The following is a 144,179-nucleotide window of genomic DNA, read 5'->3' as shown; positions in this document are numbered from 1 at the left end:
TACTATGAACTGTTTGGTATTTTCACTCAGAAATTGCTTGTAAATTTTCAATGGCAAGTAACACATTGAATTTTATTACAGTTTTATTCTCTTTTAAAACAAACTGTATTAATCCTTGTTTTATTTACAGTTTTGACAAATCATTTTAACAGTGTATAATATACCGTATGGACTTTTTAAATTTGTTTTATTCTAAAATTTAAATTAAATTAAAATTGTATATATTCATTTTGAGATTTGCTAATGGATACTTTTAACAGTTATTATATTATATATATATTGTTTTACGTTAGATCATTAGATGGTATAGCAAAGGTAATCTAAAAGTAAAAATAGGGGAAATTATCATTAAGAAAAATCTAAATTAAACATCAAACGGTTAATAAAATATATATTATTGGCCGATAGTACTGATGCATCCCTAATGTATTTGCCGTGTTTTAAGTTCAATTCTGTTTTATCTATTCATACTCTCCCCTATAACAATTACAATGAGAAACAGATCACAGATTGTTGCTGAGCCAAAACCGCTGCATGTGGCACTCATTTGTCATCTGTTGATTTGTGCACAGCCCCCAATAAAAGGCTGTGACTTCTGGGATTAGATAAAGAGGGGTGAGCATGGGTGGTCACCCAAAGATGACCATGGCAAACACAAACACCCCTTATTTCTCTCTCTTTGTACATTGCTACCTGAACCTGCTGTGGCTCACATCTCCCCCTCCATCATTGTCCTGATGTTGGTCCACCTCCAAAGCCTCATCCATCAGGACCTACACATATCCTCTACGGGGCTAAATGTGCTCTTGGCATCACACTCGCATGTTTTTATCATCCCCGCAATCTATCATCAGCAGCCCAGTACAGTTCAGATGCCCTCTGTTCTTGTTGGGATAACGCAAGGCTTGGACAAAAGGATGTTGGATACCCACACGGTTAGAGTCACCCATCACCTGGATTCATGAATCCACTCTGGGTTGGTGAAACATGATAAAGCGTGTCCTTACGGATAGCCTTGAGTGACAAACCACATCTTTCAATAGGAGAACCCCGATCAAATAAACATCTCATATAGCCATTGAGTGTGAAATGCCCACTCAGTGGCAGAGCTTCACCAACAACACAAAAGGCAGAAGTCTACAGCAGAGTTCATTTCTAAATTGCAAAGAAAAAATATAGCTGTGCTGCTGCAGATTGCCACGGGTGATCCACGCAAAGGCTAAACAGCTGTTTGAAAGGCCATGGCCCCTATAATCTTACCCAAGGCATTGCAGAACAATATTGCAAATATCACCACTGCCATATGGGGCATCATTCTTCCGCAAGTGTGGGTTTACAAAATCCTTATTACCTCTGACATTAACATTCATCCAAAAGCATTTCCTCTTCTCGATTTTTCCAACAACATGACCCTTCTAGTTTCTAAAAACCCATTTATAAAAGTATGTAATTTCCATCATTTGTTTTAATGACATTTTGACTTATGTAGGTCAGCGGCTTGGTGCGAGTCAGTCAAATTTGAACCGCAGAGTTTATGTAATCAGAAATTAGTCTTGCACATTAAAAGGGCAAATGAAGCGAAAGGAATTCATTTACCAAACGGTGGTATTTGGATGGGAGATGAAAGCAGCAAGGGCTTCTACAGGGCACGGCGCACACATACCTCTTTGACTCGGGATCTTGTTCCGACATTTTGCTGCATTAGAACACTGAGGGGATCCAAGTTCAAATACTTTCAGTTTGGCTGTTCAAGTACTCGAGCGGTTAATTGAACTGACCTTGAGGCTTTATTTTTGTAATGTTTTAGAAAGTACAGTGATCGTAATTAGGCCTTCCCTTTAATGCACTGTGCAAACAGTGTTCTGTGGTTGAGTTCCATATTGCCTCCTGCAAGCAGGGTTTGAACCATCTCTTCAGAGGGCATCTGGTTTGGTCACCCATTTTTCATGGGGAAGTATAAAAGCCTCATTATAGTGAATAATGTCAAGGATGAAATCTTTATTTAACAATTTTTTCAATATTTAGGATATTGCAGCACTGTAAAAACTCATTTGTCATCTGTAAGGTTGGGTTAACTACAGGAAGTATATGTATGAGTAAAATATTTTAGTTGATTTTTATATTCTAGGCGCTGAACAGTGTTATTTAATATTATTAATATTATTTGTATTATTAATATTATTATTAATTCACATTTTATTTTTATATTATATTTTTATATAGTTTTTTATATTGTGGAATTCTTTCGTTAGATACCTAATACTGACATTTAACTTGTATAGTTCAGCCCAAAATTAAAATGCTGTCATCATTTATTCATCCTTATGTCATTGCTAAGCTGTATGACTTTTTTCTGTGAAACCCAAAAGATGATATTTTGAAAAATGTCTATTTGTTTTTTTTGTTAGATTTTTTTGTCCATACAATGATAGTCAACAAGGTCCAATGCTGTTTTGGACCTCATTTCATTGTATAGACAAAACAACAGTTTAAGCATTCTTCAAAATATCTTCTTTAGATGAATATGACATATAAATATGCGAAAGGGACTAATGCATAAGGCAGAGCAAATATCTGAATCAATAAAAATGTGCCTGTGATGCATAGATTTATAGCCCATTCAATTGTTTGTCAGCAGACTGCACATCAATCTTTCACAGTCTAGTTTTGATTCACATAATTTAAATATGGCGTCTATGCCCTGACTGTGGTCTTTAGATGGTCTAGAGAGAGATGGAGATGAGAAATGTTACAGGTGTGCTATAAGGATGATGAAGGAGGCTGTTTTAAGTAGCCCTCTTCACCCTGCAGCTGAGCAGCTCTGAGAGAGGATTTTGCAGACTGTGAAATGCATTATTTATTTCAAATAATGTGTATATTTTTACCAAAAAGTTTACTTAATGTTCATCCAGTGGTTCATCTTTCACAGCAAAAGTGTGAGAAAGCACTTCATTTACCATGTGTCTCTAAATAAACCCAATGTGCAGGTCACTGCATTTCAACTAAACTCAACAAGCCTCAAGAGACCGAGAGAAAGAAAGAGAGAGAGGACATACAGCACTGATTATACAGTTATATAGAAAGATAAAGTGATTGTTTGATTTTTTCATATGGGTGAATTCATTAATTAAACTGCAGAAATGATTAATCCTGTAAAGCCTGACATAATATATATATATATATATATCAATTTTCTATGTGCATTTTTTACTCTTTTTTTTCTTCTAATTTTACTCTTAACTAGGCTACTATTTACAATCCTACTGAACCTTTACACAAAATATGCAATTTTTGACATTTGTATCATTATTTTTAATAATAATAATTCATTTTTATGTATTTTTGTTGGCCTAACAGGCATTTATCACAATTTTAATGCTCACAACAGAAATGTATTTTTCATTCCATTTACTGAACATTATGGTTCACCTTTTAATTTGTGCTTTGCTTTAGTCAGAGTTTAAATGGCAACCCAATTACTAAACTAGGTTATAAATCAATACGATAAATTTAATTTATATACATGTGTAATATTTTTTATACATTTTATCCACAAAATACTCATTGTTAAATGTCAAAACACAATATATAGCTACTTTAAAACATAAGTGCATTGGGAAATGGGTGCGCTGAAAAGATATTAAAAGACCTTCTACATACAGTGCATACACCATATAATAGCGCAGTTATTATCCACCAGTGGGCAGAAGACATATAGATCATACACAAAAGTGTTTTGGGAAAGTATTGATTATGTAAATGAGGGCCTTAGAGGCCATAGAAAGCCATGCTATTACATATAATACATGTGGCTTTATAGGGTTGAAACTGAATACAGTAATCCCACAGCAAAATGCAAGCCCTGTTTGTTATGTACTTCTTCACTTATATATCTTTTACTTTCCTGATGGATCCCCCTATTGGTCATGGGTCCATCTGCGCTGCCTATTTGGCATATACCCTGTATTTGTGCCCATGAGTGCAAGCATGAGTGATGCTTTAATACTTCCTTTCACCTTCTCCTCAGAATGTTTCCACCTCATTGGTGCTTATCGGCTCTGACTTAGTGACAGTGAATATAAAAGAGAACATTTACGGGAACTGCACATTAAAAAACCTTCACGCTATTCACTTCTTGTCTTTCAAATTAATTTCCTTTTTTTTTCATTTTTGAAACCTCACAACCTGGATGACGCACTTCTTATGATCACAGAAGTCCCTTTGGCTATTGCATGAGATCCAGGGTTTCCTACCAGGGGTCCCTGAAGGTACTCTAGAGGGGCCATGGAGAAGATTTCATATATAAAACATGTTTAATTTTCATTACATTTTTAACTAATGATCCAGTAAGAATTATAGAATGTAGTAATGGTAGTTGATATTCTGAATGAAAGCTAGCTAGTATATTCAGCTGGGTAATGGAGTCTTTAGGATTGTAAAGGTTGAAAACTTCTCCATTAGACAGATGAATAACATACAGATTGAGAGCCTGTCTTAAAAAAAAAAGATAAAATATCATAACAATATCCAATACTAGGGCGGTAATCCTGTATTCTGGTCTTTTTAATAGGAAGAGCTTAGAAAGGCATACAAAGCCCCACCATCTGCTCTGCAATAGCGGGTGGCTCAGCTAGACTATAATCCACAGATCAGCTGCACACAGAAATTAGGGACATAAAGCACAGTAGAACGGACTTCTCTCTCGCTGTGTTTGATGGAAATGAAGCTGAGAGCTTATCAGCCGGAGAGGCGTCTTAGGTGAAGATAGCGCTGAAACAAAGCCGAGCGAAGTTCTCCAAGGAGTTCAGCGGTTCACTTCCACAGTCTGCGAGAGTGGAATCTTTTTAATTGGAGATGGGGAGATGGTGACCCCCCACCACGAAATCCATCGAGCCTTGACAAGATGATGAATAGAGTTCTGTGCGTTCACACTGGTGGGCTTTGAAATTCGGATGAAGTCTGGGAAGGGATTGATGATGTCACGCCTCGAGTCTTCGAGAAGGCTTGACGGATCTTCTTTGTGTGCTCAAAACCAGCGGTGGAATTATCAGTTCTCCCGAGTCCCATAATGGCAGTGATTTTCCAATCTCTGCACAGTAATTTGGATTGTAGGGGAGTTGTAATGTCATAATGATCACCATGGGAAACCGAGCTGAGGGGAAAAAATCAACATAATCACTTTCAGTGCTTTCTGTACCTCACGCAAACCGCTCAAAAACCAGGTGTTGTTTTGAAGAGCGAGCTCCGTTCTGAATCCCATCATCGTCCAGACGGTTTCTTTCAAATCCCAACAGCATTCGTAAAAGCACAGCGAGACGCCAGAGCTCTGTTTAAGTGATCCGAGTGCGACGTTGATAGAGCGTGGTGTCGCTGCAGAGTGGTAATGTGGCCACTGCCTAGCTGCTGAGCGATGGCTGCTCCTGTTGTCAGTGCTCCCTGCGACGGCCTGATAGATGCATTCTCGCAGGGCAAGAAGAAAGCCTTATCTGCTCTGATAAAGCCTGCTTTCTCTGGGGGCTCTTAGTTTAAAGGTTGCATTACGTCGGCACCGGTAAGACCGGGGTCTTTGGAGTGTACTCGGCATATCCGCTGTATCTGTATATGAGTCACAAACGTGGCGGGAGACGGCAAAGGCACCCTTTGTGGTCGGCCCTGAATAGCATTTCAATATCAACCTGTGCCTGCAGGCTGTGCACAACCCCTTTGGTGTCAACAGAACATCATATTAGCTTATCAAGCTCGGTTGGGGGTCAGAGATGGAGAGACAGGTTGACACTGTTTGCTACCAAAACTGTTCCTCGCAGTCAAGGAGGATGACAAAAGTGTCAGGGAAGAGGGAGGTGGAAGGGTGGGAGGTATCGAAACGCCACATCTTCCCCTCGGTCACGGATGCGCGGCCCACAGTAAGCCACCGCTATCGGGAAAGGTATTCCAAGTCGGTCCACCATAGGATGACTTTTCTGCTTATTATTCATAGAGGCTGAAGGTGAAGAGATAAAGTGTGCATTGCTGCCACTGTGTCCTGTTAGCATGGGTAGCCGCTATGAGGAAAGGCCAACTGTGGAGATGAATATGAAAGAGCAGGAGAAAAAAGGTGGACACGCGCTCTCACGCTGGGTACGGCCTTCGCTGCCAAATGCCAACTTGTTATGATACAAAATATGGTGGCGGTGGCCAAAAAAAACTGAAGGAAAAGGTTTTTTTTGAAGCGAGCACTAACACCCGCTGGCGTGCACGCAAATGATTGATCTTATCATCTGCTTCTTGAACAGATTGGAGTGTCGAGTAAGAGGTGTGATGCCTTTGTAAACTGATGTGACACAAATAAATAAATAAATAAATATCAAGTTCTGCGAAAAGAATGTTAAAGCAGTGGTTGCGTCTTTTCCCATGTGCATTAAGTTCCATCTGGTCCATACAGCCGACAGATGAAAGTGCTCTCGCAGCTCAGCTTGGGCCTCACCGAGCAGATGTTTCACCCTCTGTCTAGCTATAAACACAGTTAGCCAATGCACACAGAAACGTTTTCTGTCTGGCCCACGTAAACTTCTAGACTACTGAAGGCTAAGTGTAGCCTAAAGACTCTGCAGGATTGTGTCAGAGCGAGTGATGAGTAATGCTGGGCCACCTCAGGGAACTCTACTGCTTCATCTCCATTTTATGGTCAATGATCTTGTATAAAAATAAATAAATAAAACACTAAAAATTAATTTTAAGGTTATTTTCTTTTAAGTCCTTATTTTAAGGACCAATTCTCACTAATAACTAGTTGCTTATTAGCATGCATATTACTAGCATATTGGCTGTTTATTAGTACTTATAAAGCACTTATTAATGCCTTATTCTGCACGACCAAATTTTAGATCCCTTATTTACCCTAGTTAAAAGTAACTGAAAATACATTTATTTCATACTAAGTATAGTTCAAATCTATAAACATATTTATCACTTGAGTCTTACTAATGTAAAATTATAATTAAACTTTATTTGGAGTACTACTTGTGCACAATGCACATTTCTTAAAAATAAGCCTAAAATGTTTTTTTGTTTGTTTTTTTTATGTCACTATTGATGAGGATTGTATGATCTTTCAATAATATCAGTATTTAAATGCAAGATATTTAAAGTGTACCTAAAGTATACTTGCAACAGTTCCACTTCAGCACAATCAAATATACTTAAGTATATCTTTAGTTGGACTTCAGCACTACTTCCACGCAATTAAAGTGCATAAAGTATGAAATTAGTTGTTCCAATTTAGCAGACTTTAAATATACCAGTTTAATATACCAAAAATACAATTGCAGAGTATTTTATTAAGCACATAAATATGTAAATGTATTTGTAGTATACTTTGCATAATATAAATGTATATCAAATACCTTTTAGTATATTTATTTTTCACTAGGGTAAAGGCAAAAGTCGTAGTTAACAGTTAGTTAATAGTAAGATCGTTTCCCAATCTAAAGTGTTTTTTCAATGTCAAGTCAAACCAACGCTTAATTATTACTTAATAATTGAATAATTATTTATTTAGAGATTAAGAAAGGTGTTAAGGAGTTACATATTTGTGGAATTCAATACTGTACCTTTATGTTTGCACTAGATGACAGCAAAAGTATTTTATTTAAATATACAAAAATGCAAAAATGTACATTCACAATTAAATATCTAACATCTATGAGGCAAAAAATACCCTGTATATTGTACATCCCTAAAGAAAACTAAGAATCAACATGACATTAAAGGTGCAATAGGTGATGATGGTTGTTATGCTGGTTGAAAGTCTCTTCACATCCCGATAGCAATCATTAAGTTAAGTGGTCTAAATGCATATTCTGTGGAAGGCGTAGGATCAAGAAATGCTTGTCCAATCAAAACACTGGTTCCGAACATTTTTATTGACTTTCCTACCTGCCTGTCAACATGTGTATTTGCATACCTCTGCGCATCCTGTTCGCACAGATAGGATACGTCATCAGCGAGTTCACGTACGCTATGCATCCTGAGCGAGAATGGCAGACAAACATCAACAACCCGATCTTTCTTTCTGGTATTGTAGTACTTTTACTAACTGTACTATGAAGTTTTCTCACCGGTGAATAACAATTGATGTAGTAATGTTGTCTCTGGTCGTCTGGTCTTTTCACGTTCATGCATTCAGGGGGCGTGGCTTTAGATGGCGATTTGCAGGGAAGGAGGGACATTCGCTTTCAGTGCTATCGGGCTAACGTTAGCATTTTCCAAGAACTCCTACTGCACCTTTAAACATTCTTTCTTTCTTTCTATCTATCTATATCTTTGTCTATCTGTCTCTCTTTCTGTCTGTCTGTCGGTCTAACTATCTGTCTAGCTAACTATCTAGCCCTGTACAAAGACTGCACTGATATAGAGGCAAATTCTGAAACCATAAGAAGAGATTTGGAGTGAGTTGGACCACAGCATGGTCTCTCCTTGTGTGGTTGAACCCCCCTCTGTTTGAAGCTCTGTTGGATAGCTCATTAAAAAATATGATGGACACTGTCCTCTGCTGGTGAGACAGTGAAAGCCTGCTTGCAAGCTTACAAGCATACTGCACTCTGATCTGTACGTGTGCTACGAAACCAAAAGTAGGCTACGATCTGCTGTATATCAGATATGATAATCTTGCACGTCATCCTCAAAACCACCTGGCAAATTAGTGTTAGTAATTATGTTGCCTTGGCAAACATGATGAGTTTTCGAACGGACTACAAGCTTGAGGTGAAATTCAGCCCTCAGATACCCATAGCTCTAAGGCAAACTTCACGACTGTCAAGTTATGAGTCTGTAACTGACATGTGAAGAGTTTGATATACCCACCACCATCAAAGCTCAATGGATACACACACACTCTAAGATAGCAGCTTTATTAAATCCAGAACAGGAGGAAGAGTAAAAAGGGCAAAGAAGGAATAGAGATTTAGATATTCTTGAAATGAAACAACTGTTCCAAGTTCTTACCCTGTGGCCAAATCCAACGGATCACAACAATAGATGACAACAATAGCTGCCCTCAAATATCTCTGTGAATCCTACTCTTACATTTCTCATGATCTCTTACTTTCCTCTTCTTGACATTTCTAAGCTGATTTTGAGTAAAAAATGACTATTAATACAGCCCCACATATGTTTTTTATACATAATCATGCTGTAAAGATGTCAGCCTATTTTCCCCAAAGTTAGGCACTGGATTTATGAGAGATTACCATCAATAGACTTGTCAATTATGTTTATAGATTTAGGCAATACATTGATCTGTGAGGTGGTCCAAGGTGTTTTTGTGGAATAAATGGGAATGAAATATCGGGTGGATAGCTTCACTCCTCATTTATTTTATATGTGTCATCCATCTGCTAGAAAGAGAGTTATCTAATACCTCAAAACAATTTTATGATATCTATACAATCAAGCATAAATCACAATGACATATCAGCCAGTTACATATTTTTCTGCATTCACCACATTTCAGACAGGTGGCATTATCAAACCAAAACACAAGCTATTTTTAACTAAATCTACCCATAAAAACAGTAGTTATTCAGATTTTTTTCCAGTTGAACAGATTATTTCAGCAAGAATAGATATCAAACCGCCATGTCTTCGAGCAGCTGACTATGGGATTTCCAAATCTCTCAGCAACCAAAATATGAAAAGATCCTCTTTTGTAGTGGTATGAGATCTTCACTTGATAAAGTTGTACAGCTGAATTATTCAAGCTCTCTGGGATGTCTCTACTCCTATCTAAGCAGAAACTTGAGTAAGTACAAGCTAATACGAAAAAGATGGGGGAAAAGCACTAATCTTGGCATAAGATTTCCTTTTTAACGACTCAGCACGCAATAATACGGTCAAGTCTGTTTTTTATAGCATCTAGAACACAAGAGGGTAAAATATGTAACTATATTGAGATTAAATTACCTTTTTATATATTATTTTTGGTTTTCTGTCACGCATACAGAGATAAAAGACAAAGGGCTTGAAATGATGGAGAGGAACATAAAACCAGGAAATGTCACAAACTGAAATCAAAGTAGCAGAATCTACATAAGATCAATGGACTAATCGCTACAAAATGTCTCCATTTTTTTTTTTTTTTTATCCTAATACGCTACTATGCACTAAAATATATCAAAACAAATGAGCTAGCTAGCTAGCATTAGCTTCCATATACTATGGGCATGTGGGTAATGGGGTGCAGGAAGACAGATTTGACAGGACTGAGGTTACCACATTGAAACATTCCCAAGAATCACTGTGATTACTGTGGCTTGGGAAGAGAAAAAGTGTTGAAGCCCACTTCAAAAATTCTCTTGGACTCAGACTTGGAGACCCAGCATTTGAGCACAGTCTCGGTGCTGTCTGTCGTACTCCCTCCAGTCAAACCGCCACCCACTCACCTACACTGGACTCTTTGAAACTTCAGCCAATCAGGATGCCCCAGGAGGCATGTGTCCTCAGTGGTGGCGGATGTGACAGGGGCATTCATGCGATATGGGAAGAGCTGTAAAGCAGAAAATAGACAGAGGGAGAGGGGGAGAGAGACACAGAATAGAAAGAGAGGGAGAGATAGCATAAAAAGAAATTGCAAAAAAAGGCAGTTAAAGAAGGGAGAGAGCATGACTGTGAAAGAGGGAGAGAGCGATGAAAAACGGAGGAAGGAGAAAGGGGGAGGGATGGGAGATAGACAGAGAGAAAGAATGGGAACATTCTTCCTTCAACACCTCACTGTGTTTCTAAAAATAGAACAAACCTGCAAAGATTCTGGGACCTTCTTGACATTGATAAATTTTCCCTGCTCTTCAAAAGGGCACAATTTGCCCGTGCAGTGGGCCATGATGCAGTCTGCTCCTCACAAAGCCTATAGCAACAGCCCATTAAAATGTACAAAATCTCTTTTGTTCATAAAACAAATCAAATGTGCTGCAATTATCAGTAATGTTGATGAGACCGACAAAATACATAACAGGGCGGTGGGTCGGGGGGGTTGCTATTAGGTTTGAACCTCCCAAAATTACAGAAACAGTAATGTTTCAATGGTGATTTCAAACATTTCATTAACCATAAAGGTTGTATTACAAGTTAGCACATATTTCCAAGTAGAAATCGCATTCATATGAGGAGGTTACCACAGCAACAGTACACTGCTCTGACGTTATATCGACAAATCGGTTGGTACTGTTGTAGTTTCTCACTTCATGATAGATTTTCAAATCATATTAGAATCATATCATGGTTCTTCTTTTACAAGTAAGAGGTATTTTTCTAAGGGTGAAGGATATATATATATATATATATATATATATATATATCATTATTATATTAAAAGTTTTACATAAGAATATTAAAAGTTTGGCCAAGATCAATAAGGTGATCATTATTTTTATGATATAGCCGATAAATAACTGTTAAATGGTCTGTATTAAATTTCTATTGTTTTTTGTGGAATAATAAAAAAAATAAAACACTTGATTGTAAATGTAAAAATTCATGAAAAATTTATATTCATTTTGAGATTTTGCTAAATATTAGCCTACATTAAACAGACTAAAATGATTGGTCTTTTTAAAGATTAATTTAAATAAAACATTGGATGGTGAAAATGAGAGAGAAATGACCATGCACAATTAAATATCCAACATTCAACTGATAAATTATAAAATCTCTAATATTGGCGATAATCAATATGGTACCAATATACTGTGCATCCCAAAGACAGAAATATGATTACAGTAATCTCAGCAACCCCCTGTTATTGCACCATTTTGCACCATGGCTGACTGGGAATAGCGAATTTCTACAAAGGCATCGGTAACTGAATGTTTGTTTTTGCATAATGCTACGTCTGTCCCACTAGATGTCAGTATAGCCCAAGACGACTGCTTGTATCAACCAGCATAAAATAAACTGAATGCACTTTTAAACCCTTTGACTGACCAGAAAGTCATTATAATGTACAATGTTCTGCAGAAGACGACACAATCTACATAGCAAATTTAAGCCTTTGGCGAGGCAACAGAAAACAGGAAGACGCTGAAAAAAAAAAAAACGCCTCAAGGACCAGCTCACATGCATTGTAGAGAGAGAGAGACCGAGAAGAGAAAGAGAGATAGAGATAAGAGAGAATAAGGGAGAGGCCATGAGAGACAGCAGGAACGAACAGGAAGAGAACATGGAAATCCATCAGCCCATCATTATTTATTCAGCAGAGCCCTGACAGAGAGTCAGAGCTAATAATCCAGCTGAAGTGAATTGAGCACCGCGTGTCCTAAAGAGCATCGAGCAGCACTGCACCGCTTCACTTGGCGAATCAGAGTGCCACAGATCAGGGTGCTGAGTTGCAGACGAACTGACTGACTGACTGCACAAAGTTTCCACCTTCTTCTCTGCACCTGCCTCACATACTGTGAACTTGCTGGCAAAAGTTTGAGTGAAAGGGGCTGGAAGCCATATAACCCGAGGAATAATTCAACAAAAGAGATCTCCACAGCGCCTTCCGCTCCAGTGTGAGCTTTCCACTAACAAACCCTCGGCAGCTGACGTGAACCCAGGGCCACCAGCCCAATGGGCTGCCCCCGGACGTGGGGAGAGATGAGTGGCGGCGGGCCCAGCATGCGAGATGTGTGGCCTTCATCATCAGATTGGGTCAAAGCCAAAGGCCTCTGCATTAATCATGGAGAAGCTGCATCTCAGAACACATGCGCATCTATATATTCCAGTGACGAGAGCCCTGCAGCTTCTCTCACGGCTCCTAATCAGAGTCGGTTTGATGCCGTACCATGAGAAACATGTAGTACATGTGCTAACAGGTTACAGTCTAATTACAGAGTCAAGGCAAAGCATCAGAGCTTATCAATAATTTTTAAGAGAGAGAGGCCAACTTCCCCAATATGGTAGTGATGGCCAAAAAGTATTGGAGTACTGGTTACAGCATTTGCAATTAAAATGCAAATAAATTTAAAAAATACAAATAAAGTAAAAAAATAGCAATTTTTATATTTTTAGAACAAATTATTAGTAGTATTCTTTTTGTAAAACTTGCTGCCACAAAGGGTGTTATGGGTGGTGGCCAGAGCGTTTCTATGCTATTGCAGTTTTTATGCAGTTTTTAGCACATTTATCGTTACAAATTGCATTCTACAAGCTTGCATTCAGATCTGCCTTCATCCAATGAACAACCAATGGATAGAACCAAGTCTTGTCCCATATTTTTGTTCTTTTACTTTTTCAATAATCTGTTTTAATTGAATGCACATCATAGAATGGAAGAAAAGATCTCTCAGTACTTTTGTCGCATTGTGATTTTAAATGGTTGTCAAACAATTAGTATATTTTGTCTGATACTTGATTACATTTAGTTTTGTGTGTGTTGGGGTGGGGGGTCCGATTCAGGCCATTTTCATATGCGGTTTTAAATCTAAGACATATTCGATATCCGGTCGTCTTACCTTCACAGTTTTATGTTAATAAATAAATTTAATGTGTATATAAGTAATTCTACAGCTACGAGCAGCTGTGAAATGCATTTTGCATTCAGGCAATAGCAAGATACCACATTAAAAGAAACAAGCATAAATCAATATACACAGTGAGGCTCTCACCGACTCATTTTGTGATACACTCAAGGTTTTGCGGGCACATATTTTAAAATAATGAGCATCAATCTCCAGTATTTGCAGAAGAGAAGAGCAAGAAAAGCATGAGCAAGTTTATACAACAAATTTCAAGAAACATCTGAACTGGTCTTAACCTCCCCAAGTGCCTAAATCACAGCCTATATGGTTGCAAAGGCTTTACATGACCAGGTAGCTACAGCAAGCCACAGGCTTTCCCTCCCCTCCTATATTCACTTAGTGTGAATATCCGTGCTTCCTATAATGCATCAGTGAAATTGCTAAGAGTGAAATTTCTGATGAAGCCTCCCTGGGCTTATCTCTGGGGTGATGATGCAATAGGGCCTAGAGTCTCGAGCAATGCAGTTTTGGTAATTTACTTCAGCACACATCCCTTATCATTCCTCTCCCTGGAAATAAAACATCACTTGTCGACAAGGTTACATGCATTTGAATTTCTGGCCATTATTATTTCCAAAGCTCTTAAATGGCACAATAAACAACATTTCCATTGCCAAGAGAGAGAAAAGCAGGAAGGCACCTTAGAGTATTTCCCCTAAGACACATTCATTCTATTTAACTCAATCCCAAGGAAATCCATTATCCTTATTAATCACCGTCTTGTATTGGGCTGTACCTGCCCATTCCAAGAGCAAACTGCAGTTTATTTATACAGATGCCTCACGTACCTTTCAGTAATGATCTGCAAGGCTTCTGGGTTAGGAAGCATGCAGTCTAGATCACTGCTGAAGCCTTACACCCTGGTCACTAGTTTAGTTTTTACAAAGTCATCCTGCCGGCAAACAGTCCAGGTCAGTGGAAACTGAAGTAGTGTCTTTTTTTCAAACGATGAGCTTTATAGTGCACTCATGCCGTGACAGATTGAACTTCATTCATCATGACAGCAAGAACAATCTCTTATATTGTGCTGGTCCTAATAACATGCTTTCTGTGATGAGAAAAAGCTAGTTAATTCTATAGAATTATGTGTAATGCTGCATTAATTCAGTCTAAAACATGACCTTACCCTGGAGCAAGTTGTTTCAGCACATTAGGAACATACATTTTTCCGTAGTGTTTGAAAACAGCAATCTAACACATTACCCATCTTTGTTAGAAATATATAAAAAGTTTTTTAAAAAACTGGAGGCTGAAAAAGAAGTACACTTAAACACACTTCAGTTCTTGTTACAGAAATAATATAATGTACTTTAAAAAAGAGGAGAGGAAAGTTGTGGTCTGCATTTAACCCATCCAAGTGCGCACAAACACAGCAGTGAGAAGTGAACAAACACACACACACACCCAGAACAGTGGGCAGCCAATGCTGCAGCGCCTGAGGGTATTCAAGGGTCTCACCTCAGTTGTGGTAGAGAGAGCACTGGACATTCACTCCCCCCACCGACAATTCCTGCCGGACCTGAAACTCAAACCCACGACCTTCAGGTTACAAGTCCAACTCTCTATCCATTAGCCCACAACTGCGCAAGCGAAGACTTAAGGTAACTTTTCAGACACTTAACTGCATTTTAATTGCAATTAAAATGAAAATGCATTATAGTTTTAATTTAGAATAAATGCAATTTGCTTAACTTTACAGTGATGTTAACCCACTTAAGTAAGTATCACTTCTTTGCTATCTCAAAATTAATTCTATTGTCTTTGAAAGTGTTACTGACGAATGTACTGACAAGCATTTATGGTAAACTAAAACTTTAATGTATTATTAAAATTTGTAAAAAAAAAAAATCTATAAAAATGTGTATGTCATGTGTTTAAATGTGCAATTACACATTTGTAATGAAGATGTAATTCCTTAGATTTAAAAAAATGTATATTACATTTAAATGTACTATTGAATAACACACTGCAGTTCAAATTATAATCAACTGCACTTTAAGCATGCTTTAGTATGTTAGTCATTACATTAAAAAAGTGTACATTAAAGCATTACAAAAGATTACTAAAGCATGTGAAATGTATTTATAAAGTAAACTTTTAATTCGACATCATTTCAAAGTGCACTTTTTAAAAGTTTACTTCAGTGTTAAGACATTTACTCTCTTAAGTACACTTTAAGTGGCCCTTTATTTCAAGATATTATCTGCAAGTACAGTTTTTTTTTTTTTTATATATATACTTTTTAAGTTTTGAAGTTCACTACAAGTGCACGTTCAATACAGTTAAGTGCACTTCTTTTTCACAAGGAAATAATCTCCACGTACATTGACTTTGATATTGATTTTAAGCAAACAATTGCAAGTTTCCTTGCAAGCATTTGCTAATCAGAGACGTTGGTCAATTTCCCATAACAAAACTCATTCACAGCACAGTGTTTTGCATTATCTGACTGCTTCCCTAAAATCAGGCATATCAGCTGGGTGGCGGCAAAACTGCTTGACATAGTCATTGAGTCTGAGATTCACTTACTGCTTTAAGATGTAATTCACACCACACTGATTGCTTCTTGTTTTGTTGCGGCTGAAGCATTTGTAAATTGGATTTCTTTCACTCCTATAAAAGTAATTTTCTATTGTACTCAGATAAACTGTGTAGAAAATCGGAAAATTACTTTTGGATAGCACTGATATGTGTTTACGCAACAAGATACGTCTGTGTTCATTCTGAACATGCTGATGTTTAATTGCTTGTTTGCATAATAAATATCGCTGTCTTTTAAAACACACATCTAAAAAAGAGAGAGATGATTGCAGTCCTTCTGTCAGGCAAGAAACTGGCACTGCCTGTGGAAAATAAGCAAGTGGAAAAGAAGGGCAATTAACACAGAAGTGACAGCACTGACTATTAATAAAGGCCACCATAAGTCACGCCTGGAGTTTGCTAGAAGCCATGAGAATGAACGGTCCATTGAAATTATGTAAGTGTGCATATGAAGTGTTGTTTTCCTATCTTCCCCCCTTTCATTTTCTGTCTTGTATGTGTCTCTCAAGACCCTTCCTGGTTGGGTAATAGCCTAATTGAGTCCCTACCCTCAACGTTATTGACCGCTTTCCTGCAAAATATGATTATGAAGTCTCACAGTAGTCAAAATTAAGGTCAGATGTTATTAAATGCAGATATATATTTAAAAATTGAGTTTCCTTAAAAGTTAATGCAAATCCTAGAAGATCTTCTTAGAAGAAGTGTGTTCTACTCAAGGTAAACCATAAAAAACATGGAACAAAAGGACAGGTCTGGTTTTGTTGCATCACAGATAGGATTTTATTGCGTAAAAGGCTAAACCAAAACCTGAAACTCTTGTAAAAACTGCGTCTGATGAAAGAGAATGAAGAGTCAAGGTCTATTTAAGACTCTTCCATTAAACGGCCTGTATTTGACTGGGTATACCCTATTGAAAAACGTTTATTATTATTATTAATATTATTATTTTGCATGACCCTTTGTTACATATAGTATTATTCATGTTTATTATATGTTTCGTTATTCTTTATTTCCTACATTTACCAACTGCGGCTGCAATGACTTTAACTGCACAAAAAGACAAAATGTACAATGACATTTGCAAAAACTTGATTTGACTGCCTTGACTGACATGCTCAAGTTTATATATGACTGTGAGTGTGTTGGACTTACAGCCTAAATATTGCATGATTCTGTTACCGAAGAAAGAAAAATACTTGATGGGTTCAAAATTTAGAGATATAATCAGAACAATGTGTGAAAATCCAAGGGAGTGAAGTGAATTCTTCCTGAAGGCACTATACATTTCAGATTATAACTGTTAAACTTCATCTCACAGACAGGCAGTCCACTTGTGTGGAGTAAAATTTGCTAATGCAATATTGATATGTAACTGACAGGGGCCAATCCAAGAGTTGTCTGGAGATCCTTACAGCTGCTTCACTGGAGTTTTCGGAACCTCCTGAAGAGTTTTGTGACCTCAGACGTAGACCTATCTATACTTTTTTCTTGCTATATTTTTAGTTGGACAAGCAAATATATGAATAGTAATAGCAGTGTTGAATAGGGTGGCCATACGTGAGTTTTTCCCAGAGGCGTCCTGGCCAGGATTTCTATATTGCTTTGATTCAATGTACCTCGAGAGCGTTTCAAAAACATAAGGAACTGATGTCATACACCGATCGTTTTGTACATGCAAATAAAGGCAAATCCTAGATATTTTAGACAATATAGAAATCCTGGCCAGAATGTGTCCTGGAAAAATGGCACGTATGGTCACCCTGAATCTCCTTCATTTGTACACTACATGACTGAGACTAACTACAATAATAACTCATAAATTATCTTCATCAATATTCAAATCAAAGGGTAGGCCTACTTTAACAATGATGACTAAATTCTGTCAGAAAAAAAGTACCTAGGGGTACAACAGCTTGTTTCTGGGGCAGTACCCTCAGTAGCTTTTCAGGGTACTGCCCCAGTGACAAGCTGTTAACGTTACTCCTAAAGATACTTTTTTTTTATTAATTTTTTTATTTATTTGCAGTTATGCTTTGATTAATGTCTATTAATGTCTTTTTAATCTTCGAAAGATGCAAAGGACTCTGCATTCTGCCATTATATAGGTTGTATAATGCACAATATGGGGTAAAATACCCCTCCGTCGTTTATAAAGATTGCCATTAAACAAATTAAATGAACTGAAGTAAATAACAGCTGCCACTAGCTAATATTTCGGATTTACTACAATATGAGGATTAATTATTGCTATTCCTTACCCGTAATACTTTCTTCCTTTCTTCTCAGAGGTTTACATCTTATCGCCGCCCACATCATTAAAATCAGAAAACTTTATATGGAAAATACATTTAGTCTACAGTAGGAATCAAAATCATTTTCAATTCTTTCTTGTTTCCACCCGGTTTAAAAACGAAGACGCACAGTGCATCACTTATAGCGGTATATCATAAACGTAAATAGTCTTTCAGATGCTGGTGTAGTTTTAAATCAAGACAAAAATTTATAGCCACTCTTGTTAAAAAATGAAGACGCCCCCTCAGAAACGCGTGTATCCTAAACTGCCCGTGTGGATTGTGGAGGACCATCATGAGGTAACGTTAGATAGGATGTGATTTCAGTTCTTGCTGATTTAAGGCTTTAAATCTGACGCCAGCTAAATAGTTGAATTTACAAAAGTTCAAATAAAAGCAAAGTAGACAGTTGTTTTGAGTGATAAATCACCACCTAAAGGTGTAAAAGAAATAAATAGTTACTTAAATGTCATTTCCACCTGCTTTAGGTTGTGAAACACATATATCGTGCCATTGGTTCTAAACATATTCCAATGAAGGGCATTAAAATGATCCATTTGGACTCCCATCCTGATCTCCTCATCCCTGTGAATATGCCTGCTGATACAGTGTATGACAAAGAGACTCTGCTCAGGTGAGTTTATAAGAGCTTTTCATTAACTTTGGAAACAATCATAAATTGCAAATATCTTTTCTGACTTGGAAACCTTTTACTAAGATTCTAATATATTTGTACTACTATTTCTATATCAGGTACTTTTTTGTACAGATTTTATTGTTCTACCCTTGTTCCAGAGTCCAAAAAATATGAAAAACAATTATAAAAAAATATTATTGTGTTATTGTAAAACTGTGTAAATCTAAATAATAAGTTAATAATAAGATCATTTAAAGTTAATAAATAAATAATTTCATTATTTTTTTACTGAAAAACTGTGTTTATGTTATTTATTATTTTAGAAAATTAGTATATAGGTTTATAGACAAAGGAGATCCGCACTCATCCAAACAGTCCAAAAAGGTTTATATCATTTATTACTCAGAGGTCAGTAAATTGTGCAAAAAAGTGCAAAGGTGCAGGAGTGCAAAACGTTTTTGGGTATTAACCCTTCCTCAGTGCCATGTGCTACCTGCGCTCATTAAACCATGTATTACCGCAATACACTTAATATCACAAAGATACAAAAAATTCATACAGTCATGGCCAAAAGTATCGGTAAATTGGTAAATATGATCAAAGAAGGCTGTGAAAATTAATCTGCATTGTTAATCCTTTTGAACTTTTATTTTAAAAAAATTCACAAAAATCTAATCTTAAGAATTTCCAATCAACATTAAATGTTACGAAACTGCCTGCAAAAGGACGTGTGTTTATATCGTCCTAATGCGCAGTGAGAAGGAGAGGAGAGTCTTTAGCCACTCAAACAAGGACCACAGCTGGAGAATTGCAGAAAATAGTTGAGTCTCGGGGTCAGAAAGCCTTTAAAAAAAAAATAGTCAAATAGCACCTACATCACCACATGTTGTTTGGGAGGGTTTCAAGAAAAATTCTCCTCGCTCATCCAAAAACAAACTCCAGCATATTCAGTTATCAGACACGACTGGAACTTCAAATGGCACTGGCTTCTATGGTCAGATGAAACTAAAAAATGAGCTTTTTAGCAGCTAACACTCAAGATGGGTTTGGTGAACACAGGGATAAAAAGCACCCCATGTGTACAATGAAATATACTGCTGTATTTTTGATGTTGTGAGCCTATATTTCTGCTGGAGGTCCTGGACATCTTGTTTATAGACACATGGCATCATGGATTCTAACAAATACCAACAGATAAAAAAATCAATAAGTGACTGACTGTGTTAGAAATCTTATAATGGGCCATGTTTGGATCTTCCAACCGTACAATAATCCAAACACAAACCTCAAAAACAATACAACAATGTGTCACTGAGCACAAAACCATGCTTCTGCTGGCCATTCCAGTCCTCTGACCTGAACCCTATAAAAAATGAGTGGGTGAACTGAAGAGAAACATGGAGCTGGGAATCTAAAGGGTCTGGAGTGATTCTGGATGAAGGAATGGTCTCTGATCTCTTGTCAGGTGTTCTCTAACCTCATCAGGCATTACAGGAGAAAATTTAGAGCTGTTAAACTAGCAAATGGAGGTTTCAAAAAGTATTGAATAAAAGGGTGCCGTTAATTGTGGCCAATGTGTATTAGAGAAAAACATTTATTTCATAATGATATTTCCCCCCATTTTAAATTCTTATTATCCAATGAAAGGTTAGATTTTTGTGAATTTTTTTAAAATAAAATATCAAAAGGATTAATAATGCAGATTCATTTTCACAGCCTTCTTTGATCATATTTACCAAGGGTGCTGATATTTTTGGCCATGACTGTGTATATATCTCCCAACACACATCCCAATATAACAAATACATTCAAAATGATCCATATATAACCATATCAAAAAAGTTTAAAAATACATGTATACAAAAAAACTGTTTTTATATACAAAGTAAACATCATACTCTTTGGAGTTCCCCATATATCCTTAAATTATTATAAAAAAACAATTCAAAGACAAGTCTTCATTCATACCAAGAGGGTGTAGACTTTTAAGATAAAAAATCCACTTACATTCCTTCTGCACGTTCTAAATTCCCTCCTCTATGAGTCTGTGTCAACTTTTCAATAACAACAAAGTTTAGATCTAAAACCGAATGAGACATCTCAACAAAATGACGAGCCACGGGAGATTTTAAATCTTTCCTTCTAATAGCACTCATATGCTCAATGATCCAAGTCCTAATTTGTCTGTTTGTCTTACCTACATATTGTTTTATACACTGACAAGATAACAGATACATCACATTAGTGGAAGCACATGTGACCAGTTGTTTAATTTTATATGTGCACTCAGTAATACAACTCCGAAACTCAAAACATCTTTTGCATACATTTTTACATGCTACGCATTTAAGGCAAGGATAAAAACAACATCCTTACTTACCAGTATTTTTTGGATCTACGCACCTTATATTATTGGTCTACTGGACTTTTGGATGAGTGTTTGGCGCTACGACCTTTTCTATTTGGAGAAAATTTATATATTCAATTCTTTTTTTAGTATTTTTGTTTTGCATAATTTCAAACTTTAAATTTCAAGTTTAATTATTTAATTTTATTAATATTTTAAATTAGTTTTTATTTTTTATATTTTCCATTTTCATTTTAATTGTAGTTAGTTTTGTATTTGTTATTTTTATTTTTTATTACATCATGTTAAACTAAAATAGAACTTTAGCTGTTCAGCAACTAACTTAAAGGTTTAAGGGTTTTGCATATTTTATTTTAATGTTTTATATATACAGTTGCTGGTCATATAATTAGAATATCATCAAAAAGTTGATTTATTTCACTAATTCCATTCAAAAAGTGAAACTTGTATATTATATTCATTCATTACACACAGACTGCTATATTTCAAATGTTTATTTCTTTTAATTTTGATGATTAGAGCTTACAGCTCATGAAAGTCAAAAATCAGTATCTCAAAATATTAGAATATTTACATTTGAGTTTGAATAAATGACCATCCCTACAGTATAAATTCTGAGTATCTCTTGTTCTTTGAAACCACAATAATGGGGAAGACTGCTGACTTGGCAATGATCCAGAAGACGGACATTGACGCCCTCCATGAAGAGGGTAAGTCACAGAAGGTCATTACTGAAAGGTGTGGCTGTTTACAGAGTGCTGTATCAAAGCATATTAAATGCAAAGTTGACTGGAAGGAAGAATTTGGGTAGGAAAAGGTGCACAAGCAACAGGGATGACCGCAAGCTTGAGAATACTGTCAAGCAAAGCCGATTCAAACACTTGTGAGAGCTTCACAAGGAGAGAACTGAAGCTGGAGTCAGTGCATCAAGAGTCACCACGCCAGACGCCTTCAGGAAAAGGGCTACCAAGCCACTTCTGAACCAGAGACAACGCCAGAAGCATCTTACCTGGGCTGTGGAGAAAATAACTGTACTGTTGCTCAGTGGTCCAAAGTCCTCTTTTCAGATTAAAGTAAATTTTACATTTCGTTTGGAAATCAAGGTCCCAGAGTCTGAAGGAAGAGTGGAGAGGCACAGAATCCATGTTGCTTGAAGTCCAGTGTGAAGTTTCCACAGTCAGTGATGATTTGGGCTGCCATGTCATCTGCTGGTGTTGGTCCACTGTGTTTTCTGAAGTCCACAGTCAACGCAGCCATCTACCAGGAAATTTTAGAGCACTTCATGCTTTCTTCTGTTGACAAGCTTTATGGAGATGCTGATTTTATTTTCCAGCAGGACTTGGCACCTGCCCACACTGCCAAAGGTACCAAAAGCTGGTTCAATGACCATAGTGTTACTGTGCTTGATTGGCCAGCAACCGCTTGACCTGAACCCCATAGAGAATCTATGGGGTATTGTCAAGAGGAAGATGAGAGACACCAGACCCAACAATGCAGATGAGCTGAAGGCCACTATCAGAGCAACCTGGGCTCTCATAACACCTGAGCAGTGCCACAGACTGATCGACTCCATGCCACGCCGCATTGCTGCAGTAATTCAGGCAAAAGGAGTCCCAACTAAGTATTGAGTGCTGTACATGCTCATACTTTTCATTTTCATACTTTTCAGTTGGCCAAGATTTCTAAAAATCCTTTCTTTGTATTGGTCTTAAGTAATATTCTAATATTTTGAGATACTGATTTTTGACTTTCATGAGCTGTAAGCTCTAATCATCAAAATTAAAAGAAATAAACATTTGAAATATATCAGTCTGTGTGTAATGAATGAATATAATATACAAGTTTCACTTTTTGAATGAAATTAGTGAAATAAATAAACTTTTTGATGATATTCTAATTATATGACCAGCACCCGTGTGTATATATATATATATATATATATATATAATATGAATATTTATTTATTGTTTTTTTTTTTTAAGTTTACAGAAATTAGTACAGTACAGAAAGTATAGTCCAGTGTTGGACTTGTTCAAATCTACATGGCTGTTGTCAAAGAAACACCCATAAATGCCTGTACAAAGAATAAAATTCATGAATACTCCTCTAACTATTAAAATCAGACATTAAAAACTATTAAAAGACAGCTCATGCTGTTGAGAATAAAGCCCACTGATATTTGTTCACACAGTTAGTTGCAGTAGTGAGTATAAGGGTTGACATGTTTTTGTTTGCTCTTGCAGTGAGCTGAGCATTGAGAATTGGATTATGCCAATGGTCTATGCTGGACACGTATCCCACGTAGCCTGGCTGCATCCGTACTGGGCTCAGCAGATCAAAGAAGGAGAGCATTCTATGTGTGTGGGGAAAGATTCATCCACGACCACCATCAGGTCAGTAGCAGCATATCAGCATGTAACCATGAGATGGCAGCAGACGTTCATTTACTATTAATAAGGATGAGACCTCCACGCTGTCAGGAAACATTGTGCTGTTAGAATCATGTTTAAAAACATTCAGAAGAAATCTCTTTCTCTTTTCAGGGTCACAAGCACAGACGATTACTTTTTGAGTGACGCTCTTTACGTTCCACTGGATCAGCTGGAAAACCCAAAAGAGTTGCATTTAAATGTCATTCGAGTGGATCCTGTTGACAGTTTGCAGAAAAGGACACCTGAAAATGGGCAAAGTGGTGCTAAAATACCTAAATCAGCTGTGAATGAGGACGATGATGTGCAGTTGAAAAGGGACACCCCGTGCACTTCCTCTTCTCAACCGCTTGATGGCAGCACTGCCTCAGGAAACGGCAGTCACACAGTCATGAAAGATAATGAGGGGTCAACAAGCTGCATCACAGAACAGCTTTTAGCAGTAATAGAGCAATCTGACCCTTTCATACTTGACATTGACTTGGATTTTTTCTCCTGTAAGAACCCTTTCAAGGAGATGTACACGCAGGTGGAGTGAGTCAATCAGATCCCTTATTATAGTCCTTTTTGTTTCTTAAACGATAGCAATTACTTCTCCATACTGTACTTTCTCATATCTGCATTGTACTGATATAGAAAAATCTTTGTAGACAAATAGAAGATATTGATTCTTTCCATAGCTTAAATGGAATTGGTTTCTTCAGAGCTTGTGTATTGTTTTATATGTATTTGTATGTATATACATTGTCTATTTGCTACCCTTGTTGTCTTACAGGACGAGTACACTCTCCTGCAAGAGTTATACAGCTTTAGCAGGCCACAGCAGGATTCAGATGAGGTACCAAAGATTCCTAATCAAATGTACCATAAACTAATCATGAGATATTCATTCAGTCATAGCAACAGGCACTTTAGATGTTACTGAACACCCTCAGGGGGTGAAGTTAAATCTATTTTTACAAGAAGCTAAAGCTAATCTTGTTTCTTTTCTTTTCTTTTTTTAAACTGTGGCAACAACTATGTTCAGCAGCTTTCCAAGTTAATGTTTAATCCAACAGATGTGTGGTAAAAAATATATATTAGCTGTTGCAACCGCTTTTATCAAAATCAGTTAGAGCCGTTTTAGCATTCATGCTTGACTTCAAAATAATTGTTGACACCTTCACATTTGAATGCTGATACATACAGACACAGGAGTCTGAGACTTCCAGTGAAAATGTTTTGCATTTTTTCTGCTTAAAACTATTTTAATTGCAAATTGTATTATTAGCATGACAATGTGAATGAAAAGTTCAATTGAGAGAGAAACTTAAATTACTATTTTTCTTTTTTTTTTTTGAAAGAAGGCTCTTTTGCTCCCCAAAGATGCATTTTTGTGATCAAAATTACAGTAAATAAATAAAAAATGAATTATGTTTTAATAATGTAGTAATATAATGAAATATTATTACAATTTAAAACAACTGTTTACCATTTGAAACTGTTTTCTATTTAAAATATCTATGGGTAGTTGACGTATCAATGTGTCCTATGGTGTGACAGCAAAAATGTAAAAAAAAAAATAATAATAATAATAACATCTAAAATTGAAGATAAACCTCTCTCATGCTATTTGTAACTCTAAAAATGAAGATACGTTTTTCTCATATTTGTATGTTAAGATTTTTTTTTTTTTTTTTTTTCCTACATTTTTGCTATGTCACACCATAGTCCAATTTTTATTTGTCAATTACCCCTATATATTTTAAAATTTAAAGTGATTCAGTGATGGAAAAGCTGAATTTTTGGCAATCATTACTCCAGTTTTCAGTGTAACATGATTCTTTAGAAATCCAGAAACATTTCTTTATTTATTATAGAAATCTTTCATAATATTTTAAATATCTTTACAGTCATTTTTCATCAATTAAATGTGTCCTCCTTGAGGGGAAAAAAAAAAAAAACGTATTGCCCCCAAACCTTTGAACAGTAAAGTACTTACTTTCGATTAGTCACATAAAAATTGAGTAGAATCTTAAAAATTTATTTTTCATGTATGTTTTAAATTCGGTAAAATCAAAAACCTCGATCATTCCCAGGTTTAAATGATATACCATATATATTCAATGTGGTGTGAGGCTTTTGAACCTCAGTGTATTTTGTTGAATCCAGGACACACAGAAGGCATATTTCCCATGGTGGCAAATAACAGTCTTTACAGTTCCATGTGTTGGTTTTTCAGGAGCAGCTCTTAGATTGTGTAGAGAGACGCACTCACCAGCTTGAAGACCTTGAGGCTGCATTTGCTGAACTGGTAGAGGATGACGGCCAGGAAACTGTTGAACGTTTAGCAGCAAACCCAGGGTACGCATTACTGCTGTCACCGAGATGAAACGGTAGAGCCACAGGCTCTGTGCTTTTTGATTATAGCTCCATATCAGCACACCATTGGGCTTGATTGATTGTTTTATATGGTCGGTATGCATTTGATCAAGCAGGAGATGACACAGCCTCATGCATTGATTTATTTTTATTTTTTTCCTCTCTTTCTTTGTAGAATGAAATCTCTTGTCAGACTTGTACACAGCCTTAAGAATCGAACTCAGTCACCGGACTATGAAATGGTAAAGTTGTGTATCTTTTGGGTATTTTAATCATGTTTGAAGTGTCTGTCATCCCAGATATCCCAAATAGTTTTTATGCTTTCGTAGTCTACAATGATGCATGTAGAAAAATAATGTCAGAAATTTTAGTATCTTATTATTTTACCTTCATATTCTTGTAATAATCTCCTCTAATGTAATAAAAAAAACAATTGGCAGATGATTTGAAACTTTAACCCTCTATTTTACTGTAGAGTACATATTCACTTTTCAGAAATGTGGCTCATATCCATTCTAGTCATGTTGGTTCTGCTTGGGGTCGATTTAAAATTGAACAATATTGAAAAAATAAAAGTAAATTCAAAATAAGTGTCTGACAGGAGTGTATTGCTGCAATGTGGACTCTTGTTAGCGAATCTCTTTATTCATGTTTAATATCTCTGAGTCATCACAGACCCCAAACATTAGCTATAATTTTATGGAATATGCCTGAAGTATGTCAGGTTTGAAGCCCCTAAACATCCTTGTCACTTCAAATGATAATCAAAATTAAATATGCGTGCATACGTGAATTAAGTAAAAGCATGGCAATAACATGCCAATGTAATTTATGAATGTAATCCAAGACGTAATCTCTAAAAACAAGTCATGCATCTTAATGTAAATCTTGTTTCAAAGATGTTTAGATATTGTTTTTCTGCAAAACAAGACACAATACTAATGTTTTGCAGTGATGAGGAAAAACCTGTTACTTAATGTCAAGTATATATTTCGAGCTATTGAGAGCCTCCAAGCAGTACATGAAGGATAACAATTTTGCCTTCCTTGGCTTGTAGTGCTGAGGCACGTCTGTCCGCTCCACAGACTGATATATTTGTGCCTGTGGTGTTGAGTCTAGGTGCATCAAGCAGGCTTGACCTGTGATTACTCCGAGCTCCCTCACCACATCAGCAGTGAGGAGGAGATCCAGCAAATGATCACGGCCATGCAGCTCTTCCTGGAAGCCATGCCCAAACCCACCATAGTCACTATATCCAGGTATATCAGTCATTAGAGCATGTGGACGTCTGTTCTGTGTCTCCTTTTGAAAAGTACATTGGGTCCTTTAATCTTTCACTTATGATTTGTTACATTCTCTAAGGTTAAAAGCATTTGGTGTTTTTTTCCCACTGAAAAGCATCCTATTTCTTGGTTTCTTCTGGTCTGCATTAATTAGCATTGTAATTTATGACATAATGATTGTTTGTAGGCTGGTTGTTGCCCCAAAAGCAGATGCTTGAATCTGTGCCGTTGAGACAGATGGTATTATGTGAGACTTGTGTCTCAGTGATCTGTTAGCATGCTTTTTAATGAGCATAGACGCAACATCACACTCATCAGTCACTCTCTTATCTCTATGAGTCAGGGGGAGCTCAGCCCTTCATGGTCCATGGGAATATTTTTCATTATCTAGTCTTTTAATACCAAGTTCTCTGACTGATGGTGCATCACCATGGCTGACATGCACCATTTTTTTTTTTATCTATGTTCAGAATTAAAAATACTTAAAATGTGTTTGTTTTTTGTTTTATTAATATGCATTTATTAACATTGCCAGGGGCATATATTTACTTCAAAAGGTTGGGGTCAGTTATTTATTTTTGTTGAAAAAAGTCTCTTAAGCTAACAGAGGCTGCACTTAATTTTGTGTGTATTAACTGTTTGCTATTTATTTAATGAAGTATGAGTGACCCCTGCTGGCGTTATGTCGCAAGTATGCAAATCGCATGCAAATACTGACGAGCTCGAGAGGCAGTATAAAATGCGGTGCCCGCGACAAGTACATCAGAATCTTTTCCTTCATGACTGATTCCTGTTAGAAGATGACGTCCTACTGCCGTCTTTGCGCGGGACCGATCGACCCACTGGATAGCCACGACCACTGCATCGCCTGCCTGAGCCTGGCCCACGCAGAGGCGGCTCTGGAGGAGTCTGACTGCACGCACTGTGCAGACCTGCCGATGCATGTGCTGAGGACTCACCGGAATGTGGCCCGTGGCCTCCTTGGGGTGCGGCCCACTGCCGCCAGCGAGCCGCTGGTGGGCCCCCCTCCCCCATCCGAAGGTGTAAGCGACGATTTGGCCATGAGCCACGTCATGCCGAGGCGCTCGTTCCAGCCACCTTCCCGTTCCAGATCGTCGTCGGCGACCCACCCACCCCAGAGGAGGGAGAAAAGACCCGCAGCAGCTGCTGTGGCCCCTAGGCAGGAACCAGACGCAAGGAGGAAGTTGTGGCCAGGTGCAGGGAAAAGGCGGCAGGGACAGCGGAGGAGCCCTCGACGTGACGCCGGCCCACCAGCAGCCTCCAAGCTGTTTTTCTGAGGGTGTTGTGAGGAGGGAGGAGCGCACCGGAGGCCCAGCTCCCAAGCGAAGTTCTAGAGTGCGGCATTCACAATGTTTGTGTTCTTGTTGTTCAATAAAAATGCATACATCCTTACAAAAAGAGCTCTTTCCTCCACACTCAGTCAATGCGGTGCAGCTCGCCCCGCCTCAGAGCAGTGCAGAGCTGCCACCCACAGATTATAGTCGCGCATCACTCGCCGGCGCATCCATAGACCAAGCTGTAAAAGCCGCTATATCAGTTCCTGAACGCGTGGGAAGTTATTCCGGGGAACTCGCACTGGCTACTCGGTGTGATAAAGTGTGGGTATACCCTTCAGTTCAGACGCAGACCACCCTGTTTCAATGGCATGGTGCAGTCTCTAACATTGCCTCGAAACGCGTTGGTTCTGAGACAAGAGGTATGCAATCTTCTCAAAAAAGGTTTTTCTTCTCAAGCGGGTTTTACAGCCGCTATTTAGTGGTACCCAAAAGAGACGGGGGGCTCTGCCCGATTCTAGATCTCAGACCCATCAACAGGGCACTTTGACAACAGGGGACTGGTTTGCGTCCGTGGATATAAAGAATGCGTACTTTCACATTCAGATAGCACCGCATCATAGACTCTTTCTGAGGTTTGCTTTCGAGGGCACAGCATACCAATACTCTGTTCTCCCGTTCGGGCTGGCTTTGGCCCCACGCACTTTCTCAGAGCGAGTGAGATGCGTGTTCTCAACTATCTGGACGACTGGCTGATTTTGGCTCAGTCCATGCTAATCAGCCATATAGACATGCTGCTTCGTCACTTGGAGTCCATAGGGCTATGTGTCAACACGCAGAAGAGCATTCTTGCCCTGAGCCAGTCTATAACATATCTGGGAGTGTGCTTCGCCTCGGTGGAGATGCGAGCTCACCTCTCTCGGGAGCGCTCGGCGGTCATTTTGTCTTCCCTGCGCCCTGCTGGGACTCATGGCGTCTGCTTCAGCGGTATGTCATCTGGGCTTACTACACATGCGCCCGCTGCAGTTATGGCTGAAATCTCGAGTCCCTTGGACGGCGTGGACTTCCGTGGCTGCTTCGAAGCTCTGAGGCTGTGGCGCAACCTAGATCACTTCAGCCAAGGGGTTCCCCTGGGATGTCCATCAGTTTATACTGTAATGATGCTTGCAAACTTGCGCTGTGCCGCGAATTGGTCTGTTTTAAAACTAAAAGACGGAAAATGGATGTTTTCTCATGTTGAGAGAGATGTATGTGTGTGAGAAAATATCATGTAACGTTATGGTGTTAAAAAAAAAAAAATGACACAGCGGATAAGAAGCACTGATCTATATTATATAAATGACTCTTATAGATCAGTGATAAGAAGAGATACTATTCTCTGTTTTTATTTAAGCTCCATTAGATGAGAAATGTTCGGAACATTCTCTTGCTGTTTACCGTTGCTGTCAGGAAGGTACTCGAGTCGTGTGTATATGTGTATGTGTATATGTGTGTATATATATATACATATACGTGTGTGTGTGTATATGTGTGTGTGTGTGTGTGTGTGTATCCTTTAATGAATAGAAAGTTCAAAAGAACAATATTTGTTTGAAATAGAAATATTTTATTATGAATGTATTTGATGTCACTTTTAATCAATTTAATATGTGCTTGCTAAATAAAAGTATAATTTTTTTTTTTCAAAGTACTGACCTCAAACTTTTGAGCTGTAGTGTGTGTATATTTCATTGAACATATGTTATGCATGTATGTTTGAGATTGAAATAAGATTAAGATAATTTAAGATTTAAACATTTCTTAAATTTCAATTTGTCCTTGTCAGATCCAGTTTGGATGACTATTGCCCAGCGGAGCAAGTGGATTCCATCCAGAACAGTGTGCTGAACATTCTAGAGTCCCTCTTTGGCTGCTTAGATGTTCACAGAGAGTATGAATCAATACCATCACAGAGCACATCACAGACCCCATGAGGAGGGGGGTTAAATTCAGCAGCAGCTGCGGCATGTTCTTTACCAATGGCTGCTTTCAGAGGGTGGATGTAGCAAAGCTTTTAAAACCATGCTGTGATTTGCCGTGTACTCTGTTACTGTCTGCATTGAGTGCATATGTAACAATGAGGTTGAGATGCATAGATGTGAATGGAAAGGGAAATTAGTTTTCATTTTAAAAGGTTTTCTTCTATGTCATTTTGAAGTGCATGTATTCAACATAAGAGATGCTGAAACATTGGGTAATAATTTTACTGTATTGTCACCAAAATTATGGTTTATTAGAAGAGTAAAGTAAAAACCCTGATACTTTCATGTGAATTCTGAGCTGCAGTCATTCATCCCTTGTGTATGCATACTTCAGTCTTGGAATAGCAGATACATTGATACAAGACACCACATTTCCCCTCTTCCTGTGTGGCCCCTTGTGCCTCGGCTGTCTTTGTCTGAAGCCTGAGGCGGTTACCAATTCATCTCAACTTTGTACGTGGCACCCTCCTTTATTGCTCTACACCCGCAGACTTCAAGACTGCCCTCAATATGCCTGACCCGACTTTAAATTTCACTGCATGACAAAACAACTATGAGCTAGTAAAAGGATAGTTCACTGGCTTTCATTATAAGGACAATCACAATTGAAATATTCTTCAAAATATCTCAGGATAGTTTATACTATGGGGTTGTTGAATGCTTGAATTTGATTTGCTGACGAACGTTATAAGGTGTGCAATTATTATATCAGGGAAACGCACGGCTAAAGTAGTTCCAGGCAGCTCTTGACATGTCCATATCACTTCGCTAAATGATTTCAGTTATTTCAAAGGTCCTAACAGCCTACAGCAAAAAAACAAAGACACTGACAAAGCAAATAAATAGAGTAAAAAAAATAAAACAAGATAAAAGCGACACATTTTTCCATCTTTTTGCCACAAAATTATGTTTTATTAACTACGGAAAGAGCATACACTTCAGGTGCTGGTCATATAATTAGAATATCAAAAAGTTGATTTATTTCACTAATTCCATTCAAAAAGTGAAACTTGTATATTATATTCATTCATTACACACAGACTGATATATTTCAAATCTGTATTTCTTTTAATTTTGATGATTATAACTGACAACTAAGGAAAATCCCAAATTCAGTATCTCAGAAAATTAGAATATTACTTAAGACCAATACAAAGAAAGGATTTTTAGAAATCTTGGCCAACTGAAAAGTACGAGCATGTACAGCACTCAATACTTAGCGTGGCATGGAGTCGATGGGTCATTCTACAGAAACGTCCACTTTTCTGTCCCTGGACTTTAAAGAAATATTAAAATTGAAATACACATTAGGATTACAATTTTTATATATTTTAAAATGAAACGATATGTTATTTGAACAATTGCACCTTCCTGAGCCATCAATGTGGCATTATTTTTTTTTTATTAATTATATAGAATTCCAAGTACCACAAAACTGCTCGTCCCCACAGCCATGTACAGCAGGAAAGTGCTTTATTTTGAGGTCAAAAACAGGATTTTCTACCATTTAAAATACAAAAGTCTATTCATAACTATCAATTATATGATATAAATGGCATAATAAAACAAAATGCCAAATAAATATAAAATATATAATGAAAATAGTGGTCCCCTGGAGTTGTGTCACTGGTGTTACCGCTTAACAAAAGTCTTTTATTTTGGGAAAAAAAAAAAAAAAAAAATCACACTGATGACATCACTCGACTTCCTCCTTCCTATTTTCTAAACATCTATGAAAAAAGGCCCATGTTTAGTCCACTGTTTCTTTTCAGTTATGATAAATTCTCATTTATCTCATGATTTCATATGAAGCTTTTAGTTGATGTCACTGGTGTGACCTATTTATTGTTAGGGAAATGTAAAAAAAACTATAATACAAATGGATTAAATTACTTAATTTAGTGAGTATACCATGATTGACAACATGTGGCTTGATACCTTGCAGCAGACATTTTGTAAAATGGATTTTTCATGAAAATTGTCACTGGTGTTACCTTCCTTATGAATAACACAAGTGACGATCAGTATATCAGGTCTAATGTATGTCACTGGTGTTACTGTACTGTTTTTGTCTGTCACATTAAATAAATAAAACAATCTCCTTATTTCTTGCATTTTCATAATTTCTCTGTAACTGACTACATGTGCTGAATTTTTTTTTTATAAATAATATTTCATAAAAACTTTTAATATTGCTAAAGAAGGTAACACCAGTGACAAAAAAAATGATACATATGGTCTTGAAATAATTGCACAAAAAAGCTGAAAAATATATAATTAAGCTGTCATTTATATGTATTCGTAAAGTCAAAAGGTAATCTAATAATGTGGTCCAAGTTTAAATGTAAAAAATAAATAATTTTAAGACATTTTGCCATACCAAAAGTGGACGTTTCTGTAGAATGACCCCGATCAGTCTGTGGCACTGCTCAGGTGTTATGAGAGCCCAGGTTGCTCTGATAGTGGCCTTCAGCTCTTCTGCATTGTTGGGTCTGGCATATCGCATCTTTCTCTTCACAATACCCCATAGATTTTCTATGGGGTTAAGGTCAGGCGAGTTTGCTGGCCAATTAAGAATAGGGATACCATGGTCCTTAAACCAGATACTGGTTGCTTTGGCAGTGTGGGCAGGTGCCAAGTCCTGTTGGAAAATGAAATCTGCATCTCCATAAAGTTGGTCAGCAGCAGGAAGCATGAAGTGCTCTAAAACTTCCTGGTATACGGCTGTGTTGACCTTGGACCTCAGAAAACACAGTGGACCAACACCAGCAGATGACATGGCACCCCAAACCATCACTGACTGTGGAAACTTTACACTGGACTTCAAGCGACGTGGATTGTGTGCCTCTCCTCTCTTCCTCCAGACTCTGGGACCCTGATTTCCAAAGGAAATGCAAAAGTTACTTTAATCAGAGAACATAACTTTGGACGACTCAGCAGCAGTCCAGTCCTTTTTGTCTTTAGCCCAGGCGAGACGCTTCTGATGCTGTCTGTTGTTCAAGAGTGGCTTGACACAAGCAATGCGACAGCTGAAACCCATGTCTTGCATACGTCTGTGCGTAGTGGTTCTTGAAGCACTGACATGTTTGAATGGGTTTTGTTTCACAATCCTCTCCAGGGTGCGGTTATCCCTATTGCTTGTACACTTTTTTCTACCACATCTTTTCCTTCCCTTCGCCTCTCTATTAATGTGCTTGGACACAGAGCTCTGTGAACAGCCAGCATATTTTGCAATGACCTTTTGTGTCTTGCCCTCCTTGTGCAATGGTCGTCTTTTGGACAACTGTCAAGTCAGCAGTCTTCCCCATGATTGTGTAGCCTACAGAACTAGACTGAGAGACCATTTAAAGGCCTTTGCAGGTGTTTTGAGTTAATTAGCTGATTAGAGTGTGGCACCAGGTGTCTTTAATATTGAACCTTTTCACAATATTCTAATTTTCTGAGATACTGAATTTGGGATTTTCCTTAGTTGTCAGTTATAATCATCAAAATTAAAAGAAATAAACATTTGAAATATATCAGTCTGTGTGTAATGAATGAATATAATATACAAGTTTCACTTTTTAAATGGAATTAGTGAAATAAATCAACTTTTTGATGATATTCTAATTATATGACCAGCACCTGTATTTCTCCCGCTCTCTCTCCCTTACAAACGCACACACATACGCACAGACACACACTCACACAGAAACACGTCAGCAGTGCTCTGACGATTTTATCAGTAAAATGGTTTAGCAACTTTAAAGCTACATGACATTTCTAATAAGTTAGGTAACAACAGCACTGTTCTTGAGGAAGGTAAACCTACAGTTTCGCGATTAGTAGAAACACTGCTGCCAAACATTGTTGAGAGATGCAGACTCGGGTAATTTACACACGCTTATTTTCTCTCTCTGTCTCTCTCCGTCTCTCTCTCTGCCTGTTTCTATCTAATAACTTAATTAAAAACGGCATTAGTCTGCTATCAAATGCTCCAGCCTCCGATACTTTAAAATTACATTTTTAAATTAGCAACGGAGGTGTGGGATAGATATGTAAGAAATTAATCCTACACACAAGAGCATTTTATGGACAAAAACCTGATAAATGTCTTGATGTGTGGTAACTGTAGTATAAGCGGAATAATTGACTCCGGTCCATTGAATCACTAGAAAATTATGAACACCCGAGGTGTGATGCCGCCACGACGCAAAGTGGAGTCGTCAATTGTTTCTTTCATAAAGACAGTCAGACAGGAGAATAAATGATGACAAATTTCATTTTTGGCTGGACTATCTCTCCAACTGTTAGCAGGCATTTTATACTATGGTGATTAATCACTCTAATACATTTACTTTTACCGACAATAAGAAGTGTAGAATATAGGAGTTTGAAATTGTGGTGTTACATATAAGCTTAGTCCAGGGTCCCACAGAGGGCATGAGAGGTGACAATCGGCACAATTACTACTACCAGTCACTAAAAAAGGCCCGGCTGATCGGTTGCTCGGCTAATCGTTTGTGGCAGTGGCTCTCCAGCAGTAATTGGTCTGAATCCTGTGAAAAAGAGACTGTTGCACTATCATATAGTGTTTGAATCTACGGTACAATCTATCCTTCAAACCACCCTACATGACATCTTTGTCAATTAAAATATAGCCTATTCTCAACACACTCGTTGTTATTCAAGGCTGAAATTTATTCAGTGAACGCTTTAGCATGCATTTACTCAGTTGGATTTGTGAATAATGTGTTCATAATAAATACATTTTAATGCATATACCTGCAAAGATCATCAAGATGTCTCTGTGTGACTTATTTCAGAGTCTGATAAGCATTTATGCTTGTAATAAATGCTAAACAATGCAACACATGGCATCAATTAGTAGGTCAATAGCAGGCCGCCCCAAAGCTGCTTTGACTTGCAGAAAACAGCAATTACTAATGTTCCATGCCATTACATTTACAACTTCTGAACTTAGGGAAATACAATTGCATAAAAATTGTTTTATTCAATTTACTTCAGATAAATACTAGCTTCCATGATGAATTAATATGACCTGCCATTTTAGATGCTCTCATAAGAGCAACTGTGATGCATGCTGGCTTTCTCTCCGCAACTAAATATGTTCCATTAACAGTAATCGTAGACTGAATTATGAGCCCTCCAGCACATGGTTACATGGTTTGCACAAAAGAACACACAGAGCACAGTCTAAATTGTTTTGACCCTGAACTCAACCCAGCATTAACAAGTTTTTATTTATATATTTTCCTCTTTTCTGACTCATGTACCCTACAGGAAAGAGCAGTGGTGGTTTGTCACGGCATGATGAATCTCCATCTCCAAAATATATTTTAAGTAACACCTACTGCAAAACAATTAAATGGTATTCTAACCCTGTAATGTGTATATAATGATAATGTGTATATAAATAGGTATTTTATTTATCTTACTAATGACAATTGAGGCTGACAGACTCCCCCAATTGACCAACGAGAATGTATATGCAAATGATGCAAAGTCATTTGTCTGTCAAAAATGCATCTGAAAAAGGCAAAAAAGAGAGAAAGAGAATTAAATAAAAATAATAATAATCTGCCTCCGCTTGTAAATGGCTGAGGTACAAATAAGGATGTCTAACAGGATTTTTTTTTAATTATTTTTTTTTTACAATCAAGCAATCTGTCAATCAATAAAATAAATTAAAATAACATCAATGGCTCTACAAATGTCAAGAGATCATCAAGTAAAAGCATCATGCACCTCGTATGAAAAGATTCAACTAGATTTAACTATTTGTTAAATGTGTGGTTTTTGAACACTTTTTAAGGTGATTTTTTACAATTATAAATATCATGACATTTTCTTGTTTTCTTTATTTAATCTAGATAAAATGTTTTTGTTTTTTTATCGAAAGGACTAAATATTATATACGAGAGATTATTTTTAAACTCAATAACGTCTCGGTTAAGTATGCAACCCTCGTTCCCTGAAGGAGGGAACGGAGACGTCACATCGGTGACCGACGAAATGGGATCTCGCCAGAGAGACCAATCCACTTGGAGTGTAACTAAACGAGCCAATGGACATTGGCATGCGGTATTTCGCATCTGGCTGCCACACCCGGCAGCTCAGCTGTGGTACAGCGACTGTGGCAACGGTACGTGACGTCTCCGTTCCCTCCCTCAGGGAACGAGGGTTACATACGTAACCAAGACGTTCCCTTTCAGTCGGTCACTCCGAGTCACGTCGGTGACCGACGAAATGGGATCCCTACCAAAGCGCCACAGGAGCTGCCCCCTCCAGTGCCCTGTGTAGGCCTCCTGGTCCTACCTATAAAGCAGACGATAGGACCGGGCTCTACACAGAGAAGGTCGACTACTGCTGTTCCTACGAGCAAACCAAACAGTAGGACTTGGATAACATTGGGAAAGCATGCCCTTCCACCGGGAAGAGGCACACTGCGGAGTCACCTCCTCCCAGAGGGGGTTAATTGACATTTACTCATGTGGAGTAACCCCATAGGGCCCTATTGCACATGGAAGTCTCTGAGATGGCTCAGGCTGCATCATTTAGAGATGGCAGAATGAGGTGTGCCAGGGAAAACATGGCCCTAGTAAGTGTACCATGGAATACACATATGGGATCCCAACAGGGTCACTCATATGCGCACTAGCCTCACACCAGATTTCAAGAATTCATTGGCTGAAGGCCTGGCGCCGGACGCTCCGCCACATCTGGCCACCGGAGTGCTGGAGGACTCGACAGGGTTAGGCCGGTAGGGAACTCTCTGGAGAATTTAGGTGTTAAACCTCTAGGGTCTGAGGTCATTTTGGGGCCCTTGAGATGTTTTGACATGCCCTGATATTTCAGCTACTTAAAACATACTATTGACCAACATGTAATTTTTTGGGGATTCAGCACAAACTGTGCTACAATAATATGTGACCAAGATGGATGTACATGTTTGCATTTTTTAGAATAAAAATATTATGCGTGGTTAGTAAGTTTTGGGAAAAAAAATGTAGCTGAAATAAGGCTATAAACTCACACTAAATAGTCCTGAACAAGACTTTTGAGTAATCAGTCTTGTAGGCTAGAATATTTACTTCAAAATTATGTGAAAATCATTTTGCTTACTCATTCACAGAAAACAATATATTGATTTAAAATTTTCAAGACATGTTTTGTGGTCGAGGGTCTATATGCGAGGGAGTGGCAATGGCCATGAATATTAAGTAAGTCTCACCTGAGAGACAAAGGGCCCTCCCCTAATGGCCCCTGATGGCCCATCAGTGTGACTGTGAGGCAGGTAAGAGAGAATGTGAGGAGATTGAAAAAAAGGTTTTTTTAAATTATTTGTATTTTATTTACAACACAGTATAATCAAAACATACATAATGAAGGTCAAAGACACATTATTGTGCACACTGATCTAACCACAGAGATGTGAACAGACTTTGAGTCATTCCTGCAACAGATTCTGTTCTGCAAGTGAAACAAGTAAATCATACCTGATATTTACGTGTGTTATTTAAGTGTTTCTACTTCTTTCCATGGATTCAAGAAGAAAAAAACATAATCAGTAGAAAAGGAGCTTGTTTTAACATAGAATATCAGTGTAGTTGAACATCTGATGTTGGTACAGCGCTCTCAGAGGAAAACAGTTTGAAGAGACATCAGGATACATGCTGGTATCTGATTCAATAAAATACAAAAACAAACAAAAAAAACATTTGTGAGCATGTTAATATCAGGAACATCTGTATGTATGTATGTATGCATGCATATATATATATATATATATATATATATACACACACACACATATATACATGTATATACATAGGTTTTGTAGCCATAGACTCACACATGATTTGTACCATCATAAAAAAGAGAAAGAAATCTTATATCTGAGAAACTAATTAATGTTTAGCACATTATTAAAATCTATTTCTGAACAGAGTAGGCTATTAATAATAAAAATGTACTAAACATACTTAGACTCGTAGCGTTCATCATGTTACAGTGTACACTTATATTACTTTTATTGTTTTATATAGAGCATGAAAACATCATCGCGCCGTAAGAAATTTAAATACAGTGAATTGCCCCTCATATTAAAAATGTTTTACACGATTTCAAACATTGTAGTCAGGAATTATAGTTTGGGAAAAACCCAACTATGATTTTGTAGTCATATAGTCTATATGTATGATTTTATAGTAGTCTATGATATGATTCTGTAGCCACAGACTCAAGCATGCTTTGTACAATAAAACTATGTACTTTGTACTATAAAAAAATGATATTTTATATCTGAGAAACTAATTATTATTGTTTAGCATGCTATTAAAATCTATTTGTGAACAGAGTATTAATAATAAACATGGTCTAAACATTCTTAGAGGCCTAGCATTCATCATGTTGTCATTTGGGAAAACCCCAACTAACTGTTAGTAAATCTGTTCAAGTTTATGTCACAATAAAACGTTAACTAATGCAAAAAAGAAACATTACTTACTCATCAGATTGATCTCCTCTGCTGGATGAAATCCTGTTCTTCTTTCGAGGGAAATCCTTCCTTTACTCAGCGCTAACAGTAACAGTAGCCGCGATAAGGATCTCCACTCTTTGTTTGTGTTGGGCGTTTGCACGTGCGCACGTCCCACGCGGCTATTTACATATGAACGAGCCGCGCGGGGGCGGGATCTCATTAGAGATAATGAGTAAGACGGGACAGACTGAACATCGTGTTGGTTTCATACTGATTACTCCATCACAGAATGTTTGTTTTCGATAAGATTCATTTCAAAGTAGACACTTCAAGCTTTCTATAGATATAACTCCCATGTCTCTGTGTGAAGTATTTGCTGAGTTACAGTTCATTTTAGTGACGCGTTTCTAAAAACAGTTTTGCGGAGAAGACAGAGAGCACACGCTGTTTGTTTTCTTTATTCTTCAAAAGCACAAAGTTTAGTTGTTATTATGAGTGTATACAAATAAAAGTAGACCCCTTACAGATTCAAATGGTGTATTGCTCTTATCTATACGATCAAAAATGGCAGAGTAATTCAAGCTCATTTTGGCCTTATCAGGAAAATCTGCCTCAAAACGCGTATACGCGTTTGTCGACCCCAGAGGGTTAAGGACACCGCAAGCCAACTCTGAACCGGGCCTCTCAGTGCCACTACCCGTTTGAGGTGAGAACACAGGAGGAAACCGGCTCGACACGCAGGCTATAGAACCTTGCGAATGTGTTAGGAGTCGCCTAGTCCGCAGCTCTACAAATGTCTGCTAGTGAGGCACCACGAGCCAACGCCCAGGATGATGCGACACCCCTAGTGGAGTGAGCACACAGCCTGAGCGGGCAGGGCACGCCTTGTGCTTCATAGACCAAGGTTCTGGCATTCACTATCCAGTGGGCCATCCTCTGCTTGGAGACAGCCTTCCCCTTCTACTGTCCTCCATAACAGACAAATAGCTGTTATGAGGTCCTAAAGCTCTGAGTTCTATCCACTACTGTCGCAGTGCACGTACAGGACAGAGCAAAGCTAGGGCTGAGTCTGCCTACTCCAGGGGCAGCGCTTGCAGGTTCACCACCTGGTCCCTGAAGGGCCGGGGCCGGGCGGGGCCTCAGTGTTGCACTAGAGTCAGCCAGCCCAAACTCAAGGCATGATTCGTCGACCAAAAATGCCTGCAGGTCCCCCACCCTCTTGATCGAGGCCAATACAGTCAGGAGTAGGGTTTTCATAGAAAGAAACTTCAACTCGACTGACTGGCTCGAAGGGGGCAGTTTGAAGGGCTCTTAGCACCAATGCCAAATCCCAAGAGAGTAGGGAGGGAGGCCTAGGAGGATTTAACCTCCTGGCCCCCCTAAGGAACCTGACGACTAGATCATGCTTCCCCACCAACCTCCCCTCTACAGGGTCGTGGTGGGCAGAAATAGTAGCAACGTAAACCTTAAGGGTGGAGGGGGACAGCCTACGCTCCAACCCTTGCTGCAGGAAGGAAAACATGGCTCTGATCGAACATCTCCGGGGGTCCTCATGGTGAGAGGAACACCATTCGATGAACAGGTTCCACTTCAGAGCATAGGCCCATCTAGTGGACGGTGCTAGTGATGAAGCGATAGCGAGTGCTACCTCCTGGGGTAGCAGGGCTCGCAAAATTTCAAAATCCCTGGTAGCTCTTCAGGCAGGTACTCTTCAGATTTTGGTAGCCCGAAAATTAAATTAACTAGCCCAAATTAAAAAAATACCTTTTTTTTTTTTTAAATATAGAAAATCAGATAGGAGTTTAAATGTCAATCAAAAATATTTTCAATACACAAATATCAACAGATATGAAGGAAGGAATCTTATTTCACTATTTACAGGGTATCTGCAGAATTTTTTTAAATACATTTAAGGCAATTTATGACCCATTTTAAGAGCAGCACAAGTAAAATGAATACAGTATGAGTGGGGTTGGACAATGTCTATGGTAACATACAGTATTGAGCCATAAAAGTACATGATTTACAGTTCAGATACAGGTTTTCACAAAAACAAAAATCTTATACAACAGCGTTTCAGGCTATAGACCATTTTTATGAAAAGGGATAAATCAAGCACATAAATTATTATATTAATTTAAACGAATAAATATTACTATCTTAATTGTTTAACTTTTTAGAAGGCATAACTTCTTTCTCATTTACAACTCTATGTGTTTGCTGCGTAAAAAGTTGATATTTGCATTGATCTGACCATAAACAGCAAGAAAGGCTTATTGGAAATGCAAATTCATTCTCTGCCACAAAGTGGCGCTTTAGGAGGGCTGAAATATTGTGGTTTCCCTGGGAAACGCTGTACACAAAGCAGCTCCGCGCTCATAAACTCTGCTTTATCAGGAATTATAGGTAAAATGAAACTAAAATGCCAACGACACGTTTCTGAGGACAATCGGTTCCCTTCAGATACATTCACATAAAGACATCCGCGCCGTATCGCAACTCATGTCTTTCCGTCCCCAACTGTAAGACCTCTTGAAATTATAATTAAGACATTTATTATACCATTTAACGTATTTAAAACTTTTAATGGCCTTAAGTTTGATACAACTCACTTTAAGAGTTTTTAAGGATCCGTGGGAGATCTGTATTTAAGGAGCCCGTCAGGCAGGCAGTGATACATTTTGGTAGCCCAACTGGAAAACACAATATCCCCGGGACGTCGGGCTTGCGATTTTGTGAGCCCTGGGTAGGTCACCTAGAACCTCTGCGTCCCATCCAGGGACCACACGTGGAGTTTCCACAGGTCCGGATGCGGGTGCCAGGGAGTGCCCTGTCTCTGAGAGAGCAGATCCTTCCTCAGAGGAATTGGCCAGGAAGGGCCTGTCGCGAGGAGCGTGTGTTCCGGGCACCAGGTCCTGTTGGGCCAACATGGAGCCACTAACAGGACCTGCTCCTTGTCCTCCCTGATCTTGCACAGTGTCTGTGCTAGTAGGCTCACTGGGGGAAACGCATATTTGCGCAGGCCCCGGGGCCAGCTGTGTTCCAGTGCATCTGTGCCGAGCATTGCCTCGGCTAGGGAGTAGAACCACTGGCAGTGGGTGGTTTCTGGAGATGCAAACAAGTCTGCCTGAGCAACGAACCGCCTCCAAATCAGCTGAACCACTTGGGGATGGTGAACTGCTGCTCGAGATGGCCCTTGGAAGTGCTGCTCGAGATTGCTCATTGGCTGCCCGATTGAACACTCCTGGGATGTGGATGGCACGAAGGGACCTCAGATGCTTCTGACTCCAGAGGAGGAGGTGGCGGGCGAGTTGCGACATGCGACGGGATCGTAAACCGCCTTGCCGGTTGATGTACGCAACGGTCGCAGTGTTGTCCGTGCGGACCAGAATGTCCCTGCCCCGCAGGCGCCCTCTGAGGCAGCTCAGGGCAAGGTGTACTGCCAGCAACTCGAGACAATTAATATGCCAACGCAGTTATTCATAACTTCAGTTATTCATTTCCTATGTTTATTAGTGTTGTGTTGTAAAACCCTGACCTCATATCGGCTGGAGGGACCGGCTCTATCGCATCCTTCGCCAGCAGGACTGCGATTTCCGCACGCAAGACAGGGGCATCGACTGCCTTGACTGAAGTGAACCGGATGCCCCTGAACTTGGGGGGACGCCGGGCACACTGAAACGCGTAGCCGAGTCTGATGGTCCACAGTAGCCATCGGGACGGACTGGGGAGCACTAGCTACCAATCTTTGATCAGACATTTAATTCAGAAACTGAAAATAAGTTAATTGTAGAAGAGGTATTCAAGTCATTTTCATTATCACTAACCATAAAATTCACATGATCTGGGGCGGCCCCACATGAAGGTGAGTATGATATATTATAGAGGCCCTTAGTGGCCCCTCCTCCCATCCAGTCCCCGGGAAAAATCTCATTCACAATGACGGCCCTGATCTGTGATAAATGGTCCTGCATGATTCGTTCTATTCAATTTCTATGTTTATTAGTGTTGTGTTGGTAATCAGAAAGATTATAATGTGTCATAAATAATCAAGGCTATTTTAAGCTTTCAGAGAGAGATCATTCATGTATGGATTAATAATTATCAGCTAAGGGATATGATGGAAAACATACTATCGTTTTATTTCAACAATGTAAGGAGAGCAGGTTTGATCAATATTAATTTACACTCCAGCCTGCCTGGAAAATTCCATCACATACCACCACTGTATTCGTATCAATACAGTGAATTAATTGATTTATATGTATTCATTTGGCAGGCACTTTTATCCATAGCAACTTTCAACATAGCATTTTATGAATATACGTATTTCTTGGCACAACCTTCATTCCGATCACAATCCAATATCATGGCGAAGTCTTTAAAATGTGCTATGTAAAGCACTGGCATTTGCATAAGGCTAATTGTCATTTGTATTTTCACAGAGTGAAAGCAGCATCTTTGAGGTGCGTCAGACCGTTTTTGGCATCATGTCTAAGGGGGCATTATGCCAGGTTGTGAGTGTTCTCATCTGCACTAAATATCAGTGTGATGAGATGCAGACAGGCAGCTCACAACACACAGAACACACCATTCCCACAGCGTTTAGACTCCCTAATGGATACATTTTATTCACATCTCATTCCCTATTTTCCTTCAAAGCAATCATGAAAGGCAAAAATAGACTTGCCTCAGCAGCTCAACGTGATTGTGAATATCATCTTAAGCCATTTGTTATCTTGCAGGTGTAATTGAAACTGGTTCTCATTTTCATGGTTCATTTGGTTTAAAAAAATGTTTTTAAATTAATTTCTGCTGTTTTTCTTTCATCCTTTTCTGAATGTTTATTTCATAATTTTTTATTAAAATGGAGTTTCTATCCATAGCTAAAAGTATAATATTCCATTTTAAGCTAATGTTATCAAGAGTAATGAATGTTTCTTCTTTTCAGTGACAGATTGAACTAAATGAAACACAATGAACTGATGCACATCTGCTTTTCACAGCATTGGTTATTATGTCACAGTGCAGTCAGCAGCATATCGAGTGATGGTGCCAGTTGGCTCGGTGGATGCATGTCATCGTGCTGAACAGCCTGACTGAGCCCAGATGGATGATGTTGCTATCCCACAGGTCCAGTATATTATTCTATATCAAGATCATTCATCAAATGTATGTACAATCAATCAATTAAGGAGATGTATGCTCTCTACCCAGCAGAATTTAATGGAGTCTCTTGTCAGATATTCAGACAGCTCTTAGTGTCTCCATTTGTTGAGCTGGTTTGGTTCTTTGAGCATAAAAGCAGATGCATTTATTTTTGCTTTTTCCAGTACCATTTACTTTAAAATGTAATTTCCTAAAAAAGCCTTAAAAAAATCTCAAACTCAGCCAGAATTTTCCCAATTCAGTTCTGTGATAGAAAATGTAATATCCTTTATTCTGTAGGTTTATTTAATACACAAGTGTCTGTATCTGGCTCTGAAAATGGCTTTTTGTTTATTTATTTATTTTTTGTAATCATATTTCCGTCCATGTCTTTCTGTCAAAAATGCATCTCAAGTGAATAAACAAAAGGTGAATAAATAAAGTGTGCCTTTTACTATAAATACAGTAGCTTAGTAACAAATAAAAATGTCAGTGATTACAAAAAGGAGAAATCCCTCAAAAATCTAGTTCCAAGAGCCAAATTTGTGAAACTTTATGTATTCATGGTGGTTTCATACATATGGTATGTATTTCATACATGGTGTATTTCATACATGGTGGTTTCATACAATGGTATAACGAAAAATCGTTATACCATTTTCATTATAAATCAATCAATCAATCAATTAATGGCTCTAAAAATGTCGAACGATATAACCATTAAGAAGAGCATCCTTCCAAATCCTTGCACCACACAACTCAATCATTATTTTTAAACAGGCTATTAAAAATTTACCTTGAATTTATGAGACCTCTCTGGTTTCCTGGTTTTCAAGATAATAACTAAATGGCTTCCAGCATATTGGTTGACTTTGGAGGTCAAACGGTTTTCAAATAATTATAATATTTTAAAACTAAATTGCTGCAACAATATTTAAAAGATAATACCAAACTACTTTTAGCCAACATTTATTTTTTGTCTAGAATTCAAGCCTCAGGCTTTTAATTCAGAAATAGAACAGATCACATAAGAGGTATTTATTTGTTTGTTTGTTTATTTATTTATTTTAATTATTTATTTATTTACATTTCTACATCTCAGATAAATTCATTATTATACTAGCTTAATTAATAAAGTGAGCTAATCCGTTTCTTTCTGATTATTTTATTTTAATTTAATGGCTACAACCTAGCATTTTTAAACTCTTTTAAAACACAGAAATAAATTCTAATTGCACTTGTTTTCATATGTATTTGAACTTCTCAATAGAAATCATGTGACAAGGCAACTACATTTACTTTAGACTGGAGCTTTCTTTTCCAGGTATATTGACAAAAAATAATATGCATTTGAACCAGGTCTAGCTTACTTAAAGGGATAGTATACCCAAAAATGAAAATTCTGTCATCATTTACTCACCCTCAAGTAGTTCCAAACCTGTACGAATGTCTTTGTTCTGCTGAACACAAAGGAAGATATTCTGAAGAATGTGGGAAACAGAGTAGTTCTGGGGCACCATTGACTTCCATAGTATTTTTATTATTTTTTTACTACTGTGGAAGTCAATGGTGCCCCAAAAAAGCCTGGTTGCAAACTTGCTTCCTCTGTGATCGGCAGAACAAAGAAATTCGTACAGGTTTGGAACTACTTGAGGGTGAGTAAATGATGACAGAATTTTCATTTTTGGGTGAACTATCCCTTTAAAGGGAACATTAATCGCCATACTGATGACTCTGTGTGAGTCTGAAACAAATGAAAACACACTAAACAAAACAGTAAACATCCCTTTAATTACCAACAACAGCTGTTTACAATCCCTTATAAGCCTCCATTATCTACCACACCTACTTAATTAAATATTCGGATGAATAAGTCTATAGACACTCCTCTGCAAACAACTTACAGATTCGCTGACCTGAAACAGTTGAGTGTTTATGATCACTTTTAATTAACTGGCATAGGTTTGTTGAAAACACAAAGAATAAACAGTATATCAAAACACCTTACTGCTATTTAGCTAAATGAAAAGCATCGTTATTAATTAAATAAGAGTTAAATAAGTCAAAATTAACAAGGGCCACGTTTATTTATTTATCTATCCATCCATCCATCCATCCATTGCAGGCTTTATTGTCAAGACCAATCATGATGCTCTTAGGCTCATTGCTGTATTTTCCCCTTCTTTCTTTACAAAATAAAATACTCAAATGATATCTTCTCTGACCTTAGCTAAGCTCAAATAACTAAGAAAATGAGCCTTTCACAAATAATTTCATGCTTTTATAAGGAAGCCTGATTTGCCGAGACACGGCCATGGGGTATAGAGCTAATGCCCATGCTCAATTAGAGCCAATCAATCTGAGTGACCAAACAGGAGAATTACAGAGAAACCCCTTACTCATCTGCTTGCTTGTACAAGATGAAATTGCCTCTTTCACACATTTGCATTTCCTTTTCAAAGATATCTTTTCATGCATACCTAGAAAGGATTTGAAGCTGTGAAAATCTATCATGCACGTGGAAGAAGCACTTACCATGTCACGTGTTCACAGAAAAGGTGTTTTTTATTCAGCGATGTGATACTGGGACCAAAGAGATGATTGTTAAGCCTCTTATGAAGCTGCAATCTGAGACACTCCTGTTCTTGAAATGTATACTGATCTCTACAGGACTTTTACATGTTAATTAACATAATGACTCGCTCACTATCAGCAGGCCTTATGAATAAGGAAGAAAGCCCAAATAAGGGCTTCATGTCACACTTACACTGATTAATAGATTACTCAGAGGTGACCTTATGTTGTTCTGATAATGAATGCTTTTCTGCAACCAAAAGGAATGGAACAACTAGGCTATACTTAGAAAGGGCTCAGTCTCTAAATAGCTTTTAAGACGTGTGTAACAAAGAGAGAGAGAGAGATCTTGGGGATTGTAATATCTTGTTGAATTTGTTTTTGAATAATTTGGTAAACTGTGATTAATTGCACATGCTAATGGGTGACCAGTCTGCATGAACATAATTTCAGATATTTTGCTGGGCAGAGAAGGTGTTTCATTTTCAATAAAGACTTAATAAATTAACTTAATAACAATAGGATAGGTTTCTATACTGGCTGACAGGCTATGAACAGGCTGTTTCATAGATTTTTCAAATTCTTTGAGCTGAAAAAGATCCCTGGACCAGGAGGATCCCCGGGGTTTACAAATGGGAAATGGCTCTTAATTAGGCAGCTGTCCAAGCATGTAAAAAGGGCAGAAGGGTAATTCATGTATTAAAGGAGAAGAGGGCCTGATTCAATAAGTACCTAGAGAAGTGTGCAAACACAATTCATCTAGCCGTCTTAACTCTGCCTCTGCTCTGTTTTAATTATTTTTATGTGTGATTTCATTTACATTTAATTGTACATTTAATCTACATCAATTAATTTAATTGTAATGTAAAAGTAAATGTATATTAAATTATATTAGAGTTTGTACTAAAAGTGCCATATATATCATTTGTATTTAAAGACTTGAATTTCATGTCACAGATTGGGATAATTACTAGTGAAGGGTTTGAGTCTCAGTGTTCTTGTGGTGTCATCATCTAATCGGTGACCATGATATTATTTTTACTGTTGCTCTAGAGATTTGTGACATACAGCTGCAGGTGATTGGCTCAAATTAGCTATAATTAGGAAAGAGTGCCCATGATCAAAGCCGGATCAAAATTGTGTACTTCCAGAGGGTCAGACACCAGCTGAGACATTTTCATTGCTAACAGGAATGCCAACGGATAGCTTACAGACCTCAGCCTGCTGAGAAAACTAATCCCAATATTTTCTTTAGTGCATTCAGTTGCATTGGCCTTGATTTAAGGTCAAGTAATTTTACTGCAGAGAAGAAAATCAGGAATGTAAATGAGAGCTTAATGGTTGTGCAAACTGACAAAAATCCTTCCTTTTGTAGTTGTACTAGATGAGAGTCTATATTCAGCGTAATGTGGTAACCTTCAAAACAGACTGATAAAATAAATATATTTTAAGAGCTTGTATTCAATCTTTTAGTATAGACATTTACTTTTTGAGCTCCATGACTCTGAAGCTGGAAAGGAAGGAAAATGGAATCAAATTTAAGACACAAAAGCAAAATCCCTACGAGACCATCAAATCTACTAACGTTTGAGCAATTCCACAAGAAAATATGAGGCATAATTACTGGTTTTGATATTGTTTTATTTGCACAATGAAATGGCATTACAAAAAAATAAAAATAAAATGATCTTAACTTACAAAATACAAAAATAAATTCATAAATCTGAAACACATTTATTAAGCAGCAATGGTTCTCAAGCTGAATAATTGAAGTATCAACCTGCTAAGAGAACATATTCACAGTTGCCAAATATTGTGCATGTGCTTGAGTCACTGAATCACAACACACACGGTGCCATGGACTTTCTGTCATTTAATGCTTTTAAATATTGCCACTTTGACTTTTTGATGTCTTATTCAGCAGGCAAAATGAATGAGACTTGTAAATATAAATAAACACCAAAACAGCATGTCAATGAACCCTTGAGTCATTAACATTAGCATTTTTTCATGGTCAGCACTGCCATAGTATCATATTTCTCTGGGTATCAAATAAATGTGTGCAGAATAATCACACAAGCTATGCAGTGTAATTAGATCTTCTACATTCTCAGCATCATCCAGTGACAGTTGCTTAGTGTTGCCTTGCAAGCCAACATCTCACAATCAGTACCTTGACATGAAACAGTAAAAAGGTTATACACACAGAGAGGTCAATCCACAGCAGCAGCAGCAGATCTCCTTGAAGGTCTTCCTCATCTCTTGGCTCCTGAAGGCATAGATGAGAGGGTCTATGACCGAGTTGCACATAATGAGGATCAGATACATGTTGAAGTGGGACATGAAACAGATGCAATAAGGGTTCCGAGGGCAGGAGATCATGAGGATGAGGTGCAAGAAAAAGGGAGCCCAGCACACCACGAATACACCCAGCAGGATAGTGATGGTGATGGCCCCTTTCATATTTGCCGCCTGCCAGATTGGGCCATTGCCAGGGAGGGCGGCAATGCGCTTCATGTGCAGTCGGGCTAGAAGAAACATGTGGACATAGAGCGAGGCCATAAGTGCCAGCATGGTGAAGAACATGCTGATAAGGCAGATGAGAACGGTGGTGCTCTCCGAGTACACGATAAAGAGCACGCCAGAAACCGTGCAGAAGGTCCAGATGCAGGTGATGATGGTGCCCGCCCGCCGTTGGGTCATGATGTTGTGGTAGCGCAAAGCGTAGAAGATTGTGATGTAGCGGTCCACCGCAATGGCCAACAAACTCCAAATGGAGGCCAACAGCGAGCTGCAGATCATCGAGTCAAAAATGTTGTCCATGTTCTTGATGATGCTCTCGCGATTGGTCAGGTTGCCCCCAGTGATGAGTGCCATCACTACTGTTTCTGAGGCATTGGAGACACTGACCAACAAGTCTGCCACGGCTAAACTGCAGATAAAGAAGTACATGGGAGAATGAAGGTTCTTGTTCTTGACAATAGCCGCAATCACCAGAATGTTCTCCAGGAGACTGACGAGCCCGAGCGTGAGGAAGACCTCTGTGGAGATGAGCAGCTGCTCATAGCATCCAGAGGCTGATCCTCTCTCGCCCTGAGCAGGCTTTCCCACCGGTAAAGCTCCCTGGCTGTGATTCCGGTACGAATGATGCAGTCCATGATGGTGTGAGGTGTTCATTTCCCTGAATATCCGTAGTCAGTGGGTTGATATGTGTCTACTTCATTCAGGTGAATTCAAATTGAACATCATCCGTCATATAGATCAAACAAAGCAGGTGCTGTGTGAGCATCCGTCACCTCACCTCTGTGATAACTCTTCCTCCAAATCAGCAAAAACGTTCGACAGTGATCTGCAAGAGCCTCCTACACAAAACAAAAATAAATAAATCAATAAAAAATTTTGAGACAGAAACATGCAGACAGAGAATCAGAGGATAGGAGACAGCATCAGTTGACCGAATCTGAAAACGCTGACTCTGTTTCAACACTGTTGAAGTGCAAACAGCGTTCAGAGTGAGGCACTCAGTCTCCAGAGCATCCAGCACTTGGCAGTCAGGCGAGTGAGATACTCTTGCCTCCACAGCCACTGTCTGGCACACTGAGCCCAGGCTCCTCCCCCAGCTTTCTCCACCAATCAGAGGCAGTTTTGATGGGTGAATGTAAGCTAATATCAGAAGGGGATCAGTGTATGAATGGGGTTGCCTTTGTTTTCAACAAATAGATGAAATCCTTTATAGGACGTGCATGATTTCTTAAAGCATTTTGATGGTATGTTTATAAAATCAAATAATTCAAGGAACAAGCACTGATTGTATCTTGCAAGTATTATCATATTTAAATATATAAATGATTCAGTGATTCACTGTGACAATCACTTGTTTAATTTCTGAATGAATCAGTGTTTTGAATGAATTGGCTATATTAATGATCCAATGATTCACTTTAGTTTGTGAATAAATCTAAAGCTATTCAATGCACTGAATAAATCTGTTAAATAAATGATTCGATAATTCACTTATAAGGACGGTCAATTGTTTAGTTTCTAAAATAATTTATTTTGAATGATTTGGTTATATTAATGATTTAATGATTCAGATAGTTACTTGTTTCGATTGTGAATTAATTAGTTTTGAAGACAGTGTTTTTAAACAAATTGCAAATGGACTGAGTGAATGGCGCACAATCCACAAATGGACATGTGCTGTATGTGTGGAACAAACAAACACAGACAAGCAGAGTGATATATGTAGTGAAAGGTCGCAGTGCTGTTGGACTGTATTTATGCTACTCAGCCAATCAAATTTGAGGACCAGAACTAATTGTTGTACAGCCTTTAATATAAATTATTGCTTGCTGTTTTATTTACAGGTTTAGATTAGCATCTAACAAATCACCTCATTCACATTTTACGAATGTTTAATGAGGCTCATGAATCAGAGCTGACTCCTCTCTCTTTAGCCTATTGATTATATAGTTTTATGTCCAAACGCAGAAAATCAATTACAGTCAAAAGAGCATGAAGAAAGGAACTGACCCCTACTGTGATCACCACATGGGAATAGACACAATGAATACTGCACAAATAACAGCTAATCCAGTTTAGTGAAGAGGTGAGACATACAGGTTTTCGTTGAGCAAAAATAAATAAATAAATAACACAGAAACTGGAAAAGATTTCATCTATTGAATGAAATTTGTGCTGATATGTAAGCAAAGCTATTTTTCTGGGAGAACTGATTATGACATTACAGTAAAATAACCAACATAAAATAATCTGAATAATGATCCTAAAGTGTATAATATGCACACTTTCAATTCCCTAAAACTGAGCATACTTGAAATCTTAATTTCTATCAAAACAGTAGTTAAATGATAATGGCACATGGGCCATTTACAGTTTTACTTGCAAAATGTCGAATCAAATTTATTCTGAATATGCCTCTTTTCTCTGGTTAAAAAATGTAAAATTATTCTGAATCTTCCTCATTTCTCGTTTAATAGTGTCTCATCTATCACACAGGGAGAAGTAGCCTCCGAACAAAATCTACACATAATATCATATTCATTTTACTTTCAGATAAATTGTTAATGCAAAAAAGGAAAAGAAATGGTTAAAAACACCAACATTAAAAAAACAAAATTGATTAAAATTGCAATAATGGGTTTTCAAGAAAGAACTTTATATCAGAACTGTTATATAATAGCCCATACAAGCCCACACACTTTAAGCAAGCCTTGAGCAAGCTAGAAGGCTGAATGTTGGATATGTTCTTTTTAGAGCAGCCCTCTGCACTCTTTATAGCTTCATAATTTAGAGGTATTCCCACAGGTACAAGTCACTTAATTCAAAAACTACCATGTTGTAAACTAGAAGGTTTAAACTTTAGAATGTTCATCTCACACCAGCACTGTAACTTGTTCACTGACCCCCAGTGTAATACCTAAGAAATGCTTAAAAATGTGAAAAATAAAGAAATAAATTATATTATATTGTATTATGCAAAGCGTTTATATAGGCCTATATCTTCCTATTTAATCTCTCGTCTCATCTTGTTACATAAAATGACCATGTATTCAAAGGTAGATCAGCAAGCCTTGAGATTTTTAACATCCACAGCTCTATGTATGGTATGTTTGCCCAGTCCTTGAACTAAATGCCTCATAGAATGTTTTATTTAAAAAAAAATAATAATAAATAAAAAATGCGCAGAAGAAGAATGTGTAGAAGAATGCTCAAAAGTAATTGTGTAAGAAATATTTCACAATCTCATAAAATCAGCAATAAAAGGGTATAATTCAACATATAAAAGCATGTCAGCACAAATGGATTTTTCTGGCAGCATTGACACTGCTAACAAAAAAAAAAAGATTTAGATTTTTAATTTAAATAATGATTGCGATAGAAATTACAAATTTTACCAGTATATTTTTTTTCTTCAAGTCAAAATAGCTTTTGTTTTATAAAAAAAGAGGACCCTGAAGCTGACTATCAGGTAAAAGAAGAAACATGAAAAATGAAATAATGGAATATTGGAATATAGGCTATAGGGTCCGTGCATTCATTCGTTTTTTGATTTAATATTGAAAACAGAAACATGAGAAAATGGCACCATTTTCATTTTTCGTTTTATCAAAAACATGAAAAGACAAGAATTATTTTTTACATGCAGGGGTAGAAAATGGATAAACAGCTTGAATGTTCGATTTCCACTTGTGGGAGGGAATTAAACGCCCCTTTTCACTGGTCAAGCAAAAATGAAACGGTGCCGTCATCATGTCATCTTCAGTTCTGTGCAAAAGAATAAGAGTCCTCCGCCGTTAAAGCATTTATTGCAACTCCTGCATTTCGTCTCTCTCTCATCAAACAACCAGACTAACAAATGGACAGGTTTTCTTCTGTGTAGGCATACATTTTATATGGCTTATTAGGTGCTTATTGCAGAAATGTGTATGTACCTCGGATCTGCAGCCACATTACCCTTTTAGTCTATTTCTTTGGCGCACCGCACATTTTATTTAGCTGTCCAGTTATCAAAGTCTGTGGCAAGGCTGCGTGACGCATTGGACAACACGGGGCGAATGCATACTTTATAGTGAAGCGCAGACCAGTATTGATTTTAGTGTGAATACACAGCAGTCTTAACTTTTATTTTAGACAGTACAGTTTCATTAATAATGAGTATAAATTGATTTCATTTTAGACACAACACAGTGTGTTTTATTTTACTTAAAGCACAGGCGGTTCATTCTTGAATGAATCCGAGTCTTTGAATGAATCGTTTGAGTGAGTGGTTCAATGACCCATTTGCTTTGCTCCTGAACAAATCAGCATTTTGAACGAATCGGTTGAATTAATGACTCTAGCTGTGTCCCAAATCTGAGTGCACACCCTTCCAAGTGCGATTGGGTAACACCAACACTACGAAGACTGTCCCAATGTGAAGTGTACACACTCCGAAGTCCGTCTTTGAAGTGCGATTGCGTCACAGCGTCACGACGAAGGTTGCCGTAATTCCGTTTCCCAGGAAAATGAAGTGTACATTTGATGGATACTTCACACCTTATCATATCCCAGAATCACTTGCGCGCGGATGACGATGGAATTTATATTCAAAGAACACTGCAGATGAGAGTTCTGTGGGGAATTCACATTGAAATGTAAGTATTGTGTTTTCATTTACTCAAATACCTAGCGAAAGTGTTAAAAGCCAGGGTTTTTTTTTTAAACACAAAGCCCACAAATAATAAGACAACCGGTATATAAGCCAATAGTCTTAAAAATACAAAGTAATCAAGTTAATAGGCACATTTTTGCTGAAATCCATTGTGCTGTTGTTGTTAACAGGCATGGTTTATTTGCTCTGCCTTAGGATTGCAAGTGTCCTGGCACAGGTGAGGGAGTGAGTGGAGGCTGGTGGAGCTACTCAGGGAGGATATCCAATTCCAGAGAGAGGGAGAGACAGAGGAGAAAAGAGCACAGGAGAGCAGGGAGAGAATGGAGAGACAATAAATTATTTATCATTCTCTCAAGAAGAGAAAACAGTGGAAAAAATGGGTATGTCACATTGTCAATGAGTGCGTTTACATGGACCCTCTTAATGCGATTATAATGAGATTTTGGCGATATTGCGATGCTTTACCTCATGTAAACGCAATACTTCGATCTAAATAATACGATTAAGCTCATAATCGCAGCAAGCATAATCGTATTAACATAGGTGGCGTACGCCGATTTTAATCGGAATATACAGGCATGTAAACACCTTAATCGCAGTATTGCCGCTCTGACCAAAGTGCGCATGCGCTTGTGACATATATGAATAACGTGACGCACCTGTAATAATACGGAGATTAGAAACGATGGAGGGGAAGAAAGCATCGCATTCTGAGGAAAACACAACAAGCTGCCAGCAGTCTCTGTGCAACATGATCTCACAGAATTCCGTGTAATGTTCACGGACTTAATTAACCCCGAATCTGTGGTGGCATCACGGAATCGCCGAAAATTCCGTGATGGACTCACAGAAAAAAATTCCGTGATGGGCTCACAGAAGTGATACCAATGTAAGTCAGTGACAGGCATCAGCCGTGCTCCACGCACGGAAACCAGTGAATCCGTGCATGGACCACGGCTGATGCCTTCTGTGAGCCCATCACGGAACTTTCGGCGATTCCGTGATGCCATCACAGATTCGGGGTTAATTAAGTCCGTGAACATTACACGGAATTCTGTGAGATCAGGTTGCTCTGTTCCTTACCCTCATCCAGAAAGGACGAACAGAACGCGACGGCAGCGTATAGGCAAACAAATCCCATCATATTTCTATCATGGCGCCGAAAAAGCGTGGAATACAGCGATACAAAATCATTATGTATTAGACGTAAATAGATTAAAACAGCGACCAGTAACACTGCTCTTTCTGAGTCCATCATTTGTGCTGTCCAATGGGGTATGTGAATAATGGCAGTGAAAAAATTAACCACAATTCTTAGCGAATAATAAGAATAATGGAAATTGCATGTAAACGGGAGTAAGAGCTTTGCTCTTGACATGTAAACATCAAAATGCGATTAAGTCCTTACTCTGATTATTGGAAATAATCGCAATATTCGTGCGCATGTAAACGCTGTCAATGAAACAACCTAATTTCTGCAGTTTATTTTTGTGATGCAAGTTAAAAACGAAATGGTAAGTTGTATACGTTATTCATTTTTATAATGTAATTTATTCATTATTTTGAGTACTTTCTGTACATTTTGTATTTTTTGTTATGCATATTCACATGTGTGAACAAAAGGGAAGTAATTATGTACATTGTTCATTTTTTTAATGCAGCTTACAAAAACTTTTTTTGTCCTATAAATAAATTTTTTACACATTAAAACAAATTGTTCTATACATTACTGAAAGTACTTTTTACAACTGTTTACAACATATCTTAGGTTTAACATCAGAAAAACAACATCAATTTTAAGCCCAGCCCTGCCTCCATGTGTTCTGGGGTCTTCGGGAGGTGAATCTCTTGGTGAATGGCCAGCACCTCCTCAGCGACTCGGAGGACAATGCGGTGGACATGTCATGTCAAACACTCTGGAGACCACTCTGTATGATGCACCACTGGCCAGACAGAAAATAAATACCAGGGTCTGGATTATGGCACCCCATCCGTGCCATCGTTCACTTCTCTGAAGATCCAGTAGCATTGTCAGGGCCTCCCTGCTCAGCCCAAAACCATTAAAAACCTGTCCAGTGCTGGCACATTCAGCTTTATCCTGCAGTACAGGGGTCTGGTCTGATTTAGGGAAAGAAGGAAAAGAGAAATTGTTTAGAGCTATGACAAAGTAATTAGTAGAAGAAATATTGAGGTACTTTAGTAAACTATTTGTAGTAATACCACATTGGGGAAAAACTAGTCATATTTAAAACCTTAGTTGAAGGGATTGTTCACCCAAAAATGAAAATTCTAAACCTGGAACAACTATCTATCCTCTAATTAAAAGTATTATCTTACATACTCTATATACTTAAGGTATTGAGAGTAAAAGTAAAGGTATTTACAGTATTGTTCTGAAAAAGAATTAGTCGGGATGGTTTTGCATTAATATTACTGCTGCACTATACTGTGTATGCTGCATTTTACTTCTGAATATGTTCAAGATTGTTCAATTTAAAGTTGCCTACTGTTGGGTAGTTTAATCTACAACAATGCATCATGTTGTAAAAGACCATATTTTTGTAGTGTTGCTGTCCTGTGAGGGAAAAAAAAGACAAAGAAAACTTAGTATTTCACATTTGTACGAGAATACTTAATGAATGTACTTCCCTACAGTCCACCACTGATTATTTTGAAAATGAAAGTAACAAAATCTATTGTCAGAATATTAACAAATTGTTGCTAACTATATCAGAGGCTGCATCTGAAGGACTCGAACAATGCCCTATTTTTATTTAATTTTTATTTTTATTTTTATGCTTTCCTAAAAAGTCCAGTTTGCAAACCCGTCTACATATGAACACCATGGTCAAGACAATAAACTATAAAATCGCACCTTTGTAAGATATCAGTCAGCATTTGAACTGCTGTGTGTGTGTGTTAGGGTTAGGTTTTGTTTTGTAGTTTTTCATATGTATCATTACATTATTCAAGTAAGCTCCAAGCCAATACCTGCATTTAAAGTTGTAATCCGGCAATTAAGGACTCAGCAAACCAGTGTAAATTACCTGGCCTTGGTCTTGGCTAATCACTGGACACTCCGAATGCGGCCTTCTTTCACAGGAATTCAGAGGATGCATCAGGTGTATCCTTCCCTGCTACAGATAACCCACAATTCTTTGTGTCGCCATAAACAACCGTCATTAATTTGAAAAATGCCGGTGCCGGCAGATGTACACACAAGCGCAGATGTGATGTTTTCAACTTAACTTAAATGGTCTCCAGTAAAAACGGATAAACTTTGTTCTTAATATCCTCTTTCTTTTTTTTCTCTAATAGCTGTCGTACGAACGCTGCAGCTCCTCAAACATTGAGCAAAATAAAACAACCTTTTTTAAAAAATTACTTTCCAAATTTAGAAATAATTTTCCTTCATTTAAGTAGTGTGAGTGCAACGACGCTCTAAATGTGTTGGCAAATCAACGTGATACTTCCTGTTTACTTTTCCGCCTGTCCTACGAAGGCCGTCTCGTTTAATTTTAGGTTGAGGACACTTCATATACGTTACGCATCCTACAGAGGATGCAACCTCCAGAGGATTCGACCTCCAGAGGACGCAGCCTTCTAAATGAGACACAGCCATACACTTGTCCTTTGTGCACTTCGGAGGCGTGGCCTTCCAAGTCCATGGACTTCGAAGTGTGTGCACTTAACTTTGGGACACAGATTCTGACTCATTAGACTATTGTAATGCTTTATTGGGTGGTTGTTCTGCACGCTTGATCAACAAACTACAGTTGGTCCAAAATGCAGCAGCTATACTAGAACCAGGAAATATGACCATATTAGCCCGGTTCTGTAAACACTGCACTGGCTCCCTATCAAACATCGGATAGATTTTAAAATCTTGTTAATTACTTATAAAGCCCTGAATGGCTTAGCTTACACTGGCTTACACATAACACACTAATACGCTTCTATTATTCAAATCCATTAAAGGATTGTTAGGCTGCATTAATTAGATCAACCGGAACCGGGAACACTCCCCATAACACACGATGTACTCGTTACATCGTAAGTAGAATTGCATCTACACTAATATCTGTCTGTTTCTTTCCTATTCTGTTTCTCAGTCCGTATCCGATCAGATGGTGGATCAGCACCAAGAGATGATGTCTACAGCCCTGATCGTCAGCAGAGACCAGGACACCCAGATGAGCCCCAGAGACATATCCCCAGCGAAGACCTCGATCTGGCCAGAGGAGAACTGGCCCCCCGACTGAGCCTGGTTTCTCCCAAGGTTTTTTTCTCCATTCTTTCCAACCTGGTCTCATAAAAATACGTACCTCTGCGCACTTTTTGTGCGACACCGTTTTACGTACCTTGCTGCACGTTTCGCCGCAGTTTCAAATAGAAATGTCCACTGAGTGGCGCTAAAACACAGGTTCAATATGTGAACCCTGGCACGTTTTTATTACGTAGATATTGGTACGTATTGCTGTTTTTTTTATTACGTTGCTTCAGATACGTATTGCGGCGGTTCAGAATTCAAATATCCGGGGACTGTCGCTAAAAGTTAATGCTCAATCGTGTTGGAAATATGCCCTACACCAAATCCAACCCTAAACCTACCCGATAGTATTAACAAATGCAAAACTGATATAAAAACGTATTAGCTGATGCAACTGTGCCATTTGAACTTCCTTTTACGCAGATTGTAACTGCTTTGTCGAACCGTAGTTACACGGGTTTCGAACCGGTGCTTCTCGTCTCCTAAGTCCGTCTCCATACTCCGTGAGCTACCGAACAAACTTATCATCTATGAAAACCCATAGATATGAAGCTGGATGTGTGCGATGTTAACGTTCAAAAGCATCAGTTTTCAAATCTCCCAGCATATTAATATTGTTTTGAAGTCATAGCATGATATTCTTCAAGTAATTGTGCAAAAATTACGCTTTATTAATCGCAACTCTGTAAATTTGTGTGAAAGTGTTCATTTATTTTGGAAACTGCAGTGATATGTACTTATTGGTACGTATTTCATGTCACGCTAAAAAGTGCACCCAGGTACGTAAATGCCATGAGACCAGGTAGATTCTTTCACAGAGGTTGTTTTGGTTCCTTGCCGCTGTCGCCTCTGGCTTGCTCAGTTGGGGACACTTAATTTCTAGCGATTATCACCGATTTGATTGCATAGATACTATTTAAACTAAACTGAGCTAGACAATGACATCTCTGAATTCAATAATGAAATGCCTTTAACTGAAAATTGAGTGTTTAATCTTATCATTATACATTACTGACACTCTATCCTCCAATTTGATACTGTTAAGTGCTTTGACACAATCTGTATTGTTAAAAGCGCTATATAAACAAAGGTGACTTGACTTGACTCATTCATTAACACAATGACCTACTGGCGATGTAACCTTCATAATTCAAGTATCCAATTGTTTCATTTTGTCACTCATTTCATATTTCTGTAGGCTATTCAAAATGTTTTTATTTAAAACATTAATCTCAATCCATAATGCAATTGCTGTGTTAATGCATTTACTGCCGTCTGAGCAGCATTAATTGTGTAAATACATCTAAATTCAACTTAAGATGCAGCTCCTATGCCACAGTGAAAAGATGGCTTTGGTTGTTACTGATTTTATTGGTAACACCTATAATGTCATATTTTTCAAATATTGACTAAATTCAGGAATTTAATTTTAATGGTGACAGACATATTTGATAAAGTTAGAAAAATGCCCTTTTCTATAAAAATAGCATGTATTATATACATGTGTAACATGCCGTCGGATAATGACAGCATCATATAAACTTCTCTATGTAAAAAACTCAAAATAATAATAAAAACGGTAAGATAGCTTTATATTCACACTAAAATCGATACTGGTCTGCGCTTCGCTATAATGTAAATGTCACGGAGCTTTGCCACACAGACTTTGATAACTGGACAGCTAAATAAAATGTGCGGTGCGCCAAAGAAATAGACTAAAAGGGTAATGCGGCTGCAGATTCGAGGTACATTCATATTTCTGCAATAAGGACCTAATATTTGCCATATAAAATCTATGCCTACGCAGAAGTAAGCCCTGTCTAGGCGCTGCCCCAGTATGGTTGGTGTCGAACCATTTGTTAGTCTGGTTGTTTGATGAGAGGGAGATGAACGCAGGAGTTGCAATGAATGCTTTAACAGCGTAGGACTCTTATTCTGTTGCACAAAACTGAAGACGACATGATGATGGCACCATTTGATCGTTGCTTGACCAATCAGTGAAAAGGGGCGTTTCATTTTCGCCCACACGTGGAAATCGAACATTCAAGCTGTTTATCCATTTTCTACCCCTGAGTGTAAAAACTTGTTTTTTCGTTTTTTTGGAAAAAAGAAAATGGTGCCATTTTCTCATGTTTCTGTTTTCAATTTTAAATCAGAAAATGAATGAATCCATATAGTCCTCCTATTTTGAAATGTTCTATCTTTCTACCAATGTAACATGAAGACTATTTGGTTGACTAATGTGCTTTTATTGAACTTCAAGTAAAATACTCTCTGTCAGCTCTGCCCAATGGGTGGTACAGGATAATGGGATAAACCTCATGGGGGGGGTGTTGATGTTCTGCTGCCACTCGCTTCTTTCTAGTAGGTCAATTGCAGAGGGCAAACAAATTCCACATTTCAACAGCCACTATGTTTTATGTCATGAAAATATGCCACTTTAATTGCAAAGGTCATTTCAATCTGTTATCCAAACTTGTGACCACATTTTGACGGTTATGAGTCATCTGCAGATAACATGCTGCTCAGTGTCTATTTAAAATAAATATGTCAGGATGTCAGATTCAAAGACAAAGACAAATAAGCTGTCATTAAAAACTGTGTTTTTAACTGTGGCTGATTTTCTGTTAACATTCACAGACTCATATTCTCTGCAATCTTTATGCAAACTCCCAACACAACATAACCTAATCAAACATACAGTATAACATAACATTTTAAAATGAATCACTGTTAGGTAATTATTAATTAAAATAGGCGTAAAACTCCAACGAAGTAAAACTGCCGTAAAACTCCAACGAAGAAGAAGAAGAAGATGAGAATCAGAATCAGAATCAGAATCAGAATCAGAATCAGAATTCGCTTTATTCGCCAGGTGTGCGCAAACACACGAGGAATTTGTTGTGGTTTTAAGGTGCTCCTGGTACATACATACATACATACATACATACATACATAAATACACATCTGACATGAGAACAGAAAAAACATTTAAATAGTAAGACTTAACAATGGATGATAATCATAATAATAATAAGTATGAATCTGGAACAGTAGATTTATGTACAGATTTGTGCATTATTTACTCTATATACAGCTGTATAGATAAACATATGTATGTGTATTTACATTATACTTGAGAGGAGGCAATAATTAAAGATGGAGAATGAATTCCAGAATGAATTACAGAACACAGGTAATGATCCACGTGTTAGCTATTTAAGCTGGAGATGGCATGGGGAAAAACTGTTTTATGCCTAGATGTTCTAGTGCACAGAGATCTGTAGCGTCTGCCTGAAGGGAGAAGTGCAAACAAGTTGTGTCCGGGGTGAGAGGGGTCTTTGATGATGTTACCTGCCCGTTTCTTCACTCTGGAGTTGTACAAGTCCTGAAGGCTGGGCAGGTGCACACCAATGATCTTTTCTGCTGTCCTAACAGTCCGTTGAAGTCTTCTTAAATCTGATTTGCTGGCTGACCCAAACCAGACAGTTATGGAGGAGCACAGAACCGACTCAATAACAGCTGAATAAAACTGTTTCAGCAGCTCCTGTGGCAGGTTGAACTTTTCAGCTGACGAAGGAAGTACAACCTCTGCTGGGCCTTTTTCACGATGGAGTCAATGTGATTGTCCCACTTCAGGTCCTGAGAGATGGTGGTGCCCAGGAACCTGAATGACTCCACTGCAGCCACAGTGCTGTTCATGATGGTGAGTGGGGGGAGAGGAGGGGGGTTTCTCCTGAAGTCCACTATCATCTCCACAGTTTTGAGCGTGTTCAGCTCCAGGTTGTTGTGACTGCACCAGACAGCCAGCTGCTCAACCTCTTGTCTGTAAGCAGACTCGTCGCCGTCCTGGATGAGGCCGATGACTGTGGTGTCATCTGCAAACTTCAGAAGCTTGACAGAGGGGTCCTTTGAAGTGCAGTCATTGGTGTAGAGGGAGAAGAGCAGTGGGGAGAGAACGCAGCCCTGAGGAGCTCCAGTGCTGATGGTGCGGGTGCTGGATGTGTGTTTTCCCAGCCTCACTAGCTGCTGCCTGTCTGTCAGGAAGCTGGTAATCCACTGACAGATGGAGGTGGGTACAGAGAGCTGAGTCAGTTTGTTCTGAAGGGTGTCTGGGATGATGGTGTTGAAAGCGGAGCTGAAGTCCACAAACAAGATCCTTGCATAAGTCCCTGGTTTGTCCAGATGTTGCAGGATGTAGTGCAGTCCCATATTAACTGCATCATCCACAGATCTGTTTGCTCGGTAAGCAAACTGTAGGGGGTCCAGCAAGGGTCCAGTAATGTCCTTCAGGTGGGCCAACACCAGTCTCTCAAATGACTTCATGACCACAGACGTTAAGGCAACAGGTCTGTAGTCATTAAGTCCTGTGATTTTGGTTTCTTGGGTACAGGGATGATGGTGGAACATTTGAAGCAGGAGGGACTTCACACAGCTCTAGTGATCTGTTGAAGATCAATGTGAAGATGGATGATAGCTGGACAGCACAGGCTTTGAGGCAGGCTGGAGAGACACCGTCTGGGCCTTTGGCTTTCCTTATCTTCTGCTTTCTGAAGACTTTGCATACATCATCTTCACAGATCTTGAGTACAGGCTGATTAACAGTAGGGGAGGGAGGGTGAGGGTGTGAATGGCTGTGCTGTGAGACAGTCGGAGCGGGTGTGAGGTGTCAGACCAGTCTTTTCAAACCTGCAGTAAAACTCGTTCAGGTCTTCAGCCAGTTGTTGATTGGCCTCAGTGCTGGGGGATGGGGTCTTGTAGCTGGTGATGGCTTTCAGGCCTTTCCACACTGATGTAGAGTCATTGCTTGAAAGCTGTTTTTTTAGCTTTCCAGAGTAGTTTAATTTTGCTACTCTTATTTCCCTATTCAGTGTGTATTTGGCCTGTTTGTACAAGGCTTTGTCCCCACTCCTGTAGGCGTCCTCTTTGGCCTGGCGAAGCTGTTTGAGTTTTGCACTGAACCAAGGTTTGTCATTGTTAAATGTTAAATAAGTCCTGGTGGGTACACACATGTCCTCACAGAAACTGATGTAGGACGTCACGGTGTCAGTGAGCTCGTCCAGATCAGTAGCTGCAGCCTCAAAAACACTCCAATCAGTAAGTTCGAAGCAGGCCTGTAAAACCTGCTCTGCTTCAGAAGTCCATCTCTTTACAGTTTTTACTACAGGCTTAGCAGATTTGAGTTTCTGCCTGTAGGCTGGTAGGAGATGAACCAAACAGTGATCAGAGAGTCCCAGCGCTGCACGGGGAACAGAGTGATATGCATCCTTTAAGACAGTGTAGCAGTGGTCCAGTATATTTCTGTCTCTGGTGGGGCATGTGATGTGCTGTCTATATTTAGGCAGTTCACGGGTGAGATTAGCTTTATTAAAATCACCGAGAATGATGATGAAAGAGTCCGGATAACGCTGCTCTGTGTGTGTGATTTGATCGGCCAGCAGTTCTAGCGCCGCGCTCACGCGCGCGTCAGGAGGAATGTACACACTCACCAGAATAAACGAGGAAAACTCCCGCGGTGAATAAAAAGGCTTGCAGTTAATAAAGAGAGCTTCCAAATTTGGGCAGCACATCTTCTTTAAAACTGTCACGTCTGTACACCAGCCTTCGTTGATATAAAAACATAATCCACCGCCTCTCGTTTTCCCCGAGGACTCGGTGACGCGGTCTGCTCTGAACAGCTGGAAGCCCGTTAGATGAAGCGCGCTGTCCGGGATGGCTCCGTTCAGCCAGGTTTCCGTGAAGCAAAGCGCAGCGGAGTTTAAAAAGTCCTTGTTTGTGCGGGTGAGGAGTTGTAGTTCGTCTGATTTATTTGCCAGGGAGCGGAGATTCGCCAGATGAATGCTCGGCAGCGGAGTCCTAAACCCCCGCTGTCGGAGTTTCACGAGCGCGCCGGCGCGCTTCCCTCGCCTGCGTCGGCTGGAGCGCTTGTATAGGAACGCAGCTCCTCCGATTAAAATGTCCAGTAAAAGGTCTGAATGCTCAAATGTTGGCAGAGAGTTATTTGGTGTGCCGTTTCTGATGTCCAGGAGTTCGTTTCTGGTAAAGCTGATCGGGAAAAAGTTGCTTAAGACAGGACAAACAAACAAAAAAAGAACAAGTACCAAGCAGCGACAAACCATGGCTGCCATCTGGCTCGCCATCATGAGCCAGGATAATCAAATCATTCAGTATCATTGAGCAGGAACCCATTTTGTTGTTGAAGGGAGAGCAAAAGCAAAACTCATCCTCGCAATAGTAATGCTGAAGTTAGGAAGCGGTAGGTGAAGGGATATAAATATTTGTTCTTTATATTTGTCACATGAAAAATGAACGAAAGAATCAGGAACTAATTATTTGTGTTTCTCATAAATTATCTTTGACTGCAGAGTAATGATTTCCAGATGATCAAAGGCTTTGCATGTGGATGTGTACAGGGAATTTGGTTATTGAAATTATAAAGTTTTAACATTCAAATAAACAATAACTTTAATAAAGATTAGTTCATTTCACTGGATGAGGTTGAGCAAGAGAGTCTATAAATGGTTCCAATCTTCCCATCACTAATATAAACCACACTATCTAGAGACACTAGATGATACTGACAATAGAATTTAATAAGCTTAACAAATTAATAAATGTATCACATAGCCAACATAAAGGTATAAGAATGTAAGAGATAATGTCAGGCATTACTGCAAAATAAACTCTGACAGGGTGATCTGCCAAATATAAAATAAACATTAGAGAAATCTACCGAAGTTCAGGTGTTGGTGTCTTTACTAATGAGCTGATAAGTGATAAATGTGCTGTGCTGGGCTACAATGGCCTAGACAATTTAGTCATCCACTTGACTTCCCACTGATGTAAATTAATTTGTGTCTGAACAATAAGCAGCAATGTTTTGTTGAATACCAATTGAATTAATTGGAGTATTCTCTTAAATGAGATACTTCATAATAAGTTAATTTACTTCCTCAGATACGTTTAGACACTACAAACACATTACTTCTTCACAGGCATCCAGTGTTTTTAAGGTTTATTATTTGTGGACATTCACACATTGGTTGAGAATTAGAAACTACAATGACTAGGCTATTGACTAAAAATAACTATTAATTTATATTGTAGGCGATCTCAGGCACGCAAGGAGAATATGAGGCGTTTTTGATTTTATTTGCATTCACTCATAATGCAGACAAATGGATAAATGAATGGGCTGTTAAATCGGACAGCATTGTCTACAAAAAATGTGGTGCTTCTGTATAAAGCAACATTGTTTCACAATAGGAAATAATAGCAAAAAAGTCAGGCCTTACCTTTGAATAATGCACCAGCACATTTCTCTTTCCCTCTGCCAGTCCAGGCCATTTACTGTAGAACTGGGCCATCAGTCCAAAACCTTCCTGTAACAGGGTATGTTTGAAATGACTGTATTATCATAATCATAAATCTAGCTATGTTTATAGAAAAAGATATTTTGCATCAAAGACAATGAAGTCTAATTATGCCTCAAAACACATGAAACATGATTGCTGTGATGCATATGCTGGGAGCAGGAATTTTCAAAGGAGTGAGGCAAGTTTGTGTATGATTGCTGGGAAAATTGCCCAAGCTCATTCCAAACTCAAGTGAACTCTAACTAGTTATGATTGGTGACAACAGACCACAACACCTTGATGAAACCTTGGTTTAAAGGGAATGTTCAGATTTAGCTGAATATAAAGCACTTGATTGGTTTGTCATTTACTGTTTATTATACCTTGTATTGGCCAGAAAAGAATGTATTGTACAACTATTTAATATGTTATGTTCTGATCTGTGACAAAGTAGAACTGCTTTTCACTGTGTATAGATGCCAACCCGATGTCACAGCAATTCGTACATATTTGTTAAAAATCGTAAATATTTTTCAAGGTGTCAAATTCATAGGAATTTTTACGAATGATCACACTTAAACCTACCCCTCACAGAAAACGTACAAAATCGTACGAGTGAGGTCACACGAATTTGTACGAATTAGCCACCTCGTAAAATACGTACGAGCTGGTCGTGAGATAGCACTGGATATGCAGTATGACAAAACACTGAGAAAGATAATGAGAGGTTAAGAAGGAGAGAACAGGAGAAAGAAAGAGATTAAAACTTTATTTAAAAAAAAAAAAAAAGATTGCCACAATAAATATTGGCTCATTGACCACTGAATATTGGCTATATATATTCTACTGAAATTTTTTTTAATTATTTAAGTGTAGGACCTCGATTATTTAAAGATTGTGGTAAAAGAGAAAGCAATTGACACAGACCTTAATTTTAACCATATTGGGTGTTATTACAAATATTACGGCAATGTAATGATATATTAGAATTATAGATTTTACATTTTTCAGAGCTGTTGTTTGCTTCAGTGTATTAGCCTAAGTGTTAAAAATAATCAAAGCACACATCTATAGTTAACCCCTTTGCTGTCACCCCCCATTTTCAGCATGGAGACACAAACAACATACCCAAAATAAAAAGGTTGCTGCTCATGAGTCTTTCTGACTAGATATATAATCAACATATGTTCACAAAGCTGACGCTTCAAAGTTTACTGTTCAAGAATCAAAATTACTCGTTATGGTAATAAAGATAAGCTCAGCTGCAGGCAGTAATTACAGGGCCAAGCATTACAGAAGCAAGCATCAGACCAACTGCAGAAATGAGTAACTGAAGCCATTTTAGGATGATTTTAGACAAAACGGCTGAAAAATCCTAAATAAACCTCTATTAATATGATTTATTGGTTTATCACATTTGACCAATAGGTGGCGCTGTGATGTGGTGTGTTCTGTGTGGAGACACCCCTCGCTGCAGACTGTAGCGCGGTGACGTCAGGTATCTACGTCAGGTATATGTTTACCGCGCATGCGCAAAGTGACGTATGGTATGTCTATGACACGCATGCGCATTGCGTGTGTAATTTGCATTACGTGGTGACGGTAGGTGTTTTTGCGTCGTGCGTGACGTAACACGTCATAAAAACGCATGCGCATACTTAACAGAATACTCTAATAAAATGTAAAAGTATTAAGAACCCTAAGGTGAAAAAAAAATAAAACAATAAAATGTAATACAGCACATATCCATGATTTTAACTATGTTTCATCTCAGGTAAAATGATACGGAATTACAGAGTTTATTCTGTAATATCTGTGTAGTATTGTATTTACAATTTATTAACATTCTGTTGCACTTTACTTCACTGTGTATTGTAATATTACCTTTTAACGGCGCCTTATATATTTCTTATTAGGCTAGTTAAGATCATTCGTCAGCTCTAGTGGCGCAGATGGTAAAACGTGTGATTTTTCACATTTTGACGCGATCGACGCAGGTTCGAATCCGCCTTTTAGCAAAGTTTTTTCTCCCTTTTCAAATTTCAAATCACATCAAAAAAGCATTTATTTTCAATAAAAATTAAGGAAATAATCAAAAAGTTGTGAGGGAGGGCTTTATTGTCCCAATAAGGTGATATATCCATTTAATAATTTGAATTAAAATTATAATTTACACTCAATACGTTATTATTGCATAACGTTAATGTTTTATAATGTACTACAATACTGAGGTACAGGTAATTACCACTGTTTGCAATAAGTAGTTTAAATAGCAGAAAATCCTGCTATCACTTAGTGCAAATAGCTGCTGCCTTTCTTATTTTAATCTGTCCTCTGTCATGGTTCTTGTTTATTTATTTATTTTGGATAATTTTGGACATTTTCCTTTTGCATTGGCAATTCTGCATGTGAAATATTTAAGACAATAAAGTAGTTTTAAATTCAATTGACTACATACAGTATATTTTCAGTGTCTGCATCCCATTTTATGCATGGTGCCTCCAAAACCAAACTGATAACAGTGATCTTTTTAATTATTATTTCAAAGAACAAAACAGAAAATATAATTGTATATACAAATATAGATTAAGACTATAGACTATAAACATGACACAGGAGAAAGAAAAAAAAATTGCATCTGCTCATTCTGAAATTCATCTCCATCACTGATAAAACAATCAACCGAGCAGTAGCCCTCAAATTCTTTGAATGAATAAAACCCATGCAGGACTCCCCTCCTGTCAGTCCTGACATACCTAGGTGGGCAGTCTTTAAATACAGTATTTCACTGCACCGTAGGCACTGGGTCTGTGAATACGGCACCCGGCACTCCTGTCTGTATTGTGCAGAAAATGCACTCCAGTTCACGACACCTAATTTACATAAAATAACAAACAATATTAAATCATTTTGAGGAAAGGCAAAAGAGCCATACAAGGAAAATATTTTAAATGTATTTTTAAATATTATAGGATGGTGTTAGAAAAAGAGTGTTGTTTGCTTTGTCTGTAAAGTACCTAAGAGATTTAATTTATAATCATCATTAACCAACTAAATTAAAAAAGTTTGTCAAGTCAAAATTTAGGTTGGCTTGGCTTGAGAAAGCATAGCCTGAAACAATTTGAAAGTTTTACAGTTGAGGGCAATACAGTCTATCAGGGGGGAAAAAAACAGATAGTTGAGATGAGACAGACAGAAAGATGAGAAGAGAGACAGACACTCAACTACTTTTTACAGTATTCACTACATGTTAAGGAGTTAAAGAACTATCTGTCTAGACACATGAAGTGGGCCTCTTCTCTGAATTTCGTCTCACTGATAATGTCCCTAAAAAGTCATATGAACATGAAGGTAAATTTAAGAGGTAACACTTTACAATAAGGTGTCATTTGTTAACACTAGTTAATGTATTAATTAACATGAACTAACAATGAACAATACATTTGTTACAGTATCTATTAATTTTTGATAATGTTAATGCAAAAGATGACAAATATGAGAAACATACATACATACATACATACACACACACACACACACACATATATATATATATATATATATATATATATATATATATATATATATATATATATATATATATATATATATATATAAATGTATGTATGTATGTATTTATTTATTTATTATTTTTTTGCAATGCATGCAATTCATTACTTTATTAATATAAGTATTTCTGCTCTATTTTAATACATCTTTAAAGGCTAATTTTAGGCGAAATAAGACTTTTAAAGACCAGCAGCAGAATCCCTGTCACGTCGAATACTAACACATATCATAAAACATGTCATAAATGTTTGAAATCGCACACATTTGAAATGACACTCTCTGTGATTATGACCAAAGCATCCTTACAATTAAAAGCCAACACAAACGCACATTTTTAAGAAAACAAAAGTAAGTAAATGTTCTGGAAGTGAATGAACCATTATTGAACCTGCGTATTTACGGTAAATACATAGGTAACATAGGTACGTGACGTCACCGCGCTACTGCGCCTGCGTTTTATAGATATACCATACGTCACTTTGCGCATGCGCGGTAAACACATACGTGACGTAGGTACCTGACGTCACCGCGCTACAGTCTGCAGCGAGGAGTACTTGTGTCTGTGTGAGCTGACAATGGCACACACAAAGTTTGGTGTCAATATGCCAAAGCATTGCAGAGACACAGCCTCAAGTGTCATTTTGGCATCATGCCTCAAATTCGTTGCTGTGGTATGCGAAAACGGTTTGGTCTATCAACACAAAATCCATAACTTTTTGTGAACATGGTCTGAAGATGATATGATTCGATTTTGGTGAAAATCGGACCAACGGTCTAGGAAAAAGTAGTTTTTTAAAGAAAATCAAAATGGCGGACAGGAAGTTTAGCTGACTATGGCAACATTGGTATCACTGTTCTCAGCATGACCCAAGAAATCTATTAATACCAGTCTCATTACAATAGGCACAATTTACAGAAAGCTATTAGCATTTATTTGAAATTTTATTATAACTTTTGGCACTGTCTGAAAACATTTTGAGTATATTCTGGTCATGGTCTCCATGATACAAAGTTGCATAATGGTACACCAATGTATTTGTAAAATATAGCATTTTATATACTCCATTGTAGTCAATGGCAATTTCATATTTTGTTCAATTATAGCACCACCAAGAGGCACAATCCCACCAATTTTTTTATGTGTCCTTAGAGTTTACCCATACATATGTCTCGAATTTGGTGAAAATATTTAATTTTGTTTTGGAGTTATAGATACAATATGTTACGAAAAATATAGCATTTTAATACAAAATTCAAAATTGCCGATGCCCAAAATGGCTGACATGGGAAAATTGGGTATCATTCGACTCGGCATGGTGCACCTAATCTAAAGAGACCAGTTTAGTGATTTTTGGCCAAACCATTCAGAATCTATTAACAAAAATATGCATTTTTCATATCTCCTGACCACTAGGTGGCACAGCGCCGAAACACTGCAGGTCTCAGGTCATGCTTGTTATAACAATACGCCAAACCGTTGCGGAGATACAACCTCAGATCCGTGCTTTTCGGTTTGAGAACGGTTTCAATACTAATAGCTATGGTCCCCTTTGTCAGGATATGACATAATAAACATAATGCTTAATTTTTATTCTGTAAAAGTGTGACTAACTGAAAACCACATGCGGCTCTTTGTCTCTGTTGAATTCCAGACATCAAGGAAAAGAAATAAGAAAGCTTTGATGCGACAAACACCAAGACATATTTTTTATAATATTTGTTGGGATTCACAACATGCATTCTCCATCAGGGCAAATCATTATTTTGCTGTTGTGTATCATAAAGCAATATACAGGCTGAGAATCCCAAGCTACAACTCTGTATACCATGTAAATAGATCAACAGATGACACCACAGCTCTACACAGCCACCTAGAACAGAGCCAGACACATCACAACTCTGATTACTGGCTACAAATCTGCCTTTAACATCATCCTGCTTTCAAAATCTCACACCTCAGGCTGTCAGATTAGGCAACCAGAGCTCCTCAGTTCTAACTAAGGGTTCACACAGAGCACCTGTACAATGTCACTTCAATGTTCATTACATACCTTCCCCTATCTCCATTATGAAGTATCCAGGGTCAGCACAAAGAGAAATTGCCCAGCACATCCTGCAGTGGAGTAGTGAGAACAACCTGACCCTCAACAAAGAAGTCATTGTGAACTCCAAGAAGCTCAGTGCCACAGAACTCACTTAAGTTCAATTAAAGGGGTCATGAACTGAGAAACCAAAAATTGCCTTGATCTTTTGACATATAAGAGGTCATTGTAATATAAAAACATTTTGTAAGCTTCAGAACTCGCTTCATCATTAGTCTAAAAACAGCTTATATTGAAGCCAATCTGCCAAAACAACAAAAGATGTTCTATACTCTATGATGTAATAGTGTTGATAAGCACCGCCTCCGTAGAAGAAAATCAACAGCCGCTTCTACATCACTGCCTGTTTAGCCCCACCCACCGATTCACACATGTAGTGTTTACGAGAGAGGCGCAGGTCTACGCAAAAACCAATTGTTAAAGATGGCTCTGAAGACAATAAGATGCTGTGCAGTACCAAGTTGTGGAAAAACAGTGTTTGCATTGCCTTCCTTCTGATCCCAACATTAGCAAAGAGTGAATGATCTTTATTTTGAATGAAGTTCCAGACCGCGACAGTAAGAACTTGGTTTTTTGTTCACTTCATTTTACAGAGGAAATGTTTACAAACAAGGCACAGTTCAACGCAGGATTTTCAAAAAGATTGAAACTAAAAGACAATGTCGTGCCAACTGTATTTTATCCGACATCGCAACACAAGTGTGAGTAACTATTTTCATTATGTGGTCACTATTGCTTTGTCTCTTCTTATAGATCGTTTGATATATATTGAATTATTTATGCGTTTTTTGTCACGGCACGGTAGGGATGTGCAGGGAAGGAACAAGGTCTGGGTCCAAATACAGGGAAAAAATGAATTTAATAACAGAAAAGCCAACAAGGCAAAAAACAAAACAAGTCACGGAACAGGACACAACAGTCGGCAACACAGTGCGTGTGTCCACAGCAGCATACACGGGAAACTCGATCACAAATAACAATTATAATTCTACCAGGCAGAGTAGCGGGAGTGTGACGTATAAATAGATCATGGTGATGGGGAACAGCTGGGAGTGTGATGAGTGGCAGGTGTGTGTGGTTATGGCAATGAGTCCGGGAAGATGGGAAGTGGCGACCTCTGGTGGTGAGAGGGATCATTGCGGACCCGGACTCATGACAGGACCCCCCCTCTAAGGAATGGATTCCAGACGTTCCCAAGCACCCAACCAAGGGGAAGGCAAGGCGAGAACGGAGCAGGGGAAGGGGAGGGATGGGGGAGGGCCAGGTCCGTGCGCTGGAGGGGGACCTGGGGACTGAGGCAGCGCCGGCGGGATGGGGACCCAGGGCAGAACCCGCGGCCACACCAGCGGTGTGTGTGAAACTGCCACCCGTAGCGGGCAATGGCTGGCTCCACCTCCTTGGGAGCCTTGTGAGCCTTGTGGCGGGCACCACCGCCTCGGAAGGACGGAAGCGGGCACCACCGCCTCGGGAGGATCGTGAGCGGCCACCGCCGCCTCGGGAACCTTGTGAGAGGCCACCGCCGCTTCGGGACGATCGTGAACGGCTACCGCCGCCTCGGGAACCTTGTGAGCGGACACCGCCGCCTCGGGAGGATCATGAGCGGACACCGCCGCCTCGGGAACCCTGTGTGCGGCCACCGCCGCCTCGGGAACCTTGTGAGCGGACACAGCCGCCTCGGGAACCTTGTGTGCGGACACCGCCGCTTCGGGGATACTGTGAGGATCGTGAGCGGCCACCGCCGCCTCGGGAACCCTGTGAGCGGACACCGCCGCCTCGGGAACCCTGTGTGCGGACACCGCCGCCTCGGGAACCCTGTGTGCGGCCACCGCCGCCTCGGGAACCTTGTGGCGGACACCGCCGCCTCGGGAACCTTGTGTGCGGACACCGCCGCTTCGGGGATACTGTGAGGATCCCTGTGCGCGGCCACCGCCGCCTCGGGAACCTTGTGAGAGGCCACCGCCGCTTCGGGACGATCGTGAGCGGCTACCGCCGCCTCGGGAACCTTGTGAGCGGACACCGCCGCCTCGGGAACCCTGTGTGCGGCCACCGCCGCCTCGGGAACCTTGTGAGCGGACACCGCCGCCTCGGGAACCTTGTGTGCGGACACCGCCGCTTCGGGGATACTGTGAGGATCGTGGCGGCCACCGCCGCTGGGGCGATCGTGAGCGGCCACCGCCGTTTCGGGGCGATCGTGAACGGCCACCGCCGTTTGGGGCGATCGTGACGGCTACCGCCGCCTCGGGAGGATCATGAGCGGACACCGCCGCTTCGGGACGATCGTGTGCGGACACCGCCGCCTCGGGAACCCTGTGTGCGGACACCGCCGCCTCGGGAACCCTGTGTGCGGACACCGCCGCTTCGGGACGATCGTGTGCGGACACCGCCGCTTCGGGGATCCTGTGAGGATCGTGTGCGGACACCGCCGCCTCGGGAACCCTGTGTGCGGACACCGCCGCCTCGGGAACCCTGTGCGGACACCGCCGCGCCGGGGCGCGAGCCGACCACGCTGCTCGCATTGACATCAGTGGGGTTCCTGCACGCTTCGTATCAGCCGGGGCGCTCTGGGAGGCGGGCTGGAGGTACTGGGTGCGGCAGGCGGGGCCTCTGGCGCCCCTTTGATCGCCGCTTCAGGAGGCGGGCTCCGCAGCTAACTCCACCCTGAAAGCTGAGCCACTCAACTGCAGAGCCAGGTTGATGTAGTCCTCCAGCGATTCCTCTGGGGCCCAGTATGGCATCAAGGATTTAAAGGGGTCGGCCAGGCCTCCCCAGAAGATGACCATGAGGCAGGTCTTCTCGGTAGCCGACTGGCGAGCCATTCTCACAAAGTCCCCGGCATAATCCTCGATGGACCGGTCTCCCTGCCGGACATCGAGGAACTTCCCTGCTGGACCCATGTCTGCTGGTAGAATTCTGTCACGGCACGGTAGGGATGTGCAGGGAAGGAACAAGGTCTGGGTCCAAATACAGGGAAAAAATGAATTTAATAACAGAAAAGCCAACAAGGCAAAAAACAAAACAAGTCACGGAACAGGACACAACAGTCGGCAACACAGTGCGTGTGTCCACAGCAGCATACACGGGAAACTCGATCACAAATAACAATTATAATTCTACCAGGCAGAGTAGCGGGAGTGTGACGTATAAATAGATCATGGTGATGGGGAACAGCTGGGAGTGTGATGAGTGGCAGGTGTGTGTGGTTATGGCAATGAGTCCGGGAAGATGGGAAGTGGCGACCTCTGGTGGTGAGAGGGATCATTGCGGACCCGGACTCATGACATTTTTGACCTAAATCACAGCAGCGTCCATCTATGAAGGATGTAGGCTGTCAAACATACACAACTATTAGCCAATCATAGCGGTGGGCGTTTCTGATGAGGGGATTTAAAACAGGACAAAAAATAGCTAATTACTTCTAAATTGTGATGTTTTTTATGTAAAAATCTTGATAACATTATAAGTGGACCTCAGAGAACATACAAAATAAAAAACAAAAGCAGTTCATGATCCCTTGTATCCAGGCATCCATATTATTCTAGACCTCTAATGGTTCTTCAATAGCTCTACCTTGGTAAACAAATTACACATGAGCACATTTTCTTAATGATAAGGCTGAAAAAAAGCTCATAATAAAAGTGTAAAAGCCCATTATGTCTATTAAAAGTGTAAATATGGTGGATCTGGAGAGCCATCAAAAATGCTGAGGGTTGAGTTTCCCTGAAACATTGTGTGCCTGTTAAGTAGGTTGTACAAAACATTGGCATCATCAGGCTTACGAGACTTTGGGGAAATGTAGCTTCATTTTTTTGGGCATCAAAACCAGTCTGACACAATGTTCAAGGAAAGGTTTGAGTTTGGGGACGGGGACATCTGTTTGCTGACCATTGACAGAATAGCAAAGTGTTACCTCTTTTGGTGGTGCTAGTGGAATTGAACAGAACTTTTTTATTATAACTGATTATTAACAGCGGTCCAGATCTACAATAGGCTGTACATTAGAGCTCATGTACAGCAACATGTTAAAGAAACTGAAATGATTTCCTGTTTGAAAGCAACACAAAAGCACACACACAATAAGCTACTCAGATGAGCTTTTCAAATGAAAAATGAGTCTAATAAGAATGTCAGAAAAGAGAGACCGAATTAGATGACATTCTGTGATGACCCTACCATCATGAACATTCACTGACAGAAAGAATTTATTCTGTTTTATATAAAAGAGTACACATGGAAATAATATTTACAAAATATTCAAAGCTACGGGATCAGTACAAGCAGAACTTTAATTAGCTTTCCACATATGTTAAATGTTTATTAGACACAGATGTTTTTTGTGTGCCTTTAAAAATGACAATTTATCTCTTACTTACTATTCTGATTTAGTCAAATGTACCTACTGCAGGTCACATTAGTGTTTTCTCCTCACGGGCTACATGCAAAAAAAAAAAATACAGCACAAACTGTGCAGTTCATTATAAAATGACTCATATAAGTTGCTTCTTTTAATGATCAACTCAAAAGACTGACGGTTACTGGTTATCATTCTGACAACTCTTTCACTGAAACAACTTGCCGAATCCTTCAGAACAGCTAGTTGCATTGCGGCTTATGTAATTCTATTCAAAAACAAAGGTATTTTATGAGTCAATTCATTTATAAATGGTACAAAAAGACTCTCAAACTCAAGAGTTTCCGAATTCTTCTGACAAATCCTTCACTAAACTTCTCTGAATCCATCAAAGACTCACTTAACCGCCATTACACTTCATTTTCATTTCAATGCATCATTAATATAGGCTGCTCTAACTTGCTTTGTTAATGGCTATTCTAATTTTAATAGTTCACCATTAGCCTTAATGCAGTGAAAATGATAAGCAAGCCTATCCATTGTAATAATAAACTTCACATATTTTTGGTTAATCTTGAAATCAATTACATGTTTAGGTGGGTCCTAAAAGTTTGCAAACGCCTGATGACAGATAAATCCATTGTCAAGCTGCTGACTAAGAGATTGTTTTGAAACACTTTGAGTATGCAGAAAATTAATATTCAATAATTTGCATTTCTTTATAACCTTACAAACTCATGCCGTGACTTTACAAAATTAGGACATGGCCTTGCACAAATGCATCTAGGTAGTTATTCAAGTTTTGCATAATAGACACAACTATTCAAGAAATCCCACATATCCTGTGTATGTACCTTTCTGCAAAAACCATATCCTGTTCTTAGCCTAACACTTACTTGCCACATACTGATTTGAATAATGAGTACACAAGAGGTTCTCTTCAGCATTTCTTTCATTTACAGACCACCCACTCACACATAAAACACACCCATGTTCTTAACATCAGAAATATCTCAAGAGGTACAAAGTGTTAGATATATAAGAAATTTCACATCAAAACCGCACAGTAAAACTGCTTTTAAGGGATCAAAGGCACAGAAGAGTCATTGCATATGTACAGTACATGGAGCGCATATAGCCTAATACCACACAATAAATGCACTCACCCGCTCTCCCTAATGTAAGCCTATTTCTTTTCAGTACAGAGACCTGCTTTTCATTAAATTAAATGTGAATTCATGGTTTCGGTACATGCAGCATCTTGTTTTATATCTGTGTTGGTTTAAATCATGTCTTTCTAAACTTGTGCAATGGCACTGTGAGCTTGTGTTTTTATTAAATCACTTGTACCATATTTTTATGGGAGAAATGGCTCTGAAGCCTTTGTGGAGCTGTAAACTCCTACACTGTAAAAAGTGAAAGTTGACTTAACTTTAAAAAAAAAACTGAGGAATCCCGTTGCCTTAAGATTATTAAGCACATAATTTTTTTTTTAAAAAGTTAAATGAACTTGACAATTCAATTAACTTATTTTTTAATTATAATTTACTTAAAAATGTTAAGGCAACAGGTTTCCTCAATTTTTTTATGTTAAGTCAACTTATCACTTTTTACAGTGTAACTTTCTCACAAGCGCCATTACATTTTGGCCATTTGCTCAATTTTCAGTTTGCTTTTATCTATCCTAAATGCACACCACAAAAAATAAATAATATTTTTACCAATTTGATCATGACAAAATTGCTTTGATTGGAAAATATGCATATGTGTGTGTGTGTATACATAAAACACACACACACACACACACACACACACATATAGTGGGGCAAAAAAGTATTTAGTCAGCCACCAATTGTGCAAGTTCTCCCACTTAAAAAGATGAGAGAGGCCCATTTTGGCCCATTCCTCCATGCAGATCTCCTCTAGAGCAGTAATGTTTTGGGGCTGTCGCTGGGCAACACGGACTTTCAACTTTTCGATGGGGTTGAGATCTGGAGACTGGCTAGGCCACTCCAGGACCTTGAAATGCTTCTTATGAAGCCACTCCTTCGTTGCCCGGGCGGTGTGTTTGGGATCATTGTCATGCTGAAAGACCCAGCCACGTTTCATCTTCAATGCCCTTGCTGATGGAAGGAGGTTTTCACTCAAAATCTCACGATACATGGCCCCATTCATTCTTTCGTTTACACGGATCAGTCGTCCTGGTCCCTTTGCAGAAAAACAGCCCCAAAGCATGATGTTTCCACCCCCATGCTTCACAGTAGGTATGGTGTTCTTTGGATGCAACTCAGCATTCTTTCTCCTCCAAACACGACAAGTTGAGTTTTTACCAAAAAGTTCTATTTTGGTTTCATCTGACCATATGACATCCTCCCAATCCTCTTCTGGATCATCCAAATGCTCTCTAGCAAACTTCAGACGGGCCGGACATGTACTGGCTTAAGCAGGGGGACACGTCTGGCACTGCAGGATTTGAGTCCCTGGCGGCGCAGTGTGTTACTGATGGTAGCCTTTGTTACTTTGGTCCCAGCTCTTTGCAGGTCATTCACTAGGTCCCCCCGTGTGGTTCTGGGATTTTTGCTCACGGTTCTTGTGATCATTTTGACCCCATGGGGTGAGATCTTGCGTGGAGCCCCAGATCGAGGGAGATTATCAGTGGTCTTGTATGTCTTCCATTTTCTAATAATTGCTCCCACAGTTGATTTCTTCACACCAAGCTGCTTACCTATTGCAGATTCAGTCTTCCCAGCCTGGTGCAGGTCTACAATTTTGTTTCTGGTGTCCTTTGACAGCTCTTTGGTCTTGGCCATGGTGGAGTTTGCAGTTGGACTGTTTGAGGTTGTGGACAGGTGTCTTTTATACTGATAACGAGTTCAAACAGATGCCATTAATACAGGTAACGAGTGGAGGACAGAGGAGCCTCTTAAAGAAGAAGTTACAGGTCTGTGAGAGCCAGAAATCTTGCTTGTTTGTAGGTGACCAAATACTTATTTTACCGAGGAATTTACCAATTCATTCTTTAAAAATCCTACAATGTGATTTTCTGGATTTTTTTTTCTCATTTTGTCTCTCATAGTTGAGGTATACCTATGATGAAAATTACAGGCCTCTCTCATCTTTTTAAGTGGGAGAACTTGCACAATTGGTGGCTGACTAAATACTTTTTTGCCCTACTGTACACACACACACACACACACACACACATATATATATTGAAATCTTCCTTCCTCAGATGAACTACCATGGAAATAGTGAGCAAATTAAACAAAATCAGGAAAATGTTATTTAAATTGCACAGGACATCAGAACATACAAACAACTAATTTGTTTTTTAGGAAAGTCATAGTATGACTAAATAAAGATGACACAGATTTAAAAAAAAAAACTTATCAAACCAGTTTTGCTCCTTCATGGGCATATCAAATATCCAGTTGACAGTCAATGAAACTGTCATTCCTGATTTGTGCACTCTTGTAACTTCTGAGGACGTTATGTTTAAAAGTCTGTATTATTATGGATTTGCATTGTTCTTTATTGATAACAGTTAGTGTCTGCATGTGCTGTGTCTAAATGAAAGACCCTGCTCAACAAAAACTGAATACTGTTGTTTTGTTTCAAGGATCTTATGCTGTTGTTTCATCTGTCAATGTTCTGTACATCTGTCCGTACTTTAACTTTAACTTTGTCTGTACTTTAATGCTTTAACACTGCTATGGAACATTATGCAATTTCAGATCCTCTGATACTTTCTGACTAAAATCTGTTCTAAGGTTTGAAGATCCTTTCACCTTCACTTCAGATCCTGGCAGATGTGATGATTTATTTGGCTAATGATGCACTGACACTGACTTCTCTTCTCTTCTGTCATAATCGGCATTCCTATTATATGTACTGTATCTCTCTAACCTTAAAACCAGAACAATTAGACAATTAAAACACTTATGTTAGTTATATTTGTAAAATTAAACAACAAACATCATTCTGCATGTTATTTTGAATTTATAGTGACAATTTTTGCAAGACTTTGAGCATTTGAAATAATTGTCTTGTACTACAGATGAAATACAGTATTTTTACTGGATATAACAAACCATAAAAAGCAATTTACCATAATTATATCTGAGCTGTGGAGTATGCAGCTGGTTCACAACGAGCCCATAACTCCTATATTTTTCATAAGAATATTTTTATCTTTGCTGAATGACATTACATAAGTTTATCTCTGTGGCAAACCAGCTGCACAGAAACAAGGATTTATTCCTTGTCATCTGACAGCTTTTTTTTTTTTTTTTTCTGGTAAAAACAGATTTTCCATGACTGTAATGCTTGTTGGTGAAACGTTGAGATTTGACTGATTTTTGAGATCCAGTGTGGGCTAAAATGTACAATTAAGTTCAAATGTGTTATTACAGTAACATAAAAAGTCCAAAATTTTTATACCACTTTTAAACCATTTCCCTTTTGAGTTGAAATGGCTTATTATTCCAGATAAAATCTTGGATGAATTAATTAAATTCTTACATCACTGACAAAGGCCTGAGAAAGGTATTTTGGATTTGAATAACCAAATCTCAAAGAAAAAAAATACAAATAAAAAATTACGAGGACGGTCATATTGTATGAATTTGTATGATGTAAATTGTACAAAAATGTTTGATTTTTAGAAAACAAAATGTCAGCACGAAGGTCCACCCCTATGCGTGACCATCACTGGGGCATAAAAGCAGATTGTACACAAAACACACAAATTAGCCACCAATTCAGCAGATGATTACAAATTGCCATGAGACTGTGTTCGTTTTGGATAACGCTATCAAATATAAGCCAATCTTTGCAGCCAAAATAACATATTTTGCTTTCTTACAGTTATGGAAAAAAGTCAACTGTTGCTGAGTAGAGGTGTTTTTTGTTGTAGTTGGTGGTTTGTATTTATTTATTTTTTTAACACTAGTCCAGCCTTGTAGAAATAATGCAGTATTATCTGCCTACAATATTTTGATCAGTCATAATGTGAATCAGTTTTGCAGCAAATGAAATCAAAACAAAACAAAAACAGACATCCTTGACCTATCACACAGTAGATGTTGTTTACTCATTTAAAACAACAGAACCTTTAATATCCTATTCAAATTAACTGCATTTATTATTACCAAACCAAGCACAAAAACTGAAAACTGTATTTCATAAACTAAAATATTATGTTTGTAATCAACATATATACACAATCATCTTGTAGTTATGAAGTGCAAAAGGATTTTTATCAGGCTGGAGACAGTTTGGATCACAGATGGTTGGCTATGACATCATGAAATGGCAAAGGCTTAGCTCATGAATGTTAATTAGCGAAGCATAAATAATTAAACATGTTTTTTAATGCTTTGATGAATCAGGTCTGTAGTAGAATTTTCTAATTGCCACTCATGTATGAAACAGCATGCTTTCCTAAAAGACATATTAAAATGATCTCAGGTTGTTATTCGGATTTTTATCCGCATTTTATTTGATCATATCAACAAAAGTGTCCATATGTATCAAGACGTTATAACATGTTATGTTATAAAACATAAAACATTAAGAATTCATATCAGAATTGCTGAGCTGTAACGGATGGTTTGAAAAACTCCTTTCCTCGAGTAATTTCACATGGAATGAGCCAGCAAAGCAAATTCATGTAAATAGCTTTTAAATTGCAAAACACTGTTTTCAAATGTCTACATTTGCTTAAGTGACTTCTTGTCATTTAATTTGTTAAAACTTGTATTTACGACCATGGTGCATGTCACATGGTAAAGCCCCACTGGACTGTTCAGAAAAGTTCATTTGTGAATCGGGTTATCCATAACTGCCATAAACACATTAACAAGCATGTAAATAGATCCTGATTTATGTAGTTAATTAATCCCCAAGCTTGAATTTTAAAAAGTAAGTTATAAACTGTACAGGTGTGCTGTGAATATACAATTTTCATTATGCATATAAAAAGCTGTAGGTGCTCAGGCAAGCATACCAGACTGCAAGGCCTGCTGGGATGGGATTACTGGATGCCTGCTTGAGAAAACAAACTGCTTCAACTTGACTGTGCACTGGAGGAATGATTTTCAATAAACAGGCCTCCTGCACTGAAGTGCAACATTTAGACCTAGGAAAAGGAATGAAAGTGTGGTATATTTATTTACGGACACATTACATGGAATATTACAGCGGGCTAAACCACAGGCCAGCTGCTACGTTTTTCACTCACATTTGCATATATCCAGGGTTCCTGAATCGAACGCCAGCGGCACATAAGATACATTCACACAGTAGAAGCACACTGTAAAAATGACCATGATTTTAATGGTAAAAGGCTGTAAAAATGGTACAGTAAAAACCTATTAATTGGTTAATGGTAAGTTCCCGTACTATATACTATACAGTGAACAACTGTATTATATAACTGTTATTTTACGGTAGTATACAGTTTTTGGAAATGGAATTATAATTTACAGTGAATAACCGTAAATCGACATTCACAGAATTCCCTGCATTACATTCCACATTTGCTGTTTTTATATTTGATGTTTCTTTGATGTTTTCTTCTCTGATGTGTCATCTAAAGGTTTTACATCCTGTCACTGTCTTCCGAGCTGATCTTGTCAGTTTTATGAACTGGGTAAAACTCCCGACAGTCTCCGGCACACATTCAGGTAGGCTATAAAATAACAGTAATGATGTGGCCGCCATTCACAGCCATTATACGAATATTAAATGGTATTGACATTAGTTATTCATTCTTAACAGCTCGTATACTGTATGAAAATTGTTGTGTAAATAGGAAAGTTTGTGAATCACACTTGCTATTAAATACAGTTATCAATCCCAGACACTGACTGTCTGTATGTATGTAGCAATTTTTGTTTGTATGATAATACCCAGTTCTGTCATTAAATTCTAGATGGTGCAGGCTGATGAGTCCTTAACTTAAACTGATGATATTCACAGTGTTAAACGACTTGGCACAAGCTGATTGGTTCATGTTGCATTCGCAGCCAATGAGTTTACTGCTTTACATTTTAATGGCTAGTTCCTCTGAAACCCTTCACCTTCCCCAGCTCCACCTGTATAGATTTGCTACGCATTGGCAGTAGCAAGTTCCTCTACCAAAGACCAAATACATTAACATTGTCATATCCATTACCATGCTAAAATCTTCCAAGAGTTGTCATGATAGATTGCTTAAAAAATATGTGCTTGGTTTTCTGGGCCCCTTACAGTTTAAGGCCCATTCTATGGCACTACTAGAAATCTGGGCCCACACTTGCACTTTTTTTAGTGGCACTGTTCTTAAAGTGCCCCTATTATGCCTTTTCAAATATTACCTTTCATGCAGTGTGTCATGTAGCTGTATGTGAACATAAACTATCTGCAAAGTTGTGAAGCCGACAGTGCATGATAAATAAATGTATTGTCTATCAAAAAAAAAAAAAAAGAGTCGGCTCGCATTTGCTTAAACAAGTCGTCAGGAATTCAAATCTTATTCTGTTATGGCTGTACGTCACGAAGTAATACATTTGCATAATGTCCGCCCACGTTCTCATTAACAACTTGCCTGTCCACAAACACAGTAAAATTTCCATGTGGTTAACATCATGTTGAGAAGACACTGGCTGTATCCTACGCTTGGAGAGTAAATTTGTTTTATCTCATCTTATAATACCACAAATGTGACATTTACCACTGAGAAACATCCTGCTCCTGCTCTTGTCCATCAGCCACTTCAACCATTTCATCATCAGAATCAGACTTGAACTGGTAAGTTACAATAGATACCATCTTTTCAAGTCTCCAGTCATTCCGTTATGGCAATAGGCGATTCGTTTCCGACACTCGCTGTACACGGTAGACCAATCACAAAGGACAGCGCCATCTGACCAATCACAAGAGTGAGGGCTCACGGAAAGGAGGGGTTTAGAGAGACTGATTCTTTGAACTGCTTCGCACGAGTCGTTTACGTATCATTTAGAAATGAGGTAAAATTAAATAGATTTTTTGAGAAAACTAAAGTGTTTTTTGACCTTGGATGCATGTAAACCTGTTTTAGGAGATTCATAAAACAATATTAGCAAACTTAAAAATGCCATAATAGGGGCACTTGAAGGACTGTGTACACCAATGTCAATAACTATAATGATAAATATAACTATGCGGTTATAATAATCATTCTAATTCTATGAGAATAGCAAAGTCCACACAATAGCTATAACAATAACGACACAGAGAAGCAATTTAGCTAAAGTGTTTTTCCCCCAGCCGTTACCATCTGTTGGTGTGGACGCTAATATAGCTATCATTCTAGGGATCTTTATAGCTATCATTCTTTGCGTGAACAGGTCTTTATGTGCCATGCTTTTCCTTCAATTTCTAATTGATTCTTCTCTCATTTTGATTTGAAGCAAACACCAAACATAACAAACATTTATATAATCTTACAGTGTATTGGGGTATAATAAATTATCAAAATGAAGCAATTACACACCAAAAAAAAAATACTGTGTTCTTTCTCATGTCTTATACACAAACAGCCTTCCATTAGCCAGTGTTTTACCAATACGTGGAATCTTCATTTACAGATTAATGCACAAAGGGACTATTCCATTCAGTAAAGTTACCATGGCTGCGCTTGTGCCAGGCAAGGTAATTTTCAAGGACTAAACATAGAAAACATTTAACCAATGAGACTGATGGAAGCAGCATCGTCAGCCTGATTAAAAACCATACAAATAAATAATAAAAACAAGCCTTCATATCTCACCCTCTGTTCTCTCTATTTACTTTTCCCAAGCTATTTGCACACCATTTGAAAGACCGAGCTCCTTTGTGCTCCTATTAAATAAGATCTCTGCTGGCTTGCCCTCGCTGAAAAGCTAAGTCACTGGTTTTTATATATCAAAATGTAGACATATGGACAAAATGAAATCTGATGTGCATCAAAGACAAAAAATAAATAAAAATGAAGAGGTTGTAGATTGTATCTGTTTATGCAATACTGTGATACGTTTTAAAACATGTGTTTTAATGTTTCCTCAATAACAGTATGCATGGTGAATTTTGTTGCTTATTTGTCAGTAAGATTTTAGATTTAAACAGAAGCCTTCCTTAAAGGGGTCATATAATGCCCATTTTCCACAAGTTGATATTATTCTTTAGGGTCTTAATGAAAAGTCTGTAACATAGTTTGGTTAAAATTTCTCATTGGTAGTGTAAAAAACACCCTGTAAATAACAGCTCTTGTCAGAGCAAGCGGTATTGTGTCATTCTCCTTTAAATGTTAATGAGCTCTGCTGACTCCGCCCCTCTCTTCCAAGCCGCTCTCTGAGGGACTGTTTACTTTAGCCACATTCATTGTGAAACTTGCTAATTAGCACATTATTAGGAAAGGCCATTTGCAAAGATTCATTTAAAAAACCTTGTACTCACTTTTTTTGGAGGTGAAGCTGGATCACGAACGATTCGCGCGAACATAGACGCATTTAGGTAGATGGACGGCGCATTCCCTTCAGAACCAAACCAAATCCTCTTCAACCACTCAGATGTTGGAAGTAAATGACTACTGCTATGTTCATTATTACATCCAACAATAAAACACCTCAATCGCTTAGGAGTCATTCTTGTCTACATCTGCTCAGGCAGTGAAACAACTGATGACAGCTCAGTCAGGGCGGTCTGAGGTAAGACACCAGTGCAGTCTGTGCTAAAATGCTGCTGTCAATCAACAATCGTGGGAGGGGCCTCCGTCCTTGTGACGTCACACGGAAAGACGGCTCGATTTGAGAAAGGGGTAAAGATTTAACGAGATTACAAAAAAAACACTGGGTGTACACACACTGCCAACACACATTTAAATTCAAACAACTTGTAAAAGTGCATGTAGCATTATATGACCCCTTTAAAAATAAGGGTGCTTAAAAGGTTCTTCACAGCGATGCCATAGAAGAACAATTTTTGGTTCCACAAAGAACCATTCAGTCAAAGGTTCTTTAAAGAACCATCTCTTGCTTATGTTTTTTATAATCTGAAGAACCTTCTTTCGCCACAAAGAACCTTTTGTGAAACAGAAAGGTTCTTCAGATGTTGAAGGTTCTTTATGGAACCATTTAGACAAAAAGGTTCTTCTATGGCATCGTGAAGCACCTTTATTTTTAGAGTGTTCCTAAAATCTGACAGGTCAAAGATTCAGATTTTTTTTTTATTAAATTTTTTTCCCTGATGTACAACACGTCGAAAACAAGCCAGCAGGATTTATAAAAGGGAAATGTTTGGCCTTGAAGTGTAGTGCTTCTGCTGCTTGAATGCCTCAAAATTTGGCCAACTTCACACATAAACCTGCTTTTTTTCATGCCTAGGCATCTGTCAGTGTGGAGCCACTGAAGAGCACGAACACATTCATATCAATTAACAAAAGAAGAGAGAGAGTCTGAAAAGGTGATGAGGTCATGGGCGTTTTTATCCTTGTGTAATAGCATTGCTTCTATTTGGATGGAATGCTGTGCACTATGACCACGCCTAGTTTGACTGAAGGTTGGTTGATTGTTAACCCTGGGGCAGAGGCTGGGACTTTTATAACTCTCAGCCATTTGGCACAGACTCTTCATATTAACAGTCTGCAAGAGTGGATGCCTCAATGAGAAGGTAAAGTACAGTGACCTATTGTTGTTGTTGTTTTTATTATAACATGTTAGAACACCATTTGGTAATTTTCATTTTTGCCATACTGTACAATTTCCGAGTAATGTTATACAGTTATTTTTGTTAACATAAGTGATTGGTGCTCATGTTCAAACAAGAAGCTGTTCACTGTGCTGATCTCAAACGGATTCGGATTTTTTTTATTGAAGTGGTAAACGTCATTTCTGAAGTTGTGGTTGTGTGTATCTGCCAGTGTTGTTATTGTTGTATTGTTGTTAACTAGTACTTACTAAAACTATAAGCGGCTTTCATTATTTGAAACAAAGCTGAAATAAAGCATACACAAAATAGTAGATGAAATGTTAACAAACTTAAAAGGAATTTAGAAATGTTGCCTTGGGGTTTTTCTTTAGTAAAGTGGAAAGTTTTTAAAAATGAACAAAAACTAAATTTAAAATGAAAATAGAAAAATGAAAAACATTACAAATTTAAATAAATACAATAGTAAATAACTAATAGCAAAATAACTGGTATCTGTACCTGTGTGTGTTTGAGCTTGTATTTTGATGTGTGTGCAGGTCTCCAGGAGACATTATGGAGTTAACACAAGCTGATAGACAGCATTTAGACAAGAGCAAACAGGATACATGTTCTTTAGGAAACACTGATGACAGCCTGAAATATGATAGTGGGCGCGTAGCCCATGACTTCAGCTGCATCCACAGCAAAGGTACAGCAAATACTCAGATGAAAGGGTGGTGACATGACTGAGTTTCTCTCTTGCAGTACAACAGTGGTACTAGAAACAATTTCTGAAAAGAAATACGGCCCAGCATTGTGGGATAATTCACTTTTTTCAGTTTGATGCCAAATGTAATGAATGTTTTGATTAAAACATGTTCGAACTTAGAGAAAGCAAGTGCAAATAGCGTGGTTTGACATTCAATTATCTATTCAAATGTTGTATCAAGGAAATGAATTGATATAAATGTATAACTTGCACTAAGCCTTTTTGGATAAAAGCTTTTCCACATGAAAAAAAACAAACAAATGTAAATGTAATATTGATTTAAATTAAATTAAACTAAGAGATTTATTTTTAATTCAGCTGCAATTACACAAAGTAAATATTTTCATGCATTCAAATTATTTTCATTAGCAGTGCTTGCAAATGTTTTTCCAATTGCCAAATGAAAACTGCAAACGGTTTTGCAACAGCTCTGGAAACAAGCTGCTGTAAAAAGAAGTGATGAAGCCATGCTGGTAGACAGTAAATTATAACCTTCTGACATTGATTGGCAGCCCAACCTGTTAATGCTGATTATACACGTGACAACTCTTTGAGCAATGTTGACGGGAAATGTGATGCAGAGAGACAAAATGTTGTTTGCAACTACATTGTAGCCAATACATAGTGGTAATACCCTTATGAAAATTAACCATGGTTTTACTACAAATAAAAACCAAAAAGAAAAAATGGTAATCAATATGCCAAAAAAACATGGTTACTACATTTTTACCATAGTAAACCCATGGTTAATTTTCATGAGGGTACTGGACCTGAATCACAAATAATTTGTGAGAATGATGTGCATTTCGTGTTTGTTTAGATCTGCTCCCTGCTGAGGACGGAGAGGAAAAAACCAAGCACTTCCTCCAGGAGTTGGTAAACATCTTGCTGGCCTACATCAGTAAATCCCTCAAACGCAGCTCCAAAGTTCTAGATTTCCACTATCCTCACCAGCTTAAGGAAGGTCTGGAGGGCTTCAGCCTGGATCTCCCTGACCAGCCAGATAACCTGGAGCAGCTGCTGGTGGACTGCAGAGACACACTTAAATATGGAGTTAAAACCGGTAAGAACAAACAAAATAACACAGGTTGTGTTCAGAGGTGTAAAAAGTACTCAAAACTTTTACTCAAGTGAAAGTACAAATACTCAGTGAAAATCTTACTCAATTAAAAGTACAAGTATCTGGCCAAAAACATACTTGAGTAAAAGTAAAAAAGTACAACTTTAAATTGTACTCAAGTATTAAAAAAGCAGAAGTACTTTCTTTTCTGACAGACATTCAGAAGTTTGGTTAAAGGGAGAAAACAAAACAAAATGTAATGTATGTTGTGTACGTGTGTCAAACACGTATATCTAGTGCAACAATAACAATTAAAATGCAGCACAGTGGAACACCGGAAAAAAAATACAAGGAAAGGGATTAAAAGGAAACTCCATCCTCATGCCATCCCATGTGACTTTCATTTATCAGATGAACACAAACTAAGAGTTTTAGAGAAAAAAAATCATGTGTATGGGACATCCAAAAATGACACTTCAAAAACTACACAAAGTGACAGTAACGCGTGCAACCCCTTTTAATGAATCAGTGTCTTCTTAAGTGAAATGATAGGCTTATGTAAGAAGGATACAAATACTAATATTTTAAATTTGACCGTCGTGTTCACTTTGTGTGGGTTCTGAAGTGGTTCTGTTTTGCATTATCTGGACTAAAAATCTTTGCTTGTGTTCATCTGAAGAAAGAAAGTCATAAACATCTGGGATGACATGAGGGTGAGTAAATGATGAGCGAATTTTTATTTTTGGGTGAACTATTCCTTTGAAGAGCAAGATGTAATGCAGAGGCTAGGAACATATTCCAGACAGAATACTAGAATGTGTTGAATTAATGTGGAGAGTCATAGAATTAAAACATACAACATTAACGTTTTGAAAGGCCACTTTTTTGTGTGTTGTTAGTCTTTTAATTATTTATTTGGGGCTTTTAGAGTTTGTTTTTTTTCTCAGCAAATATTGATAAATAATTATTTGTTACTATTTAGATTAATTAATGAGCAAATCATGTAATTATTAAGATTTAAAAAAACAAAAAACATTGACAGTCCTGATTCCTACTCAATGTGTCATATAATGACATATTATACATACAACTTATCCACTACCTGGTGAGAACATCACTAAACATGAATTACAATTAATTTAACAAACAATGCTTATTTAAACACTTTTGGAGATTTTTAATTAATTAAGAAAATATTTCCACAAAAATATTAATGGTAGAATATTAATGGTAGAATTCTGATCACTGATTTTATTTGCACTCAATCTTGTGCATTCAGCTAATATATTACACAGCTAATCAAAACAGAACGAATAATGAATAAATATTTTTTGGGAAAATGCAACTTTGCTACATCAATGTGCTTGCTTGGATTTGATGGTGAACTTTTGATGCCAGACATTTACCTGATGAAAGTCATAATGAAGTAGAAATATGTGTGCTTGATGCATGAAACAATGATCATTGGTTCTCACATCAGGCACGCACGTTTGAGCTTCCGTTTACCATATTTAATGTGCATGAGATAAAATAAAAATGTAATGTACTTTTCAAGATGAAATAAAAAAAAAGTACAAGTAGTCAGTTTAAATTGTACTTGAATAAAGTACAAATCCCCCAAAATAATACTTAAGTAAAGTAATCAAGTAAAATTACTCAAGTATTTTACACCTCTGGTTGTGTTTAGTGGAAGCTTTTGTCAATGTTGTCCTTTAATGTTGCCAGGTCATCCAAGATTTTTCAACCAGCTGTCAACTGGACTTGACATCATTGGTCTGGCAGGAGAATGGTTGACGTCCACAGCAAATACAAACATGTAAGACACTTTCATTTCTTCTATAATATATACATTCATTCTATAATTATGAATGAAAAGAAAAAAATGTAAGGGCAGCCAGGGATGAACACATTTAAAATTAGGTAGCCTATAGGGATGAAACTAATTCTGGTTCAGCATTGATTTAAACATGCAGCCTTGGTGAGCATGAGAGACTGCTTGAAAAAAAAAAAAATATATATATATATATATATATGTATATATATATATATATTAGTGGTGGGCCGTTATCGGCGTTAACGTGCTGCGTTAAGGTGAGACTCTTATCGGGCGATAAAAAAATTATCGCCGTTAATCTATTCTCAAAGTTGGGTTGGGAGCTGGGTCTATACTACGCAAGCTATGATGACTTTCACCTTGATATTTTAGCGCGGATGTATACCCAGCCGAATTGCACTGTAGGGGGCGAGAACGAGTCTTCGAACCTGTGTGTATGCGTGCTAACATGGATGCAGCTATGAAGCCGCTGGGTTTGCTTCAGGGAAAATTTATTTTTAAGAAGCTTCCCAATGGAAATCGGCAAGTCTGTCTCTACGTTACATGGTCGCTCTCTGTATCGCGCACAGCGGAGTTCCGCCCGGTTCGCACACACACACACACACACACACACAAACAAACAAACGTGAGCGCACACACACTCCCACTCCTATTTGTAAATATTAAGCCGCAAAACGACTATTTAAATATGACTTCTGCGTGTCTCTGTGTTAATGTATGGCGCAGACGCATGGGTTTGTTCACTACTCATACAGAAGACCGCGTGGCGCTTGCGGCGATATTAACGTCTGTCGTCTCACTAAATGAGGACATAAATACATGAACAACATCTCCAGAACTGCTCTGAGAGTCACTTCATGAGCATTCGAGCGTTTCATTTGAGAAAAACTATCCTCACGGCAACCCGTCAAAATAAAAGTTCGGTTTCACTTGAAGACATTGGGCAGAACGTAATAGGCTACTACTACTAAAACTATTAAAACCTTATCTTTAAGGAATAATCATACAATGTCTTCAATGTTATTATCAATATTAAATTCTTGATGACTGCTAGTTGTTTACTACTAGTAGTGAATTTATTCTGATCTACTTGGCAGAATTCAAATGAGCCATTTTAATCTAGATTAATTCCAAGATTACAGTGAGATTAATCTAGATTAAAAAAATTAATCTATGCCCACCACTAATATATATAAACACACACACACACACACACACACACACACACACACATTGAACATAAAAGAAGATATTTTGAAGAATGCTGGTAATCAAACAGTTGATGGTCCCCATTGACTTCCATAGTTTGCCATTCCCTACTATGGAATTCAATGGCGACCAACAACTGTTCTTCAAGATATCTTCTTTTGTGTTCAAAATAAGAAAGAAATCTATAGAGACTTGTAACGACATGAGGGTGAGTAAACGATGACAAATTTTTCATTTTTGGGTGAACTATTCCTTTGTCAAACTCAGTTCCTGGAGGGCTACAGCCCTGCAGATTTTAGATTCAACCCTAATTAAATGCACCTGATCCAGCTAATCAAGTCTTTCAGGCCGTTTCTCAAACGGAAGGCTGCATCCTCCGTAGGTCACATTTGTAGGCTGCATACGTCATAAAGAAGATCTTATCTTAGAATATTAACAGTTCTGAATTTGACCATTATTCTTAGTTAAGTGTAAATTGTTGTAATATGCTTTTGACTTGCAAATGTAATGCTCAGTTAACTGAAATAAACCAGGCTTGATGGCGTATTCAGCCTACAAATGCGACCTCCGGAGGATGCAGCCTTCCGTTTGAGAAACGGCCTCAGGTTTATTTTAAAACTACATGGTTTGTGAGTTGGAGCAGGGCTGGAACTAAACTCTGCAAGACTGTGGCCCACCAGGAATGGAGTTTGATACCCCTGCTTTAAGTGGATTAAATGATTGAAGAAGTAATTTTCATTAAAAGCTATGAAAAAAAAAAAATCTTAAGATGCATTCAGAAAATAGATTTTCCATTTCCAAACTGTCTTTAAATCAAAGTTTGTTCCCATTATGCCCTATTTCCTTTACATTTCATCAAGGCACGTATGTTCTTCTCTGTTTACAGGTTCACTTATGAAATATCCCCGGTCTTTATACTCATGGAGGAAGTAGTTCTGAGAAAAATGCATTCAATTATTGGATGGCCAGAAGAAGATGGAGATGGCATCTTTTGTCCTGGTAACAAGCTGAAAGCACAAAAATACAAGAAGCATTTATATTTGCGTTTTGAAAAATGAACATTGGAACTTTTCCATCATTAGTATTTCATTAAACAGCTAATGGCTTTCTCCGCAGGAGGCACCATGTCCAATCTGTACAGTGTGTTGTTGGCTAGGTTTCATCTCTTTCCGGCGGTGAAGACTCACGGGATGTCTGCGATACCTCGCCTGGCACTGTTCACCTCCGCGCACGTACATGATCTCATTATTGTTTCCTCCACTCTCAGCGGGCGTGCTGTGACAGTTCCACTTACTCAATGAGACACATAGCACAACACATTTCAGCTATTACCTCCTGACCCGCTGATTGGGAGGTCAGACGTTACGTGTCACAGCAGTGTTTTTTAAAAGTGCTGATAAACTGCCGTTAATTCAAATATTTCATGTCTTGTTATGGTAAAGCAGGTCAGATCATGTTAGCTGTTTGCCTGTGCATGTTTAACATACACTTTCCTTATTAGAGTCATTATTCAATCAAGAAGTCTGCAGCAGTTCTCGGCATCGGCTCTGAAAATGTTATAGTCGTCAAATGTGACGAAAGGTAAGATTGGTGGTTGGAATCATAAGTCCATCATTTGCAATGTGTCCAATTTACCAAAATTAATAAAATGTTTTGGTTTCTCTCTGTTAGGGGGAAGATGATCTCATCAGAACTGAACTCCAGCATTGAGGCAGCAAAGTCTAAGGTTAGTCAAATGAGTTGACTTTGAGCTGAATATTCAATATTATAAAAGTTTGTGGTAACACTTTAGCATAGGGACAAATTCTCACTATTGACTAGTTGCTTATTTGCATGCCTATTAATAACATATGTGACCCTGGACCACATAACCAGTCAATTTCTGAAAGCTGAATAAATAAGCTTTCCATTGATGCATGGATTGTTAGGATTGGACAATATTTGGCCGAGATACAACTATTTTAAAATCTGGAATCTGAGGGTGCAAAAAAATCCAAATATTGAGAAAATCGCCTTTAAAGTTGTCCAAATTAATTCTTAGCAATGCATATTAGTAATTAAAAATGACATTTTGATATATTTACAGTAGTAAATTTACAAAATATCTTCATGGAATATGATCTTTACTTAATATACTAATGATTTTTGGCATGAAAGAAAAATCTATCATTTTAACCCATACAGTGTATTTTTGGCTATTGCTACAAATATACCCCAGCGACTTAAGACTGGTTTTGTGGTCCAGGGTCACATATTGTCTGTTGATTAGTACATATAATAAGGCACATATTGTGCATGACCACATTCTACATATCTAATCCTACCCAACACCTAAACCTAAAGTTTCCATCAGCTGAACAATCCGTATGTTGTATACAACAATACAGTTCACTGTACTTCTATCCCTCGCAACCTTGTTTTCATTTCTGTCAAAAATTAAATATGACATGACCCTGACCAAGTTCTATAGCACTTTTTATCACTCGCTAATCTGTATTTGACTATGATCTGTAGAACCGGACATATTTTGTCTAAAATGCCTGGTTTACTCAATATCAGTGTATTATTTAGAGGACTGTTATACATGCTTGTATAAAGCCATTTTCTCTTGCAATCATGCTGTAGTAGTGGACTAAATCTCACACATTTTAGACGTGTGAGATGTGGTTATTAAGTTACATTATATGGAATCTAAAACTAAACATTATGTGATGTTATGTTAAGCCGAAAAAAGAAAATGTGGCTGATTATAATTTCAGTCCTGCTTCTCAGTCAAACTCATCAAATCAGTAGAAATGTGTCATAATATCCCTTCAGTCAGAACTTGGATACAATTGTGATTTTATTCCCCTTCTGTCTCTCCATGTTTTCATTATTGCCAACAGCAGTATGCACGAAATGTGGCAACTAGGTTACTGAGTTGTGTCACCTACTGATTCTGTTAAAATAAATGCCAGTTCTACCACTTTAAGATGTAAGCGTTAACATGCGAGTGAGGGGTTACCTGTTCAGCTGTAGCCAAAAATTATGAATATATCCTGCAATGTAATAAATCACGAATGGGGCATTTTTATGCTTTTCTTTTGTTTTTTCCCCTAAAATTATTTTGCAAGTTAGATGCAGCCATTGCATATTAAATTAACTTCCATTGAAATGTACATTTCTGCAGTGCACATACTGAAAAATGATGGAAAAAATAGTCAGGTCTACTGTATATCTCACAAGCTTGCACACCTTATATTCAGGTCAACAATAATTTTGCTCATGCACTGGAAAAAAAAAAGTTTAGAAACATTTTTCACACAGAAATTGATAACATTTTTTTTTAAACAGTTACTAAGAGACAGTATAGTAACACTGAATTAAATGTGAAATTTTGAAGTAGAAAAAACAGAATAGTATTTTCTTGTAAAGACCAATTCACACTGCTCCAACAGATGCAGACAAACAGTGACAGACATATTTGTCAGGTTTTAGATTCAGGTGTCTATTGGCGTTGGTCGATGCTTATTTTTGTTGACTGAACATGTTGAATTGGCGTTTGTTGGGTCTTGGAATGTATTAGAAGTAACATACTGTAATCTGGTAACCTTAAAAAAAAAATTAAGACTTTAAAAAGATTAGAGTATGTTTAACTAGAATTTCTATTTCTGTCATTCTGCTTCAAAATGTCTTTGCACTTCTGAAATTTACTGGCAATTTCTAAGTGAAAATTGTTTCTATGCCAAATTTTTTCATTGTGTGATATCTTGTGTCTTCTACATTTACCAAATCCCTGTTTGCTGTCTATAGGGTCTGGTGCCATTCTATGTCAACGCAACGGCAGGAACCACAGTCTATGGAGCCTTTGACCCTCTGAATGAAATAGCAGACATTTGTGAACACCATGGCCTATGGATGCATGTGGATGTAAAGTGTTTTATCGTATTAGGTACATTTTATTAAATATTGTCAGAATGATGCAGTGCTTTAATGCTCTCACTTCATTTAGGCTGCTTGGGGTGGAGGCTTGCTTCTCTCCAACAAACATCGTGTGAAACTGCAAGGAATTGAAAGGTAACCCAAGTCATTTTGATTGTATAATGTGTTCCTGTCATTCAGTGCCATAAGAAACTCCAAGGTCATGGGTTTGATTCACTGGGAATTCATGAAATGATTCAGGAAAATTTACACCTTGAGTGCAGTGCAAATTGGTTTGGATAAAAGCCTCCACTAAAAGCATAATTGTTAACTGGGAAACTCAGTCAATTTAACTGTTGGGAGTGCAGATATCATTAACTCAAAAAAGAGTTCATTTTAACTCTATCAGAGATTGATTGATACTTGCAAATTTGATGTGCCACGGAACAATAATGGGGTGACTGTTTGCACAGCTTGAAACATTTTCTGATCCCACTGTGTCTATTGGTAAAATGACAAAATATTTAAAAAGTACTAATAAATGGCCAATATGCTAGTAGTATGCATGCTAATAAGCAACTAGTTAATTACGAATAGTGTTCCCTATTCTAAAGTGTTACCATACTTTTTTAGTATGTTTATGTTCGTATGCTACCTGTTTATCAACTAGTAGGACTGTCTAGTTGCTTTTAAATCTTGTTAGCTAATGCAAGCGTGGGCTGCTTCATCTACCTTAAATGTCAGCAGTCAGTTCTCTGGACACTTCTTCAACATCCCTGTGTTTCATTTTCTTTTAATCAAGACAAAGTGCCGCCTTCATTGCCATTACGAATGGTGTTCTGCAGGATAATTCACGTAATTTCTCTACAATTTTAGCTCCAAAAGGAGTATGGTGAAAACACATTGACATTTACTCTGTGAGACTGTGTTAAAACATAACTCACTCACCCCCGTCAGCCTAAAAACTTTCTTATATTCATTTCTTTTGTACTGATGGTTGGTCAGAACCTGCAATTACAGCCTTGCTCAGAATACATCAAATTGATGAAAATTTTCTGTCTAATGGATTCCACCTCCACTTTCACCTCCATTTCAAAAATCCTTTCATATTTTGAATGTGTACTTTAAATTGGTGGAATTATTTCAACATATAAAATCATCAGTCTATTCATATGCTTTCATCCAGAGCCCATTCTGTGACCTGGAACCCGCACAAGATGATGGGCGTCCCACTGCAATGCTCAACCATTCTAGTGAAGAGGAAGGTGAGCTGAGCTGGAGGGTGTAATCTACAAGGTTAAGAATAAATAAATAAATAAAATAGTAAAAAAATTAAATAAAATAATAATAATAATAAATATATTTTTTATGTTTATTACTGCTCTGAAGAAACTGCATAACATAAATTTACTTAACAGATTAGGTTATTTCCAGAATAAAAAATTATAATTTACTCACCCCCATGTCATACAAGAGTTTTTGAGGAAAACATTCTATGGATTTTTCTCCATATAGTGGACTTCAATTGGAACCAAGGGGTTGAAGATCCGAATTGCAGTTTCAAATGCAGCTTCAAAGCACTCCAAACGATCCCAGCTGAGCAATAAGGGTCTTATATAGTGAAACGATCGGTCATTGTCATTTTCTAAAATAAATAAATAAATACAATTACAGTGAGGAAAATAAGTATTTGAACACCCTGCTATTTTGCAAGTTCTCCCACTTAGAAATCATGGAGGGGTCTGAAATTGTCATCGTAGGTGCATGTCCACTGTGAGAGACATAATCTAAAAAAAAATCCAGAAATCACAATGTATGATTTTTAACTATTTATTTGTATGATACAGCTGCAAATAAGTATTTGAACACCTGAGAAAATCAATGTTAATATTTGGAACAGTAGCCTTTGTTTGCAATTACAGAGGTCAAACGTTTCCTGTAGTTTTTCACCAGGTTTGCACACACTGCAGGAGGGATTTTGGCCCACTCCTCCACACAGATCTTCTCTAGATCAGTCAGGTTTCTGGCCTGTCGCTGAGAAACACGGAGTTTGAGCTCCCTCAAAGATTCTCTATTGGGTTTAGGTCTGGAGACTGGCTAGGCCACGCCAGAACCTTGATATGCTTCTTACAGAGCCACTCCTTGGTTATCCTGGCTGTGTGCTTGGTCATTGTCATGTTGGAAGACCCAGCCTCGACCCATCTTCAATGCTCTAACTGAGGGAAGGAGGTTGTTCCCCAAAATCTCGCAATACATGGCCCCGGTCATCCTCTCCTTAATACAGTGCAGTCGCCCTGTCCCATGTGCAGAAAAACACCCCAAAGCATGATGCTACCACCCCATGCTTCACAGTAGGGATGGTGTTCTTGGGATGGTACTCATCATTCTTCTTCCTCCAAACACGTTTAGTGGAATTATGACCAAAAGTTCTATTTTGGTCTCATCTGACCACATGACTTTCTCCCATGACTCCTCTGGATCATCCAAATGGTCATTGGCAAACTTAAGTCGGGCCTGGACATGTGCTGGTTTAAGCAGGGGAACCTTCCGTGCCATGCATGATTTCAAACCATGACGTCTTAGTGTATTACCAACAGTAACCTTGGAAGCGGTGGTGCCAGCTCTTTTCAGGTCATTGACCAGCTCCTCCCGTGTAATTCTGGGCTGATTTCTCACCTTTCTTAGGATCATTGAGACCCCACGAGGTGAGATCTTGCATGGAGCCCCAGTCCGAGGGAGATTGACAGTCATGTTTAGCTTCTTCCATTTTCTAATGATTGCTCCAACAGTGGACCTTTTTGACCAAGCTGCTTGGCAATTTCCCGTAGCCCTTTCCAGCCTTGTGGAGGTGTACAATTTTGTCTCTAGTGTCTTTGGACAGCTCTTTGGTCTTGGCCATGTTAGTAGTTGGATTCTTACTGATTGTATGGGGTGGACAGGTGTCTTTATGCAGCTAACGACCTCAAACAGGTGCATCTAATTTAGGATAATAAATGGAGTGGAGGTGGACATTTTAAAGGCAGACTAACAGGTCTTTGAGGGTCAGAATTCTAGCTGATAGACAGGTGTTCAAATACTTATTTGCAGCTGTATCATACAAATAAATAGTTAAAAATCATACATTGTGATTTCTGGATTTTTTTTTAGATTATGTCTCTCACAGTGGACATGCACCTACGATGACAATTTCAAACCCTCCATGATTTCTAAGTGGGAGAACTTGCAAAATAGCAGGGTGTTCAAATACTTATTTTCCTCACTGTATATACTGTTTAACCACAAATGCTCATCATCGGAAGTACCGATCCTGTGTTTACAAAGCGAAAATGCAAAGAAAGTCAAATGCCCTTTACAAAAAAAGGTAAAACAGAGTAAATGAGAGAGATTTTTTTGCCCTACCCTACCTCTTTGAGTTGAGCATGCACATCACAGAGCTAGTGCAAGATGAACATTTGTGGTTAAAAGTATGGAAATTTGTATTTATTTATTTATTTTTTTAGAAATTGACAGATCGTTTCGCTAGTGTAGAGCCCTTTGAAGCTGCACTGAAACTGCAATTTGGACCTTCAAACCCATTGATCCCCATTGAAGTCCACTATATGGAGAAAAATCCTGAAATGTTTTCCTCAAAAACCTTAATTTCTTTCTGACTGAAGAAAGCAAGACATAAACATCTTGGTTGACATGTGGGTGAGTAAATTATCAGGAAATTTTTATTCCAGAAGTGAACTAATCCATATATATATATATATATATATATATATATATAACCTATATAGGTGAATTTACACAAATTGATTTTGTTTAGAAGGGCATGCCATTGATTGTTAACATTGTGCCTCGGTTTTGGTAGTCTCGGCCTTTTGTGATGGTTGTATTTTTTCCTCAATTTTCCTGAGTGACACAGTTGGCTCTCAATATCAATATCTGAGCACAAATGATTGCAGACTGCAGAGCATGCAAGACAGTCAAAGAAGGGTTGGGTTGCAACAAAGGATTCAAGGCTTTGCCAAGAACAGTGGGCAGCTTTACTGCTCAGGACAAACCAGGAAGTCATACACCATCACAATAGGCTGCAAAGAATCATTGATGCTTGAGGAGGTTTTGAAAACCAAGGCCATGTGTTGTTCTCAGGGCCTCCTGCAGGAATGCAATCAGCTGTGTGCCGAGTATCTCTTCCAGCCCGACAAGCACTATGATGTGTCCTACGACACTGGGGACAAAAGCATTCAGTGCGGACGGCACGTAGACGTCTTCAAACTCTGGCTCATGTGGAAGGCAAAGGTATGACAGACAATCTCCTTATTCAAACCAAATATGTTTTCAACCATCATCAGAAATGAGCTGGAAAATGACCGCTCCCATATATAAAAAAAACAGCTCTTTTTTGTGGAGAAGTGAGGAAGAAAGAAGTAGAGAAGAAAGATTGTTTTTGTTTGAAATATCCAGAATTGAGAAGTAGAAATTGTACACCAATTATTTTAGGAAAACATATTTTATTTATTCTTTTATATAACTGTATTCTACTATTCTTTTCTGTGAGTGAGCCTTTAATTTCATACTTTTAAAATGTTTATTTCTCTATTGTGCTTCACAAGATACACAAAGAGGCCACAAAGATTTAAATGTGACGAATGACAGAAACAGCACTATGCCTTGAAGCACAACCATCCAAATACTTTTTTTGTTCTTATAGACAAAGCAAATATTAAATACATTCTTTGTAGGGATCTGAGGGTTTTGAAGCACAGATCAACCACTGCCTGGAAAATGCAGAGTACCTTTACTACAAGCTGAAGAAAAGAACAGACTTTCAGCTTGTCTTCAAAGGAAAGGTAAGTGCCATGTTTCTGTAAACTTTCAGCATATTTTAAGATAAAAACTGCTGAATGATTCTAACAGTTGTTAGAGCTCATCGCTTTATTATCTCACATGTATTATTTCAGCCCGAACACAGTAATGTCTGCTTTTGGTATCTCCCAAAACAACTGCAAAGTATTCCTCCAGGCCCAGAGCGAGACAGAGAACTTCACATGGTAAGTCAAGAAATGAAGCCTTTTCATTTCTTAATTAACCAGTAAATGCAGGAAGACAAATGAGTCTAGGTTTGCTTATTTACAGAGCTGTTCCCATTATCTGCTTATAAGCTGACATTATTAATTCCCACAGGTGGCTCCAAAAATCAAGACAAAGATGATGGAGGAAGGATTCACAATGATTGGCTATCAACCTCTGGAAGAAAAAGTGAATTTCTTCCGCTGTGTTTTTTCCAACCCAGCCACTCAGAGGGAGGATGTGGACTTTCTAATAGACAAAATCGCCCATCTGGGCATTGAACTCTACAGTCTTTCTTAAAAAAATCACAGGATAAATATTTATTTATTTATAGCCTTTTTTCTTTATACCTCTGATTCCAGTTATCAGTACATACAGCACTGTGAGCAAAAGAATTTACCGCTTTTATTTTGAATCTGTCTTTGAACATTTTTTATATTAGCAATTATTAATAATTTATTATTCATCTAGGTGAAGTGTTCTATACGTGATCTCCTTTACAAATCCTGATAGCTTTTGACGGATGAACATCTGAAATAAATTATAAATGAGATTTGAAAGACATAATAGTGGAGCCACATTGACCAAAGGGAATAGATGATCACTTGCTGATTTTCATGAAACCAGCATGCTGCTGTAAGATGAGTCATTCCTTATATACCATGACTAAACTGCACCTGCTCTTAATCAAGATGTACAAATGATTTGTGTGTGTGTGTGTGTGTGTGTGTGCGTACCTGTTTTTCTATTCAAGTGGGGACTTAAACCTGAATACACACAGACTCATGTGGACTCGTGTCACGGTGGGGACCTAAATTGAGGTCCCCACAGGTAAACAAGCTAATAAATCACACAGAATGAAGTTTTTTGAAAATCTAAAAATGCAGAAAGTTTCCTGTAAGGGGTAGGTTTAGGTGTAGAGTTGGTGTAGGGCAATAGAATATACGGTCTGTACTGTAGAAAAAGCATTACGCCTATGGAGAGTCCCCACAAGGATAGCAAACCAGGTGTGTGTGTGTGTGTGTGTGTGTGTGTGTGTGTGTGAATTTTGAAGGGAAAGTGGAATTACTCAGGTTTCTGTTTTGCAGTCTACTAGTGCCTCCTGCTGGTAGGATCTAATAATGGCTGGAGCTACTAAATTAATAGGCCTAATAGAGATTGAGAGATACTGAAAACGGTACAAGAGTCAAATATTCATGCTAACATTCATTTAAATAGCATATTTCAATTAACATGCTCAAATCAAGCATTCTGTGTCTGAATTAGTTGGGTTTCATGCTTCACTTGTTGTCCTACATGAAAGAATTATGCGTGAAAAAGTGATTTTACACATTTATTTATTTGTACACCACCTGCTGTTATAGCTCCATTAGTAATAAAATTATATAGCATGCAGGTCCCTCTGAATTTAGGTTTCTTATTGCAGCACAAGCCGTTAGCTGGGATTAATTTGTCTTCAAGCCTACAATTGACAGTTAAGATTGAAAATCGGTCAGAACGAATTATTTTTTTTTACGCTTTTTGTCCCAAGTTTTGTACTGACTCCTGACAATATTTTTTATCCATATATTCCCAAATATATATTTCAAAAGCAGATGACAACATTCTTGTGCAGCGCATAAGAGGATTTGTGAGTGCGTGTGACTGTGAAGATGGATTGTGTCAGTGTTGTGTGTTAATGGCCTGTTAAAGGCCCCTTTGGATAGGTGATTTACTAAAGTTAGAGGAGAAACCGACATGTGGACAACACCATCAATCTTGTACAGTGCTGCCTGGCACTTTGCATCATTTCAGCAAATGCGTGCAGTTCTGTTGCATGTTGACAGATGCAGGCTGAGGTAAATGAGGTGTGCTCTTTTGGCATTGTTAGGCAGAGCTCTAAATATGCAGGTACTGACACAATAACATGCTCCAAAAATGTGGAGGCTGCTGGAACACCACACCCATATTTTCTTATGAAACATTTCATTTCTAAGAAATGGGATTAATAAGAAGTTCTTCCTCCTTTTGCTGCTGTAACAGCTGACACTCTTCTACATAAACACATTTATTTATTTAGCAGATGTTTTAATCCAAAACAATGCCCTTCCACTATATGTACATTCTTTAAAATACACACACACAAAATATATATATATATATATATATATATATATATATATATATATGTATGTATAGCTGTAAAAACAGGGCATAATGTAGGCCTACTGCAATAATACAATGTAATTTTCTTTGTTGATTTTTTTACAGGCGTTTTACATGCATTTTGAATTTTATATATATATATATATATATATTAGTGCTGTCAATCGATTAAAAATTAATCGCATTAATCACAGTCATGGACTGTGATTAATCATGATTAATCGCAAATTTAAAATACTAGGATTTACTTGTAAATGTGTTGAAAAAGAAATGCACGACAAACTAGTTTAAGGAAACAGAACCTTTCACACTTCCGCAGGTATGAGACATTCTTTAACATTATTCTTTTGTTTTTATTCAGCCATTATCAGCCTTTAAACTGGCAATAACACGTTTACCAAGCCACAGTATACATTTACCCAACTATTATCAAAAGTATTTCTAAATAAATACAACAAAACATTTCTTACGACCTTACGTGAAGTATTGTGACAAAATGCATTATGAATCAGCATATTTGAGTTTGCGCTGAAGGAGCTTCAAAGGTTTCTAACTTAGTCACAACGCGTTTGGCTGCGTTGAGTAATGTAGCCTATCACTTACAGACGTATCCACTCATTATAACAAACAACGCGAAGACAGGCTGTGAATTAGAGATTCACTGTGCAGTGTGAGGAGCTGATTATAATAGAGTTTTGTGAGATAGCAAACTAAGATGAGTGACAGCTTTTAATGATTATTAAGGGAGTTTGCAAATGTGATTGATTTAATACAACAGTTCATTAAACAAGAAGTTCATATTAATTTAAGTGACTTATATTTTCTGACTACAACAGTATTGCCTTATTTTGCTCTATTTTGTCAAGGAAAATAGTTTCTGACAAAGTAACAGCTGAGCCGCTGCGCATCTCCATTCAAACACAGCGGTGTTTTGTTTATGCATGAGCTGTGTTTTTAAACGAATCTAGTGTCAATAAAGACAGTCATGTACTTCATTCCTGAATGAATCAGCCGTTCAAAGGAATCAAATAAATGAATGATTCAGTGATAAAATCAGTGACATGCCACCACCTGCTGGCAGTTTTAGTTTAATTTTTAAAGTGTTTTTCATCTTATTTAAATCATTTTATATTTTTATATTCAAAAATGTATATTTAAAACATTAACCTCAACATGAATTTATGAATTTAATTGCACTCTCAGCCTCATTAAACATTTGAAAATACACCTACAAGCCACTTGTGTGTTCTTCTGTGCCACCTCTGTAGTACAAATTTATTCCTTAAATACTGATTTAATTTGATTGATAACTTATTCTTATTATACTTTTTATTCTGTTGTTTTAATTAGAAATTTTAAAAAACTTATACATTTTTGAATTGATAAATAAAAGATGACATACTTTTAATAAAGTTAGAAAAATGCCATTATAAAGGTAAAAACAAAATTCCCTGTAAATTACTTTGAGTCAAATATCACCTCATAATGGGAAGGTTAATTTTTTATCAGAATTTTTAATTATTGATTAGAAGGTGCTCCTAAATTTTTGACCATGCTCCTAAAAAGAAAAGTAAGCGTACCCTGTTACTCCATCAGTTGATCTGTAAATTATTGCAGATTTGGGCAACATTTAATGCACTATCTTTGGCTCTTAAAGTCACATATGTAGAACAGTTTTTGTTACCCAGACAGACAAGTAGTATTTTATTAATTTATGTCTGACAACAGAAACAGAAAATATTTAAATTAAGCACTGACAGCATATTTCCACACAAATGTAGGGTTTATGATAAATAATCGAAATGAAGAGGAAAGCTGTCAACATCCACCTTCTTCAGCAAAAAGTCTGTAAATTCTGAGAACATTTAGGGCTTCATTTACTGCAACAGTCAGTGTACCAATTGTTTTGATGAAGTGATGGGTTAAACATCTATGCTTCTTGTTTACTTTTACTCTCATTTGAAATGAATTTGCACTCCAAATAAATAGGAGGGTACTTGCAGTTGAATTGCAGAGCGACTTTTTTTCTATTTTGCTCTATACAGAATTTTTATATTTTGCTCTGTATAGTAATAGCCTACTGAACTTTATATGCTCCCAGAATGAATGGTAACACCAAAAATTATTATCTGCCATTAGATTTAGGCATGCAACACTTTTTTGTATTGTGCCACCCTAACATTTTATACTGGCCCCTTTCGGCCACCCTATAAAAAAAATCCTGGAGGCGCCACTGGAATGGAGCATTGTTTGTTCGTTAAATGCATTTTTTTAAGCAAGGACCAAGCAGCTAGCGGCAGCAGTGAGTTAACCATAGCATGTGTTTGATTAATTTAGCCGTATCAAATCATCAGACTTGCCTAAAATACAATATTTGGATATAAAACCATTCAAGCATATCCCAATGTTAGTTTAAATGTTTAACGTATATAAATGTGCGCTGTTAGACGCATATCCAACAGTTTGTGTGGAGAGTGTAAGCTGAAGCACGCGCTGCAGGACATGGAGGCGCCAGCACGATCACTTGCGTTTTTTCTTAAAGTAGAAACAACTAAAACAGGCCTACACCATAATTTTTGCTCATTATGGTAAGAGAAATACATCATTCGGAACTTTAAAGGGTCTACTTTTATTTGAGTGCATTCACAATATCAACAATATAGGAAAACAGAGGATGCGCTTTCTGCCGGTCTTGAACAGGAGCACTTCACAATGATGAACCGAAACTCAGCGAAACTGACTCACAGATATGACACATATATCTATAGAAAGCTTTAAATTACCATATTAAAACGAAATAATTCAAATCGAAAGTAAAAACCCTTTCATTATCCATAAAGATGCATTTCTCTCTAAAGGCACATACAATGAGGACATGGCGAGCCATTTTTTCTCATCACCGTGACACCATCTAAAATATAACAAAATGGAAAAGCCTAAAACAGGCACGATTATAATTTGCGTTTTATTTTATAATTGTATACAATTATAAAATAAAACACAAATTAGGCTATAATGGCATATGTAAAACTTTGTCCTTTAATTGTATAGCTGCGTATATTTTCTGATATTTATGTTGTCCTGAATACCTTAACATTTAAAGGATTAGTTTAACTAGCTACTTATAGCCTACTATTTTTCATTAGTTTTCTGAATACCGTTAAATTGAAAGGATTTATCATCAAGTTAGAACAACTAAAAAAGTTTTTTGAAATGTTTATCTGTATTTATAATGTAAGTAAACATTTAGATTTATTTTCCAGCATTTTACATTAGGCTTTTCATGAATGTAATAATAAAATGCGACTTGGCCTTAGCCTACCTTTTTTTTTTTTTCTCCTCAAAAATGCAATTTTATAAAAGTTATTTTTAATTCATGCAGCAAACGTTTAAAACATATCTTTAAAACTTTACTTTAAACAACTATTAACTTTTTTATGAATGCTTATATAATATCCGTGTCTGTTTTGTCATTGCGCATAAAGAAGTGGCACACATACATTCTCCTTACACACGCATACATTTATACTCTCACACACATACATTTTCCTTTCACACACATACATTCTCCATTCACATTCATACATCTCTATTCTCTCACACACACTTACATTCTCCTTAAACACACACATACATTTTTGCTTTCACACACATACATTCTCCTTTCACATACATACATTTCTACCTTTTTTTTGGTATCCATTACTTCCTGTTTGACTTGTTCAGCTCTTCCTCACAATTTCACAATGATGCTAGTTATTCTCTTTTCTTTTAAAGTATAGTTATTACTGAACTTGACATCAGACAATTTTTTAATAATGTGCTGGAATGTATTGAACAAATGCAGAGAAGCAGATTATTTTGTGGATGATAGGATACATAGAGAACTTTGAGATCACATTCAAACCCTATGTGGATTTATATCAGTCTAAAAATTTGTTGAGGATTCAAGAAATAGATCAGCAGTAACTACATTGGAGTCCTTGGATGTTATATATGCTTTGCGTCGTGACCACATCACCACCTCTGGTGTGCATTATTTTTCTAATAATTCAACGGACCGAAGTCAATTATTCCGTTTATACTACGGTTGCCACACCTCAAGACATCGATCAGATGATATATTTCAAGGCATTCGTCCAGTATTTCTACTTAAATCGCTATTGTGAGTAGGATTATTTCTTCCGCATTTAATCCAACGCCTCCGTTGCTAATTCCTAAACGCCATTTTAAACCTAGTAACGGAGACTTGAGCCGTTGATAACAGATTAATGCAGTTAATAACTAAGTTATGAGAGAGAGAGAGAGAGAGAGAGAGAGAAAATTACCTCTGTGCGTCTCTCAATAGTGTTCAGCGGCAATGTCTCTAGTTATAGTGAAATTTAACAGTTAACGTTACTTCCTTTTCTTCACAAACCGCGCCGTTGTTGTTAGCTCGCTTGTCAGAAGTCATGTAGTTTTTAAGTTGTTTACTGATCAAATCGCCAGAGTAGTGCTAACAACATTAGCGCGATGTATGCTAGTGTGTGCAAACTGTAACTGTTTTATGTGCGGTCTGTGAGGGAGAGAGAGCAGGAGATAGAGTATGTGCTTTCCGTACATAATAAAGCGCAATTGTGTGGCAAAAACATGGACATGATCTGTCGTTTTTATCATTTTGTTTACTATATTTATTTATTTGGCCAGTGTCGTTGTGGGTTTTGGTTATTTTGCTGTTGTAAGACCTTTGAAATAACAGAAGTCATTTGGCGAAGTGATATGGTCATGTAATGCGGTCAAGAGCTGCCTGGAACTACATTCGCCGTGAGTTTCCTTGAAAATAATTGCACACCTCAGAACGTTCGTCAGCCAATCAGATTCAAGCATTCAACGGCCCCGTAGTATAAATAAATTCAATGCACACAGACTGAAGTAGTTTAAGTCTTTGGTCCTTTTAATTGTGATGATTTTGGCATATATATATATATATATATATATATATATATATATACAGTGAGGAAAATAAGTATTTGAACACCCTGCTATTTTGCAAGTTCTCCCACTTAGAAATCATGGAGGGTCTGAAATTGTCATCGTAGGTGCATGTCCACTGTGAGAGACATAATCTAAAAAAATCCAGAAATCACAATGTATGATTTTTTAACTATTTATTTGTATGATACAGCTGCAAATAAGTATTTGAACACCTGTCTATCAGCTAGAATTCTGACCCTCAAAGACCTGTTTGTCTGCCTTTAAAATGTCCACCTCCACTCCATTTATTATCCTAAATTAGATGCACCTGTTTGAGGTCGTTAGCTGCATAAAGACACCTGTCCACCCCATACAATCAGTAAGAATCCAACTACTAACATGGCCAAGACCAAAGAGCTGTCCAAAGACACTAGAGACAAAATTGTACACCTCCACAAGGCTGGAAAGGGCTACGGGAAATTGCCAAGCAGCTTGGTGAAAAAGGTCCACTGTTGGAGCAATCATTAAAAATGGAAGAAGCTAAACATGACTGTCAATCTCCCTCGGACTGGGGCTCCATGCAAGATCTCACCTCGTGGGGTCTCAATGATCCTAAGAAAGGTGAGAAATCAGCCCAGAACTACACGGGAGGAGCTGGTTAATGACCTGAAAAGAGCTGGGACCACCGTTTCCAAGGTTACTGTTGGTAATACACTAAGACGTCATGGTTTGAAATCATGCATGGCACGGAAGGTTCCCCTGCTTAAACCAGCACATGTCCAGGCCCGACTTAAGTTTGCCAATGACCATTTGGATGATCCAGAGGAGTCATGGGAGAAAGTCATGTGGTCAGATGAGACCAAAATAGAACTTTTGGTCATAATTCCACTAAACGTGTTTGGAGGAAGAAGAATGATGAGTACCATCCCAAGAACACCATCCCTACTGTGAAGCATGGGGTGGTAGCATCATGCTTTGGGGTGTTTTTCTGCACATGGGACAGGGCGACTGCACTGTATTAAGGAGAGGATGACCGGGGCCATGTATTGCGAGATTTTGGGGAACAACCTCCTTCCCTCAGTTAGAGCATTGAAGATGGGTCGAGGCTGGGTCTTCCAACATGACAATGACCCGAAGCACACAGCCAGGATAACCAAGGAGTGGCTCTGTAAGAAGCATATCAAGGTTCTGGCGTGGCCTAGCCAGTCTCCAGACCTAAACCCAATAGAGAATCTTTGGAGGGAGCTCAAACTCCGTGTTTCTCAGCGACAGGCCAGAAACCTGACTGATCTAGAGAAGATCTGTGTGGAGGAGTGGGCCAAAATCCCTCCTGCAGTGTGTGCAAACCTGGTGAAATACTACAGGAAACGTTTGACCTCTGTAATTGCAAACAAAGGCTACTGTACCAAATATTAACATTGATTTTCTCAGGTGTTCAAATACTTATTTGCAGCTGTATCATACAAATAAATAGTTAAAAATCATACATTGTGATTTCTGGATTTTTTTAGATTATGTCTCTCACAGTGGACATGCACCTCGATGACAATTTCAGACCCCTCCATGATTTCTAAGTGGGAGAACTTGCAAAATAGCAGGGTGTTCAAATACTTATTTTCCTCACTGTATATATATTATTGTGTGTGTGTGTGTGTACAGCGTGTTCTACTGTAAATGTTTGGGCAAGGAGACAGCATGACTGTATGCTTTATGCAACTGTGGTAAAAGGGTGTAGCTGAATCAGTCAAACCTGTTAATTAAGAGTACAGGATCTACAAAATGTGAGTAGTCATCAGTGTTGGGCAGGTTACTTTAAAAAAGTAATTAGTTATCGTTACTAGTTACTTCTCACAAATAGTAACTTAGTTAGTAACTGAGTTACATCATTATAAAAGTAACTACTTACCAGGGAAAGTAACTAGTGCGTTACTTTAAAAAAAAAAAATTCAAATGTCAAATAACTTTGGATGCCCCCAATATTAAATATGTTAAATTAATGTAATGGACACTAAAAAGAATTAATTATTATTATAAAACATTGTACATTAATCTACACTATTTATCTACTAACACTTAGTATCAGTCAGTCAAGTATTATAATATAATATTATGATAATTCAATATTATATGATGATAGAACTTTAGTAATTAGAATAACCAAGTATGAATGCATATTTGTCATCAATATAAAACGCATAAGGATTAATGAGCTGCTGGGTTCATGAAGATTAATCACGTTGTCTGCGTTCGCTCGAATTGATTTGCTGAAATCAAAACAGAGAACATAATAGGTGAGCGCCAGCCAATGAGATTGTGGTTTGCGCATTAGTTCCGCCCACTACCAGAGAAACCGGCAGTTCTTAAAAGCTGAAGAATTCCAAAAGGAACTCCGTTATTTTGACAAGAAAATACAACAAAGAATATCGTTTACATGTAGCGCGTCAATTCTGCATGTTATGAAAGACTCTCTTGCTCTGTATCTTTCTTTGCGTGCGTGTATGTGAGAGAAAGCGACGGCGAGGCGTGCGCCTTCACACTAGAGTTTATGGTACGTCAAATACAGCTACACTGCGCATCCATTCAGATGAACTGAAAAATTCAATTATAATAATATAATAATAAAGCCACATTTTATTGTCAGTAACGGTAACGGCGTTGTAACGGGGGAAACAGTAATTCGTTTGATTACTCGTTACTGAAAAAAATAACGCCGTTAGTAACGCCGTTTATTTATAACGCCGTTATTCCCATCACTGGTAGTCATATGCTTGTCATTTGTAACAAATTATTTTTCTTTCATATCACATGATTTATCATACTATATCAGGTCTAGTCATAATTCTACGTGGCCTATAAGATCACAATTTAAAAGCATAGCAGAATGTATTTATTATGACCTTGATGAGCAACTGATCATTCATTATAATTTGTGTCAGGGTTCAATACAGTTTGGTTCGTATAGTGATTTGTCCCAAAGTAAGTAAAAGCATTGATCCACATTACAATATGAAATGCAACAGAGGTTCATGCTATTTTTATAGCATTCCAAGAACAACAGGTGAAAAAAAGCAAATATACTGTCATCAATCAAGTGTGATGGGTGGTGTTGACAGCTTTTGATGCAGATGGGTGAGCTGCACTGGGCCAGAGCTCATCTCACATTGGAGATCAATGTACAAATGTGGTATTCAGAAATTGTGTAAGAAAATTATTATTTGGTTTTAATTTAGTTTTAATTAATACATGTATTACACATATTGAATTAAAAACCATTGATTGATTTAGGATTATAACAGTAACAAACTATTAATAATGAGAGACAAAAAAGTATTCTCGTAGCTTCGTAAAATTAAGGTTGAACCACTGAATACTTTCCTGGGCCTTGACAGTGTTAATTGTTTGGCAGTCAATGGGTTGACCTATTGGAAGTCCGGCTATTGCACTGCAAACCGTAATTAATATTTTGCTACAGTAGCTTCCTGTCGATTGGTTCTATTGTAATTTGAAAATAAAACAATATTTTTTTTTTGTTAATGGATTGTTGACTGGAATGGTTTTGTGAAGAGGTTTCAATTAGCGCCACCTGCTGGCGATAACTGTAAATGTAAGCGCAAACATATTATCTTAAACCTGTTTTGATTGCTTACCTCCACTGGTTTTACCCCCCCTTAGCTCACATAAATGGTTTGACCCAAGTCTTCAGCAGCCAATGACACTGACCCGTTCAAACTGATGTGTATTTCACGCCTTATTAACAAGTTGAATACGCGTATTTACTGTCATATGCGCTGATTTTTCACGCCTTAAATACGTGTTAAATATGCGTGAAATACACGTTAAAATTCACGTGTTTTTGGTCATTTTGGCCTTCCATAAGCAGCACCATGCGTATGCATTGATTACATGCAGAGGAAAGCATGCCCATACGTTGTGATACTCCGCATAACGGCGGATGCAGAATATGTCCTTGCAACGTTTCTAGGTCTGGGAACATTTCAGTTGCGTTGCTGTCTATGGAGGGTGAGAAAGCTCTCGGATTTCATCAAAAATATCTTAATTTGTGTTCCGAAACTGAACTTTCCTTTTGGAGTGAACAAGCTGCTGATAACATAATTAATAACATGTGGGGAACATGCATCTGTGACAATCACTACCATTAACAAATTTGGGGTCAGTAAGATTTATTTATTTTTTTTAGTTTCTGGAAGAAGTCACTTACAGTATGCTCATTTAGGCTGCATTTATATGATAAAAATACAATAAAAACAGGATTATTACAAAATATTATTACAATTTAAAATAACTGTTTTCTATCTGAATTTATTCCTGTGAAGGCAAAGCTAAATTTTCAGCAATCAGTACTCCAGTCTTCAGTGTCACATGATCCTTCAGAAATCATTCCAATATGCTGATTTGGTGCTCAAGAAACATTTCTTATTATCAATGTTGAAAACTATATTTTTGTGGAAACTATAATATGTTGTTTTTTCAGGCAGGACTAATTGATAAATAGAGAGTTTAAAAGAACAATTTATTAGATTTTTCACAGTCACACTTCACTGTCAATTTTGATCAATGCATCTTTGCTGAATAAAAGTATTAATTTCTTAAATCTTACTGGCCCCACATGAACAGTAGTGTATTTGTGCAGCTTTTTAAGCAGCATGTAGTAAAGTCGAAATGTTCTTATATTAATATTCATTTGCTTTGAATGAAGTATAAATTATGTCACAAAAATCAATCTGAGACTGATGTTTTCACACATTTAATCATAAGCAAAGTCAAAACCCATTAGAAAAAAAAACAGTTTGTTACTAATAAAAACTGCTTAGTTGAAACACCTTAAAACATACAGCAATCAAATATAGCAAAGGAAAAAAAAAAACATTATTTAAAGGCAGTGCAGCTATGTAGCAATATGTAATTTCATTTCTACATTTTAGCGTTCAGTCACAAACTGCACAACCTACAGACTGTCAATAACACACAACTCTACTGTAGTATTAAAGACCAAGTTAATTTCCCTCAGTTACATACAAGACATGCAAATACATGGAGTCAATACTGCTAGATACTTTAATGACATTTCTGCACATTAATGGAACAAATTTCCTATGAATGAACGAATCAGGGCTTTCACAGACTTTTGAAATACCACAAATTGCATAGATTGTGCCCTTGACTTCTTTCATTCCCTTCTGCTTATCTACCGTATATACTAGTCACCTTGGATATGTGATGTACTTAATCACAATCACATAAGAGATTCCAAACCATAACGGTCAGTCCTTTACAAGCGAATTTGATGAATCCGTCTCATCCACAGGAAATAATAGTGAAGCGTTTGGACACGCAGGACATGTTATGCAACACGATCCCCAGCAGAAAAATCAAAATGAATGCCACCAGTAGCACAGTGCAAACCCCCGTCCAAGCCGTGGTCTTAACCGCCACCTCCTCCTCCATCCCCTCCTCACCTGTGTCGTCCCCCAGCACGAGGCTCCCACCATCAGAGACATTTAACACCCCAACGCTTTTTGGGCCAAATCGGCACACTGGTTGTCCGGGAAGCAACGCCTCATCTGTGTCAAGAGGGACGGGCAGCAAATAGCAGCCACTGTTGGGTAAGTGTATAAAGATGGGAGTGTGTTCGGAGGAGTGAGACAGACTGATAATGGAAAGTACTTCCGGGTCGTCTGGAAGATGGGAGACTGAAAGTCCGCCGGGGATCTGCGTCACACAACGACACCAAGGACAGCGGAGCTCTCTCTGGCTGAGCCGCATCTGGCTCAGACACACGGAGCAGCAGGTATGCTGGCAGTGCAGGAGTTTGGGACGGCGCCGTTGGCTGAAGTAGTTGAAACAGATTTGGCACTCAAGTCTGGAGTTCTGGGACAAGGTGTCCATCGTCCTTAAAACGTGGCTCTTCGGTTGCTTTAATAATGGTATTCTTGCCGATTTGTATCGCCAATGCACTTCTCCGTCAACCACTCGGTGTTGATGGGGCCGTCAGTGCTTTAATCCATGTCTGGCTCTGCCTGTGGAAGCGAGACAAATATGTTGCATCAAAACTAGTTTGTCAAGAATTTAATCCAGGGGATAGGTTTTGGCACATACGCATACAAGCAGAGGAGTTAATTTATTATGCTCTAGCTGTGAGCTGGATCTAAATTCTTGTCAGGCTTGACTTAGATGTAGACGTCCTGGATAAGTAAACAAATCAGCAGGGATTAGGACTGACACAGTCACCCTAAGCCAGCAACGATGGTGAAGAATGCGGAGACTAAATAGTGTATGTGAGCTGAAAACAAAATAGCTTAATTGGCTAATTATCGGTGATTAATTCTATAATTATGAAATGACTTGATAGCTTCACTGAGTGATTCTTACCATGGGTTTAGTATAGATCCAAGCAGGGTTTCAAATCATTCAATGAGCACAGCTGGAAATAAAAGCAGTCCACAGCAATATCCTTCCCCATCTGATGATGAAATAACTCTGTAAAATAAGGGAAAATACATGATAATAAAGAAATGGTTATTTAACAGACTTAAAGTTCATCCATTCTTAAAGTGGGGAGGATGAGGTTAAATGTGACATTTTCCAAGTTGTGCCCTAAACGAGAAGAAATTAAAAGGTGAACTAAAACTTCTAATACTTCATATTTTAGATTTTAAAATAGAAGAATGCATCTATAACATATAGCCACAAAATATGTCTTCAAACAAATTTGCCCCATGTTATCAGTAAAGTGTATCATATCATGAGGTAAGTTTAAGAATCATTGGGGAATATGCAACAATATTTTGTGAAAAAGAAAATGAGCATAAATGTCAAAAACCATTATAGAGTAATTTTGCTGTGCATTAAGTTAAGTTAAGTTAAGTCGCGACGTATTGTCAAGTATGGTGACCCATACTCGAAATGGTGCTCTGCATTTAACCCATCCAAGTGCACACACACAGCAGTGAGTAGTGAACAAGTGCACACACACACACACCCGGAGCAGTGGGCAGCCTTGCTCCAGCGCCCGGGGAGCAATTAGGGGTTTGGTGCCTTGCTCAACGGCACCTTAGTCATGGTATCGAAGGTGGAGAGAGTGCTGTTTATTCACAATCCCCACCTTCAATTCCTGCCGGCGCGAGAATCGAACCAGCAACCTTCAGGTTACAAGCCCGACTCCCTAACCATTAGGCCACGACTACTAAATTATTCACATTTCATAAACCAATCAATAAAACCGTATGTCTGAAAACGGTGAAACAATTTTTACCATTTTCTATTAATACACATTCTCATAGCTTACCCAAATGCATCTGACACACTTTCCACCACAGCTGCAATTTTATAGATTCATTTCATAATTAATTTAATCTTAAGACAAACAATCATGGTTTTATAGATTGGCAATTCACCAACATGTACAATCTTTATACCCATACTGTACAGCAACTTTTCACTTCAAATATTTCAAAATATACAAAAATGTCCCAAAATATATTGCTATACTGTAAATGATTTAAAAAAAAAATTACATAAATGTAGTTTGTGTTACTTATATTTCCTTTAATTATTTTTCCATATACTTTGTCTAAATACATTTATAATTCACAAACTGTATTTTAAAAACATTTTGCATCTGCTCAAAATGTAAAGACTGCAAATGTACTTTCTGCCACTTGAAGTAGCTACATTTTGTAATATATTTTGACACTTGAAGGTTTAAAATCATTTCAGTTTGAAAGATTTGCACTGTTAACAACATACATTTATTATAGATTTGAAATATTTTAACCAGAAACTATATTATATTACACACACACTTTTTTTTTTTTTGCAGAATGGACACATTTTTGCTGTATGATACAAACATGTTGATGCAACAAAGAAAAAAATATTTAAAAAAAAACAAACAAAAAAAAAAACATGTTTTTCCTGAGAAATGCCTATCACTTTGTGCATCTCAGTCTGAGTAAGACAAATCATTCCTAAACACATGATCATGATAAGGAGGTGACACCTTGCCAATGACACATCTAGTACTCCTCCTCTCCTGACTGCTGATCTGTGTCCTTTGTGCTCTTTTGTTCTGCTTTTTTCCTCTGCTTTATATCCCTCTTCTATTTATGTTTGTTTTGTCTTCAAATATACAGTTTAATATTTATAATAAAATACATTATTACTGTTTTCTGGTAACAATATAACCTTGTAATAAGGGTTTCTTTATGGCCATAAAATGCTGTTTTACTCAATGGGCAGTGTAATCCACTTAAGTGTTTATATGGCCACACAATGAGAATATAAATTTTCACTGGATGAAAAACTTCCCCTTACAAGCAACAGCAAAATGTGACCTAGTTTAGTTGAGCCCATAGGCACAATTTCTGAAACCTGCATGACACGACTATTAGCATGCATGAAGCTGACCAATGAATGAGAGTTCAAAACCCCTCCAGCACTCAAGCTTCCTTCTGACCTTAACCAATTCAGAGCTTAAAAATATTTCCTTACCTCATCTAAAATTTATTCGAGGGCATTTGTTTCCTTCAGGTACTGTACAGCTAATATGCATTTTAATTGCTTGGCTCAATGCTTGTCACTAAGGGAGAAATACTCAAGGCGAAATGAAGTGTGCCGGTACTACACGTCAATCACCTGAGAAAAGAATGAACACTTATCAAGTGGCTAAGTTAAAGATAAATGACTTGTGGCCACATTTTCAGCATAAGCCACACTCCAGATTTCCTGTTGTTACACTTACAGCCATAAAATAATAATTTGCTCATGTGACCGTGACATGCAAAACAAAGCAAAACAGTTATTGCATTGCGCTCTCTTCTTTTTCAAGTTCAAAGGTTTAATACCAAGTAAGTAATTGCTCATATACGTATAATTCCGCTCCATCCCTTGAGGAGAAAAATAATTAATAATGCAATTAAGCCTGCTATTGTAGCATGAATAGACGGACGCCCCTGAGGGCTTATTCGTTATTAGGTGCACATTATCTTGTGATAGAGAAGTGGAAATATTTCCCTTCTCTTTGGGACTTCCAATCAAAACGCATTACAGCAGTCTCATAGACAGCTTTAGAGACTTACAGACATGAATACTTTTAATTTATTAATAAATCTAAGGCGCTTTACAAAAACCTTTTTTTGCTAAATGAGACAAGTTAATTGTTTGAAGACATGATTATTTCATGTTAATAAAACTGGTGTAATTACAAATGTAAAAAGTGCATCGAAAATAAAACAAATGTGGATGCTACGAATCCAGATCACTGTTATGCAGAATTTGTGTGCTTCTCATAGTATTTCAGTTACTGTGAAAACCATTCCAGCTCAATTTCACATCGCATAATTTCCTTCAGCAATTCTGGTACGGCACACAGGGGAGAAAACGTGACAATCTATTAAACGTCCTGTGGGCACATTTACTAAATCACGTGAAATATTTGAGAGGGTGTAACCTTGAGAACATGTCCTTTGAGTTCTCACTTTTGTACTGGCATCAATCTTTCATTTTATGCTGAGCAAGCTGGCTTTCACTTAACGCATTTTCTACCCGGACTGGAAATTTGTGCTTTTTTTTCCCCCTTTTACTTTAAAACAACTGAGGATCAAATGCATGACTAAAGGAATACAATGGGATTGGTACACTAGATGCGCATCACAAGATATTATCAAATGTGAAACTATGCCTTTACAATTTTATCTTTAAAGAAACATGAATCCCATGGTGGAAGCTTCACTTAGGGTCAATCTTCGGTCCAACGTCTCGAAAACTAAGACAATGAAACAAGCAGATAACAAACCGTCAGCTGTACGCTATAGCGGAGCATCAACCTGATGGATGCAGCTGAATCAGGGGATTTGTCAGAAAGGGGGGAAAGAAAAGGGGGGAAATGAAAAACGTCATTTAAAAACTAAGGCCATGAGCCATTTCTCAAGGGCAATGCGCTGACTTGAGCAGGTGGGTAGGGGCGCTATTCATGCATGCCCTTGGCCTTTACTTTTTGATGCCTTTTTTTATGCAACATAAGACGCCTGTGGGATGTTGATGTTACAACTCACCAGCTCCAACGTTAACCTGCATAAACAATGCAGAAATGTGAAACATCTCAGGGCGACAATTTATGCGGCAAAATCATACAGATCACATGTGTTTATTTTTTAAATGAAATACACCGAACTTCGGCTGAGCAGGGTGTGTTTGTGACAAGAAGCAGATAAGCATTTAACTTTGTACTGAAATGCTGTCTGAACAGGTGTCAAATTAACAGAACTCTTACAGTGATTAAAGCACATGCCGATCATCAACAAACCCATGTTAATAATAAAACCAAATGAATACAGAAAAGGCAACTCGAATGCTGAGTGGATCAATCAGTTATCTGATAGCAAAGCACTGAGATGAGATAATGTAAGATAAAATCTGTGGAATTTACTAAAACAAGTCACAAGAACACAGTAAAGACAAACAACCTCTGATATCAAAATTTCTGTTAAGGTTGAATGACACATAAATAGACTCTGTGAGCTAAGGTTTGGGATGTATAAAGATAACCCAAATATTTTGGATTGTGTGACATGCACAGGCATTATCAGGGCACGTCTGGTTTCAAAAACAGGCATATTTAGACTAGTTGGCATTGGTTGTGTCTCAAAACCTAGCAAGCTGCTTACATTTCTGGGCATCCAGCACGCATATGTCACCCAGAAATGCTGCCTAGTTAGGCAGCTCACCATATATTTGACACGCGGCCATTGTTGCGTGTCTCTAAACAATCAAAACAAGACTTAAACCGGAACAGAGACAGAAAGGTGCCCAAAATAACCCTGCTGCAACGTAAAAGAGCAGGTTCCTTCCGTACTGCACTGATGCATAACACAACAAAATACAATAAAAAACAATACAGAACTTGATGGGTTAGTACAGGGGCTAAACTTGCTTTGAACAGATGTGCTCCAATAAAGTTACACGCTGAGCGCAGGTTATAAAATCGCAGTCGAAACGTAATGCAGCAAATATGCATCGATGCAATGGAACAAAAACTGATGCAAACAGGTTTTGTTTGCTGTAAACTCCGTTTAAGAGTTTTACAAGGTATAATATCTCAGAACAACTTTGATGCGAATGCACAAATAGGAAAGCCAAGTAGTTTGACCTGTTTCTTTGAAAAGATTGGGGGGGGGGGACTCACCTTGTATATCGAGGTGTGTTCTCATCTATGCAAACGGTGAACATCGCGTGCGGAGCAGCCTCATCTGTCATACTTCACTCTGCCTTCTTCAAAGGCTGTACTGTAAACGCTCTCTGCTACTCCCTCAGCGCAGCCAATAGCGAGCGACGTCTGCGAAGAGAACAGCCAATAAAGAAGCCTGCTAATCATTTTGCCACGCCCCTTAACCAGCGCTATTCGAGTCTAAACAGGTCTGATCTTTTAGTCGTTTGAAGGCGGATTATATTGGTTACAAAACAAATACGTATTTGCCTTGCACGATAAGTACAACAAACAATCTCCTTAATCACATAATCATCAATTTAAATAAACACTGCAGAAATATAAAAACTTTCCGTTGATTTTTAGCATATTTTTATGAGCGCTAAAAGTAGGATCACTGAAGTAAGGGATTAACTATTCAGTGAACTAGTGAAGATGCTCTCAATGCTGTTAGAAGTAAACTTATTTTTGCGCATTGTTGAACAGTATTGTATGAAAAGTTGTTTATCAATTTCTATACACCATTCCTCTGGGCAAAATCGGATTAAATTTAGAGGAAACCATCAAACCGACTTTTTAGATGTCAAAGCTGTCATTCAAAGTGACATAACGTATGGCAAATGCTGAAATATAAAATCAGTTGGAGAATCTGAGAAGCTTGTGACATTTGGGCTAAACTCAGCCATCATCCAGACCATCTTTAAAGAATTAGAAGTAAAAATACACACACACAAAAAAAAAAAAAAAACACCTTACAGTACAGATTAAGAAAAAGGCCACTCTATAGTATATTTGGGCAAAAGCAGACAGTGGTGAGAAACCTAGTGCTAGAGTTTCTATTTTAAAGTTCACCACCAACTGAGCTGCTGGAGTCATGACAAGCCCACAGTAATGATCTGGCCCTTGCAAATTAAAAACACATGGACAATAGCAACAAACAAGTGCACCCTAGTGAGGGGAGTCTTTTTTTTTTTTAGAAAAAAAAAGGGGGGGGGAGGGCAGATAGAGGAAAAAAATAAATAAAAGAATAATAATTTACTGGACACAAGTTAAGTGCAACGCTGAGGCTTTAATGACACAATAACACTGTACAGCTAGGTGGAGTTTTCTGCATGTCAACATTACACCGATGTATAAAAAAAAGCATAGTAATAAAAACAAAGACATCTGGACTAAGAGTGGCCAAACCGCCAAATTGTCCACTTTATTTCTCATCCTCCCGTTTTACCCTGCATCACCCTTAAACCAGCTGTACTTCCAGTGCCCAACATTTGAAACTGGTCGCAGTGGGCCAGTCCTGGACCATGCGAAGATTGAGCCCTTGCACACCAGACAAGATCCACACCTCCCAGATCAAGCCACATGAGAAAAAGGTTTTCTAGGCATAGGTCAAGGCCTGGTCCAGTGAGAGCAGTCTCAGTATTATATTAAGATGAATGCATTGCACCCAAAATAGAAAGTTAACTTGAGCACTGGAAATGCAGCAAGGTGTACATCACTGCCATACTTGTTTTTTTGTTACATACAGTCAAGAACAGTGTCCATGTGTACATTCATAGTGAAGTGCATTTTACACAAGTTTCGGGTAATACATTTAAGTATTACAGCAGTGCATCGTGGTTTAGTATCTTGTGCCTCTTTTCTTCATAGCACCTGATGGGACAAAGATGTTGCACAAATAAAAATAAAAGACGAGAATCAAATGTGGTGATTAACTTGTTAAAACCCTAAACTCACCTCTGCCTCTCTGGCAGTAGGTAAAGACGGTCTCATCATAGTCATCGTATTCACTTCTTGGCTTTTGCTGGTGGACTGTCTTACAAGTCGGCCTTCTCAATGGAGTTCTCCCTTTACAAATATATATTTAACTTTTTTTTTTTTATAAAAACCCCAGACACTCCCCAACTCCCCATTTAAGAGACAAGCCATACTTGACACTTGCATGCAACAACTTCAAAAGACTTCACATCCAAGTAGGCAAAATCCCCTCTCCATTTAAAAAAAAAAAAAAAAAAAAAAACCACCTACCTTGATCTTGAGGTCCACTAACTTGCCTCCTAGCCCTTGGTTTGGCACCACAGCTTGCCCAAGTCTCTTGGTCAGAGACGACGCCCTCTCCCCATTGTAGTTCTAAAAATATTTCTGTATGAGCTGACCACCTTGTGACAGCATTAAAATGCAAATAAAAAAAAAAAATAAAAAAAAAACACCCTTACCAACACAAGGCCTGCACAAGGCACCCTTTTGAATTCTCTTATCTGCTTTAGACAGAGAGCCATACTCCTCCCGGCACTCTGCTTTGGGATGCACACGAACCGGCTCGTGTAGATCACAGCACTCTTGGCCTTCGCACAGCAGCTTCCTGTGCCGGTGTTTGGCACAGTGATGCCCACAAGAGGGCAGCGCATGCCTGCTGCAACACTTTCTCTTGGACACTCTCGGGGACTCGCAGTTACTCCGCACCTCTGCATCGAGGTCATACTCGCAGTCATGATCAGACACCTCATCTCTCTCAGGATGACTGCGTTCAGCCATTTTGCACATTCCTACCTCATCCTGCATGCTCGAACCGCAGCACATGCATGTTTTCTGGCAGACAGGACGAGTTTTTTCCACGCTCAAGAGCTCTTTTCTTGAGCGAACGGGCACGTCACTGGTTTCAGCCAGCCTGCCGCCACCAACATACACATGTCCCGGAACAAGATCGAGATCCTCCACCTCAGCGGAGAAAGTTTCATCTCTGGAAGAGAGCTCATCTATGGATGGACTCAGGACACTCTGGCGCTCTTGGGTCACTTGAGGGTAGTAGCTGTAAGAAGAATATGCACTGCCAATTGAGGACAAATAGTTTTGTGGAGGCAACAAAGTAGTTGGAGAACCAAAGTAAACAAGTGGGTCAATCTCTCGTTCAAGACTGAGGCCAGTTGTTGTCTTATTGCAGGGCAGGCGAAGGATTTGATACTGCATGTCAAAGTCTTCAGAGAGCTTTATAAGAGGCTCCATAACTGCAGAAGCATCAGTCGACACAATATCCTGTACCTGCTCATCACCTGGTTTCCCCAAATCGAGGTTCTCTGTTGGATCAACAGTGCTTTTGATACCACTATAGAACACATTGCCAGTTACACTGGTTGTTGGCTTTCCATTTTGGCAGCACAGTTCTTCAGCAACACTCAGTTGCTCATCCTCATGGACAGAAGAACTGTCAAGGGGTAGCACATCTGATAACACACATTCATCCAGTCTACCCTGGCTAGATTCAGCATCATACGCAGAGTCGCTGTAGGTCGTGGGCCTTGTGACCTGATTAACCTGTTCCTCCTTACCTTCCTGAGAGCCAAGCTCTAACTTAGAGTCTTCATTTAAACCGATCAGTTTCTCTCCCTGCACCACATCAGGAGTAGAGGAGACCACAGTGTTAAGCCCTTTGTCACCACCTTGTTCACAGGCCTTCAGACTCTCAATTTTGTCTATCAGTTTGTTGACTGAATCACTAGGATCTGTTTGGACCTCAGAACAGGCAGTCTCCCGATGCATCCCTGCATGTTGAATGTGCTGGCGGACACGCAAATCGTAGGATGCAACAGAGGGGAAGTGGGGGTTGACTCGTCTGTAATCGATTGGCTGCATGGGTGCATGTGGGATCACGTACCCAGGATACTGCATAAACTGATAAGGGGGCATATAGGGACGGCCGAAGTGCAAACCTGGAACAAAGAAAAAGATGCGAGTAATCAAATGAAAGTCTACAATAAGCAAGGTCTCAAAGACTGAACTTACCTGTCCCTGGATAGCCATAGTGGCCATATGGATTCATGGGCCATTGATACATGAAATAAGGCTGAGATGGTGGCTGAACATAGAAAAAGGGTCTGGTGTGGTTTACTGGATGGTGAGGTTGCCCAACTCCCATTGATTGTGAAGTGTTGTTCATTCCTGAAAGAATGAGAAAGAGGGGGGGAAAAAGAGGGGGAGCATTTACAAGGTTATATTAGATTTTTTTTTATTTGCCCAAACAGTAGAGCAAGGCGCTAGCAAGGTCATAGGTTGAGAAGATACCTTCCATTTCTTGAGATGAGACGAAGAAAGACAGCACAGGATACAAAACACCGCAATACTGTAAAAAGAAAGGAAAAAGAAAGAAAAAAAAAACCGTGCCACACTTATAAGCATGATAGATTAGACAAAACAAACAATACCAGTAAAGGGCGAGACAACTTAAAAATATACAAATGCTATTAATACCCTTCAAATGTAGCGACAACAAAAAAATAAATAACTAACCTTAGATGTGAAAGTGACAAAGTGGACTTAAATGTGCATACAGCGAGAGCGACTAACTCTGTCTTTAAAACTTTGCACTTCGGATTTATAGGTTTCCTGCTTGTTTCCAGAGCCCCACATTAATGCAGTCAAATGGCAGCCAGCAGGTGTTTCCAATTTGTCCTATATTCAGGAAGCGCTGACGTCGGATTTTATCATGAGTTTAAAGTTATGTCTCTTACATTTCTCATTTATAATGATGATAATAATTATTATTATTATTATTATTACTACTACAGTGTTAGTTCATATTCCACACAGTGTCATTTGGTATTGCAATTAAACACCGTATTTTCTGTAAAGAAACCTGGCAGTATTACAGCAGTCGTTCACTCCTCTTTTGCTTATCCATTTATTCATTTGGAAGAATTGTTTTGTTGATGGAATGCAGTTTGTGCTTCCTCACAGCGCCTCTGTGCGGGTAGATGTGTTTCGGTTTCACGTATGAGTGAATGAGAGCGCTGCTCCTCTGTCAATAAGCGGTGAGTATGTTAATATTTATCGACAGCTCATAAAATAATTCAGACAGTTGACTTGACTAAAAGTCTTAACAGAGACACAACTAGCCGTTTCTCTGTAATGTCGCTGACCAGTGTTTTGACTATAATTCCTAATCGTTAGCCTGCTAGCCTACTAACATTAGTATGCAATAGCAGCGAGCGAGTTAAACCAACTTTAGGGGTTTTATTTGAGTATGTAAACACGTCTGTGTGTACAGGATAGACAAGTAACAACGAAGACCGTAAAGCATCAGTTTATATCTGGAAATTGAGATTCAATTTTGAAGAAAGAAGTAGCTAACTAGCTTCGTGTGAGTTGTTATGGTTTCACTTTCCATTCACAAGGCAGCTAGCGTAGTAGCTAACATGAATTTATTTAAAAACATTCATACAGGTTATTTAAAGAATGTGACAGTCATGTTTATCTATAAAATATTAACAATGACTGCAAATAAACGAGAAAATGACTCCGTATGTTTGACAAGTGAATCAACAGACGTGTTGTTGACTCTTGTTTACGCTTCAGACATAATAAATCAGTAAGCCACTTTGTCTAATGCCGCTATACTTTAACTATAAACCCAACTACCGTGTTATTAGTTTGTTACCCAATGCTTTGGCATGAAAAACAATGATCTCAGGTAATACAGGCCCTGTGTGTTTTAAACACTAAGCTTTGATTACTTTCACTTTCAGCTATGGCCTCTCTCAGTGATCAGCTGGAGGAGGTGAGGGTGAATGCAGAAGGCAGCTTGACTACTCCAGGTTCTGCCCAGGAGATGAGGGCAGGGGTGGCAGCCATGGCCGACATCCCCCTTCCGCCGTCCAGCAAATATCGCTACATTGCTGCTGAAAGCATGCTGACGGAGAACAGTAGTGGGAATAACAGAAAGGAGGTGAGAGCTGGTGTAGTGATTCATTTTCCTCAGCAGTCCAAAGAGTGTATGATTACACAACAGGAAGCAAACGTTTGACTTTTTAATGATCTGTCCATTTGCACGTAGTTACTGCATGCAAGGCCATGGGCCCATGACCTATGTCTCGATGATTGGGGCGACCAAGGGGGTAGTAATGGTTCTTTTTGTTGAAACAAATTAAATATTTGGAGGATTTGAAGGAAAGAACAGAATTAAAGAATGACTGACATAAATTGCATAATAATACATAGCACTGGGTAATCTGTCACATCTTTCTGAGGTGTTTCGTAAGAATTTGTTTTGTTTCCACTCATTTGTATGCACATAAAAGTTAATTTCCAAAAAAAGTTCAAAAGTCCTAGTTCATTTTTACCAACTGTTGTAGTTTCTGGGCTGTAATATATTCTTCTTTAGACTATTCTGTTGTACATTAATATCTTTTGATCCTTTTAGTCCCTTAGCCTGCTGCAGAAACTTTCCACTGCTCTTAACATCTTGGAGAAGTATGGCTCAAATCTTACCAATCCCAACAGGCCGAAGTACTGGCGTACAGTAAAGTACAACAACCCTGTCTTCAGGACCACCGTAGACTCTATTCAGGTGTGTGGTGGATGAGATTATGAGGCTTTTTGTATGAACCATACAAAATATCTGGTTACTATTGTTTATCTTCATCTTTCAGGGTGGCAGAGCAGTACTCAACCTGTACGGCTACACCAATCAGCAGCAAGATGGCTTGAGCTTTCCTGATGATATTGTCCAGCCGGATGTTGGGAAGGTGGCGTCTGTGACTCTTGAGGTCATGTGCCTCCGTATGGAGCTGGACATGCTAATCAAGGTCAGAGGCTGTGAAGTATAAGCACTCAGTGGGTTTTTCACAAAGAACATTCAGCTAACATAGAATCTGTTCCTTTTCTGTAGGGTACCCATCCTTATCCAGAGTTTTTTGAAAGACTTATTCCCTCCCTCACTGTGCAGGTAGAGTTTTTCACCATTCTGCACTTAACTAAATGTGGCTGATCATATAAACTTATGACTTGTCCATGCACTTTTTTCAACATCAGAATTGTAGGTTGAAATTGATATATACACTACCATTCAAATGCAATAAGCTTTAAATAAGCTTTTTTTTTTTTTGAAAGAAATTAATACTTTTATTCAGCCCTAAGGGTGCATTAAATTAATCAAAAGTGACAGTAAGGACATTTATAATGTTAAAAAAGACACCAAAAAAGTTGCAGTCTTCAAAGAAATATTAAGCAACACAGCTATTTTCAATAATTAGGCACGTTTCTTGAGTTCAAAATCAGAATATTAGAATGATTTCTGAAGGATCCTGTGATCACGTGACTGCTGAAAATTCAGCTTTGCTGTCACATGAATGAATTACATTTTAAAATATAAAAAATGTAAATATTTTTGCTATATATTTGATAAATAAATGCAGCCTTGGTGAACATAAAAATGGGAGTGTATGAATAAGTGAAAGTGCTGCTATCAGATTTGTTAGCTTTGTTGCACATTACTTGAATACAGTGTCCATATAATGTCTATACAGGATGAGGAAATCAGCACAGATGCAGCTGTCTTCTCTCCTAGTGAAAGACCATGGGAAAAACAAACTCTCTCACCTGTGTCAACTCCTTCTCAGCCTAAATCTCCATTCAGTCCAGCCCTCTCTCTTTCGTCTCTAGTGCCCTCTAAACATACAGGTAAACATGTAAACATTTACCAACCCTGGCTTTCCTTTTAAAGAATATATTTAATTGTGAGTGTCCACTTTTATCATTTCTACTCTATTACATTAAATTGCTCTGCAGAGAACTGCACCATATGTGGTATCTTTCCGGTGTCTGCTCATTGTCCCAACTGTACTCAGCGGCTGTGCACAGAATGTGACAGGCTGTATCACTCCCATTCAGGACGTTCCTCACACATTAGGATTCCTGTGACTTCTTCAAAAGCCACGAAACGGCTCAGGTTAGTACTGTTAATCTGAAAGGTTGAGAGAATATATTTGTGTAGAGGATTTTATTCAACAGATCTGTATGTCTTCATTTCCTTTTTTCAGCTCATCACTGTCAACATGGCAGTGTTCATACTGCACTACAGTCAATTCAATGCAGCAGGTTTTGTGTGAAACCTGTGATCGACCCCGCCTGTCCTCTGCTGCCCCATCTCTACAGGAAGAGCAATCACAGCCCTCTACAATATCTGGTTAGTCTGTACATCCTTTTTTTTCTAGTTTACTCTTACTTTTTCCACACTAAATAGGCCATCAGACCTGTTTGACCTTTTGATATATCAGGTTGGTAATTGAACATGACAAATAAACATCTAAATTCTGTTTTTTGCCCATCACTTTCTTCAATTAGAGTGGCAATGTAAAAGCTGCACTGTAGTGAATGCAGGCAGCAGCATTCTGTGCGAGGTGTGTGAGCGCCCTCGTCTGGCCACCAGACCTCCTGTCGCACCTTCACGCCCGACTCCCACTACTGCAGGACTAATGGACAGCCAGGTGCCACGATCCACTACATTCCATATGCAATTTTCTGAAAGATAGTTTTGTTTATTGATAGATTTTAAAGGTGAAATGTATCATTTCTGTGCCAGTACGTCAAATTAACTGACCTTTATTTATATAGCGCTATACACAATACAGATTTCAGAGCAGTTTTATAGTAATAAACAGCAGAGTTACAGAATCAGTTATGCAAACTTCTTTAAATATGAGATAAAATTCAAATTCTGCTGTAAAGCAGCTCTAAAGAGACAATCGTGTCATATCCAGCTTTAGTCAGTTCAGTGTTGATTCAGTTCAATTCAGTAAGTGTGTTTCATTAATTATGTTCAAGTTCATTAATTATGAAATGAGTTCAGTTCAGCTATTAGCAGCTCTACAGAAGGCGACAGTGTTATTATTAATCTCAAGTCAGTTCAATGTTGATTCAGTTCAATAACAGTGTTGAGGTTGCAAAATTCATAAATTATGAAACTAAATCTATTCAACTAAAAGCTGACCTACAGAAGACAATAGTGTCATCATGCAGCTCAATTTAGTTCAGTTGTGTTCTCATCCAATAGTGTCAGTGCATTCAAATTGATAATATTACTGAATGTAAAATGATGCAAAAAGTAATGTAAAGACACACCCTGTTCTCCACTGTTTATCAGGAAGTTGAGTCAATAAGTCAATGTTATTATGGTGTCCTAAAAAAAGATCACAGTTCTTTTTGATGCTGCTGGTGGTAATATATTACCACATAATCTATTTAGCATTCATTAATTGATGAGCATATTCTGATTTGTCATTGCAAATTAAATGAGTCTCATGCTGAGTTTTATCCTGAATTTAGGTTCCTGTTTTGACTTCTCCTCTTTTCCTTATGTCATTCAGTGGGTTTGCCAGTTTTGTACGTACGTCAACCACACACCATCAACTGTATGCGAAATGTGTTGTCTTTCGAAATCAGAGCCTGCTCTATCACCCGCTAAGCCCCTCCCACTCTCACCAGTCAAGGACGTCACACCGCTTCCAGCCCCACCTAAAGTCATTCCCACTGAGGACCCTGATTTTAAAAGGCAAAGACTGATGAGGGAGGAAGGGCTTAAACTCATTCAGCTCATTCGTGTAAGTCTTATATTTTGTTGTTGTTGTAGCCTGAGTATTATCCTCAGAAGTTTACAAGCATCCTCATTGTCTCTGTCCTTTTCTCAGGAGGGAGAGAAGAAAGGAGTGAGCCCGGAGGAGGTTTACACCAGCATGTGTGTGTCGGGAAACAGTAATGTAACACCGTATGACTGGCTGAAAGCAGAGCTTCCTCATGTGCTCGATGAGATCTGTGTGATGGCTGCATCCTGTCAGCAAGAACCCAATGTACAATTAAATTGTTCAGAGGGGAACAATGGCCAGGATGGACAAAAGAGCAATGCTGTGCCCCTGTCCAGAGCAGAAGCTAAACGGGCCTGGCTGGCAGTAGGGGGAGATAACGAGAAGGCTGTCAGGCAGGCTCTCAGAGACCGTAGAGTTAAAGTGAGTAAAGTCTGTCCTTGTTCATCCAATCATAGTGATACTGACTGAGCATGTATGGCTTTAATTTTGGGGAATTTCATTTCCCTTCAGAATAGTCAGTGGTATAACTTTAAATGCTAACATTAAAATTGAAGGGATGGGTGGGTGGGGGCAGCTTAATTTTCAGAAACTCTCTAAGACAAGCTGTGTTTTAGAATTTTATAATGCTTAACAGATGATCAGTAGTCTTTTATACTTATAGGTACACATTTGTATTTCACAGTGGTGTGAAAAAGTTCCTGTTTTCTTTTATTCTTTGCATATTATTTTTTGCATATTGCAGATCAAACTAATTTTAATATTACACAAAGATAACCCGAGTAAATACAAAATGCAGTTTTTAAATAATTATTTCATTTATTAAGGGAAAAAATCTGTCCAAACCTGCCTGGCCCTACTTGAAAAAGTAATATCTAATAACTGATTTTGCCACCCTTTGCTGTGATAACTGGCAATGAGTTTTTAAACATCGCTGTGGAGGAATTTTGGCCCACTCTTCTTTGCAGAATTGTTTTAATCCAGCCACATTGGAGGGTTTTCAAGCATGAATGGACTGTTTAAGGTCATGCCACAGCATCTCAGTCAGATTTAAGTCCGGACTTTGACTTGGCCACTTCAAAACCTTAATTTTGTTTTTCTTGAGCCATTCAGAGGTGGACTTGCTGGTGTGTTTGGGATCATTGTCCTGCTGCATAACCCAAGTGTGCTAGAGCTTTGAGGTCACAAACTGGCGGTCGAACATTCTCCTTCAGGATTTTCTGATAGAGTGCAGAATTCATGGTTCCATCAATTATGGCAGGTCGTCCAGGTCCTGAAGCTGCAAAGCAGCCTTAGACCATCACACTACCACCACCATGTTTGACTGTTGGTATGATGTTCTTTTTATGAAACGCTGTGTTGGTTTTACGCCAGATGTAATGGGACACGCACCTTCCAAAAAGTTCAACTTTTGTCAGCCCACAGAATATTTGCCCAAAAGTCTTGGGGATAATCAAGATATTTTTTGGCAAATGTGAGACAAGCCTTTGTGTTCTTTTTGGTCAGCAGTGGCTTTTGCCTTGAAACTCTCCCATGGATGCCATTTTTTGCCCAGTCTCTGTCTTATTGTTGAATCATGAACACTGACCTTAATTGAGACAAGTGAGGCCTGCAGTTCTTTAGATGTTGTTCTTGGTTCTTTTATGACCTCCTGGATGAGTCGTCGTCGTGCTCTTGGAGTAATTTTGGTAGGCCGGCCACTCCTGGGCAGGTTCACTACTGTTCCAAATGTTCTCCATTTGAGAATAATGGCTCTGACCATGGTTCCGCTAGAGTCCCAAAGCCTTAGAAATGGCTTTATAACCCTTTCCAGACTGATACATGTCAACTGTTTTGTTTCTCATCTGTTCTTGAATTTCTTTAGATCGCGGCATGATGTGTTGCTCTTTAAGCATGCTTCACTTTGTCAGACAGGTTCTATTTAAGTGATTTCTTGATTCAACAGCTCTGGCAGTCATCAGGCTTGGGTTTGGCTAGTGAAATTTAAAGCTTTCTAAAATAATGTGGTTATTCACAGTAGAGATGTTCCGATACCCTTTTTCCCTTCCCGATACCGATTCCGATACCTAGGCTCAGGGTATCGGCCGATACCGAGTACTGATCTGATACCTGGGTGTGTATCTGGTTATACAGCTGTATGTACTACTAGTCCTGTATGAATTGATACAATTATTTTATGGTGTGCTTCACCATAGATAGATAGATAGATGGATGGCACATCTATTTAAATATCTAAAAGTACACTCTTAACTTCAGTCAGTCAAGCATTATAAATGTATTATGATAATCAAGTATTATTTAATGATATAACTTTAGCAATTAGAATTAAAACTTGGTAACCATGAATACAGTCATTTTAACTGAACTGGTGGTCGTGCTTTTTTGGTAATTGAGTGTTTCTCTAAAAAATGGGGGGGAAACTATCAATAATACTGATAAGATAATAATCATACTATGAATCCTACTAAGAACAATATAAAACGCACTAAGGATTAACGAGCTGCTGGATTCATGAATATTAATCACGTTGTCTGCGTTCGCTTGAACTGATTTGCTGAAATCAAAACAGGGACGATTATTGGTGAGCGCCAGCCAATGAGATTGTCGCTTGCGCATTAGCTCCGCCTACTACCGGAGAACCGGCAGTTCTTAAAAGCTCAAGAATTCCAAAGGAACTCCGTTATTCTGACAGGAAAATACAACAAAGAATATCGTTTACATACCAAGCAGAATTGACGCGCTACATGCAAGTCTCTCTCTCTCTCTTTTTGCGTGTGAGGAAAAAAGCAAAGCGACGGCGAGTCGTGCACTTCACACTAGAGTTTACGGTACGTCAAATACAGGTGCGCTGCGCATTCATTCAGATGAACTGATAAATGGCCCAGATCGCTTGACGGAGAGTGAAACTCTGAAGCGCTTGTTCAGAGTGTTCAGCGAGTGAAAATATATCTGTGCTAAACTTATACATAGCCTCCAACTCAACACACTGGCGAGTATAATCTGAGCATTTATTAGCCAGTGGCTAATATTATACACTATTTAGTCGCCCAGGGTGAAGATTTAGTTGCATATGCGAGTGATTTACTGGCTATGCGCTACCACCTTTGTATTTATTCTTCACTGCTCTAAATAGTGGTTGCTTGTGCACAACTTCCTGTGTTTGCATTCTGAGCAGCGAAGAAGAATTGATTTCCGATTTGCAGCGTTAAGCAAAGTTAGCGGGCATAAGTCTTGTTTAAAAATTGTATCGGATCGGTACATGGGTTCAAGTACTCGCCGATACCGATGCCAGATTTTTTTGTGGTATCGGTGGAATTTCCAATACTAGTATCGGAATCGGAACAATCCTAATTCACAGTTCTTTCATGATTTAACAGGAGGGGGCAATTAATTTTTCATGTAGAGCCAGGTAGGTTTGCTTTTTTTCCCTTAATAAATTAAATCATCATTTAAAAACTGCATTTTGTATTTACTTGCATTTGTTGGATGATCTGAATATTTTAAGTGTGACTTACCAGTATCGTCCAGAATTGCAATACCTGGCATTCCTGGTAAATATGACACTTTGTCTGTTTTTGTTTGTTAGGTAAAAGAGCTTGGCTCTCTGGGCTTTAATGATGTGACCCGCTGTGAAGAAGCCCTGCGGCAGAGTGGAGGGGATGTGAGGGGGGCTCTTGTTCTGCTGCAGCGCCCTTTACTGGACCCATTCCATCAGCGCATGTGGAGCGACGAACCAGAGCCCCCCATCGACATCAACCATCCAGATAAACAGGTGACTGGCCTTTTACCTTAATGGAGCTTCACTGAGACGCTGCTTTGCTTTCTTACCACTGGATGTGTGAAACGGCTTGGTCTGTATCATCTTTTGTGTGATGTACGCACACACACACACACACACACACACACACACACTTTAATTAATTACATAATGCCAGTGATGTTAAAAATGGTTAGTGGTAAAAAATTTTAATATTATGTTATCATACATGACTTAAGTTATTTATTCTTTGTCTGTGTTCAGCATGTTTGCCGTAGGCTGCTGGCAGTGTTTGATCTGCCCAGCTGGGGGCGCTGTGAGCTGGTTCTGTCATTGCTGCGGGACCCTACAGCCACATACACACTGGAGGATGTGGTTCAGGCCGTGCGTGAATCACCTGACCGGGACTTCATTCGCCGTGTGCTGAATAAGGAATGCCCGATCTGCCTGTCAGTTTTTCCCCACAGCAAGGTACTTTGTGGCAGCTCCTTCTCTGTGATTTTCTCCAAATCTTGCACTTTTTACATCAGAATGCCCTTAACTTTAGGCACATGAACTGTTCACCCGAGAATCATCATCAAGTCATCATTTATTCACCATTATTTTGTTCCAAACCTGTACAAATTTCTTTCTTCTGCGGAACTTACAAGAAAATATTTTAAAGAATTTTGTTAGCCAAACAGTTTTGGTTCCCATTGACTTCTATTGTAATACTTGCCCATGTAATGGAAGTCAATAGGAACCGAAACAGTTCGTTTAACAACATTTTTAAAAATACCTGTTCTGCAGAAGAAAGTCAGTTGTTTAAAGTCAGCATTTACTCAACATCATGTGGTTTCAAATTTGCATGACTTTATTTCTTCAGTGGAATGCAAAAGAAAACATTTTGAAAAATATGACCCTGGACCACAAAACCAGGCTTAAGTCTCTGGGGTATATTTGTAGCAATAGCCAAAAATACATTGTATGGATCAAAATTATACATTTTTCTTTTATGCCAAAAATCATTAGGATATTATGTAAAGATCATGTTCCATAAAGATATTTTGTAAATTTCTTTCCGTAAATGTATCAAAACTTAATTTTTGATTAGTAATATGTCTTGCTAAGAACTTCACTTGGACAACTTTAAAGGCGATTTTCTCAATGTTTAGATTTTTTTGCACCCTCAAATAGTTGTATCTCGGCCAAATATTGTCCGATCCTAACAAACCATGCATCAACGGAAAGCTTATTTATTCAGCTTTCAGGTGATATATAAACCTCAATTTCGAAAAATTTACACTTAAGACTGGTTTTGTCGTCCAGGGTTACAAATGTCTACCAGTTGATATATTTCTACCTTCTGACAGTCATACTGCATACTGTCCTACTGGGTCTTGTTCACAAATGATCTCTACATGAAAAAATGGTGTTACATTTTTTTTTGGCTAATGTATGTGTGTGAAAGTACCTTGCATTAAGTCAGGACTATTTTTTTGGTGTGTCTTTCTTAGATGCAGTCTTTGACATCGTGCCAGTGCTCTGTGTGCTGTGGATGTTTCATGCAGCATTTCACCATAGCGGTGAGGGACAAGCACATCAGAGACATGGTGTGTCCTGTCTGCACAGAGCCTGACATCAACGACCCTGAGCACCTCAACAGCTACTTCTCCACTCTGGACATACAGGTACTGTAAGAGAGAAAAAAAATAAGGATGGGCAGTGCAATACTGACCTTTAACACAGCAGCATTATAACTGGGCTTCATACTACTCACTATGATGTATGAAACGATCTTCTGTGTGTGTGTGTGTGTGTGTGTGTGTGTGTGTGTGTGACTGACCAGCTCAGGGATTGTCTTGAACCGGACGTGTACGATCTTTTCCACAAGAAGCTGACTGAGCAGGCTCTCATCAAGGACCCAAAGTTCCTGTGGTGCAGCCATGTGAGTGACACTGCCTCCCTGCACTTCCTATCTGTTCACTTCTTCTCAGAGATAGCGCTCATGCTCAAACAGCCGTAGTCTCATTCAAGCACATTTTACAGTGATCTGAAAAGAGGTGCATGATGTGAGGTGTCTTCAAGTTTGCATCTTGTGCATCTCTTTCACTATCTTCTCATTTTCACAGTGCTCATATGGCTTCATCTATGATGGCGATCAACTCAAGGTCACCTGTATGCAGTGCAGGAAAAGCTTCTGTGCTCAGTGCAAAAAACCGGTAAGTGTTTTCAGAAAGTCAGAAACAGATATGCAGGAACCTCTCATGAATACAGGAGTTGAATGCCAATGTTGGGGAGTAATTAAAAGTAGCAAATAGTATCAATTAATCTGTGTTTTTCAGTAGAATAAGTAATCAGTAGCTTCAAAATGGTGTCGCATATGCATTAACACATTATATTTACCAACAAATCCAAAACAAACTCTCGTATGTATATGTAATGACAAAAAACTGAATGAATACTTAACTGAATTATGGTGTTTAATGTTTTTCTCTTTCTCTGTCTGTCTCTCTTTGCAGTGGGAGGCGCAGCATATGGGGCTCTCGTGTGAGCAGTTCCAGCTGTGGAAGCGGGAGAATGACCCCGAGTACCAGAAGCAGGGCTTGGCCGGATACCTGCGTGACAATGGGATCAGTGAGTCACCTTTTGATCTGCTCTGGAAGCCTGTCCGATCTGTGCTTTCACTCTTCTAATCCACGTATACTCACAGCTAACAGTACCGCTGCCATCACCGCCCCTGCCCCACTCTGACTGCCAGAATAGATCTGAGCAGAATTAACCTTAAGAAACATGCCTGCTCATACAGTCTGTTTGTTTGTTTTTGTTGTGTTTGGTCCAGTGGTGAAGGAAAACCAAATCAAATATTAATATTGGGTATTTTTCACTTGCAGGCATTTTTCTTCTGACTTATTCACACCTCGTGAGAGAGAGTTACTGATTGCTCAGTAGTTGTTTCTAATGTAGTTTTTCACTTAAGACTTTTTCTCTCCCTCTCTGTTCTTCTGAATCCATCCTTCTGGCTTTATTTTTATCTGTATATCTGTCAAGTCTGTCTATACATCAAAAGATAATTTTATTGATTCAGTATGATGAAATATTAAATACAAAGTTCAGTAGATGGCTATCCATCTATTGTCTGTAATACAGATGGGTATGTGGCATGTGTTAATTGTGACAAATCAAAATATGAAAGGTCAGCAATAGAAAATATGGTCTTGTAGCAGATTAATTTCAGTACACATCCATTCTAAGTTTGACCACTGCTTTTCAGATACTGTCATAAATGTATAAATTCATAAAATTTATGAATATAAAAAAAAACAACTCAATTGTATCTTTTATATTATCTGTCATTTATGGGTATCAAGTGGTGCAATCAATAAGCGAATACAAAAATTAAATCAATGATTGATTGATATACAGTCATGGCCAAAAATATCGGCACCCTTGGTAAATATGATCAAAGAAGGCTGTGAAAATTAATCTGCATTGTTAATCCTTTTGATCTTTTATTTAAAAAAATTTACTAAAATCTAACCTTTCATTGGATAATAAGAATTTAAAATGGGGGGAAATATCATTATGAAATAAATGTTTTTCACTAATCCACATTGGCCACAATTAACGGCACCCTTTTATTCAATAGTTCTTGAAACCTCCGTTTGCTAGTTTAACAGCTCTAAATTTTCTCCTGTAATGCCTGATGAGGTTAGAGAACACCTGACAAGAGATCAGAGACCATTCCTTCATCCAGAATCACTCCAGACCCTTTAGATTCCCAGCTCCATGTTGGTGCTTCTTCTCTTCAGTTCACCACTCATTTTCTATAGGGTTCAGGTCAGAGGACTGGAATGGCCAGCAGAAGCTTGGTTTTGTGCTCAGTGACACATTTTTGTGTTGTTTTTGAGGTTTGTGTTTGGATTATTGTACGTTTGGAAGATCCAAACATGGCCCATTATAAGATTTCTAACAGAGTCAGTCACTTATTGATTTTATCTGTTGGTATTTGTTAGAATCCATGATGCCATGTGTCTATAAACAAGATGTCCAGGACCTCCAGCAGAAATATAGGCCCACAACATCAAAAATACAGCAGTATATTTCATTGTACACATGAGGTACTTTTTATCCCCGTGTTCACCAAACCCATCTTGAGTGTTAGTTGCTAAAAAGCTAATTTTTTAGTTTCATCTGACCATAGAAGCCAGTCCCATTTGAAGTTCCAGTCGTGTCTGATAACTGAATATGCTGGAGTTTGTTTTTGGATGAGCGAGGAGAATTTTTCTTGAAACCCTCCCAAACAACATGTGGTGATGTAGGTGCTGTTTGACAATTTTTTTTTTTTTTAAGGTTTTCTGCCCCGAGACACAACTATTTTCTGCAATTCTCCAGCTGTGGTCCTTGGAGAGTCTTTAGCCACTCAAATTCTCCTTCTCACCGTGCATTAGGACGATATAGACACGCGTCCTCTTCAGGCAGTTTCTTAACATTTTATGTTGATTGGAAATTCTTAATTCTTGCCCTAATGGTGGAAATGGTTTTTCTCATTGTGATGGATGATTAAGGGAATTTGGGCTTTGTTTTCCCTCCTATTTATATTTCTGTGAAACAGGAAGCCATGGCTGGATAATTTCATATTCATAATCACCCTGGAGTGCTCACAATTGTGATTATGAATGGGAATATACTTCAGAGATATTTTACTCATAAGAATTTCTAGGGGTACCAATAATTGTGTCCAACGTGTATTAGAGAAAAACATTTATTTCATAATGATATTTCCCCCCATTTTAAATTCTTATTATCCAATGAAAGGTTAGATTTTAGTAAATTTTTTTAAATAAAAGATCAAAAGGATTAACAATGCAGATTCATTTTCACAGCCTTCTTTGATCATATTTACCAAGGGTGCCGATATTTTTGGCCATGACTGTATACACACCAATCAGGCATAACATTGGTCAGCCATGACCACTGATAGGTGAAGTGAATAACACTGATTATCTCTTCATCATGGTACCTGTTAGTGGGTGGGATATATTAGGCAGCAAGTGAACATTTTGTCCTAAAAGTTGATATGTTAGAAGCAGGTAAAATGGGCAAGTTTAAGGATTTGAGCGAGTTTGACAAGGGCCACAAAATCACAAAATTGTAATGGTTAGATGACTGGGTCAGAGCATTTCCAAAACTGGGATTTAGGGAACTTGGCCTGTTCCTCATATGTATAATCCTGTGGAACAGGAAGTCATTGCTGGACAATTTCATGCTCCTAGTCACCCTGGTGTGCTAAAAAATGGGAATATACTTCAGAGATATTTTACTCATGAGAATTTTTAGGGGTGCCAATAATTGTGGCCAACATGCATTGGAGATTTTCTCCCCACTTTCAATTGTTTTACTTCAATGAAAGGTTAGGAAAGGACATTTTTTTTGAATGAAAGATCAAAAAGATCAACAATGCTGATTTATTTTCACAGCCACCTTGGCTCATATTTACCAAGGGTGCCAATATTAGTGGAGGGCAGTATATACTGTATGTATTTGTATTTTAATGGATACAGGAAAAATATTTCAATGTGAATTTTCAATGTGATTTGATTGTCACGACAATAGACAAACACAGTGTGCGTGATTATGTAAATGATGTTTCATGTTTTTATCAAATGCAATGTAAACATCCACAGTACAGGGTGAAAAAAACGGTCACACATCCCATTCTTTCTGTCATTTCTTGTAGCTTGCCCTAACTGCAGGTTCCAGTATGCTCTGGCCAGGGGCGGCTGCATGCACTTCAGTTGTTCTCAGTGCAGGTATCAGTTCTGCAGTGGATGTAACAACCCCTTCCACACAGTGAGTTCCTGTCCCGTCTTGTTGTCTTAGGATTGTTTGTGCCTATTTGTAGGTCTATGTGCATGTTATACGGTGCTGTACGTGACTGTGATATTCAATTTGAGGCCAGCTATGGCTGGGCTATAAGTAGAAGCTTTCTCAGGAGCACTGTTTCTTCCCTCCTTTTTATTCATCCTCTTTCCCTCACACTCTTGCTCACTCCTTCTCTGGCAGACGTGCGCAGTGAACCAGTGTACTGTGACAGGTCTGCATGCCCATCACCCCAGAGACTGCCTCTTCTACCTCCGAGACTGGGAGCCTGCCAGGCTTCAGGCCTTACTGCAGGTACACACACACACACTCTCGATTTAACACAGGCACACACATTTCCTCCTACACGTTCACACGCACAGCACTCGTGTGCCAGGTTTGGTTGTGAAATATCACTTCTCATCTCCACTGTTTTATTTTGGATACTTGTTTGAACGTCATTTTGTTTCCTCAGAAAAAGGGGGTGAACTACAATACTGACACTGCACCAGGAGCACAGACTGGTACGTCTTTATTCGTGAGGTTTATACTTTTGGTTTGTTCTAAAGGCCTGTTCACACAAAGAATGATAACTATATTAGTGTCCACACCAGCACACGAAAATGTTCTGTTTATTGTAAGCACATACTAAAGTTATGTTGCCTGTCACTTTAAATGCTTGAGCTTGGGTGGATTCTGATTGGCTGGTAATGTTTTTATAATTCCTCAGCTGGAAAAATAAACGTTCTGAAGGTGATTCCCATTACCGTCATAGCTGTGATGTGGACTTCACTATTCTCATAGAATTAAAATGATTATTAAAACTTTATAGCCATTGTTCGTTATTGTGTGAGTGGCCTTAACTGTGTGACCTTATTTCAGTCTGTCTTATCTACCCCAGTACTTCTGTAGTCTGTTTGTCTGTCTGTCTCTTCATCTAATTTGTCCATCTCTGTCTTAAAGTCTAGTTTGCTTCCAATTTCACTCTTTATCTCAACTGCCCAGTGGAGCAAAATTGCTTTTACTGTAATGAAAGCCTAAAAGCTGGACATCATAAAGCAAAGCACTGTTTTCCGACTAAACGGCCATCCAATTACCACTTCTCAGGCCGAGGCTATATTTGTACCATGAAATCGTAGTCAAACACACACATACACCTACTCCTTACAGCTTTATTTCACACTCTGTTCCACTTCTTTTACTGAAAATGTCTTCCTCAAACTGCCTTTCCCCCAAATGCATCCTTGCTGTGGTGTTTTTGCGTCAGGTGTGTGCGGAGTGATCGAGCAGAAAGATGAAGGGAGTCGTCAGACCGATTCGCCATGTGGGGCTCAGACTCAGCCGGGCCAGGCGGGACTCTGCGAGTAAGTTACATCATTGTTACCATGTTGACTGCTCCCTGCACACTCTTAAAAATAAAGATACTTTATTGGCATTTTTTTTTTGTTCTCTGAGGTCCACTTATAAAGTTATCAAGATTTTACATCAAAAAACATCAGAATTTAGAAGTAATAAGCAATTTTCTGTCCTGTTTTTAACCCCTCACCTGAACACTCTGTTTGAATAGGCATGGTGGATTGTAGACTTGGACGTAAATGGCCACTGTTATGATTGGCTAATAGTTGTGTACAGTATGTTTGACAGTGTACATTCCTCATAGATGGACGCTGCTGTGATTTAGGTCAAAAACGCATAAAAAAAACTCAATGTATATCAAACGATCTGTAAGAAGAGACAAAGCTATGGTGACCACGTATTGAAAAGAGTTACTCGCATAAAGCAATGCAAATACTGTTTTCCCACAACTCGCCACTGCACAGCATTTTGTTGTCTTCAGAGCCATCTTTATTGTTTGGTTTCTGTGTAGACCTGCGCTTTCGCCTCTCTCGTAAACACGACATGTGTGAATTGGTGGGTGGGGCTAAACAAGCAGCGATGTTGAAGTGGGCGTTGACACTACAAGCGACACGCAGTGACAAAGTGACACGATCCCGTTCATTTCAATGGAGAGCTGGCGATTTCCGGCGACAAGAGCAACAATGAGCGATGGGGCGTGTCCAGCGACGCGACAAAGTTCAGAATCCTTCAACTTTATGCAAATGAAGAGCGACTTTTGGGAGTGACAGCCAATAGGAAAGAAGACGATAGAGCTCATGTGATTGTTTTCTTCTCAGCGTGGAGATAAATATGTTTCTCATTCATTTTTGTTTGTATGTACGGATATAATTTTGATTTAGATTAAATTTAGTCTTTTGCCTCTAAAATGTACTTAGCGGCTAGAAACCTGACTCGTTGTTAAGGCAACCAGTAGTGGGTACACCCACTAGCAATCTCATCGCCAGCCCTTGGTGACATGCAGCAACAAAAGTCACTGCTAGTGTGAACGCGGCTTTCTGCGGAGGCGGTGCTTATCCACACTATTACATCATAGTATAGAACATTCCACAAACTGTCATTTTTTCAGACTGCCTTCAACATAAGCTATTTTTAGAATAATGACAAAGATTTGAGTTCCGAAACATACTGGATGTTTTATAGTACAATGACCTTATATGTCAAAAGATAAAGGGAATTGTGTTTTCTTAATTCATGACCTCTTTATCATCAATGGAACCTCCATTTCATAAAAGGTTCTTTATAGTGGAAAAAGTTCTTTAGATGATTAAAATGTTCTTCACACTAAGAAAAAAAGGGTTATTTTAGTAACTGAAATTCAGTAACAATACACCAAAATGTTGAAGAAAAGACCACACTTTTAATTTTGTACTTGGTTACATCATTGTTGGCAGTTCCATCAACTTTATCAATGTGAATCATTTCTAAATCTGTCTTTTTCTGCCAATAGCCAGAAGTAAAAAGCTCAAGATAGGCTATAAATGAATTTCAGCATCACCACCACTAAGCTTCTGAAAACTCTTTCAGTCTTTAAGATCTACAAATTTGAGTTAGAATAGTTTTGGAGGATCACTAGTATATTCTCAATGAGACTGTAAAAGCAGACTAGTGAGTATGAGTTTTCCTGGTTGGCATGATGACATTTAATGTCTTCAACAACCTATTTGGCTACTTGTTAACAATCGCTTTTTTCAAGACACATAAAAGCTTAGAAAATCATGAGCAAGGTATTACTGGTGTATTTTATGTTGTAGAATGAAATGTTAAAATCTTGAGCTTTTGTTAAACACAGATGTTATTTCAGGCTTTCAACCAAAAACTCATTAAATAAAAAATCATTGACTTGAGGACGATGGAACCAGCAGTGCAGAAATTAATTTCTATGTTTTAGGATTCATTCCTGCAGCACCCTATAACAAATAGACTCTCACAAATGTTTAAATACTTAGAATATGTCAATGCTAATATGCAGTACAGTTTTTAAATTGACACATTGTGAGTAAACAAAAATTTGAATACCGTTAAAATTGTGACCGCAGTATGCGTGGGATTATAGAGACACTAGCCATCGCATTGCATTTTGACATTTATGTCAAAGACATCTGTTGACGTAAAACAAAAGCCCTGTGTACTCAAGACAAAATGACACAAATGTCTTTGTAGGAGTAAATAAAACAGTGCTATCCTCTGTGTTTCAGGAAGCATTATCGGGAGTACCTGGTCAGCCTCATTAATGGGCATTCTATTGACCCCGCCCCCCTTTACGCTCTCGATGAGCTGACTGTGGCCTGCAGGAGATACCATGTGGACGTCAGACAAGGGGACGGAGAAGACGAGAGAGCATACTTTACCGGACTGCTTAAGGTGGGCTGAGACTGTCCTTTCTTCAGTCAATAAGCATAACTTCTTTATTGTACAGCTATCAAACTCTTTCTTTGCCTTTCACATCTGCAGAAACTCATGGATGACGTGCCTTTGGGTGACAAGGTCCCTCGCAAGAAGTGAAAACTTTTTTTTCCATGATCATTTAACCTGTACTGACTATTTTAACTGTAGCTCTGCTTTATGATATGAGCTGCAAGGTCGACAGAATGTTAAACACAGTGCTTCCCTGTTCTCAATGTGATGTAGTTGCACACATTTGCACAATGCACACACTGGTGTATGTTTTCTTTTTTTCTCTTAAGGTTTTGTGTTTGAAAATTCTTGCTTTTAATCATGTTTTGATTTTAATCTCCCTCAAATAGCATTATAGCTGTAACTTGATTTAACAAAACAAGAAACACTTTGACAGCTATAACGAAACCAATTTTGGTCTCTGTGATTGCATATAGACAAGTTATTCATTCATTCAATTTTAAATCTAAGCACCAAAATTTTAAAACCACAGCATTTTAAATGGGTTTTATGGGTTAACCTTTCAGTTGATTGTACTTTAAGCTGTTCATTATCAGAGTTTATTTAACCAGAATTAAATGAGAAACAAAGTCTGCAGAATGATAGATGTCAAATGACATACAATCAAAGTTATAATGGCATGATGTTTTAAATGTAAATATATCTAAATATGATTAAACATAATTTATAAAATGTTGACTCTAGTGTGTTTCAAAGAGAGCAAAATGGTCAATAATCGTTAAAAAGACAAAGTCATGTTGACATCACTCGATCAACATCTCAAAGACATGTTCTTTATTACTTTTCCATCCAGTCGTATCAAGGTTGTCTCTGAGATCACACTTTTTTGCTCATCTCTGTATAAGTCTTAAAGCCATTTACAGTGGGGTTGTAGTCAGGGAAACCACTGATTGGATGCTATTTTTAGTCAGAGGACATTTGTGCAGCCAGATATTCCTGAATTTATGAATTTCATTTTTGAAGCGCATGATCATGGAAGAGCATGGGCCGTTTTAAGCAGGAATTATAGGCACACATAATGAGAAAGTCAATGATATTTTAAAGAGGTCATTATTCTTAGCAATGAGAATTACATGCACTGTAAAGTTTTATGGTGCTGATTGGTCACATGCAGTAGTTGAATATGTTTTTCTTTTTTTTTAACTTTACACTATTTGTTCCCTTAAATATTCCATATCACTTTACCTATACAATATATAATACTCTACTTAGCTGTTGTTCACCAATGTAGGGTTCTTCGGAAACACACTTAACTGCTCAGCTGTGAAATATTGAGTTTCCTATCAGGATATAGGATATCCTACCAGCCACTTATCCCGCCCTAATGAGGGCAGTTTGCTGCACAACAAAGGTATAAGATATAACTGATGGAAAAACACAACTGGAACGGTTGCCTTTGTGTGACAACGATTCTTCTGATTGTACTTGTATCACACAAAACCTTGATGGCTACAATCCAAACTGAATCGTAGTGTGTAGATTGTTCTGTCCTGTTTTTCAGCATATTGATTTGCTCTGCAGAAAGCACTGACATAAGAAATGCATGATGGGATATGGTGATAGAGGAAACCCCATGAGGAGCAGAGGACAGACTGACACATGTTCTGAGGTAATTGTCTGTCTGAGGGCACAGCAGTGAAAGAGGTCCATATTTATAACAAAGAAGCCTTTATATGATTATTTTGAGACCCATTTTGGTAACACTTTACTATAAGGTCCAATTAGGTAAATTTCCTATGTTAGTTTTTCGTTGTTAATGTGTGGTAACGAATGTAGTTAATAAACAGTGCTGGGGAGTAACTAGTTATATGTAATGGTATCATGTGGTTTGATTAAAATAAATAAATAAATGTAACCGTAATCTGTTACAGTTACTGAGAAAAATGTTTAATTAAATTGAAGTTACTTAAGAAAATGTTAACGATTACAAAGGGGGTTACATCTGAATGATTAACTTCTTTCCCAAATTGCACTGATGGCTTTAAAATACAAGGCATCAAATCTTCATGCGTTCAGGACACAGAATAGGCTTTTTTGATAACTTTTATTTCCTATTTAGGTTTATGTATATGCCTTATTTTTTAAGATTAACTGTTTTTTTTTTTTTTTTTTCCCAAGGCATTGTTAGATGCCAGTGTTTTCTGTTGTAGCTACGCAAGTAATTTATTTAAAAAACAATATCATAACTATTAAACTATATCTTATGATTTTAAATCTGTATTTAGCCTCAGAGATCTCAGAGTAAACAGAGGTGCTAAAGTCTTATTTTGTGGTGGCTGTGCTTTAAAAAAATTTTTTTTTTATAATCTTAATTCGAGTGAAGAAGAATTTTGAGTTTGACAGCAATCTAGTGCTGCAAAACGATTAATTGTGATCAATCACATACAAAATAAAAATTCATGTTTACATACTATGTGTGTACTGTGTATATTTATTATGTGTAAATATATAAATGCACACACATACATGTATATATTAAGGAAAATGTTATATTTATATATATAAAATATTTATATATATATATATATATATATATATATATATATATATATATATATATATATATATATATATACACACACACACACACACACACACACACACACACACACACACACACACACACACACACACACACACACACACACACACACACATATATATATATATATATATATATATATATATATATATAAAATATATATATATATATATACACACACATATATAGATATATACAAATATTTTTACAAATATATACGTGTGTGTATTTATATATATACATAATAAATATACACAGTA

At 38.2% G+C, this 144,179-nt stretch overlaps 6 protein-coding genes across 9 annotated transcripts; 3 read left to right on the top strand and 3 right to left on the bottom strand.

The window, feature by feature from the left end:
* The first annotated feature begins 18,466 nt into the window (after positions 1-18,466).
* On the top strand, positions 18,467-31,041 carry c02h5orf22 (chromosome 02 C5orf22 homolog). The gene is made up of 9 exons (XM_058750842.1): positions 18,467-18,664; positions 18,853-18,998; positions 23,613-23,762; positions 23,913-24,327; positions 24,574-24,636; positions 26,020-26,141; positions 26,335-26,401; positions 27,279-27,418; positions 30,563-31,041. Exons 1-9 carry the CDS (start codon positions 18,596-18,598, stop codon positions 30,708-30,710), a joined length of 1,320 nt encoding a protein of 439 aa, XP_058606825.1. The 5' UTR covers positions 18,467-18,595; the 3' UTR covers positions 30,711-31,041.
* Positions 31,042-49,158: 18,117 nt separating this feature from the next.
* mc4r (melanocortin 4 receptor) lies at positions 49,159-50,311 on the bottom strand. Its single transcript, XM_058754366.1, has one exon. The coding sequence runs from the start codon at positions 50,137-50,139 to the stop codon at positions 49,159-49,161; it is 981 nt and encodes a 326-aa protein (XP_058610349.1). The 5' UTR covers positions 50,140-50,311.
* Positions 50,312-84,662: 34,351 nt separating this feature from the next.
* Positions 84,663-101,749, top strand: gad3 (glutamate decarboxylase 3). 3 transcript variants are annotated; one of them, XM_058754355.1, is made up of 17 exons: positions 84,663-85,488; positions 86,164-86,449; positions 87,025-87,176; positions 88,057-88,112; positions 88,191-88,299; positions 90,022-90,112; positions 92,226-92,338; positions 92,456-92,571; positions 92,841-92,920; positions 93,011-93,065; positions 95,132-95,248; positions 95,331-95,395; positions 96,426-96,504; positions 99,374-99,523; positions 99,967-100,074; positions 100,186-100,275; positions 100,409-101,749. In XM_058754355.1, exons 2-17 carry the CDS (start codon positions 86,442-86,444, stop codon positions 100,592-100,594), a joined length of 1,575 nt encoding a protein of 524 aa, XP_058610338.1. In that variant the 5' UTR covers positions 84,663-85,488; positions 86,164-86,441; the 3' UTR covers positions 100,595-101,749. The 3 variants fall into 3 exon arrangements, with proteins under 3 accessions (XP_058610338.1, XP_058610325.1, XP_058610331.1); XM_058754342.1 differs by having other exon boundaries at positions 84,664-85,488; positions 88,057-88,299; XM_058754348.1 differs by lacking the exon at positions 86,164-86,449 and having other exon boundaries at positions 84,664-85,488; positions 88,057-88,299.
* Positions 101,750-112,141: 10,392 nt separating this feature from the next.
* On the bottom strand, positions 112,142-118,746 carry rnf152 (ring finger protein 152). Its single transcript, XM_058793372.1, has 3 exons — positions 118,596-118,746; positions 113,783-113,890; positions 112,142-113,430 (listed from the first exon to the last, which is right to left on the bottom strand). Exon 3 carries the CDS (start codon positions 113,297-113,299, stop codon positions 112,709-112,711), a length of 591 nt encoding a protein of 196 aa, XP_058649355.1. The 5' UTR covers positions 113,300-113,430; positions 113,783-113,890; positions 118,596-118,746; the 3' UTR covers positions 112,142-112,708.
* Positions 118,747-119,655: 909 nt separating this feature from the next.
* buc (bucky ball) lies at positions 119,656-123,026 on the bottom strand. Its single transcript, XM_058754254.1, has 7 exons — positions 122,901-123,026; positions 122,676-122,733; positions 122,397-122,552; positions 120,833-122,323; positions 120,645-120,746; positions 120,354-120,464; positions 119,656-120,269 (listed from the first exon to the last, which is right to left on the bottom strand). The coding sequence occupies exons 2-7, from the start codon at positions 122,680-122,682 to the stop codon at positions 120,238-120,240; spliced, it is 1,899 nt and encodes a 632-aa protein (XP_058610237.1). The 5' UTR covers positions 122,683-122,733; positions 122,901-123,026; the 3' UTR covers positions 119,656-120,237.
* Positions 123,027-123,172: 146 nt separating this feature from the next.
* LOC131526122 (E3 ubiquitin-protein ligase RNF31) lies at positions 123,173-142,064 on the top strand. 2 transcript variants are annotated; one of them, XM_058754242.1, is made up of 23 exons: positions 123,173-123,421; positions 124,136-124,335; positions 124,810-124,956; positions 125,039-125,194; positions 125,278-125,334; positions 125,915-126,068; positions 126,279-126,336; positions 126,428-126,573; positions 126,732-126,874; positions 127,754-127,987; positions 128,075-128,389; positions 131,553-131,738; positions 131,988-132,194; positions 133,220-133,393; positions 133,552-133,650; positions 133,835-133,924; positions 134,225-134,339; positions 137,443-137,555; positions 137,769-137,879; positions 138,040-138,088; positions 138,832-138,928; positions 141,158-141,323; positions 141,414-142,064. In XM_058754242.1, the coding sequence occupies exons 2-23, from the start codon at positions 124,138-124,140 to the stop codon at positions 141,462-141,464; spliced, it is 3,066 nt and encodes a 1,021-aa protein (XP_058610225.1). In that variant the 5' UTR covers positions 123,173-123,421; positions 124,136-124,137; the 3' UTR covers positions 141,465-142,064. The 2 variants fall into 2 exon arrangements, with proteins under 2 accessions (XP_058610225.1, XP_058610216.1); XM_058754233.1 differs by having other exon boundaries at positions 126,177-126,336; positions 141,414-142,063.
* The last annotated feature ends 2,115 nt before the right edge of the window (positions 142,065-144,179 follow it).

The sequence above is a fragment of the Onychostoma macrolepis genome, chromosome 02, assembly GCF_012432095.1.
Source record: "Onychostoma macrolepis isolate SWU-2019 chromosome 02, ASM1243209v1, whole genome shotgun sequence".
Classification (NCBI taxonomy): Eukaryota; Metazoa; Chordata; class Actinopteri; order Cypriniformes; family Cyprinidae; genus Onychostoma; species Onychostoma macrolepis.
This window is presented reverse-complemented; position numbering and strand designations above follow the sequence as displayed.

Bases quoted from the DNA above. Each gene is read 5' to 3' on its own strand.
- c02h5orf22 (XM_058750842.1), top strand. From the start codon at position 18,596: ATGAAGACGCCCCCTCAGAAACGCGTGTATCCTAAACTGCCCGTGTGG. The intron at 24,637-26,019 runs GTACCAAAGATT...TTGGTTTTTCAG, and splicing joins CACAGCAGGATTCAGATGAG to GAGCAGCTCTTAGATTGTGT. The intron at 26,142-26,334 runs GTACGCATTACT...CTTTCTTTGTAG, and splicing joins CGTTTAGCAGCAAACCCAGG to AATGAAATCTCTTGTCAGAC.
- rnf152 (XM_058793372.1), bottom strand. From the start codon at position 113,299: ATGGACACCTTGTCCCAGAACTCCAGACTTGAGTGCCAAATCTGTTTC.
- mc4r (XM_058754366.1), bottom strand. From the start codon at position 50,139: ATGAACACCTCACACCATCATGGACTGCATCATTCGTACCGGAATCAC.
- gad3 (XM_058754342.1), top strand. The intron at 87,177-88,056 runs GTACAGCAAATA...GTGTTTGTTTAG, and splicing joins CAGCTGCATCCACAGCAAAG to ATCTGCTCCCTGCTGAGGAC. The intron at 96,505-99,373 runs GTGAGCTGAGCT...TGTTGTTCTCAG, and splicing joins CCATTCTAGTGAAGAGGAAG to GGCCTCCTGCAGGAATGCAA.
- LOC131526122 (XM_058754233.1), top strand. From the start codon at position 124,138: ATGGCCTCTCTCAGTGATCAGCTGGAGGAGGTGAGGGTGAATGCAGAA. The intron at 137,880-138,039 runs GTACACACACAC...TTGTTTCCTCAG, and splicing joins GGCTTCAGGCCTTACTGCAG to AAAAAGGGGGTGAACTACAA. The intron at 138,089-138,831 runs GTACGTCTTTAT...TTTTTGCGTCAG, and splicing joins TGCACCAGGAGCACAGACTG to GTGTGTGCGGAGTGATCGAG.
- buc (XM_058754254.1), bottom strand. The intron at 120,747-120,832 runs GTAAGGGTGTTT...AAATATTTTTAG, and splicing joins CTTGTGCAGGCCTTGTGTTG to AACTACAATGGGGAGAGGGC. The intron at 120,270-120,353 runs GTGAGTTTAGGG...TTGTCCCATCAG, and splicing joins CTACTGCCAGAGAGGCAGAG to GTGCTATGAAGAAAAGAGGC.